Source organism: Elephas maximus, chromosome 17 (genome assembly GCF_024166365.1).
Source record: "Elephas maximus indicus isolate mEleMax1 chromosome 17, mEleMax1 primary haplotype, whole genome shotgun sequence".
Lineage (NCBI taxonomy): Eukaryota > Metazoa > Chordata > Mammalia > Proboscidea > Elephantidae > Elephas > Elephas maximus.
In genome coordinates this window covers 69,416,569-69,560,747 of record NC_064835.1, presented here as the reverse complement: position 1 = coordinate 69,560,747, position 144,179 = coordinate 69,416,569, and the positions used below count along the sequence as shown (strand labels likewise).

General features: G+C 39.1%; 1 protein-coding gene across 1 annotated transcript; it reads left to right on the top strand.

The window, feature by feature from the left end:
* The first annotated feature begins 85,225 nt into the window (after window positions 1-85,225).
* LOC126060293 (uncharacterized) lies at window positions 85,226-141,653 on the top strand. The gene is made up of 4 exons (XM_049856370.1): window positions 85,226-85,303; window positions 129,463-129,777; window positions 138,985-139,096; window positions 139,605-141,653. Exons 1-4 carry the CDS (start codon window positions 85,226-85,228, stop codon window positions 139,790-139,792), a joined length of 693 nt encoding a protein of 230 aa, XP_049712327.1. The 3' UTR covers window positions 139,793-141,653.
* Window positions 141,654-144,179: the final 2,526 nt, after the last annotated feature.

The window sequence follows — 144,179 nt, the reverse complement described above, 5'->3', positions numbered from 1 at the left end:
ATGAAATTGATATCATTCTATAAATTTTGTATACACTTACAATTACATTTTCCTTTTCATTTTGGACTGGTCAAGTATAACCTCACATTCAGTTCTCTTACTTTGACCACAGATGAGCTTGCCAGTGGCACTATAATTACATGATGCATGATATATCTGGTCCTGCACAAAGTGAACCAAAACACATCTTCAGGTTGAGTATAACCTTGTATTTGTATCATCACTCTCGTCCTCTTTGTGTATCAGCAGTGGTCCAATGAACTGTGAAGACACAGCATCAAAGAACGGGCAGTGAGTGTACAAGTTTTTAAGTATTATTTCAAGACAAAAAACACTTGTGGAGATCTGCCAAGGGCACACCAACAAACATTATACAACAAATGAATGAAATTATTTCTGATTGCCTTTAAGTACTATTTCTTTTGACCATTTCAGACCTGAAAAATAAAATTACATGTTCCAAATCATTTTTTTTACTTACTAATTTTCAAATATAATTTTTTATGTTAATATTCAAATTCAGATGTAAATTTTAATTTATAGATTTTACTTGTTTTACAAATTTTATTTATTTTCAATTATTCAAGTTTATTTGCTATGGTAGAACCAAATTTAAAAAGTGGCATAATTTTATATTGAGGTAAAATGAAACAGCAACAACTAAGGGGAGAGCAAAAACAAAAGCTCACAGAAGATAAAAAGAATTTGTGAATTCCTAAAGGCAATTTCAAAATTAACTTCCTTTTTAAGACATAATGAATCAGAAGAGACTTCTTCCTTTGAATGCTTGTGATTAATGGGTGCAAATCATTGTATTAGTACCGTTAGTGCTGAAATTACTAAAACAATACAAATATCATAGAATTTGTTCCAAATTCTGCATATATTCCTTGCCGTAGTAAAAATAATAATAATAGTAATGGTATAGAAAATGAAACTATTTTAGAATCTGAACTTGTCCCATCTGGAGACCCCATAAATAACAGAAATACAGATCCTGTTTTGTGAAATAATTTTTCTTCTAATGATTTAAATTATTGGATTGAAAGAGGGCCAAGCAGTTGTTAACATCACTGAGGACCATTTGAAAATTAGTATTGAAAATTCTAGATGGTAAACAAAGTTCTGTAGCCAGAATATATAAAGCTAACGGTGAAAATTATAAGAGGGAGTGGCTACTGTATTCTCTATCAGTCGGCTGTGCATATTGTTTTGTTTGCAAACTACACAATCCTAAATCCTTTAATTCTTGATTGGCTACAGATGGACTTAGTGATTGGTGCAACTCAAATATGATTGATAAACATGAAAACTGTTCAATTCACAGAGATTGCATGTTGTCATATTTAAACTGGAGACATGGTTTTGGCTTAGCTCATGAATTGGAAACACAAATTAATGAAGAATGTCAATACTGGAAAGCTGTTTTGCAACATGTTGTTGCTGTCATTGTAACACTCTCTGAATGTGGACTGTCTTTTCGAGGAAGAAATGAAATGTTTAGGTCCCCACAAAATGGGAATTTTTGAGGCTTACTTGAATTTGTTTCTCAATTTGATCCATTACTAGGAGGTCACATCTCAAAATATGGTAACACAGGAAAGGGCAACCCATTGTGTATAACTAAAACAATATGTGAAAAATTAATAAACTTAGTAAGTGACAAGTTAAATCAATGATGTTCAGTGAAATAAGTATAGCGTTATGATTCAGTTTGTAGATTCTACTCCTGACCTTTCTCATACAGATCAGCTAAGTATTATTTTAGGATATATATCTCCAACAGCTGGGAAACCTGTCGAGCGATTTATCACATTTACTAGCTTAAAAAGTCATACCAATGAAGAAATTACAGATCACGTACTTCACTATTTGTGTGAATTTTGAAAAATGGTTTTTTCTAAGTGCAGAGGTCTGTTCTATGACAATGCTGCCAATATGTCAGGGCATTGTAAAGGCATGTGACAGAAAATTTTAGAATGTAATGAATACACCGTTTTTGTACCATTTTCTGCACATTCACTTAATCTTGTAGTATTTAGTGCAGTAGATCGTTGTCTGGAAGCAGTTGATTTTCTTGTACTCTTCAATTACTCTGCACATTTTTTGCTGCTCTACTCACTGATGGGCAGATCTTAAAACATATTTAGACAATGATCAAATATTGCAATGTCTTTCTAATACATATTGGGAAGTGCATGTTGTAGCAATAGGTGCAGTTGTGAAATCGTACACTCAGATGCTAGATGCCTTAGAAAATATTGCTGAAGACCAGATGCAAGACAGAGAGAGCAAAAGGGAAGATAAAAAATCCACAACAAAATGCAAACACTGGAGTAAGTATTCGTGTTGGTTATGTGGAATAATATAGTGCAGCATTTTCATTGGACGAGTCAAGTTTTTCAAGATTCAGAAGTAAAGTTAAAGACGTGCACAGACCTCTACCAGTAATTAACAGGGTATTTTTTTACATAAGTTAAGAGAAGATTTTGAAGATTTTGAAAACACAGCAAAATAAATACTGCCAAATACTGATTATCAGGCAGTTCACCATCATAGCAGCATTAGAAATAAACATTAAAGGATGGAAGTGCTTTAGAAATACTGAGTGCCACAGATAATTTTTCATAACCACATACTATACCATCACTGACACATATGAATCTTGCATGAAAAGAAGGGTGAGAGTGTATGAAATTCTTTCAAATAGATTTTCCTTCTTAAACAGTATGGATATACTTGATAAAGAATGCATGGTGGCATTTGAGAAATTAGTGCAGGCTTATTCTGATGACTTAAATACAAACCTTTACTGAAAAGTTAGACAATTTCATTCTTACATGATAATTAAGTTTATAGATTCGGGAAAGACAAATTTTACTCATGTAGGCATGTATAATTCCATAACAGAAGATAAAATACAATGCATATTTCCCAATGTTGAAATTGCTTTATGCATATTACTAACTTCAGTGATCACAAACTGCACAACAAGTTGCTCATTTTTCATTCCTAAAGAGACTTAAAAACCCGTAGCATACATCAATGATTCAAGAAAGACTTGGTTCATTATCCTTATTATGTGTGGAAGTAGATATTGTTTAGCAGCTTAATTGTGATGAAATCATTGAAGAATTTGTAAGAGCATAGAGCAGAAAGAAATGTTTTTAATTACAGCATGCTAGAGATGGAAGAGCTATCTAAAAATAAAAGATAGTAATTAGTTGTAACATTTGTTTTCTGATCATTAAAGTTGCTTTTATGACATCTTTTTATATGTTCGAAGCCCTGGTGGCACGGTGGTTAAAAGTTCAGCTGCTAACCAAAAGGTCAGTAGTTAAAATCCACCAACCACTCCCGGGAAACCCTATAGGGCAATTCTACTCTGTCCTGTAGGATTGCTATGTGTAGGAATCAACTCTACGGCAACAGGTTGTTATTACTATTATTATTTGTTCATTTATAATTCTAGCATTTACTATGAAACAAGCAACAAAGACGAAGTATGAGCCATTTAAAGAAAATTGGTGAAAGTCAATTTTTCATTATGAGAGGTCAACAGAATTCTATATTGATTGTTGAAACAACTAAGTTCACTGACTCATTTTCTTTGTTGTAGAAAATGTGGAATTTTTTTTGTAGAAAATGTGATATATAGTGAAAATCTTAGTATCCATAAAAATTTTATAATCCAGTTCCTCTCATTCCACTAAAATGGCATATGCCACTTTTGAGTTGAATTGCTAATAGTATAGTTGCATTTGAAAAGAAGTTACATCATGGATAGCTAACACACACACACACACACACACACAGACATATATATATATATATATACATATATATATATATATAAACCCACTAACCAAATCCACTGCCGTCGAGTTGGTTCTGACTCATAGTGACCCTACAGGACAGGGTAGAACTGCCCCATAAGGTTTCCAAGGAGTGCCTGGCAGATTCGAACTGCCAACCTCTTGGTTAGCAGCCGTAGCACTTAGCCACCACGCCACCAAGGTTTCCATATATATATATATATATATATATATATATATATATATATATATACACATATATATACATATATGTATATATATATATATCTATCTACATAACTCAGATATTATTGGTGTTTAGGGCCCTCAGATCACCTCACATTGGTCAGTTGTTGTACTGTGGTGGCTTGCATGTTGCTGTGATGTTAGAATCTATGCTACCGGTATTTCACATATCAGCAGTGTTACCCATGGTGGACAGATATCAGCTGAGTTTCCAAACTAAGACAGAATAGGTAGAAGGATCTGGCAGTCTACTTCTGAAAAAGTTGGCCAATAAAAACCTTATGAATAGCAACAAAATATTGTCTGATATAGTGCTGGAAAATGAACCCCTTGGGTTGGGAGGCAGTCCAAATATGACGGAAGAAGAGCTGCCTCCTCTAAGTAGAGTAGGCCTTAACGACTGGGATGGAGTCAAGCTTTTGGGGCCTTCATTAGCTGAGGTGGCAGGACTTAAAATGAGAAGAAACAGCTGAAAACATCCGTTAATGGTTGGAACATGGAATGCACAAAGTGTGAATCTAGGAAAATTGTAAGTTGTTAAAAATGAAATGGACTGCATAAAAATTGATATCCTGGGAATTAGTGAGCTGAAATGGACTGGTATTGGCCATTATGAATCAGACAATCATATGGTCTACTACGCTTGAAGAAGAATGGTGTTGCATTCATCATCTAAAAGAACATTTCAAGATCTATTCTGAAGTACAACACTGTCAGTGATAGGGTATTGTCCATACGCCTACAAAGAAGATCAGTTAATAAGACTATGATTCAAATGTATGCATCAACCACTAATGCCAAAGACAAAGAAATTGAAAATTTTTACCAACTCCTGCAGTCCAAAATTAATCAATCATGCAATCAAGATGCATTGATAGTTACTGTTGATTGGAATGCAAAAGTTGGAAAGAAGAAGGATTGGTTGTTGGAAAATATGGGCTTGGTGATAGAAATGACACCAGAGATCACATGATAGAATTTTGCAAGACCAATGACTTTTTCACTGCAAATACCATTTTTTAGCATCATAAAAGATGACCGTACATGGACCTCACTGGATGGAAAACACAGGAATCAAATCAACTACATCTGTGGAAAGAGATGCTGGAGAAGCTCAGTATCATCAGTCAGAACAAGGCTAGCAGGTGACTTTGAGACAGACCATCAGTTGCTCATATGCAAGTTCAAGTTGAAACAAGAAAATTAAAGCAAATCCGTGAAAGCCAAAATATAAGCTTGAGTATACTTCACCTGAATTTAGAGACTTTTCAAGAGTAGGTTTGGTACATTAAACACTAATGACCAAAGACCAGATGAGTTGTGGAATGACATCAGGGACGATTATACACAAAGAAACCAAAAGGCCATTAAAAAGACAGGAAAGAAAGAAAAGACCAAAATGGATGTCAGAAGAGATTCTGAAACTTGCTTTTGAATGTGGAGTAGCTAAAGTGAACGGAAGAAATGATGACATAAAAGAGCTAAACAGAAGATTTCAAAGGGCAGCTTAAGAAGGCAAAGTAAAGTATTTTAATGAAATGTGCAAAAACCTGGAGTTAGAAAAACAAAAGGGAAGAACACACTTGGCATTTCTCAAGCTGAAAGGACTGAAGAAAAAATTCAAGGCTCTAGTTGTGTTGAATGATTCTATGGGGAAAATATTGAGTGACACAGGAAGCATCAAAAGAAGATGGAAGGAATACACTGAGTCACTGTACGAAAAATAACTGGTCGATGTTCAACCATTTCAGGAAGTAGCATATAATCAAGAACCAATGGTATTGAAGGAAGAAGTTCAAGCTTCATTGAAGGCATTGGCGGAAAAAACAAGCCTCCAGGAATTGATGGCACACCAATTGAGATGTTCCAACAAAAGGATGCAGTACCAGAGGTGCTTATTTGTCTGTGTCAAGAAATTTGGATGACAGCTACCTAGCCAACAGACTGGAAGAGATCCATATTTGTGCCCTTTGCAAAGAAAGGTGATCCAACAGAACGCAGAAATTATCCAACAATATCACTAATATCACACGCAAGTAAAATCTTGCTGAAGATCTTTCAAAAGCAGTTGTAGCAATACATCAACAAGGAATTGCCAGAAGCTCAAGCAGGATTCATAAGAGGTCATGGAAAAAGTGATATCGTTGATAATGTCAGATGAACCTTAAATGAAAGCAGAGAATACCAGAAAGGTGTTTACCTATGTTTCATTGACTATGCAAAGGTATTCGACTGAGTAAATCATAAGAAGTTGATGAAAACATTGTGAAGAGCGGAAACTCAGAACGCTTGGTTGTTCTCTTGAGGAATCTGTACCTAGAACAAGAGGGAGCTGTTTGAACAGAACAAGGGGATACTGCATGATTTAAAGTCAGGAAAAGGGTGTGCATCAGGGTTATATCCTTTTATCATACTTATTCAATCTGTATGCTGAGCAAATAATCTGAGAAGATGGATTATATGAAGAATGTGGCATCAACATTGGAGGAAGACTCCTTAACAACCTGAGTTATGTAGATGACACAACCTTGCTTGCAACCTGAAAGTGAAGAGGACTTAAAGCACTTACTGATGCAGATCAAAGCTTCCAATACGGATTGCACCTCAATGTAAAGAAAACAAAAATCCTCACAACTGGACCAACAGGCAACATCATGATAAATGGAGAAAACATTGAAGTGGTCAAAGATTTTACTTGGATATGCAATCAACTCCCATGGAAGTGGCAGTCAAGAAATTAAAGGACTTATTGTATTGGGCAAATCTGCTGCAAAAGACCTCTTTGAAGTGTTCAAAAGCAAAGATGTCATTTTGAGGACTAAGGTGTGCCAGACCCAGTTAAGTCTACTGGTTTAATGACAACAACAACAACAAAAAGATCAGGTAGGTTTTTGATGGGTGAAGAAAGCAAGTGATGCTATCAGCTTCAATCACTCACCTGCATTTGTAGAATACAATTAATCAATTTATTCGTATGCTGCCTCAATCCAAAGAGCATTTGAGGGTGCTTATGAGAATTTTTATGGAGCCCTGGTGGTACAGTGGTTAAGAGCTATGGCTGCAGACTGAAAGGCTGGCAGTTCAAGTCCCTGAGGCACTCCTTGGAAACCCTATGAGGCAGCTCTACTCTGTCCTGTAGGATCGCTATGCATTGGAATTAACTTGACGGCAATAGGAAAGGAAGGAAATGAGAATACATAGCATGCAATAAGTTCGATTTGTAGAATTTTATGGAAAATTCGAACTAGAAAATGAAAATGACATTAGAAGTCAAGTTTCTTCTCAGACATCTTCCTATAAGGTGGAGACAAAATTGTGAACAATCTTTATATATGTAAAAGCCAAGGGAATACACGGTTTATTTTACTCATTAGTGTAAGGCTGTTACTGTAGGATTTTTTATTGACATCAATTTTGTTCATCGCTTATTTTTTGTGGTGGTCTGTTTCTGTACAAATTGGGTTACTTGAGTTTTCTTTTTTTTTTTTTAACATAAGCTGTATATTAAAATAAAGTACTATTTCTTGGAGTTATTTCAAAACTCAGCATTTAAATAATTTATTTAAAAAGATCATTTAATTTAAATTAAAATTGTGCTTTTTACAATTTCCTTAATTACATTGATAATAATACTGTTGTTATGTGTCATTGAGTCAATTCCGACTCATAGCAACTTTGTAGTGACACCTATGAAATGTGTACTATGGGCTGGGAATGGTGCTAAGTGTTTTTCATATTTTATCTCATTTAACCCTCACGACATCTCTATGATGCATGTACTTTTACTTTCTACCCCTTATGAAGTGTGGCAAAGAAAGAGTAGGTAACTCCAGAAATTAAATGCATTTTTATCTCATAATTACATTTAAGTTTGAATCAACCACAACCTCCTGGTGAGGGGGAGTGGTGATAAGAGAGAGGTAATGGTCCCTGCATGTTGCTATGATGCTGGAAGCTATGCCACTAGTGTTTCAATTATCAGCAGGGTCACCCAGGCTGGACACGTTTCAGCAGAGCTTCCAGACAAAGACAGACTAGGAAGAAAGGCCTGGCGATCTACTTATGAAAATCAGCCTATGAAAACCTTATGGACCCCAGCAGAACATTGTCTGACTCACTTCTTTGTATACTTAAACCAAAAAGACCAATTGCTGGAGAAGGACATCATGTTTGGTGGAGAAGAGGGCCATTGAGGTAAGGGAAACTCTCAGAACGGTGAATTAGCTCAATGGCCATAATGATGGACTCAAACATGCTGGCACTTGTGAGGATGATGCAGGTCTGGGCAATGTTTTGTTCTGTTGTACCTAAGGTCTCATGAGTTGAAGTCCACTCCATAGCAGCTAATAGCCACAATTCTACTACAGGACCCACACACACCCACTGCCGTCGAGTCGATTCCGACTCATAGGGACAGTGGTAGTTAAGTGGTAGAATTCTCCACTTCTATGTTTTATGTGGGAGACCTGGGCTCAGTTACCAACCAAGCCACCTCATGTGTAGCTGCCACCCCTCTGTCAGTGTGGACTGAGTGTTATTATGATGCTGAAAAGGTTTCAGCAGAACTTCCAGACTTACTGGGAAGAAAGGCCTGGTGACCTGCTTCCAAAAATCAACCAGCAGAAACCCTATGGATCACAATGGTCTGATCTGCAATTTGTCACGGGGATAATGCAGGACAAGGCAGAGTTTCATCCAGTTGGGCATGGACCTGTCGTGAGTTGGAGGCCAACTCGACAGTAGCTAACAACATCCTACCTACCTCATGAAGAGCCCTCGTGGCGCAGTACCCAAGAACTGGGCTGCTAAGCAAAAGGTTGGCAATTTGAATCTACCAGCTACTCCTTGGAAACTGTACAGGGCAGGAGTTGGAGTAAAATTAGACGTACACATTACCTGTAAAAGTAAAGAACTACATGGAGTTAAGGATTTCAGTTAGAAAACAAACAAGGCCACAGGTAAGAGCCTCAGGCAATAGGTAGGAAGGACCACATAGTAGGTGTGAGGTAAAGGCAGGGTGAGGCTGATTCTCTCGTTTTCTGGCTAGTGTAACTGAGTGGGCTGTGAAACCAACCACTGAGAGAGTAACAATACTCTGGAGCTGGGGTCAGCAAACTTTTTCTGTACGGGGTCAGATAGTAAATATTTTACGTTTTATAGGCCACATGGTCTGTATCACAAGTACTCAAATCTCCGTCCTAGCAGGGAAGCAGCTAGTAGATAATTTGCAAATGAATGAGAGTGGCTGTGTTCTAATGAAACTCCAGAGAGCCATCACTGGCCATTTGTGAAAAGGCATCAAGGCTGAATTCCCCTCTTTTCTACAGTGTCTCTACAGGCCTCTGTAGCTCTCCTGGCCTCCTAATCTAGATGTACCAGGGTTTACAATCCCCAAAGCCTGTTCAAACATCTATCATGCAATTCTCATATTACCCAGTGAGTAGTTTTTGTCCTGAATTTATTGATGAAGAAATGAATACTCAAGCACTGTAAGGGTCTTGCACAAAGTCACCAAGTTCCCAAGAGAAATGTCAACCTGAAGCCACGTCTTTTGACATTGTGGGCATTGCTTCTGTATTGTGGGTTTTTAGGGAGAGCCTTGCTCCCACCTGTACAGAGCTCGTAGAGTGAAAAATTATTCATATCATTTTGGATGACCTTCCTCACAGTGCCTGTTCACTATTCACACCCTGAATCTGTCATTCATTCGTTTATTTATTCAACCAATATTTATTCAGAGTCTCCTTTACGCCAGAAATGATGTTAGGCTCTGGTGATATAAGAGCAACAAAAACAGATATGGACCTTTCGCTCGGAGAGCTATTAAGGAAAGCTAACATCAGTCAAATAAGAAAATAAATGCTATATTATTATGATTGTGAGATAGGGAAGAAAAGGGGACTGAGCCCCTAGGCAAGGAACTCTGCAACACCTGCAGGCTTGGCTACTGACATAAAACCCCCATCCTGGAATGTGCAGTAAGGAAAGAGTAAACAATGTACTTCCTTGTAAGATGTTTTTCAGAAGGACTGGCCCGATCTGGTCCCTGGGGCATGTGCAGACATCAGCAAGGTGACTGACGGATGACCTCTGCCTGATGCAAGTACCCGTGACAGGAATCCAACTGGCACCGCAGGGGGACTGTGCAGGTGCGACACCCCATAAAAAGTCCTGCCATCCAGTCCCAGGAGCCTTTGCTATGGGTTCCATCTTGGATTCCAGATGTGTGCGCAGACTAATTTAGTATGCACCTCCATTCTGAGAAGTACCCACCTCTTACAAGAAAACCTACTAAATATTCGTTACCCTATTATCTCACCAAACCCCTATAAGCCCCAGAAAAACTTTTGTTTGGGGGAACAGAAGCTGGCATTTCTAGGTCCCTCTCTGTTCCCCACTAGTGAGCCTTCACTTTCTTTCTGCTGCTAATAAACCTTTGTTCATGTGGAACCTCTGAGCCTCTCCTGATCATTCTTGGTCAGTAGAAGGCAAGAACCTAGGCAAGGCTTAGTCCCCAGCTGGGAAGGCTTGCCCTGCAACAATTGTAGTTAGAACTATGAAGGAGAGGTATATCAACTCTTCAAAGCCTATGATGGGGCATTTGGTCAATCTATGGAAGTTAGGGAGGCCTTCCCAAAAGTAAAAGATAATTAACCACAGAATTGAAGGATAGGATGGCGAAAGAGAATTGAGAGTGGTTTTGGCTTTCCAGACTGAGGAGCTAGCATGTGCAAAGACCCTGCGTCAGGAAAGAGCATCTTATTTAAGGGATGGAAAACAGCACAAGGTATAAGAGCGCAGAAGACAAGGTGGCAGTGAAAGACTGTGTGGGCCATATTAAAGTTCTGGTTGTCGTTTTGGATGACCTCCCTTAGAATGCCTATTTACCACTTAAAATTATTAGAATGTTTAAACAGAGGAGCAGTAGTTTGAAATGATCAATTTACTGCAGTAGGGATAGTGTATTGGATATAAATAACATTATACGTGGGACACCAATTAGAAGCTATGGCCATAATCCTGGTAGAGGAGGAGAAAAGTAGATGAGCTGGATAAGGGAGTTGAGCTAGTGGAGATATGCGGCATGTTTTTCTAGAGCTGGAAGGCTGGAGTTTCATTCACAGGACTGGGAGCAAGCTTCTGGGATTATTTGGGTGGAAGTCAGCAGCTGAGCAGTTGGCAGTTCAAACTCACCAGTAACTTTGGAGGAGAAAGACTTGGCCGTCTGCTTTCATGAAGATTGCCCCATGGGGCAATTCTACTTTGTCAATTATGAGTTAGAATCGACTCGATGGCAATAGGTTGTTTTTTGTTTTTGTTTTTGGTTTGCATCCTGTGATTAACACTTTACACTTTGAGCTTGACATGACTTTGCACAACTGTCAAATAGGCTTTACAAGTCTAGATGTGTTAAAACGAATAATCTAGAATGAAAATGTGTGAGGGTTGCCTGGTAGCCAGAATCACCTGAGTTGTATCTACCCACTCCTCTTATGTGCTTCAATTTTGTCACTTGTTAAGTGGGGATAAACTCTTCCTGCCAATTTGATAAGATAAAGTTGAAAATTGATGAAATCAATACGACATGGAGGAACCAAAGTAGTTCTATCACAGGGGACTTCGTAATGGATACAGTGCAAAAATAAATACTTTTAGGTTTTGGAACAAGACTATGTTTTCTTTGCTAAGGAGAGTTAAATTTATCCTAACTCACACTTGCTATTCAGGAAAAACATTGACATTCGGCTATAGCATGCTGCCAAGTCTTTTAGACTGTGGGACTGAGCACTGGAGTGAAAGTTTTGGAATCTGCATTGTGTAGAATGGTCTTGTTGCTTGTTTGTTTATTGTGCATCTTTCTCAGTTTATGGCTCCTCTTTGCCTGGAGCTGCCATCAGGAATGAGACATTGCGGTTGCTATTTTCTGGTAAAGTGTGTAAAAATAAACATGAGTTAAATGCACATTTATGTGGTGTTTAAAAGGGAGTTGTTGCAACTCTGCATCTGATTTTATGTATTCCTTCTTTGCGTTCTCTCCTTATGGTTTTTGTCTGTAGCCTCCACTGTAGTCGCTGGTAACTGCTCTATGTAGTTGTAAAAAATCAAGTCAACTAAAAGACTAAATGGGAAAACAAACGAACAAACAAACAAAAAACTCAAAACACTACTACTTGAAGGAACAGGTATTAATTTCAACTCTTCCACAGTTCTGTGATCTCTGAAAAAGTCACTTGATCATTTAATTTCACCATAAATTGCAAGATATCCCCTAGAATCTCGTATCTCAGGATGAGAAATTACTTAGAGGATATTTAGACCAATCATCTTTAATTGACGTATCTGGCAGTGTAGGGTGCTGGGATTGGGGCTACTCAAGCACTTAGAACAGCATCTGGCACACAGCAGGTCCTCAGCAAATATTTGATGAATGGATGAATGAGTACCAAGTGTTCACTGGTCTCCTTTTCAAGATCTCCTGGATCAAAGAACTATTTCTATTTTTCTTTTTATTCCATTTCAAGACTCCTCTGTTATCACTGTTTCTTTATATTAATGTTTACTCATAGTGTGTGTTCAATAAATGTTTGTTGAATTACTTTTTAGAATACATCTGAAATCTTCTAGAATTTCCATGGGTCAGTTTTTATTCCATCCCTGGTCTTGTTCCCACATCCCATTCCTTTAAATCTTGGAAGATAACTAACTATGGCATTAAGTTTCTAGAATGTCCTCCTTCTCCTCCCTTTTGCTCAGTTAAACATTCCTAATTACTAAAGTACCTACAACTCTGACGGAAAAGGCACCTTAAAAATAAAATGTTTCTGTAGGAACTTCGAGTTCTAAAAACAGCCTGTAGAATTTTAAATAATGTGAGTGGCCCAATCTTTCTCCAGAGACTTTTGACTTCTCTTTTCTCTTCTTTCTAGGTAACTTCTTACCACGGTAAATGCCAAGCTTATCCCAGAACATTCAAGTAACAATTTGTTCCTCTTCAGAAGTATACTTGTTCATTTTATCCAAGAAAGACTTGATAAGTTCTCCCCTGGTGTACCAGTGGCCCGTACTGGGGTTTGGAAACACACAAATGATTGGAACAAAGTTGTTCTCGACATTCACGGTTTAGCAGTGGCAGCAGACCTTTAGACAATCACAGGGCAATGGGACACATTATAGTAGAGATGCTTACCAAATGCTATGGAGTGTCTGGGTGGCACAAATGGTTAAGCATTTGATTACTAGCTGAAAAATTGGTGTTTCAAACCCACCCAGGGCGACCTCAGAAGACAGTCCTGACAATCTGCTTGCAAAAGGTCACAGTCGTGAAAACCCTATGGAGCAGTACTACTTTGCACACGTGGGGTTGCAATGAGTCAGAATTGACTTAACAGCAACTAACAACTACAACATGGCTGCGAAGAGAGGGAGAGACTGGGAAATAGGGAAGACATTTCAGAGGAGGGGACACTTAAGCTGAGCCTTGGAGGCTGAGTGGTAGTGGGCCAAGGAAAGAGATGGGGAAAGGTACCTTAAGAAGAGGGAAAGCACAGGAAAGTGTCATGTAAAAGCATGTATGTTTTAGCAATAGGGTGAAGCCCCAGTCCATATTCCAGATGGGGTTTAGAAGCAGGCAGAGCCCAGGGCTTCATGCTGAGCCTTGGCTTCCTAAGTTCTCCCTCTGATGCCACCATCTGAGCCTAGTTCTCCTGGCAGCACCCTTTAGATCCATCGTCACATACAACGTTACAAGTGTACCACTTGTGCCTATGCTTAAGGCAAGGCTAACATACATGCCTGTGCATGAAGAAAATGAGAATCATGTCTATCTGACCTTCTGATGAACGGCATTCGTTGAAGAAAGACGCTTTCTCTTCACTCAGTTGTGGTTTCTCAACAGGGATAAATAGTCACAGATCAATGGAGAATTAATTCTAAAAGAGATTAAAATTTTGTGATGTTGATTGTGGAAAAACTTTTTATTCCTACCAAAAATTCTCACAACTGGACCAATCGTGATAAACAGAGCCAGTACTGAAATGGTCGAGGATTTCATTTGACTTGGATCTGCAATCAATGCCCATAGAAGCAGCAGTCAAGAATTCAAACTGTGTATGTAGCGTTGGCCAGATCTGCTGCAAAAGACCTTTTCAAAATGTTTTTAATTGCCTCATATGCATTCAAAGCTGGACAATAAATAATGAAGACAAATAAGAATTTATGCATTTGAATTACGGTGTTGATGAAGAACATTAAATATACCATGGACTGCAAGAAGAACAAACAAATCTGTCTTGGAAGAAATACAGCCAGAATTCTCCTTAGAAGCGAGAATGGGGAGACTTTGTCTCACATACTTTGGACGTATCATCAAGAGGGACCAGTCCCTGGAAAAGGACATCATGCTTGGTGAAGTTAGGAAAAAAAATAGTGTTGCCATCGAGTTGATTCTGACCCATAGCAACCCACTAGGACAGGGTAGAACAGTCCCATTGGGTTTCCAATGCTATTATCTTTACGGAAGTAGACTGATACATCTTTCACCAGCAGAGAGGCTGGTGGGTTCCAACAACCAATCTTTTAGTTAGCAGCCACGTGCTTAACCACTGCACCACCAGAACTCCTTTGGTGAAGAAGAGGGTCAGCAAATAAGAGGAAGACTCTCAAGGGGATGAATTGACACAGTGGCTGCAACAGTGGATTCAACCATGAGAACGATTGTGAGGATGGCTCAGGACTGGGCAATGTTTCCTTCTGTTATACATAAGGTTGCTAAGAGTCTTAAAGAACGACGACATCCAACAACAACAAACTTGTATCATTGAAATCGAATGGGAAAGAAGCTTCTTTGGGTGGCTCCTTGTGTTGATTTATTAGATTCAGGGGCAGAAAGTGTATTGGTCTTTTTCGTTCAGCAGAGCTAGATCTTAAAATCCAAAGGTAACATTCAAATTTGGTGACTTTCATCTTTTCTGATTGCATATACCACTTCTTTTCATTTTTTCAAACTGTTGTGTAGTTTATACATTATAGAGGGTTTTTATTGTCACTGAATCGTTACGGAAAGCCCCACTGCCATGACGCTTTTCCAGATTTTCTGCTTCTTTTTTTTTTTCTTTCTAGAATAAAAATACCAACTATTTACACTCTGGCACTTTAACCACAAAACCCAGACTTCTTAACTTTCAAAACACTTTGGAGGAATAGAAGGTCCTGGATAGAATGGGAGAAAAATGTAGAACAAAACTCGAATTCCTAAAAAAAGGCCAGACCTACTAGACCAATAGAGACTGGAGGAACCCCCCAAGACTAGTACCCTAAAAATACCTTTTAAACTTGGAATTGAAGCTATTTCCGCAGGCCTTCTTTCAAGCGAATAATAGATTGGCTTATAAAATAATATCACCCACGGAGAATGTGCTTCCTTAAACAATTAGCTATATGAGACCTTAAGTCAACAGTGAGCAGGAAGCAAAGACAAGATGGCAAGGAGAAGGAGGGAAGCTAGATCAATTGAAACAGAGCAAACAGAATGGAAATAATGAGAATGCTAACACATTGTAAAAATTGTAACCAATAGCATGGAATGATTTGTATAGAAATTATTAAAGGGGAACCTAATTTGCTGTGTAAACTAACTTTCACCTAGAACACAATAAAATATATATATATATTTTTTGAAAAAGATTGTAGCCTAGAGAACCGTGTGGAACAGTTCTACTGTCATATGTGGTCACCATGAGTTGGAATTAACTCAATAGCACCTAACAACAGCAACACAAAACAAAAACAAAACACTATGGCAAAACATAGATTTCTGTGACAAACTAGTTGGTACAGTTTTTGTTGTTGTTGGCTCCTGTTCGTAGTAACCTTATGTATAAAAAAATAAAACTTTGCCTGTTTATCTTAGACGCTGGGCAAAATGGTGGTGGGGGAGGGTTAGGATAATCAGCTCACCGGTGTCTAGTGTATACATTTTCTATTTTGGTTCCCTTGGGTTCATAGCCGTTACATTTCCTTTTATTTGTGTACATCTGTATTTAAAACAGCCTAGTCTTAAGCCAAAAACAAAAAGGCTTCAGTGGTAGAATTCTCCCCTCCCATGCTGGAGACTTAGACTGGATTCCCAGTCAATGCATCTCATGCCAAGCCACCAACTGTTTGTCGGTAAAGGTTTGAACAGATTTTAGGGGAACTTCCAGGGTAAGAAAGACTCGGAAGAAATGCCTGGTGATATACTTCCAAAAATCAGCCAGTGAAAACCCTATGGATCACAGCAAGCTGATTCCCAGATTGGTGCAGAACCTGGCAGCTATTCCTTCCATACAAGGGGTCACCATAAGTCAGGCAAACTGTGTGGCATCTAACAAAAGTCTTCAGCCAGTCTTTTGACTTCCCCTAAGGAAGACTCCCATCTTGGGTTGAATGGAGCCTTTTCACCCTCAAGAAGGCTTAACCACTATTCTCAGGTCTTCAAGTTCATAGAAAAGGCTCCAAGTAATATGGTTCTTTCTACACTGAGGGATCTGTTAGGAAACTTAACATATATTTAAACATTGTAATGAAGCCTGGTACATTTCCAGTCGATTGAGCCATATAGTTGTTTGTGGGAATGTGACCTTGAGGTTCACCATTTTGTCCTTTAGAAGTTACCTGGACCAGTGGTACAATGGCTGGAGCTACGCTGGTTGCAAAAAAAAAAAGCACCTGGGAGCTTTGCAAATCTAGAAATTCTTAGACTCTACTTAAAGATATTCTGATTCAGCAAATTTGGACTAATTCCCAGGAATATGTATTTTTAGAAAACTTCTCCAGGGTTTCACATCTGGAGTTAAGTTTGGGAACCAGAATTTTCTGGAGCTCTCTAAGTCTCACCTAAGTGGAAGATCATGTCCTGGGGATAAATGAATCCTCAGAGTTAGATGTCCTAAATCTTCCAAACTATCAGAAGCTTTAGGCTTTCTACTGCCTGTGAGAGTCATACTGCCTCAAATTATATTTTGCAATTAATTTCTAGTCTTATTGCATGCCTGTATGACCACTACTTTGGGAAACTTACTGAGATTTTCTTCGTGACTTAGCACGTAATCACATTTTGTATATGTACCACTGACGTTTGATGTTCCAAAGTTAGATTCAATGGTATAAAAAAAAGGGTAAAGAGACTATACAAATGCTTTATTTTTTTTTTAATTTTGAATATTTATTTTGTAAAATATTAATAAAAGTATTTTCAAAATGTCAAAGTCATTTCTGATTTGGTCTGATTCAACTTGTGTTTTAGTTATCGATGTATGTATATCATGCTGTCATCGGAATTCCTACTTTTAATGTGTTAAGATTATTTGATATTTTTTATAGATTGTGTCTTCTCTCAATGTAAAATTGTGTGTCATTTAATATTGGGTTCCTTGAATTTAACTTTATATTGATATTTCTATCTGCATTCTTTTACTTTCCATTTGGCTTACATTTCTCCATTCATCCCTTATGTTTAATTTTTTTTTTTTTAACATTTATTTTAGGCCTATTTTCTGTGTTAAGAACTAGGCTTTAGGATCAGGTCGCTGGTTTTCAAATCCTGACTTTATTACTTAATCGTTGTGTGACCTTGGGCAAATTTCTCAACATCTATAAACCATGTAATGAGTTTAATCCAATGCCTGGCAAATGATAAATACTCAGTAAATATTAACTATTATATGATAATGATAGTGATAATAGCAGTCATAGAGCAGTGGTAAACAGCAGTAGTATAAACTATTTAGACTTATTTTTGTTATTTTATTATACTCCTTGCTATCTTTTTCATGTAATTTACTTTTTTTTTTCCTATTGTTTTCTTTCTAATTTTCTCTAGAGATTTGGAATCGATGCATTCTTTTTAGACTATTAACCAACCAGTTGTCATTGAATCAATTCTGAGTCATGGTGACCCCGTGTCAGAGTAGAATTATGCACCATAGAGTTTTCAATGGCTGTGATCTTTTAGAAGTAGATTGCCAGGACTTTCTTCCAAGACACCTCTGTATGGGTTTGAATCGCCAACCTTTCTATTAGTAGCTCAGTGCTTAACCTTCTGTGCCACCCCAGGACTCTTTTATACTATTAGTGATTTGTTGTTGTTGTTGTTAGGTGCTGTCGAGTCAGTTCCGACTCATAGTGACCTTATTTATGCACAACAGAATAAAACACTGCCCGGTCCTGTGCCATCCTTACAACCCTTGTTATGCTTGAGCTCATTGTTGCAGCCACTGTGTCAATCCACCTCATTGAGGGTCTTCCTCTTTTCTGCTGACCCTGTACTCTGCCAAGCATAATGTTCTTCTCCAGGGGCTGATCCCTCCTGACAACATGTCCAAAGTATGTAAAACACAGTCTCGTCATCCTCGCTTCTAAGGAGCTTTCTGGTTGTACTTCTTCTAAGAGAGATTTGTTTGTTCTTTTGGCAGTCCACGGTATAGTCAATATTCTTCGCCAACACCACAATTCAAAGGCGTCAACTCTTCTTCGGTCTTCTTTATTCATTGTCCAGCTTTCACATGCATATGATGTGATTGAAAATACCATGGCTTGGGTCAGGTGCGCCTTAGTCTTCAGGGTGACATCTTTGCTCTTCAACACTGTGAAGAGGTCCTTTGAAGCAGATTTGCCCAATGCGATGCGTCTTTTGATTTCTTGACTGCTGCTTCCGTGGCTGTTGATTGCAGATCCAAGTAAAATGAAATCCTTGACAAATTCAATCTTTTCTGCATTTATCATGATGTTGCTCATTGGTCCAGTTGTGAGGATTTTTGTTTTCTTTATGTTGAGGTGTAATCCATACTGAAGGCTGTGGCCTTTGATCTTCATTAGTAAGTGCTTCAAGTCCTCTTCACTTTCAGCAAGCAAGGTTGTGTCATCTGCATAACGCAGGTTGTTAATGAGCCTTTCTCCAATCTTGATGCCCCATTTTTCTTCATATAGTCCATCTTCTCATGTTATTTGTTCAGCATACAGATTAAATAGGTATGGTGAAAGAATACAACCCTGACGCACACCTTTCCTGACTTTAAACCAATCGGTAGTATCCCCTTGTTCTGCCCGAACAACTGCCTCTTGATCTATGTAAAGGTTCCTCATGAGCACAATTAAGTGTTCTGGAATTCCCATTCTTCACAGTGTTATCCATAGTTTGTTATGATCCACACAGTCAAATGCCTTTGCATAATCAATAAAACACAGGTAAACACCCTTCTGGTATTCGTTGCTTTCAGCCAGGATCCATCTGACATCAGCAGTGATATCCCTGGTTCCACGTCCTCTTCCAAAACTGGCCTGAATTTCTGGCAGTTCCCTGTCGATATACTGCTGCAGCCGTTTTTGAATGATCTTCTGCAGAATTTTGCTTGCGTGTGATATTAATGATATTGTTCTATAATTTCCACATTTGGTTTGATCACCTTTCTTGGGAATAGGCATAAATATAGATCTCTTCCAATCAGTTGGCCAGGAAGCTGTTTTCCATATTTCTTGGCATAGACGAGTGAGGACCTCCAGTGCTGCATCTGTTTGTTGAAACATCTCAATTGATATTCCACCGATTCCTGGAGCCTCGTTTTTCGCCAATGCCTTCAGAGCAGCTTGGACTTCTTCCTTCAGTACCATTGGTTCCTGATCATGTGCCTCCTCTTGAAAAGGTTGAATATGGACTAATTCTTTTTGGTATAATGACTCTGTGTATTCCTTCCATCTTTTTTTTGATGATTCCTGTATCATTTAGTATTTTCCCCAGGGAATCCTTTACTATTGCAACTCTTTCAGCTTGAGAAACGCCGAGCATGTTCTTCCCTTTTGGTTTTCCATCTTCAGCTCTTTGCACATGCCATTATAATACTTTATTGATTTACATATAATAATTTTAGTTTTACATATTTAAAATCTGACTTGACCCCATGTTTTTGTCAAAAATGTTAGATATTGACCTTCCTTTTGAAATATTTAAGTAAGTATACTTTTATCTCCTTTAATTCCCTGCCTAATTGGTAAATTTTCTCTTTTTAATAAGCTAATATCTTTGATCTAAGTGATTATTCATTTTTTATAGTATGTATTTTTTCTATGTGATTGAGAATTATTTTGACATATACCTTGTTTCATATCCATGTTAACATTTACTGGAACATTACTTACTGTAAATACTCAGACCACTATTTAATTTTTTGTGTCTTCCTTTCCAGAACTCTTTGTTTTTTTATCAGTTAATTTAAACCTTTTTTCAAGTAGGGTTTTCAAGGTTGGCTATATCATTGGAATATCTGGTCACACCCATACTTGATTTAGGTGATTCAGAGGATGAGATTTTGCCTTTAGAGTTGATGCTTGAGTGGATTAAGAATTTGGGGGGTGATGTGATAAGGTGAATGTGTCTCACATGTGGGAAGAACATGAATTTTGGGGGGGGTCAAAGTGCGAAATGTTATGGATTGAATGATGTCCCCTCAAAATATATACTGAAGTTCTGTCCCCTGTACCTGTGGATGTGATCCTGTTTGGAAATAAGGTGTTCCTTTTGTTGACAATGAAGTCATGCCAGGGTAGGGTGGGTCCTAAACCTAATCACTTCTGAGTTATAAAAAGATCAGAGTAGACACAGAGACACACACAGAGGAGAGACAGATGCCAAGGAATGCCAAGGAAGGCCAAGGATCTTCTAGGGTTACTGATAGCGAAGGACCCTCCCCTAGAGCCCATGCTCTGATTTGGACACCTATCTTCCAAAACTGCGAGAAAATAAATTTCTAATCTTTAAAGCCATCCACTTGTGATATTCCTGTTATGGCAGCACAAGGTAACTAAAATAGGATTTGATTCTAACATTGCACATGAATAATGATTCAGCTGCCTTTAGATTTTCTGAGTTATAATCTTTTCCCTGTAAAATATAGATGAAACTCCTTTAAATACTGACATTTAATGTTCCAAAGGGCAAATCTGATGACAAACTTATATACATATGTATAGAATATTACATTTATTATATTACGTGCATGCATATATACACGCATGGGTGGGTACGCATTATCTATCTGTCTTTGAAGATGTCAGGGCAATTATGGGGTATTTCCTTTGTCTTAAAAAGACAACAGCTCTGCTAAGACATTATAAGTGTAAGTCATTTTTTTATTAATTTTTCCCACCATTTATGAAACTTTTTGAAATAATTTCTCATCTTTTTTCTAGTTCAAGAAGGTTTTCTATTAATTCTTTGTTTATTGCTTTTCCTCTATTTACTCTGTTCACCCCGTATAAAATCCTCGAAATTTCTCATATATGCCGTCAAGGTCACATATCTTTTATTTTATCATGTAAATTCATGCATTTTTTCCCCCCCCCAAGTTTGGGAAGAATTTCCTCCTGTTTTCTTCTAATTCTCTTATTCAGTTTTCTGTAGTAGTTAATTTGTTGATCCCACAATTCATTGTGTTTTAAATTCATGAATCATATTTTTTATCGCTAATGAAAAAAATCCAGATATTGAAATTTTCCTTTTACATAAATGCCTTCTCTTCAGCTATATAAGCAACATCTTCAAAAATCTCATTAAGAACATAGATTAGAGATTTTTTCAACTCTTCTCCTGTTTTCTTCCGTTAAACCTGCTCTAATGAAGTGTTTTTGCTCCAATTCCTCAGAATAGCCAAGTTTTTTTTTTTTTTTTTTGAGCTGATAAAATTATTTTCATATATTATCTTTTCTCTTTTGGTCCTCAATCCAGGGCTGAGATTTGAGAAGGCTATTCTCAGAACGTGTTTGGAATCCTGTTTAAATTTTTACGTCTCAACTATAAGAAAAAAGAACTTTTGACCTTATTATTTTTGTTTTCTGATTAGAAGTCCGTGTGCTTGTAAGCAGTAAGCAGGGAGGAGCTCTAACCACTAGCAGTCTTGGCAGAAAACTTCTCTAGGGTGTTGGGTATTTTTATTTTTTTGGTGGCCATAGTGGAATGAATTTAGCTGTGGGCAGGCCCCCTGTATTCAGCACACCATCTGAGAGTAATACCAGCAGGAATGCCATGGTGGAAAGGCACTTCTGTGTGGACACCTGTATCTAGTGCACACCACATTCTGAAAGGCACTACGTATCAAAATTTCTTCCCTTTTCCCCTTACTTTTGGCATTGCCTTAATAACACATTGCCTTCCTGCCATGGCATTTAGATTCTTTTAGTTTTTCTGTTCTATAAATAAATACCCACCACATGTCTGTCAGTTTGTAATACTGTGGTGGCTTGCGTGTTGTTATATACTGGAAGCTTTGCCACAGGTATTTCAAATACCAGCAGGGTCACCCTTGGCGGACAGATTTCAAATGAGCTTCCAGACGAAGACAGACTGGAAAGAACAACCTGGTGACCTACTTCTGAAAAAATTGGCCAGTGAAACCTTTATGAATAACAGGGGAACATTGTCTGATATAGCGCCGCAAGACAAGCCCCTCAGGTTGGAAGGCACTTAAAATACTACTGGGGAAGAGCTGCCTCCTCAGGGTAGAGTTGACCTTATTGACATGGATGTAGTCAAGGTTTCAGGACCTCCATTTGCTGATGTGGTACTAATCAAAATGAGAAGAAACAACTGCAAACATCCATTAATAAGCAGAACATGCAATGTATAAAGTATGAATCTAGGAAAATTGGAAATCGTCAAAAATTAAATGGAACACATAAACATCAATATCTTAGGCATTAACCCATTGCCATCGAGTTGATTCTGACTCATAGTGACCCTGTAGGGCAGAGTAAAACTGCCCCATAGTGTTTCCGAGGAAAACCTGGTGAACTCGAACTGCTGACCTTTTGGTGAGCAGCCTAACTCTTAACCACTACAATACCAGGGTTTCCATTCTAGGCATTAGTGAGCTGAAATGGACTGGCATGGGCCATTTTGAATCAGGCAATCATTTGGTTTGCCCTGCAGGAAATGACAAACTGAAGAGGAATGACATTGTGTTCATCATCAAAAAGGACATTTCAAAATTTATCCTAAAGTACAATGCTGTCAGTGATAGAATAATATCCATATACCTACAAGGAAGACCAGTCAATATGACTATTATTTAAATTTACACACCAACCTCAAAGCCAAAGAAGAAAAAATTGAAGGTTTTTACCAAACTCTGCTGTCTGAAATTGATCAAACGTGCAGTCAAGATGCATTGATAATTACTGGTGGTTGGAATGCAAAGCTGGAAACAAAGAAGAAGTGTTGATAGTTGGAAAATATGGCCTTGGTGTTAGAAACAACACCAGAAATCTCATGATAGAATTTTGCAAGACCAGCGACTCAATGGGCTCAAGCGTAGCAACAATTGTGGCAATGGCACAGGACTGGGCAGTATTTTGTTCTGTCGTACATAGGGCTGCTATGAGTCAGAACTGACTCAATGGCGCCAACAACATAAATAAATAAATATAATAAAGTCTTTCCATGTTCATCTGAAAGGAGCCCTCGTGGCACAGTGGTTAACACTTGGTTGCTAACTGGAAGGTTGGAGTGGTTTGAGCTCGTTGGCTTCTCTGTGGGAGAAACAAAGCAGTCTGCTTCCATAAAGATTTACAGCCTTAGAAATCCTGTGGGGCAGTTCTACTCTGTCCTCAAGGGTCATTGTGAGCCAGAATTGACTTGATGACAATGAATTTGGTTTGGTTTATGTTTATCTAACAATACTTACCTGATTATTTATTTGTATATAGTTTTTATTGCGCTAAAAATATATACACCAAAACCTTTGCCAATACAACTTCCACATTTACAATTCAGTGACATTGATTACATTTTTTTATGTTGTGCCACAATTATCACTACTATTTTCCAAAATATTCCACCACCATTAACAAAAACTCAATGCCCCCTAAATGAAAACTCTCTCTTTCTTCCTTCCTCCCACTCCTGGTTACCATTAATAATCTTTGGTTTCTGTAAATTAGCTTATTAAGTGAGATCATACAACTATTGATATCTGTTTAAATATATATATATATATATATATTTTTTTTATACCTCTATATGGAAACCCTGCTGGTATAGTGGTTAAGAGATACGGCTGCTAACCAAAAAGGTCGGCAATTCAAATCCATCAAGCACTCCTTGCAAACTCTATGGGACAGTTCTACTCTGTCCTATAGGGTTGGTATGAGTCAGAATGGACTGGACGGCATCGGGTTTGTTTGTTTGTTTGTTTTTTATACATATACACACACATGCGTGCACACACTACATATATATCTTAGAACAATGTCTAGAAAATAGTCAAATCGTCTGTAGCTATTTACTATTACTATTATTTAGTAAATTGCTTCCTTATATTCTTTGCCACTTTTCTCTTTGTATGGTTATCTTTCTCTTAATGGTTTATAAAACATCTTTTATACTTGTTTGTGTCTTATCCATGTTAATAGTATATAATTTGGAAAATTCCAAAAAGTAAAAACCTCAAAGAACATGTGAAATTTTCAGATGCTCTATGTCTTGAGAAAATTTTGATCATTTGTATTTTCAAATTTATGCACATATTGTTGAATCTACTCTTAAAATTTAAGATCTTTTTTCTCTGTGATTTTTTTAAATCTGTAATGTGTTTTTGTCTTTTCAGATTTCTGTGATTGGTCAACTGCTAATAAGGCACCTTGCTTCTCTGAGCCTTCATCTCACTTTGGAAACTGAAAGGCTAATAGTTGCCACACTATGTCATACGATCAAGGGAAATATGGTATGTGTGTTGCTGAGATACGAAAGTGCATTTTAAACCATCAAGATTTAAAATTTTTATTTTTAGTGCTGCAGTTAGTACAATGATCAATACATGCAATGTAACATTGCTGAAAACAAACTTGGAGAACACAAACACTCTAGGACTATCATTTTACAAATGAAAAAACTCAGGTCCAAAGAATCAACATGTCTTGCTCACGATGTCACAGTTAGTGGTCAGTCTGGGGTACACTGTGAGACTCTCCACCACAGAAATTTGCATTATTTTTATTTGCACTGGAGACACATTTTTCAGCCAGAAACAATGTGGTAAAAGCCAGGTCACTTGGTGTAAAGGCTCTTCAAGGCTTTTCGGGAGGCGGTTTTCATATGCAGATGTCTCTGGGAGTTAATTTAGGGTAGGCAGTGAGCCAGCTTGGCTTAATGCTGCAGGCCTTTTCGTGGGTTACTGCCTGGTGATTTAAAAAATGGTTCTCCCTGCTGAGTGGTAAGAAAGGCTTCCCCAGGGAAAGTACAGTCTGCATATCTGAGTGGGGCTACCTATCTTTTTCCTGAGATAACTCCTTTTAAACAAAACTTCAAGAAACTGAAAAAAGCAAAAGCCTACTCCACTAAGGAAATAATCCAGCAACATAATTTCAGTAATATTCTAAGATATTTCAAATAGTCTAAGTAACATTATGTGAAGAGATTCATAACCAGCGCTGGGGGAAGGATGGTAAACCAGAGCAAACACACATACATACACACTACCTTTTTCTTCTTGGCAAAAGCCCCAGATGTGCACCAAGCGTTTCCATGAAAAGTTCAAAAGATGGAATCCAGATGTTCCTCTCAGCTCAGTGCCCTTTGACTCCTGATGCATTTACTTGCTCTTGGAGTCTTTGGTCACATGACTCTGTGAACTCTACACTCTACCCAAATAGCTCTGAAATTTACTCTATGATAATGGAGCATAGGGTTGTTTGGGTTGGGGATCAATTTCATGTCTACAAAGTGTTGCTGAAACTTTAAAGTTTTCTTTTTTCTTTATGTTCTTTTCAATAGAATGTCTGTGTTTAAGTCATGGGATCACTATTCTATCTGGAATTTTAAGTGCTAAACATTTGAAGTGCCAAATGTTTAATCCACATTGGCAACAAAGGGTTGAAATGAATAAGGTACTAATAGAATATGAATTATCGTTCTTTGCAAATAAAGTATTAAAATACACAGCTGCAAGGGGTTGAACAAAATGTTCTAAGAAACAGATTGCTTTAAAACATATTTCTTAGCTTTCAATCACCAATCGAAAAACCATATATACTCACACAGAGCAATGACAAAATTTGCTTTGTGGAGGATAAACAGTCCTCCATCCTGGACACAAAAGTAATTAGTTCATAGCCATAGGATAGCAACAGGATTGTTTGGAAATTTAAAACAAAAATGTGTGGACAGATACACACTTAAAATGCTAAAAATTCAATGTGGAAAGTTCATTTGTAACATATAATGATAACTGAAGAATGTTGCACGCACACTTATTTTTTCTGTAACTCCACGGGCAGTTGCCAACTTGATTAGAGGTAGTAGTTATAAATTCAGATTCCTGCTGTGCAAAATAATAGCAAAGCCATGTTCATTTTTAACATTTTCAAAGGTCCTTAAAAATACCATTTTTCACATAACAAATTTGTGGTAGCTGAAGGTTGGGTTGTTCTCTCAAAGGAATGTTGACAGTGAGGTTGCAACCTGCTGCGGTCAAGCTTGATGGAAATAAAGTGTTGCTAATGGTGACACAGAAGTATTCTTTCAATTGCTGGCCAATGTAGTTTTTTGAGAAAACCCTATCGGTACAATGGAGAAAGATTAAGAGAGAAGAACAGTTCTCGGAAGCAAAAATGATTCTCCAGCAATTATATCTGGCAAGTTTAATTCTTCATTTTAATATTTTGTTCCTGGAAAGCCTATCCAGGAAGAGAGATGCTGGACTAGCTACATAAGGAAGGTCCTTCCAAAAAAAGAAAAAAAAAAAAGAGGAAGAAAACCAAGAAACAAAAAGCAAAACACAAGATAGGGTATAAACATCACTCCATCTCTGAAAATGCAAAATTATTAGTTAGGTCTTTGGCCACACAGATTCTTTGAGTGGGAACAACTAGTTCCCATGTCCAATGTGAAGCTAGTTAGTCCAGAGACTAAGAAAACTCACTTCATATCTATTTCCTAGGGCTAATGGGCTTGGATGATGACTTTGTCACTTGTAAGCATGCATTGCTTCTCTACATTTTCTATCACCTCAGTTCTAGACGATAAACATAAATTACAAAATGAAAAATATGCAGTTATAGCTTTTACAACCAAGGGACCTTTTCCTTTCAATATAATAATTAGCTAAGGTGTCTCTACCAGCTTTCATAGGGCATTGTAACTTGGACATATTTCAATGGAACTGACTTATAAAGACGAATTAATATAACAAAATTGGCAATTGAAAAATAAATCAAAGAACAATATTTCTATAGCTGGCATTCTACTATCCACGTGGTGAAATCAGGTTATCAGTTGGGTAATTTTTATAAGACTATTTGTAGAGATAGTATGTGTAATTGGCTATCTATTTTACATTTCCTCAATTATTTGTTTAACAAATATGCATGAAATGTCAAAGCTCCAAAGCATGGAGCTGGGGTGACCAAATAAATAAGCGTCCAAAACATCATCTTTAAGTTTCTCATTATTACCTGGATCTGGTAGGCTGGCTATTGGTTTGTTCCTAAATAGCACTAGTGGGATTACTGAACTCTTACAGTCTAGGTATTTCTATTTTAGCAACACTTGAATGGAATTGTATAAATACCACTTTAGAAAAATGGAATCATTTGAAAATTACTCAAATGTATTTTAGGTATGTACAAATTTACTAATAATTAAGTTAGACATTTATAAGTTTACATATATTTCTTATTATAGGGATCTAGTTTTGACCACCAAGTCCACCTCCTGAAGAACTTCATGTATTTTCTCAGGTGTTATATGTGGCTCAGTCAGTGCTTTGGTTTTTATTCTTCTATCTTCATTCCCTTCTTCTGTTATGCCTGGACTTGTCACTTTAGGCTCTATGCATCCTCATTAGGAAGAATATCTTTGTTAGTGGTACTACCCTTGGAAGAAAAACTGGCATGTTGAAATGGAATGACAGGTCCCATTGAATTTTATTTAACTTCTTTCTACCTTGGATGAAGATTTGGGCCAGCCTGCAACAATTCTCGTCACTCTCTGATAATAAAGAGTCCTTGGGTCACTTCAAGTCATTACATCACAAAGTCAAGTCGAAAGTAATTAAAAGGACCAATCACATCAGAACTCTCTAAGGCTTGACTTAGCTTGAGATTGCCTCTTAACTCCAGCCTGTACCTGCTTGAGGCTGAAGGCTTTCAGCAGGAAGAAGAGTGGGAGGGAACCGATCTCTCTATTTTCTACTCTGTACCAGTTTACCTCCTTCCCCTACTCCCCAGCTGCAGTTTCTCTCTTCATTCCAGGGTTGAAGGTGGGGCTACAGAGAGGGAGGAGAGATGAGAGGATAGTAGAGATGTTACTTAGCTGGCAGATACCATGCCCTCTGGACCTGGAAAATATTAAATTGATTCCTTTTCCTCGTGGCTCTTCCTTCCCATGTGGAGAGCTTCCCAATTGGCCCCTCTCCCCTGAAGTTCTCTTAAGGCTGGTGAATAGGCTCTATTTCACCAGAACTTCTTCTTCTTGGCCCCTGGCCCCTGGTGGTTCTGTTGAAGTGTCTTACTACTCCAGGAGACCCTACTGGACAAAATCCAAGGAAATTCCACAAGGACCCTCTCTCACACATATCCCTTACATGATCCAGAGGAAACGGTCTTGAATCTCTTCTCCTGACAGCTCAGGCAGTGTAGGCCAGCTCTTGCCTGTCTCAGCAGCAAAGCAGACAGCCAGCCCTAGCTGGCCCTCTAGATTCCTGAAACTGGAGGCAGACCACAGTTCAACATCCCAAGAATTAGGCATTAGTCAGGGGACACAGGCCAAGCTCTAAGCAGCTTCCTGAAATACCCCTCACTTAGTTTGTGTGAGGGGAAGCACCCCTGTCCTCTTATCCACAGGAAGAGAAGAAGAAATGACACGGCCAGCAACTCTCTCCTTGAAGAAATCCTCTGCACCCCTCTCCTCGCAATAATCCTCTTTCTTCTAGGATCCTTTTTATCTCCTGGATCTGTCTGATATCAAGGAGTCCTGAACAGTTTCTGGGATCATTCCCTTTATAAGTCTGCACATGAGATGGGGTCTTTCCCCCTCTCCTTTGTGTAGACTATCATATTAGTGTCTTAGTGAAGGCCGAGGCAGGAAGAGTTCCAGTGTAGTTTCCTTTTGCAGTAATATTGGATGATGGGAAATGAGTGATTTAATTTTGCTAATTTAGTATACGAGATTGCTTTCTTCCTGAATAAAGTTATCTGCTGTTAACATGGTTCTCTGTCTTTTTACATAGAACCCTTTGAACATCATACTCCACCAAACATTTAGTTCATTCCTCTCTCTCAGAGAGGAAAAGGCAATTTATTGAACTCTAGGAACACTGGAGCTTGAGGGGTATGACTCCTATCACAGTCCTATCACACTGCTGCCCAGGAGATTCAGAAGTTGTCTCTCCAATATGTCCTGGGGCCTACCTTAGAGTCCTTGGATCCATCAGATTAATTGTCAATAAACTGCCAAAAATCAGCAAGTGTTGATAGAAAGAGAAAGAATTCTAGGTAGAAATGGCCATAGAAGGCTTTGCTTGGGTGGGGCCACCACCTTTTAATGAGTCTCACCTAAAAACTCTTCTAGAAAATCAAGCTGATGCTTGACCATGCCCATGGAACATGACAATAACAATTGATGCCAGAATCAATGAACTCTTAAGGCCTAAAATCATCCAATCCCTCAATTCTTAGACAGGAAAAAAATTATGGTTTGCATTTCAAATTTTATATTGCCTAAAACACAGGGTCACGTGAACTGACCAAGGCAATTCACAAACACTTGATAAGTGGGCTTTGGTCTTTGTACAAAATCAAATCACTCACTGATTTCATAAATTTTAAAAACTGTCGTAACATTTCACAATTACTCTTGGTTAAGAATAGCGAGGGAGGCATCAGCACCCTGCTACCTTTCCCTCTTGAAGCTGTGCAAATTAATTGGTCCCAGCTTGCACCGCTGTTGTTGAATCAACACAGTCTGGCTGCCTTCTGTGAAATGCCAACCAGCAGATCAAAGCCTCTGGAGAATGACCCCTCTTTTTTCCCCAAATATGTGTGGTTTTCTGAAAATCCATATCTCCTGCTTTTTTAAATGTCTTTGGGTCATTGTGAGAAAACAGGCCCCGACATTTTGACTTAGCTCGTCTTGTTCCTAATTTGCAACCCTATAAACTCTCTGAATTTTCTACGCCCATGAGGTGATTTATTTAGTGGGTCATAATAGCTTCAGCAGAGGTGTATGTACTCTAACTCTGGCTCTCCCATCTCTGTTTCTGGTTCCATCTTTGGCAGGGCCAGGTTGCTGCTATGTGCTGGGTTTAACATTCATTAACACAGCTGGTTCACTTGCAGATGCTAAGAAATCAAGCACGTGTTGGACATGTCAGCCATGTGGGCTCTGAATCTCCTGGTATCCTTTTCTTTCTGAGTGTCCGCCAATGCTCTAGCTTCATTCTAGTCTGGGTACCGTTAAAAAAAGATTAATACAACAATAATGAAATATACCCAGCTAGTCTAAGAGATGATTGAGTCGGTTTCTTAGCACAGCTTGTGAATTCCTACCATGGACAATTGAGTAGGTAAGAAAAGAGTATGCAAAAATCCCAAACACTATCTTGTACAACATAGAAGGGAAGGTGGGTGAAAGTGCCTTCAGCTGATGTAAGTATTCTTTCAGCTTCTAGGATTTGGGCTATTTTTTAAAATTGTGGCAAATCTTAAAAAATATATATTGTTGTTTTCAGCACCGTCCAGTTAGTTCTGACTCATAGTGGTCCTATGTACAACAGAACAAAACACTGCTCAGTCCTGTGCCATCCTCACAATTGTTGTTATGCTTGAGCACATTGTTGCAGCCATTGTGTCAATCCATTTCGTTGAGGGTCTTCCTTTTTTTCACTGACTCTCTATTTTACCAAGCCTTGATGTGCTTCTCCAGGGATTGGTCCCTCCTGATAACATGCCCAAAGTACCTGAGACAAAGTCTCACCATCCTCTCTTCTAAGGAGCATTAGAGTGGTACTTCTTCAAGACATAGTTATTCATTCTTCTGGCAGTCCATGGTATATTTAATATTCTTCACCAACACCATAATTCAAAGACATCAGTTCTTTTTCAGGCATCCTTGTTCATTGCCCAGTTTTCGCATGCATATGAGGCGATTGAAAAGATCATGGCTTGGGTCAGGTGTGCCTTAATCCTCAAAGTGACATCTTTGCTTTTTAACATTTTAAAGAGGTCTTTTGCAGCAGATTCCCCCAATGCAATACATTGTTTGATTTCTTGACTACTGCTTTCATGGATGTTGATTGTGGATCCAAGTAAAATGAAATCCTTGATAACTTCAATCTTTTCTCCGTTTATCATGATGTTGCGTATTGGTCCACTTGTGAGGATTTTTGTTTTCTTTATGTTGAGATATAATTCCTACTGAAGGCTGTAGTCTTTGATCTTCATCAGTAAGTGCTTCAAGTCCTGTTTGCTTTCAGCAGGCAAGATTGCGTCATTTGCATATTGAAGATTGTTCCTAAGTCTTCCTCCAATCCTGATGTGGCGTACTTCTTCGTGTAGTCCAGCTTCTCGGGTTATTTGCTCAGCATGTTGTTGTTAGGTGCCATTAAATTGGTTCTGACTCATGGCGACCCTATGCACAATTTCTATGCTCAGCATACAGGTTGAATAAATATGGCTAAAGGATACAACCCTGATGCACACTGCCTCTTGGTCTAGGTACAGATTCCACATGAGCACAATTAAATGTCCTAGAATTCCTATTCTTCACAGTGTTATCCATAATTTGTTATGATCCACACAGTCAAATGTCTTTGCATAGTCTATAAAACACAGGTAAACAGTTTTCTGGTATTCTCTGCTTTCAGCCACTTGTTTCATGTCCTCTTCTGCATTGTACTTGAATTCCTGGCAGTTCTCTGTTGATGTACTGCTGCAACCATTTTTGAATAATCTTCAGAGAAAATTTACTTGAGTGTGATATTGGTGACATTTTTTGATAATTTATGCATTCTGTTGGATCACCTTTCTTTGGAATGGGCACAAATATGGATCTCTGCCAGTCATTTGGCCAGGAAGCTGTCTTCCAAATTTCTTGGCATGGACGAGTGAGCACTTGCAGAGCTGCAACCATTTCTTGAAACATCTCAGCTGGTATTCTATCAATTCCTGGAGCCTTGTTTTTTGCCAGTGTCTTCAGTGCAGCTTGGACTTCTCCCTCCAATATCATTGGTTCTTGATCATATGCTAACTCCTAAGATAACTGAACATCAACCAGCTCTTTTTGGTACAGCGACTCTGTGTATTCCTTCAATCTTCTTTTGGTGTTTCCTGTGTCGTTCAATACCTTCCGCATGGAATCCTTCAATATTGCAACTCGGGGCTTGAATTTCTTCTTCAGGTTCAGCTTGAGAAATGCTAAGCATGTTCTTCCCTTCTATTTTTCTAACTCCAGGTCTTTGCACATTTCATTATGATACTTTACTTTGTCTTTGGGAGCTACCCTTTGAAATCTTCTACTTAGCTCTTTTATGTGATCATTTCATTGTTTTTAGCTACTTTACACTCAAGTTTCAGAGTCTCTTCTGACATGCTTTTTTTTCTTTCTTTCATTCCTGTCTTTTTAATGAACTAACAACAATACATAATTTATATGTACACGACAACATATATATGTAACAAAATATTTGCCATTTCAACATGTGTCACATGTACAATTCAGTGATATTAACTTCTGCTCATCATGTTGTTCAACCATCACCATTACTTGTTCCCAGATTTTTCCATCACCCTTAACAGAAGTCCCCTAAGCACTGGCTTGTTTTTTACCTTCACATTTTGGTGAATTAAGTTTGAGCAAAGACCGGCAGGAGCCACCCACCATGACCCTGAACTGGAGGAGAAAGTGACCGTCCTGGACTATGTAACATACACCTTGCTTTCCAGTAAAATTACACAGTCTGGTGCTTGGACAGGCAGGGCCCTCCATTGACCCTGGCTCAGGGTATCTAGGAGGTAGGTTCACAAGTCCATCATTCCTGGGCTGGCCTCCACCCCTTTCTCTGCCCTTCAGGAAAGATCCTCCCACCAGCACTTTTGAGCAAACGGACAATTCATTTTCAGTGACTGAGTAGCTCCAGAGGGAAAACGAAAGCAAATAATCTGTACGTCCCACAGTAAATCGTCTTTAGCTGAATGATGTCTGGTTCCTTTCTGGAAAGAATGTTCTCCTCTGAGTTGTAGTTTGCCGAGGGTCAAATATGACAGAAATGAAGTGTTGCTAACAGTGATGGAAAAGGATTCCTACTGTTTGTGGCCAGTGCTGGGTAGTGGAGAGGCCACATTTGAGGGCCAGGAAACAGCAGGGGCCCATAAACTTTCCCCAAGACTTACTAAACTTTCAGTCACCTCTGCCCCCCCAGCCATTCTGCCAGCCCTATTTGGGGGAAACTGATATTATAATTACTAATCTCAGCAAGGGCCTAATGTGCAACCTGAAGCTTTCCCAGTCTTGGGTGCAATTAGGGAGGGAGGGCAAGGCGGGCAGACACCATGGGCTTCACCCCCTCCTCCCCAGTGACTGGCTTGGGTTTCATCCACACCCTCGCATCCTTCTCTGTAGACAGGTAACTGAGCAGTGCCTGGCTCAGGGCCTCCAGCCAGGGGAAATTACTCCTGCCCAAACTGGCTGGGAGCTATTAAAGATTTGAATGTCACCTCAAAAGATCTCTTTACTAACCTTTAAGTGGTGGCGTCGCAGGGGCTGTTTCAGGCAGGATTTGCCCCCTCCCAGGGAGTCTGGAGAGCTGAGAACATTTGTATGCACTGTTTCTCCACCCTCTTCTTTTTTTTTTCTTTCAGGGAATTATCACCATACCTTCAAAGGGGGAATTTGTGGGACAAGCGGCACCTGCCGGACTGGGCTTCCCAACGAGGGCTCTTTTGGTTGAGTGTCTAATTTCATTTAATCCTAAATAGCCCCCTTTTACCCATTGTCGACAAATTCTCTTTAATCCTAACCACCACTTACGAGAATATTTACTATCAAAAGGAGACAAATCACTATTTAAATGTGGATTTACCGAAGTCTGAAACTCTGACAGTGACATACGGTAAAATGATAATATGTAAATAAAAACTGGAGACAGATTTATCCCCCGAGAAAGCTGGGCAGAGTAGTGGATTAAAGTCATATGTGATCTGCTTTGAGTGGCCTCAATTCTGACCCAACGTTCAGTTATGACCAGCAACACCATTCATCCTGCTTACTTCAATTCATTTGGCCCTAGTTTTCAATGACCCTCTGTTACCAGGCATACACCCCTGATAAGTGGGCCTTGATGTTTACAGCACTTTGGAGCAGAATAAATGCAAACCGCACATTATTTATGGGTGTGCACGCTTAGCTTAAGGGGCATTTGTCAGGAGTGTGCATACAGGTAGAATAAGTAGATGTGTGTTAGCTTAGACAGCCTGGCTTCCAGAAGCTAACTAGAAAAAAAGGAGCTAAATAAAATACCACCCCAAAGACAACAGCTTTCAATTATTGCCCATGATCCTGAATTCCTCCCAAAGAGTCGAAAGGAAATCTATACCAGATGGTATTTTTCTGCATCAGCCAAGTGCACCAGCCATTCCCAAATCTCAGCATGGGCAGCAATGCCAAAGAAGAGCCGGCCTTCCGCTTCCTTTCTCTGTTCACTGATCAGGCAGAGCAATTTCGCTTTCTAGGGATGAGTGTCCTCAATGCACTGAAATGTAATTGGAATAGTTAGAATCCCCCCCCCTTTTTTTTTCCTTTCCCTTACAAAGGAGAAATCAAGCCAATTGGGTCTTGTGTTCTTTAGCAAAAGTGGTCTAAAGAACCTAAGCCAGGGCTGGGAAAGATTTGAACCCACACCATGTCACCTATATAAGTGGAAATAATCTTTTTAAAATGGGTGAAATCACTACCAACAACAATAAGAAACTTTTTCCGTTGAGTTAATTTTGACTCATGGCAACCCTATGTGTTACAAAGCAGACCTGCTCCATAGAGTTTTCTAGGTTATAATTTTATAGAAGCAAATCACAAGTGTTTCTTCCACAGCACCACTGGGTACTTTGATCTGTCAACCTTTAGGTTAGCAGCTGAAAGCAAACTGTTTGCACCACCTAAGGAGTACCCATATCACCAACAATCCTTCATATCTGTGGAATGTTGGGCATAAAAACCATTTCATTGTAATGCAGCCTCAAAAAAAAAAAAAAAAAAAAAACATGGTTTTCAGCCAGAGTCAACTGAACGGCAATGGGTTTGGTTTTTGGTTTGGAAATGTACCACAATGAAGAGCTGGCCCATATTAATCATATTCTCACCTTAGATTATTTTATTCCAAGACACTAAGCCAGAAAAAAAGGACAAATACATTCCTCTTGCAAACCCCAGCATAGATTTGACATCTCCACCTTAGAAAGTACAATACCTGATACTGGCTTTTTGAGAAAATTGTTGCCTGTATAACACTCACAGTGTTAGATACATTCATAACTGATAGTGAGGATGTTAAAAGAAGGGCATCATTCATACATTTCCCTCTGCTCAGAGAAATACATTCATGAGGAAGAAACAATATCTGATTTACAGGGTCAACTGATGGCTTTTGAAAATATTTTCTCACCATAGAGTGCAGTTTTATTATCAGAAAAAGTATTTTATTGTGTTGGTTACTCTCTTGACAGCTAAACTTGATCCTATGTTAAGTTCTTAAAGGTCTTGGACCTGTTTTGGGTAGTAAAGGGCAGAAAAATTTTCCCCCAAAGATCAACTATTGATTTGGAGGTGGGGCAGGAAAACATGGGGAATGAGGAGGCAGAGGGGGGATCATAAAATGTGAATGATTATGACTGACAGGTTAGTCTTCACGCTATGAAACTCTTCCTGGACATGTTTCTTAAAGACAAATGTCCCAAATCACTTTGGGTAGACCCAGTGTTTAGGCAATTCAAATGCACAGCTTCTTGTTTTAGAAAAAGTAGAACAAAACATCAATTCAATCCTAGAACAAACTTGACTGACAGAAGAGGCCAAATGTCCATGGTTCATTAAAGATACTTGGGTTTAACTAAATAGACGTATCCAGAGGGTGATGGCTGAGGTAGCCATAGACTTCCAGATGGTTACAATAAGACAATTTATCATCCTTAACTCAGGGCCCTAGAGGTCTTGAAATAATGGGCTTTGGGGTCCTGTCTTTGTAAGGTAGCCTCTACAAGACATAAACATCTCACTTTATTACTTGATGGCCTTTTTTAATGGATCAGTTGCTGTTTTAGTTGCTTCATGATTATTTAATTCACTTGTAAGTTTGACCATGTGTTTATCAGATAACCAAGAAGAGAGTCTTGGGAGGGTTCATTTTTGCCACTAATATCTGCCTAACAACATTCAAATGGGTTGGCACTTGAAGAAAATGGATTTTGCACTGAAACATATTAAGAAACAGTTTGTAAAACCTACGCCATCTGTGGTTGAGACAGAGTAGGAGTCATAAAGGCCTCCATTTTGGACTGGATATAATACCAGTTTTGGTCAGAACACTTTGCATGCATTTTCTGGACTCCAGTTTCAGGAAGCAGAATAGTATGAATGGCACCATTAAGGTGAAATGAGCATCTTGAAGTTCAAGCTTCACCCCTAATAAAGTGGCTGAAAGAATCTCTTCTCCCAGTTGCCACTGAGAATCAACAACTGATGGTCCTAAGTTAACAAGCTAATATTTCATTCATGGATACCAGAGCCTTAATGGCTAAATATGCCAGTGGAGGGAATGAGCACATGTGCAGCTATTTGCCTGACACAACTTCTGCTGTCATGGCCTATTAAAACCAGTTTACGTGTGCATGTCGAATTTGATGAATATGTATGTGACCCCTTTCAGAGCCATCACTCATTGGGCTATGGCCCCCATGGCAGGAAAAACAGCACCTCTCATTAAACACAGCATGAGTTACAGGCATGTTATGTTAATATTTCTTCAGAACTTTAGGGGGTTTTCTTCTTGTTCTAATAAATCGTGTGAAGAAAATAATTTAAAAGTATAATTGATTTTTTTTTTTTTATAAAAACAACTTTCTGTCATTTTTCTCCAAAACATTTTATTTTGTGTGTGAGTTCTAGAAGTCTTTTTCCTCAGGAAGTTGTAGGACATGCTTATCAATTGGGCTTTGCCATCGCTCATTTGGGACTCCCTACGTTGGCCCCCACCTCAGTTGGAAGTTAAGCAAGGCTAAACAGAAGACCAACCTGAATGGAACTCTAAAATTCCTGAAAGACAGAGCTCTCGCTGAACTTTGGAACATAAAGGAATCTTTTGTTAACTCACAGTTCTTACCAAAGGGCCAGGCACATAGTAGGTATTTGACAAATATGAAATACGCTGATTATTATTTATTATTATTTAACTCACAGAGCTAAAACAATCCTTGTACTGGGGAGATATTTCAAAATATCTTGGGGAAAAATAAAGAATAGTAATAGGGTTTACTTCAAACAAGAGCACACAAGCTGTTGAAGCAGCGGCTCCACAGGATATGTTGTAATGCCTAGAAGGCCTAAAACAGGTCCAATTTGCTCAATCTTCCCGCTCACATAAGCTCCTTACTTCTACTGCTTTCCAGACTTCACTATCACCCCTTCTCATCCCCACCCTGCCCCACTGACCCTTCTATGGTGTCTGGATAACTCAGTTATCAGTTGTTTGAGGGCAGAAAATGATGGTTAATGCTCCTCTGTAAGGCCCAGACATCTACTTCCAAAAAATCCACCATTGAAACCCCTACAGAGCACAGTTCTGCTCAGACACACATAGGGTCGGCAAAAGTCAGAACTGACTCAATGGCAACTGTGTTTTGTTTGTTTTTGTAGCTCCTAAAAATGTCTAGCCCATGGCTGACATATAGATTCTAACAGGCTTCCCGAATTGCTCCCTTAATAACTGACCCTTCATACCAAAACATTGAAAAGTGTCTTCTCTCACTGTATGTGTTAATTTACTGACTGCTCATCAATCCTGGGCTCAAAAGGCCTGGACAGTTTCCCTTCCAACCTCAGGAAGTGCCTAGAGAAGAATCCCCTGAAGGGATACGCAGAGGATTTTTGTGGAGGAAAGTCAATTCATAGGGAGCCAGCCCACTGGGAATTGGCAGAAGGTCATGAAGGGCCACCTGGAGAGTCACTGCCCCATAGGGTTCCCCAAGAGCGGCTGGTGGGTTTGAAATGCTGACCTTTTGGTTTCTGCTTTTAACCACTGTGCAACTAGGGCTCCTAAAACACTACAACACACGAGCACTTAATTCGGAGTCTGGAATTTGGCTTCCATTTGTGGCTCCTCTTTTGACTGTCTGTAGAACTGTTGGACACTTTGATTTTGTACCTCAGTTTCCTTATTTTCAGATAGAGAGGACTGAGCTAAATCATTGCTAAGATCTTCAAGCTCTGCATTGTGTTCTCCACAAAGAATTTCACTCCACTTACAAAGAATATGTTTTGGCCTCAGTTATTGTGTATACCTGAGGATCAGAAAAGATAATTACTTCCTGCAATGATGGGCTCAAGCATAGCAACAATTGTGAGGATGGTACAGGATGGGGCAATGTTTCACTCTGCTGTACATAAGGTTGCTATGAGTCTGAACCAACTCAATAGCACCTAATGCCAACAACATCAACCTTTAATCAAAGAGTACCTGGATGACAAAAATAGTTAAACACTGGACTACTCCCTGAAATGCTGGTGGTTCATACCCACCCAGAGGCACCTCAGAAGACAGGCCTGGTGATCTACTTCTGAAAGGTCACAGTCTTGATAACCCTATGGAGCAGTTGTATTCTGTACACACCGGGCTACCATGAGTCAGATTCAACTTAATAGCAACTAACAGCAACTTTCAATCCCTGTGAAGAGAAGATGGCATCTTTGTGGAATCGCCCCCTCCCCACAAAAAAATTACAGAGAAATTACTTTTCCCCTCTGCAGCCCCACTATCTTGGAGTCTGGAATAGAGGACTGACCTGCTAGATGTGTTATCTAGTTGCCGATTCAAACCTCTGGACAGAGAGGCTGTGCTGCTGGAAAGTTCTCTTCGTGACCATAGGTCTTCAGATTGGCTCCCATAGGTTCCTAAGCCAAACTGGGTAAGAAGTCAGAAAGTACAATTGCAGACATAAAAGTAGCCAAAATTTATTGAGCACGTACCACTGGCTAGGCCCTGTTGTAAGTATTTTATTAACTTTCGCAACCTGTACAATGACATTCTGAGACAAATACTGTTATGTTATACTTACTTTACAGAGAGAGAACTGAGATGCAAAGAAGATAAATAACTTGCCCAAGGTCACCCAGAGCCACTGAGGGAAAAAGCCACGTCTCAAACTCAGCATTCTGGCTACAGAACCCAGGCTTTTCACCATTATGCCACGTCAGGGTCAAACTTGTCCTTCTAGGCAGACACCCCCTCAGGATAATAGCTTTGGAGTATAGCAGATGGAGCAACTCTATCTATAATAGAAAGTCACAAACTCAAACAAGCAACAATCACAGACCTAGCTTTTCACCAGAGAACTCTTTTTCCAGTTCCAACACTGTTGTGGATGCCATTTGTTACAAGTGTGGTCTCCACTGAAGAAGAGTGGCCAGAAATTTGGGAAGTGACCTGAATGTGTAGGAGAACAGTCTCATAGTGCCCGGCACCTCAGTCCCAGGTAAATCCTGCAGATGTCATCAGGAGCGCTTAGGTGGAACGCTCTCTCCCAGGATGCACACCATTACTCTTCCCGAGCTTGAGAGGCCCCCAGCTGGCTGAGCAGCCAACTTGATAGCCAAAGCAATCTCCACTTCTCTGTATAAATCTAGCACCAGAGTTGCCAACAGACAGTGTTGGATAAAGTCTGCTCTGCTCCCTGCCAACCAAATGGCCCCACAGCATAAGGTTCCAAGTTTTCTCAGTCTCATAAAACTTGGCTGAATGAGGCAGTGGTGCCATGAAATTTGCATTAATCTTGTGCACCTGACACTTCCCATCAGGAAGATGGAGTGCTTCCCTCCCGTTGGCTCTTTGGGAGGACAGCAAAGCAGGGTGAAGGCTGGTTGTGGGGCAGGCTAATCAAAGCCAGGAAGAAGAGCAAATCTGTAGGCTTGAGGGATGGGAGACAAGGTATGGGAGGAATGGAGGGTGGGTGGCTGGGGACTTAAGATAAAAGAGAATTCCAGAGCCCCTTGTGCCCTCTGGGCCATCAGTCATCTATGCATTTCAGGGACAGCCTTTCTGTTAACCTCCAGTCCCAGCATGCAGAGTCCTCACAGCTGCCTGGGAGGCAGATCTCCTCTTGCAGAGCCCACCATTGTGTGCATTCTCAGAGCAAGCCTACAAGGAAAGTGACCTACAGGCTTTATAGGTTGTTATAATAAAATGGTTATGTTGCATTTTTGTGCTAGGGTTTTTTGAATGGGAACATCCACAAGGAAGACTTTAGAGTTTCAGCTGAGTGTGAGAAGAAAGAAAAACAAAACTAAGCAAAAAACAACAACAACAAAAAAAAAAACACTTGCACTCAAGCGAAAGTTCCTTATCTGCCTCTTGGTTTAGTTCATCTTGCCTAAAAACCATAAACTTTATTCCAGGAAAGAGGCATAGTTGCTAAGGAGCTCGGGCTTTGAAGCAAAGGGTGCAGGTTCAAACCCCAGATCAATCATTTATTGGTGCCAAGGTTCTGAGTTTTTCCTTGTCAGTGTTTCCTTGTTTAAAAAGTAGGAATATTTAGAGAAAGTATTTCATGGAGTTGTTTTGAGGTTAAATGAGATATATATGTAGCATGTTTGGTGTAGTGCCTTGTAAATGCTCAGTAAAAACTGAACCAGTTGTCATTGAGTCGATTCCAACTCCTGGTGACCCCATGTGTTGCAGAGTATAACTACTCCACAGGATTTTCATGGCTGTGACCTTTTGGAAACAGGTCACCAACCCTTTCTTCTGAGGCACCTCTGGGTAGGTTTGGGAATCACCAACCTTTTAGTCAATAGCACGTAACTGTTTGCACCACCAGGGACTCCTAAACGGTAAATAAATGTCAATAACTGGGAATCTCAAGGCATTCAGTTGTAACTAAACCATGAAAGTTCATGAAGGCTGTGTCTCTGTTTTTCAGTGTCTTAGTAAGATTCCCAATCTCTGAATAATTATTGCATTTAGTTGGTAGAATTCCAGAATGTTCCTTGGAGGTGAGGATGGGGAGACTTCGTCCCATCTACTTTGGACATGTGATCAGGAGGGACCAGTCCCTGGACCAGGACATCATCCTTGGCAAAGTAGAGAGTCAGCATAAAATAGGAAGATTCTCAACCAGATGGATTGACACAGTGGACACAACAATGGACTCAAACATAGCTGTGATAGTGAGGATGGCACGGGACGGGGCAGTGTTTCCTTCTGTCGTATATAGGGTCCCTGTAAGTCAGAAATGACTTGACAGCACCTAACAACAACAGCAAGCACGCCACCTTCTAAAAAATTATATATCATTTTTTCTATAGCCCTCTTATCACTTTATGTCCACTAGTCACATTTTTCCATCTAGATCCGAACTTTTTATAATCAAATTGCATGACTGCCCCAACTGCTTGCACCCTTCTCAGAGACAAAACTGTTTATAATATTCCTCTTGACTGAGACGGACTGGTCCATATTCCTCCAATATGGCTGCATGGATGGTGGACATGAAGTTCAACCCTGTGCTTGGCAATCTTGGGCCATGCCACATTCCTCAAGATTCAGTGAAAATCGGCAACTATTCTTTGACCACCGCCACCCTGATCCACCCACTATCCCTAATATTTGTTGGTTTTGCTGTGTTTCCCCTGCCATGTTCCTCCATCCTACTGCTGCTGCTCCTACCTCCTTTGGAATTTGAGAACTTTTCCTTGGATGCTGCAGGATACAGCACATCAAAGAGAGCATGACCAAATGGGAATACCATCCATCACAGTGGACAGGCAGGAAGGGGGAGGGGTGGCGTGCAGAAACCTGAAAGGCTAACAACACCCGTTGGTGGCAAAGCTCTTATCCTCCCAGGCTTTGCTAGCAGGATCAAATAAAAGTATTTCCTTTGGTGAGAAAGCCCAATTTAAATTATTTGAAATAGATTTTGAAAGTGAATCTTTTTATTGAATTATTCATTCATTTATTTGCTTTTTTTAAATCAACAATTTGTTGAGTGCCTACTTGGGTCAAGCACAATTCTATTTAATTTCTTAAACTGTTGTTACCTTCCGGATATGTCTAAGGGTATGTATTACAGTCTTGGATCTTGTTTTGTGAATACAAAACAAACAAAAAAACAAATGAACAAAATAAGGCAGTCTTTGTAGGAGAGCCGTGCTGAGTGCCTAAATTCTATGTTTTGTGTGTGATATGAGATCAAAGAAGGCAAACAAATCTATTCCGAAATGTAAGTGCTAGCAATCACTTCACAGAGTTCCTCCTTATTTAGGAAAATTTTCTGTTATCCTCAAGAAGAATGCAAAGTGAAGCCGACATTACTCAGTAAGAGAATAAACACACTCTGTCATGGGGGCTACAGGGATGAAAGACACAAATTAGCCATTTCTTCGAAAGTCAGGAAGTATCTAGTTTATCCCATGAACTGAAGTACTAATAAAAGACAACTGGTGTCAAAATACACAGCTGAAGAGAGCCCTCACGTTTCAGGATTTGAAGTTATTTCCAAAGCAATTCTTACTCCACCAATGTAATATTGAGGTGGCATATTACATGCCTGTCAGGCTGAACTAAAAGAACTTTAGAAACAAATGTAGTGCTTTATGAGTGTGTGTGTGTATGAATTCAATCTGAGTATAGCAAAATAGGAAATCAGAACTGAAAAAGAGAGAGAGAGAGAAACTTCTGAGGAGCCCTGGTGGTGCAGTGGTTAACAGCTCTGGCTGCTAGGCAAAGGTCAGCAGTTCGAATCCACCAGCTGCTCCTTGGAAACACTGTGGGGCAGGTCTACTCTGTCTTTACGGTCTCTATGAGCCGGAATCAACTTGATGGCAATGTTTCTTTTTTTTTTTAGGTCTTGTAAAATGAGAACTTATCTGGATTTAGTATACAATTCCAACTCTAAAAGTCTATGATGTCTACTCATAAATCTCTCCCTTGTCAATTGCCGAGCAAGTGCATTTGGATTTGACTTTTAGCCCAGAGCCTTATGATTCTAATTCACCACAGGGTCAGGAGAGGGCCATAAACATTTTGAAGAGAATTTGCTCACGTCAATTATTTTCTCTAATTTTTTGATGTTTTCTTGCTCAGGGGTTTTATAAAATGTCCTACTTTGAGAAGAAGAGACATCTTAAGCAGCACACCCATCCCTGGGAACAGGCCCCTCTTCCCCTCTCAGAATGGATATCCTAGGTGGTGATGAAAGAGTTAGAGATGGGACATCTGTGTATGCCAAGTGCCACCTGTGTCTGTGAGGCAAGAATGTTATGAATTTAATTCTCTAGGGAAATTCAGCTCACTTTGCTAGCACTGAATGCGTCTGGGGAGTGAGACAGGGAGAAGTGACTATCAAATATACCTCTCCATGATACCCAGTTGCATAGAAGAATATGTCAGTAAAAATATGTTAAACCAATTTCACAGGTAATGTTAAAAAAACAGCAACATTGACAAGTGGAGAGAAATCACTCTTCTTGACGACTGATTATGTAGATGAGGAAAGAAGCAGGAAGGAATCTGTCCCACTGAGAGATGGGGTCTGGGAATAAATCCCTTTTTGATATAATGAATAACATGACAGGTGGGTTCTGGGCTAGGTTCACTCTCTTAGACCACACCCAGCCATAAGCAAAGATGTGGGAAAGGTCATGAGAGGTCTTAGGTATTTGAACTCCCAGAAACATTCCCCCCCAAAAAAAAAGTCAAGTCTCTTGAAACTGGTATCATATCCTCCTAGGTTTTCTCGTCAGATTTTCAAACTCAGACCTGAATCAGGCCTTTCCAGTCATTTCGTTCCTTCCCACATTCACACTCATGTCTGCAGTGAAAAAACAAGTTGGAGAATATAAAGGAGGTTATATTTCGTTGCCGTTTTTACACTGAAGTTTTTTATCAACAGCTTCCACCTTCGTCATGGCTTTTCTCTGGATTCCAGCAGCATTTATGAGTGCTTCCTTTGATATTGCCATGTGGTATTTCCCAGATGTTTTCATCACTTCTTTGGTGAGTTAGTAACATTTTCCAGGCAGAGATGCTATGTGGCACTTCCAGTGTCCAGCCTATTTCTCACCTGACACTGTCCAATCATTTTGGGGGATGATTTGCCACTAAGAACATCTGACCAATATCTGCATTTCGGAATGTATGATGAACAAGGTTTTAGTAGGAGGGCCAAGTATATCCAGTGAATCACAGGTTTGACATCTCACGCTGTTTTTTGAACAAGGTGTCTACGCATATCTAGAAAAATATGTAGTTTGTCATTTCCTATCAAAGAGAATGACTTTGAATAATGTCTTATGCTGGGTAACTGAAAAGTTATTGTGAAGCAAGATAAATTATGGGTGAAATCATGATTTAATTTTCCATATACCTTTTCAAATGGTGGAGAAAGGAAGAAGTAGGCGTACAACCTACTATCAAATCCTTTGGCAATGTTCCTAGTCCCAGGCATCTGGTGGTAGATTGTTGTTTTTGGTAGCTGCCACTCGGTCTTAGTCTGGAAGTTCCCGCGAAACCGATGAAGCATCATAGCAACATACGAGCTTCCACTGACAGATGAACAGTGGCTGTGAACGACGTGCATTGGCCAAGAATGAACCTGGATCTTCTGCGTGGAACGTGAGAATTTTACCACTGAATCACCACTGTCCTCAGTGGTAGAAAATAAGGTGCAGAAAACGCTGTTATTCTCTGTAGCCATTGTTCTTCACTTGAGGTCCACGAATGGCTTCAGGGGATCCTGGGACTTCCGGGAAGTGTTTGCAAAATTTTGTGTATTTACATATACTGCCCCGAGGAAGGGCCAGAATGATTATACCGTATCCTCAAAAGGGTCAATGGCCCCAAATACTGCGAGGCATCAAGTTAGGAGTTTATAATCCACTTATGAAGAATATTAGGTGGATCTCACCACATGATTTTGGTTGGATTTTAATAAATATTACGAGCTATCTATTCACAGTATTTAATATGCATTTATAAGGTATTTCTAGATGCCACGCACTGTCCTAAGTGCTGGAAAGATCAAGACTAATAAGTTCATAGGATTAGGATGCTGGAAGCATTTCCAGGGTAAAGAAAATGAAACAGAATTAGGTCCAGGTGAATCTTCGTTAAGTTTTCTGGTGCTCATTTGCCACTGTTCTTTTGAAGGCTGGTTATCACTAGCAGTATATACTTTTAATTGAGTTACCATAATAACCATAATAACTATAAATCACTTCAATTAACGTAAACTTCTATTGTGGCAGATATAATTAAGAATACATATGTGACTTTCTGTGCCTTTTATAATGAGCTTTCACAGTTAATCACTATTGGAACTACAGTATTAAGTATAATTACTAAGTAATCTACTAGAACACAGAATTACTTTATAATTATATGATATTTTCCTAAGCATACAGCATGTAGTTACTTTGGGAGTCAAGCACAATAGCGACATTTAGCAATCCATTACATAACTGGTGAGATCTTCATAATAAATGCGTGTCCGCATCCATAAACATTGGGCATTTTGAACTCGAAAATAAAGGCCATCATTCAGTCCATTTTTGAAAGGGAAGACACCTTGTTTTAAAATCCTAATTCCAAGGGGGAAAATTGTGTTAGCACAGGACTCATTTGGCTTTGGAGTCCAGAAATAAAGCAGATGGCGGTAATTGTCTGAGTTGGATAATAAGACTGATCAATAAACTAGAATGGGATTTTGACAAATCCTTACATCTTGAGTCGCAGCTAATTTTTTCACAGGTAGTTCTAAAAGTATAATAGAAGCTTTGGGATGTGTTTTCCAAAAGCATTTTCAGCTAAGAAAACGTATTTTCCAGCAGATGCAGATCTCACATTAAAAAATAAAACAGTCTTCGGGGAGGATGGGTGTTACCTTAAGCAGAAGCTAGGTCTGTGATTTATTCCTTAACAAAGAATTTCATTTTAAAATGTCCCAAAACATTGTAGCAATCTATAAGGCAGAAACGAACAATAAAGCAGATAGTGTTGCTCCAATTTTCAGTGCCATAAAGGATTAGAAAACCAAAGTTATTCTATACGGCACTCATGTACATACAACACTTCAAAAGGAGTCAGAAAAGTGAGGCTTCAGATGAGGCTAGAAGCTTAGCAACAGAGATCTTAGACCTGCAAATGATTTTTACAGAGAGTTTGGACCTCCTTTTGCCTCCTGCCATTTGACTTGTAGGAAAGTATCACCATTTAAGAGAAAAAGCAACTGATGTCTGCAAAGCTAAATGATTTAATAAATACGATCACCCAGGATGTGATAAAAGAGAGGCCAGAATGTGGGTCTCTGGCATCCCATAGAAGTGCTTTTTTCACTGATCCTTACTCAGGAGGGAAACTCTGATGGAGTAGTGGTTACAAGCTATGGGTGCTAACCAAAGAGGCTGGCAGTTCAAATCCACCAGGTGCTCCTTGGAAACCCTATGGGGCAGTTCTGCTCTGTCCTATAGGGCCGCTATGAGTAGGAATTGACTCATCAGCAATGGGTTTGTTCAGGAGAGGAAGAGGTATGTGAGGTGGCCTTTAAAAAACAAACAAACATCGCGGGGTTGGCAACCAATGTCATAAAACAATTTGTGTATTAATTGTTTAATTGGAAATTAATTTCCTCTGTAAACTTTCACCTAGAAAATAATAAAAATTAAAAAAAAAAAAAGGAGAAAAACAAACAAAAAAGCAGTTACCGTCAAGTCAGCTTGGAATCATGGACACCCATGTGTGTCAGAGCAGAAATGAGCTCCATAGAATTTTCAGGGGCTGATTTTTTAGAAGCAGATCCTCAGGCTTTCTTCGGAGGCACCTGCGTGGACTGGAACCACTATGTTTATGGTTAGCTGCCGTGCACGTTAACTGTTTGCACTACCTGGGGGCTCCGAGGCGCTGAGTAAAAACAAGGAGAAGAAACCAATATGGTAGGAGAAGAAGAAAAATGGGCTTTATGTGATGGAATTCCTTGTGCCTGGCTACTTTGTTGACTTCTCAGTAAAGTTGAAACTACTACTTTATCTTTATTTTTTCCCTCCAATTACTACTTTCACCTCCACTCATTTTATCCCTTCCCATATAGCCCTAAGAACAGTGTTAAATAAATATTTTTGAGTTGTAATGAACTAGATTGATTCAATTATGGGTGAGTGCCTTGGGACTCTGCCTAGGTCAGGGTGACGTATGCATAATTTATGTGTCAGGGGACTCGCTTTAAAAGCGTGTCTATCTCAGTTTCAGAGTTCAGCAACATTGAGTAATTAATTGAACATCTAGAAACATACTTGCACCCTTTCAAGAACAGATTGAGGACATGAGCATGAGATCCAATATAGCATTTCTAACAGATTGTTGAAAACTTAACTGTTACTTTTGAGCAGGGGTGATATTGGAGGCTTGTGGGTCATATGACTGTTGCTGTTGTTACAGGAAAGTAGCCATAGACAATCCATAAACCAATGTGCATGATTGTGTTCCAATAAAACTTTATTTATAAAAGCAGGTGGCAGGCCTGATTTGGCCCATGGATTGTACTTTGCTAATCTCTTGTTTTGAGCCAAGATGTTTAAAACTGTACCTACCCCATATGTCCCCAACTTGTATCTTCTGGAGCAATTCCCTTCTTTCAGTCAATAGCACCTCCAGTCTTGTCTTTACCAGTGTGTAAACATTGGCATCAACTTTCCCTCCTTAGCGTCCACAGCTGGGCAATCACTGTTTATACAGTTCATCTCATTGAGCACATCATTTCCACTCCTACAACCATCACCTTGGTTCAGAGAAGTTTCCATTACTGAATTATTTCTCTGGGCTCTTAAGGGCCCTCTTGTTTTTAGTTTTTTCCATCTCTGGTATCTATTATAAACTGTAGCTGGAGTCATCCTTCTAAAATACATCTCAAAAACTTTCAATAACTGTAGTAAAGATTCAGTAGGGTAACATATGTTAAAATTGTGAAGTACTGGATAAATATGAGTAGCAGGATCCATACTAGTAGGGAAAAACCACAACAACAAAGTGAGAATAGCATTCTGACCACTTATCCTATTTTTCAAGACTCTCAAAAATCTGGCTATGGTTGAATCCAAATCAATTGAGCAAACACGGATTGGGCAAGAGAGCCAAGTGTTTAAGGGGTGTGCTCCTGAAGCAGGGTATTTGCTTTCCAATCTTGGCTCCATAAACACCTGCTATGTGCTTTGTATGAGTTAGTTAAATTTTCCTTATTCGAAAATGGCGATAGTAACAATTCCTACCTCATAGAATTGTTACGAAGATTAACTGAGTTTTCCCGGCAAGTACTGGCACACAGTGAAGACCCATATATTTTCTTTATTATCACTGTTATTACTATTATCACACACCATAGTCACATGCTAGCCATGTTGCTAGTACTAAATATTTATTGAATTCCTTTTATGAATTAGGTGCTTTTCTGAGTGCCGGAGATATGGCAGTGAAAACATAGACTAAGCCCCTGCCATTATTATGTCCTATTAGTCACTGATTTATTCAGCAACTATTCACTGAGAGCCTTTAATGTGCCAGGTACTTCTAGGCACTGAGACAGCTGCTTATTAAAACTGACAAAGTCCTTGTTCTCATAAACTTATATTTAAGTGTTTAGGTGTGATCTCCTTGTCTAGACTATGCGGCTTTTGGGGTCAGTAACTCTATCTTAATCACCCCACATCCAAAGATCCTGGAAAAGGATTAGCACTTTGAGCCTTATTTCATAAATTTCAAATTAGTGAACGACGAATGAATAAATGAACACCTACTTTCACCAGGTACAAACAGGATAGTGCACACTCATCTCAAAAGAAATGGAAACCAGCCATCCTGGTTAGAAGCACATCACCCTCCATTCTGTGAGGCTCACCTGGATGACCCTAATACCCACCTTGTTTTCTTAGGCAATGTGCATGCCAGAGAGGAAGGAAATCTTTCCCAAAACCAGACACCAAAAGAACATTAGGATGCTCTTTATGATTTCCAAAATAGAGGTCCTGGCTGAATTACTTAACTCAGTTTTGCTGTCTACTTGGGGTAAGAATAAAGTCCTCAAAAGTATGTAACCTATGCTGTTGAGGTGATTCTGACTCATAGTGACCCTATAGGGCAGAGTAGAACTGCCCCACAGGGCTTCTAAGACTTGTTATCTTTACGGAGGCAGATTGCTAAGTCTTTCTCCTGTAGAGCAGCTGGTGGGTTCGAACTGCCAATCTTTCAGTTTGCAGTTGACAGCATCACCACTGTGCTGCTAGGGCGCCTCAAAAGTACCTAAGATCTAGAATTATAAAAACAACCTGGAGGCCATACCTAAAAAAATCTTGTATAGTCTTAACTGAATTAATTAAATCTTTCATTCTACTTGGAGTGAGAATGACTCTGGATGCTAAAACATCTGTAATTAAAAATAAAATAGATCATATTTAAAAACACTTTGTGTTGTGTTAACTGCTGTAGAGTTGGCCCCCTACTCATGGTGACCTCATTCACAACAGAAGGAAACATTTGCATGTCCTGTGCCAATCCAGTGATTGTTTGCAGATAAAGTCATTGTGATCCCTAGAAATAAAAGGCAGTAAATACCTCTTGGAAGAGTTCTCCTGTGAGATCATAAAGTTTGTTTAGGATGAAGTACCTGTTCAGGAGTCGGGGGAACTTTTTTTTTCTTTTGCATAGTTTAAAGAAAATATGAGCATATTAGATGTTTTATTAAAACCTAGAGTGTATTGCTCATTCTGGAAGATGTTTCTTTAAGCAGTCTCAGAAATCCAGTCTGACCCATTTTCCTCCGCCGTGCTTATGGGAAGCCTTATCTGCAAGGAAATGGTTTTATAGCAAAATGATTTTGAGACCTTTTGGCTGCCCCCACATGCAGTCATCAGACAATATGCAAATGGAAAACAGTAATACAATCTGCAATTGTGGGGTGAAACATTTCCATTTCTCCTCCTGAATAGGAAAGGAGGAGCTCTAAGTGTCCCAAATGCGAGGAACTTTACCAGTAAAGTAAAAATTATGTAAAGTCTTTGCTAAAGCTCAGGGAAGGAGTTAGCCACATTAGCCTCTATTGATACAGTGCTTAGGGTGAACTAAGCGTGCTAGAGTATTGGCCTACATTTCCTGAGAGGGAAAAATAAAGGTTCTTATTTTTCCTTAGGTAACTGAGGAATGTTAGATCATACAGCTAAGTGGGAAAAGGGATGCTTTAGCCGTAGCCTAATGATGATACCTTCTGTTTGTGGTTTGGAAGATGCTTTAAGACTCAAGCTTGGATTACGTGTGCTGCAGACAATCCTTTATAGTTGTCAGGCTGGAAACATGCAAGACTCTACCCTGGCAAGACAATACAGCTGATGTGCCCACCTGGTAAGATGGCTCTCAACCAGCAAGGTTTTGAGTTCACTGGGCTCTATTTTAACCAGAGGACCAGCTATCCCAAACAGTTATTGTGCTTGCTGTTAACAGAAAAAAACAAAACAATACAAAAAACAATAAAACAAATCACCTAGAAGGAAATCTACCTCATCCAGAGATAAAATTCATGTGAAATATGGTTATAACAAGATTATTTACATTCTATAATCATTAGGGATAAAGAGGATACTTGCAGATCTATCTTCCTAAACAACAAATTGAAAGTCCTTTGTGATAACACCTCTCCACGTGGTGACTTTCAGTTCTGTCAGATACCACAGAAAAATGGTGCCAAGTTAGCATATCTAGCCACTCGGTGACTGATGTGTATCCTTTGAAATCTAGATACCGATGCTTTCTTTCAGCTCTACGTATCTGTTATATTTCCTTCTCTTTGTATCTTGTGACTTTGTGTTTTGGGGAGATCAGAATGAAGCCCAGAAAACCAGTCTGCTTTGGGATATAGTTTTTATAAACTGATTTCTGTGGAGAGGATGTTGCTATCTTGGAATAAATTTGGTGTTTGTAGTTATACACAGAGAGAGAGAGAAGAAAGAGAGAAGAGCAGATAAAGAATAGGTTTGATGAACATTATTTAATATGGTCCACAGATTTAATTGACTTCTGATTGTCTTTTCAAGCTGCGGTGCCAGTGATGTTCAGATACATCAGTTATTTTAAGTTGTTTTTTTTTTTTTTTTTTTTAATGTGCATTATAGTTCATACAGAAAGATAAATGGAAGGCTGATTTCTAGGAAGATTAATATAATTAAGCTGTGATGCTGTATGTGAGAAAACGCAATGGTATAGCTTCAGCATGGAAGGAGATGATTCCTGTCCTCTCTTAACATAGGAGGAAAGGACGTGAGATGATTTTTGGTGGCTGCAAACTTGCTTTGTGAGAGACCCTCATAGCACATGGAAAAGATTCCATTTAGGCTCTGCCTCTACCTGGAGGAGCAAGTTCAAGTTCACACTGGATGTGTAAAAACTGAAGTGACTGCATTAGCAAATAATTACAGACTAGACTCGATGGCACTGGGTTAGACAGTAGGTGACTTTGGAAATAAGCTCAGCTTTAAAAAAGAGAGTCATTTAGCAAAGGCTGACTGAACCATCACAAGGTATAACAGGCAATACAGGGCCTTTGCTGCCGACTGCATGGAGGCGTTATGGATTGAATTGTGTCCCCCCAAAATATGTGTTGTAAATTTGAACCTCTATGTCTATGGTTATGAGGCAGGATTAGTGTAGGACGTGTCTTGAGTCAATCTCTTGAGATATAAAATAGATGAAACAAGCAAGGGAGAGAAGCAGAGATGTGGGGAGATTGATCCCAAGTCAGATGAAGATTTCCCAGGAGCCAAAGCTCAGAAGAGACAAGGACCTTCCTCCAGAGCCAACAGAGATGGAAAGCCTTCCCCTAGAGCTGGCATTTTGAATTTGGACTTCTAGCCTCCTAAACTGTGACAAAATATATTTCTATTTGTTAAAACCACCCACTTGTAGTATTTCTGTTATAACAGCACTAGAGAACTAAGACAGGAGGTTGCTCACAATGCTCTTTGGACAGAGTGCTATGGTCAGAAAAAGATAATAAAGAGGCTAGAACATGCACCATCTGGTTTAACAGAAGGGAAGATGGAAAACATCAAGGGGGAGTTGGAATTGTTATGGAAAGCCAGACGGTGAAGCATTGATTAAGACTATTTTGTTGATTACGTGATATCCTGTGATTTATGTCATGGATAAGGAAACCCAGTAACTTTTTTGCATATGAAACCAGAGTATGCCATAGAATCACAACTGTATCTGACCCTGGGAGCTTCAGAAAAATCTTCCTGTCAAGCAGGAGAGGCCAAATTAAGAAACGGGATTCCCTGAGAACCTGACAACTCTATGCATTCTATGGAAGAAGGGGAACAGTGACCCAACTGGTTCTCAAGTGTTGGAAGGGGGCCTAGGAGTGGGGAGGGGGGAGCAATTGTCACAGAAGGGCTTCTTCTTCACAAAGAGAACCCTAAGTTGCTGCCTTTAAAGCTTGAAGAGAATCCAAAGAGAAACCAGTCCGACCAGGCTAAGAAGCTAGATCTGGTGGAACACAGAGGACTAAGACCACCGGTGTTGCTTTTTCAGATTAGAACTCAGCATAGGAGAAGGGGGATCAGATTTTTGCTCATTTGTAATTTCTAAGGTTTCTTTTGAAAGAAATCAAAAGACACATCGCATTGGGCAAATTGGCTGCAAAAGACCTCTTTCAAGTGTTGAAAACCAAAGAGGGCTGAGATGCACCTAACCCAAGCCATGGAGTTTTCAGCTGCCTCATATGCATGCAAAAGCTGGACAATGAATAAGGAAGGTGGAAGAAGAACTGACGCCTTTGAATTGTGGTTTTGACGAAGAATATTGAATACAACCATAGACTGTCAAAAGAACTAACGAGTCTGTCCTGGAAGAAGTACAGCCTTTGCTCCTTAGAAGCAATGATGGCGAGACTATGTCTTATGTACTTTGGACATGTTATCAGGAGGGACAAGTCCCTGAGAAGAACATCATGCTTGGTAAAGTAGAAGGTCAGCAAAAAAGAGAAGAACCTCAACGAGATGGATTGACACAGTGGCTGCACCAATGGGCTCAAGCATAACAACAATTGTGAGGATGGCTCAGGACTGGGCAGTGCTGCGTTCTGTTCTACACAGGGTCTCTATGAGTCAGAACCGACTCCACAGCACCTAACAAGAACAACAACAAGTTTTCTTGGAACAAGTAGAGGCATATTTTCTAAAAATATTTTCTTATATGTGGTTTTCTTGGTGTCTCTTTCCTTTATCCCACTCTATCCCAACATTAAGGAACTCTGGTGGAGCAAAGTTAGGTGCTCAGCTGCTAACCGAAAAGTTGACAGTTTAAACCTCTCCAGAGGTTCCAAGGGAGAAAGGCCTGGCGATCTGCCCCTGTAAAGATAACAGCCTAGAAAACCCTAAAGGGCAGTTCTATGCTGTTACATGGGGTTGCTATGAGTCCAAATCCACTCAATGCTATCTAACAACATCCCAACATTATTCTCTGTTTTTCCCAACAGAGTCTTTTCTTCACCATAAGTAAGGGTGATAATGTTCAATCTAACTCCCAGAATAAAATACACCTTACCGATTGGCAATAGTCATAAGCCTATGCCTACAAAATGTTTTCTTGTTCACCAAGCACTTTCCTGTGACTATGCCTCCCCACATTAGAACTAACCTTTGTTATATGCTTACCATGTGCTAGGGTTAAGAAAAGCATTTTAGAGATACTAATATTTATTTGGTTTAATCTCAAAACAGCTCTATGAAGTAGGAACTATTTATTATGCCTATTTTTTTCGCTAAGGAAACTGAGACTTCCCTACGGTCGGTCATTAGCTAATATGTGGTGGAGTCCAAATTTAAACGTAGCGTCAGTCCCAAACCCTTGCCATCAACCACTACCTTATGCTGCCTCAGTGATTTACCTCAAAGGTATTATAATCTCAGTTTTAAAGATGAGGAAACAAAAACCCAGAGAGATTTTGTCTTTCCCAAAATTATATAACAACTAAGCATTGCAATTGAAATTAGGCTTAGAGTCTTGGGCTCCAAATCCAGCTCTCTTCCCCTTAGAGCATCCCACTGCTATAAATTTGCAGAACAAATAATAAACATATCTTCTGAGAGGGAATATCACTAATGTGTACCATCTCTCCCTTCAATATCCCATTTTTATGAAAAGCAAGTTTCTTGATGATCCAAACTTGCCATTTCTGTCTTTCAAGAGATTTGTCACTTGGAAGTGTTTGCAGGGTGTTAACTGATCATTAGAAGGTACTTGAAGCACCCATTTTTCTTCTGGATGGCACCAAACATCAACTGCTTCTTAGATTAAGTACTCCATATTTTAAATTGAGAGCTGGACTTTGAGTATGGGCAACTCTCCATTGCTTTGACTGGAAGTGCAATCTGGGCAAGAATCATGAATGATTCTCCTCTGATTTCAGGTTAAGTGCCTAGCTCATCGGTAAGAGGTATGTACGTTTGCTTCCCCATTTTATCCCAAACAGATGCAGGGGAATACCATCAAGTATACAAAGTGTTACCTTCTGCAATTCATAAAGTTGCACTGAATAGAATTATCACCTTGAAATTACAGGGTAAAACTCCCTATACAAAAACAGATTAAAGACAAATTAGACTGTGGGCCAGGTCACTCTGATTGTTAATTAGTGATAATGGAAATACAATTAGCATAATGAGTTCCAATTACTGTATATGGAGAAATATGAGCATACTGCTTTCATAAATCTTGGTTCCAGGAAAAATAAAATGCATCTGGTTTAACAAAGCATGCCCTTCTCTTCCGCAGACAGCTTCCTGGTAAATACCTTTTTGTGAAGCTAACTCCTTCCTCTGATGGGTTGTGATTTGAGAAAAAAAAGAAAAAGGGGGAGGGGGACAGAATGGCTTTGCCCTGTCTGATAGCTGAGCAGTTTTGTATTAGCTCAGCTTCTGTTTTAAGCCTCCTAGAAAATCTAACCATCTGTTTCTCCAACTGTGGGTTGAAAACGTTGTTGGGGAGAATCATAGACCATTGCATCAAATGCGCTTATTGTCTTTGAAATGTCGGAGAGCTCCCTTTCTGCCTTCGATAAGCTGTGAAATTGGAGAGCCAATTATAGTCACATATTTACACAAATCTGAATGGCTTTTTGGAAACTCTGTGTAAGAGTGAGCCAATAAGAAGCAACAGCTTTACACAGAGCGGCAGTAGGATGCCTGGCGGGGGTGGGGGGGGGGGTGTTAATGAAGTTATTTTTTAAGAGAGTTGCCCTATTAAAAAAAAAAAAATTTTTTTTTTTTTTTTTGCTCTATAGGGTCTGGATATTTGTTTTCACCCTGGTCTTACACTGTCTCAACTTTTTATTGCAGGCACTAATCTGCCTTAACTTTCTCAGGTCCATCAGCGGATAGCACAAACCGCCAGTTCTGTTGTCTTCTCTTTTCCACTCATCCTTGCTACTTTTCTTACCATGAATGCTCAACTGTTGACAGATTACATTCCAAGGCTGGTTAAAACCCAGGCCATTTGGCCAATGAATGGTAATGAATGTGGACTGCTCAGCTCACACAGGTGACATTACACCTCTCACCAAGGGAATGTGCCATCTTCCTTGTTGTACCCTGTAAATCTGATAGATGCTATTAACCTTTTCAGCTAGTCCCCCTGGAGCGCTGCAATGGTGAATCTCAGTAGTAATTGCTAAGACAAAAGTGCCCCAGCATGCCTATATTCTCCGTGAGGATCTATGAAATAGGCAAGTTGGCTACTCAAGCACCTTTTCCCCAACTGCTTCCTTGATTTACACTCAGCTGTCAGTCTATACCAGCCCGCAGTGCTTCTGTTCTTTCAAACACACACGGGGAGCAGATCTTACAAAGTGCTTCGAGCAATTCAACTGTCTCCTTTTTTCCCCCCCCGAATAGGATTTTGCTATAGAGGAGAACTGTTATGTATCTAGACCAGAGGATCTACTAAAACAGATGGTTCATCAAGAAGAAAAGTTCTCTTTCCTATCTTTGTGATTCACAGCACATTTTCCTTCTGAGTTTGATTGTGATTGTCATATTTTTAACCTAGTCAAATCCCCTCAGTCAGTCTGGAAGAATTTGTAAACTGGATTATTTAATAAAAGGAATGCTTGTCAGGTGTCATTCTCCTTCAGCAGTTTGAGATGCTCTTTCTAAAAATGGCTTTCACACCACCACTGTCTCTCCCTGAAATACACACAAACGTGCATTTGAATGGAATGAAATGATCATTGACTCTCTGTCAGCCCATATTTATGATAAGCGCTATGGTGGAGCTTAGAAAGACAAGCTTCTCTCCCTAGTATTTTCATTATTAAAGTATAAATTGGATGCACATTTCTTTATAGATTGAACCAAGGAGAATGCAGTACATTGAGAGGCACATGAGATATCCTGGAAAGAAGACTGAATGTGGGTTCTGGAAGAGCTGAATTGATAGGCATAACAATGTATAGTTGATAAACACTGATAATGATGAGTACTTGATAAATAACTCATGGCAGCATCTTAGGCAAACCACAGATAATCTCTAGGCTTATTTATGATATGAGGGATGTTGCCTAGATGCTCTCTAAGATTTCTTTCAGCTCTAACGTTTTGTGGTTCTAAAGCCAAAACCCAAAACAGGAGATTTGACCTAGGGAAATGTTAAAGACCTGCAACTCAATCTAAGTAGTCATTTACTTTTACCCATCTGTATCCTTTAGAATTAGATTCAACTGTACCTAACAGAAGACCCCCAAACAGAACAGAGAGTTGTATCCCTCTCTGTTCAAGGCTGGGAGTCCTCGAAGGGCTTCCAGCCTCAAAATCAACACTTTGTGCAAGATGGCAATCGGTGCTTCATCCATCACGTCTATGTTCCGCACAGAAGGAGATATGGGGGTTGGAGACAAAAGGGTGAAACACCTATTCAGTCAGTCCTTTAAGGTGATTTTCAGGAGTTCTATTTTTATTAAACTGGTATCAGTATTTGTGAGAAAGGCTAGAAAATGGAGGTGCATTGTGGCCCATAATAAACCAGGGTTGTATTGTTTTTAGGTGGCAATTGACTCGACGGCACTGAGTTTTAGTTAGAGAGTGGGCTCTGACATACAGTGACACTGTACAGCAGAATGAAACAGTGCCTGTTCCTGTGCCACTCTCACAATCGTTGTTATGGTTGAGCCCACTGTTGCAGCCACTGTGATAATCAATCTATCTCATTGAGGTTCTCCTTCTTTTTTTGCTGACCCTCTACTTTACTAAGCATGATGTCTTTCTCCATGGACTGGTCCTCCCTGATAACATGTCTAAAATACATGAGATGAGGTCTTGTCATCCCCATTTCTGAGGAGAATCCTGTCTATACTTCTTCTAAGACAGGTTTGTTTGTTTTTCTGGCAGTCCGTGTTACATTCAATATTCTTCGCCAACACCATAATTCAAAGGCATCAATTCTTCCTCGGTCTTCCTCATTCGTTGTCCAGCTTTCGCATGCATATGAGGTGATTGAAATTATTATGGCTTGGATCAGGTGCGCTTTAGTACTCAAAGTGACAGCTTTGCTTTTTAATACTTTAAGAGGTCTTTTGCAGCAGATTTGCCCAATGCAATATGTCGTTTGATTTCTTGACTGCTGCTTCCATGGGTGTTGATTATGGATCCAAGTAAAATAAAACCCTTGACAACTTCAATATTTCCTGTTTATCATGACTTTGCTTATTGGTTCAGCTGTGAGCATTTTTGTTTTCTTTATGTTGAGGTGTAGTCCATACTGAAGGCTGTAGCCTTTGCTCTTCTATTAGGATTTTACTAGTAAGGAAGAAAAGGATAATGGATTCTGGGTAGAAAATGAGTAGTCTTTCTCTTTTATTTAAAATATCTTTATGCCATATCCCTTGGTCCTAGAAAAAAGTCCCTCCACCTTATCAAAAGAATTCATTCTCATTTCGTAATCATGGCTGTGGTGGTTGTTGAAGTCCCATCCAGTTTTGATATACATTCCTTAAAAATCAAGCAAGAGCCCATGGCCATCTCGCCTATCACAGTGCACATGTAAAAAAGTCCATTTAAAAATTTAAAAATCTTTTCCATTTGTGGATAGCACTAAAAGTGAAAAGCAAAGCATTTTGATGTGTATGTGCAAATGTGTGTGTATACTTTAGATAAAGTTAACAAGGAAACCATATTTAATTGACTATCAGTAAGTTCAAAAAGACTAGTCATAATTTTAAAATCATCTCTATTTATGTGAAGTAAAATCCATTAAATAGATGTTACTGTAACTAATTTCTTTGACTTAAAAAAAGGGGCTTATTTTACTATCTTCCAATGCTTCTGAATTTTTTTTTTTTTTTTACAAAGTTTCTTGTTTTCTATAGGTGCAATTAAAAAAAAAAAAGGTCAAAAGTTGCCGGTGGACTTCTATTACACAGTCGTCAGTCTTCTACTGGAAGACTGTTCTTTGTTTCTAGAAAGCTAAGCAATGTCACATTTTTTAAAGTGTTATTTTAAAATGTGGACAGGGCACTTGTATAACAGCTTGCCAGTCTGTGGGTTCCAAACTAATTTTACTTCTAGGCAGTTGATTTTCAAGGATTCTTACTGATTTTTTCCACTTGCCATTGCTGGATTATAGTGACATATGGAGAAGAGTGAATGTGAATGGACTCACCCAGCAGAATTATTTTATGGAGGATGGGGCTTCTGGGAACTCAAGGCTTCTGAGGGTTATATTAATGAAATGAGAAGGCATGAGAGTAGATTCAAATATGATCTTCTCTTTGCTTCTTAGGAGCTCCTCAGAAGTGAGGGTGGTGGGACTTCTGCTCACTTAGGACATGTTATTAAGAAAGATCACTCACTAAGAAAGAAAGTCATGTTGGTAACAGAGGGTGAACAAAAATGCACAGTCTCAGTGAGATGCATTGACACAGTAGCTAAAACAATGGGGTCAGATATACCAATGATCATGAAGATGGCACAGGACCAGTCAATGTTTCCTTCTGTTATACATAAGATCACTATGAGTCAGAGCTGACTTGACAGCAGGGAGTAACAACAACATAAAAAACAACAACATAATGCCCCATAAATCAGTTTTCTCCAGGCTTTAGGAAATTTTTACAAAAAGCACAAAAAATTCTTATGCCATTGTGGATTAATTACTTTCGTGTGTGGTCTCTTTATCCATGGTCTTGTAACTCCCACCCTGGTGATTGGGTGAGACCCTGTGATAGGGTATGTGGACTACCAAGGGGATTGGTCAGTTTTGCTTTAAAAGGCAGCCAATTCCAGAGCAGAGAGGAGGAGCCCACCACCACCAAGGAAGGAGAGACCAGCAGGAGAGACCTAGCAGCAGGAGATGGCATGGTGAGATTCCCAGCCCATGGAGAGAGAAAGCTGAATGCCATTGAGCAGAGACTGAAGGCCACGGAGAGGCATGCCTGTGGGCACAAGGAGATATGCCTGTGGGCAAGGGCTATCATGATGGAAGAACTATTTCCTGAGTGTTCTTGAGCCTGAATCGTAACTCTTAATTCCCTAATAAATCCAGTAACTGTGAATATGGCCTGTGAGTTCTGTGTGGCCATCGCAATGAATATCGAATCCAGTAGAGAGTGATGTGGGAAGGATGGCTGGTGTCAGAATTGGTAGAGATGGCAGAGAAAGGAGGTGTGTCTGATCTCTACCTCGTAGGAATCAACCTTGAGCTGTTGATATTGGTTCTCCTTCCCTCTTGTGGGGTTGGAGGAGGTCAGATGCCTCCTCCATGCTGTTTTTACAGCTAAACTATAAAAAAGTACATTTAAATACCATAAGTATTTTGGATGAGCCAATACAGAGCAGTATGTTAGACATTTGGGTTGCCAACAATAGAAACAAATCTTGGCTAACTTAACCAAAAGTGAATCTGTTGAAAAGATATCAGGTAGTTCACAGAGTTCTAGGCAGGAATGAAGAACAAGCCCCAACAAAGCCCTAACACTAAGGCAGGTTAGGTAGTGCCAGCATAAGAAACCATGCAACCATCTTATCTGCCACCCTCATTGTGTGAATGAGCTTCAGCTGTCTTCCGATGCTTGCCTTGGAAATGTCTAGGGACAGAGAATCTGACTGATGTAGCTAAGGGACGTGCCCACTTCTTGGCCAAAGGACAGCTGGGCAATGCATGTCGATTGACAAACTCTAGCACCACACAAATGGGGGAAAGATAATTCCTCAAATGGGTGCTGTTTTTGCCTGTAATAGGATGAGTGGGTGTTGTGGTTTTGCTAAAAAGCAAATAACTGCTAGTAGCATGATACAAGATAAACACACAAAAAAATCAGTTGGGTTCCCATACACCAATTAAAAAAATTGCGAAAAGAAACTCAGGAAAACAATAAGTTTATAATAAAAAGCCCCTAAAAAAAAAAAAAAATACTTAGGAATAAATCTAACCAGGGACATAAAAGACCTACACAAAGAAAACTACAAAACACTACTGCAAGAAATCAAAACAGATCTACATAAATGGAAAAACATACCATGCTTATGGATAGGTAGACTCCAACATTGTGAAGACGCCAATTCTACCCAAAGCAATCTACAAATACAATACAGTCCTGATCCTAATACCAACAGCATTCTTTAAGGAGATGGAAAAAATAATCATTAAATTTATATGGAAAGGGAAGAGGCCCAGGATATGTAAAGCACTACTGAAGAAGAATAAAGTAGTAGGGCTTGCACTGTCTGACCTCAGAACCTACTATACAGCTACAGTAGTCAAAACAACCTGGTACTGTTACAATGACAGAAACATTGACCTGAGGGACAGAATGGACAACCTATATGTAAATCCATCCACCTATGGTCACCTGATCTTTGACAAAGGCCCAAAGTCTGTTAAATTGGGAAAAGACAGTCTTTTTAACAAATGGTGCTGGCAGAACTAGATGTCCATCTGCCAAAAATGATACAGGACCCATACCTCACACCATACACTAAAACTAATTTAAAATGGATCAAAGACCTAAATATAAAACCCAAAACTATAAAGATCATAGAAGAAAAAATATACCCTAAAACACAGCATAAACAGGACACAAACCGTAACTAACAATATACGAATACCAGAAGATAAGATAGATAACCAGGATCTTCTAAAAATTAAACACTTAGGCTCAAATGAGCACCAAAAGAGTAAAAAGAGAACCTACAGACTGGAAAAAAATTTATGGTTATGACACATCTGACAAAGTTTTAATTTCTAAAATCTACAGGAAAATTCAACACCTCTACAAACAAAAAGACAAAGAATCCAATTAAAAAATGGGCAAAGGATATGAACAGACACTTCACCAAAGAAGACATTCAGGTGGCTCACAGATACATAAGGAAATGTTCATAATTATGAGCCATTAGAGAAATGTCAATCAAAACTACAATGAGATACCATCTCACCCCAACATTACCGGCATGAATCAAAAAAACAGAAAATAACTAATGTTGGAGAGGCTGTGGGGAGATTGGAACTCTTACGCACTGGTGGGAATGTAGAATGATGCAACCATTTTGGAAAATGATATGGCTCTTCCTTAGAAAGCTAGAAATAGAAATACCATAAAGAAAAAGAAAATAGAAATACCATAGGATCCATCAATCCACTCCTAGAAATATATCCTAGAGAAATAAAAGCCATCACACGAATAGACATATGCACACCCATGTTCACTGCAGTGTTATTCACAATAGCAAAAAGATGGAAACAACCTAAGTGCCCATCAACAAATGAATGGAAAACAAACTATGGTACGTACACAATGGAATACTACACAATGGCAAAGAGCAATGAAGAATCTGCGAAACATCTCACAACATGGATGAATCTGGAGGGCATTATACTGAGTGAAATAAGTCAATCACAAAAGGACAAATATTGTAGAAGACCACTATTATAAAAACTCATGAAAAAGTTTACATACAAAAAGAAACAATCTTTTATGGTTACAAGATAGAGGAGGAGTAGAGAAGGAAAAACACTAACTAGACAATAGGTAAGTGGTAACTTTGGTGAAGACAGTACACAATACTGGGGAAGCCACCACAACTTGACCAAGGCAAGGTCATGGAAGCTCCATAGACTCATCTAAACTCCCTGAGGGACTGAAATACTGGGCTGAGGGCTGGGGACCATGGTCTCGGGGACATCTAGCTCAACTGGAGTAACATAGTTCATAAAGAAAATGTTTTACATCCTAACATTTGGGATCTTAAAAGCTTGTGAGCAGCCATCTAAGGCACTCCACTAGCCCTACCCTGTCTGGAGCAAAGGAGATTGAAGAAAACCAAAGACACTAGGGAAAGATTTGTCCAAAGAACCAATGGACCACAACTACCACAGCCTCCATCAGGCTGAGTCTAACACAACTAGATGGTGCCTGCCTACCACAACCGACTGCTCTGACAGGGATCATAGTAGAAGGTCCCAGATAGAGATGGAGATAAATTGTAGAAGAAAATTCTAACTCACAAAAAAAGACCAGACTTACTGGTCTGACAGAGGCCAGAGAAACAGAGAGTATGGCCCCAGATGCCCTTTTAACTCAGTACTGAAGTCACTCTTGATGTTCATCCTTCAACCAAAGATTAGACAGGTCCATAAAACAAAATGAGACTAAACAGGCACACCAACCCAGGAGCAAGGATGAGAAGGCAGTAGGGGACAGGATAGCTGATTATGGGGAACCCGAGGTTGAGAAACAGCCCTGGTGGCATAGTGGTTAAGAGCTTGGCTGCTATACAAAAGGTTGGCAGTTCGAATCCACCAGGCACTCCTTGAAAAAAATACAGAGCAGTTCTACTCTGTCCTATAGGGTTGCTGTAAGTCAGAATCGACTCAACAGCAATAGGTTTAAAGGGTAAGGTCAAGAAGGGGAGAGTGTTGACATGTTTTGGGGTTGGCAACCAACGTCACAAAACAATATTTTATATTGTTTAATGAGAAATTAATTTGCTCTGTAAACCTTCATCTAAAATACAGTTTTTTCTTTTTAAAAAAGCAAATAAATGCTATAAAATCCTTCTTATACTTTAATGTTTATGTGAATCTTCTGGGCTTCTTATCAAATTGCAGACTCTAACTCAGAAGCTCAGGGTTGGGGTCTGATATACTGCTGTTCTAGGAAATGCCCAGGTGATCTGGGCTGCTGCAGCTCTGTGGACTACTCTTTGAGTAGCCAGGCTTTGTAACACTGAATGCCAGGAAGACAAGAAGCCTCACTTTTCTTAATCCACATGTATATTCTTTTTGTTTTAATAAAGGCATAATTACATATATTAAAATGAGTAGAACGTTAAGTCCAAAATTTTAACTTGTATATGTTGTTGTTGTTGTTAGGTATGGTCAAGTTGGTCTTGGCTCATAGCAACCCTGTAGGACAGAGTAGAACTATCCCAGAGGGTTTCCAAGGAGTGGCTGGTGGATTTGAGCTGCCAACCTTCTGGTTAGCAGCTGAGTGCTTAATCACTACACTTGTGTATACAGGGCTCCAACTTGTGTATACACCTGTATAAAGAACATCCAATTAAGATACAGAGCATCACTATGTTCCCTGAAAGCTTCTTCTTCTTTCTTTTGTCCTTCTCCCCTCCAAGAGGGAACCATTACTCCGATTTTTATTCACATTGACTAGTTTTGCCTGTGCTTGAACCTCGTATAAATTGAATCATATAGCATGTACTCTTTTGCAACTAATTTATCTTGCTCAACTCAATGTTTATGAGATTTATTCATGTAGTTGCAAGAATCAGCGATTCATTCTTTTGTATTGCTAAGTAGTGTTTCATTCTATGAATATGCTGCAATTTATCCTTCCACCATCCATAGACATTTGGGTTGCTTCGAATTCTTTGCTGTTATGAGTAAAGCTGCTATGAACATTCTTGTGCAAGCCTTTTTTATGAACAGATGCTTTCATTTCTTCAAACTAAATGGCCAGAAATGGAATGGCTGGATGGTAAGGTATGCATGTATTTTAAGAAACTGATGACTCGTTCTCCACAGTGGTGGACCATTTCACACTCCCACCAGCCGTGTATGAGAAAATTCCAGTTGTTCTGACTTTGGTGTTGTCAGTCTTTGTAAGTTTAATTCTAGTGGCTTTAATTTGCGTTTCTTCGATGACGATCCATGTTTAACACCTTTGCACACACATATTTTCTTTTCATCATTTTCAAATCTCATTCCCACCTTTAAAATACAGCCTTCCTTCAAATCCAATAAGCACCTTGTTCACAAACCCAGCCACATGATAGAATTTCAGCCTGGCTCTTATTTGTTCTTTGAGATTATGCTTCCCATCCACAATCATACCTAACTAAGAATTTTGGTTCTGATTATGGGCTGCTGAACATGGCAACGATATTTTCTCATTAAAAATAATGCCCAGTTCTTTCTCTGATGGTATTTAAATTTGCCATTCCAGACTCTTGGAGTCAAATATATTGATAGCGCCCCACGTGTGTTCTTTGACACTTGGGTGTAATTGTGGTGAACTTTGAATTTCTATCTTAAGGTCAGTTATTAACTATTGATGGATTCTCCTTTTCTCCACTTAATGCTAAAGTATTCATACTAACCAAGACAGATGGCAGTGGCTAAGGAGTTTTTCAATGCCATTGCTGTGCAAGCTGTCTTTTGCTTCCCTCATGTGAGAAACTCAAAGCACTTTTGTAGAGAAGATCATTTATTCAAGGTAAAGACAAAAAAAAAAAAAGCTCTTACATCCATTCTGAAAACCCCAATTTTCAAAGCCCCCTATACTTTTTCTGAAACAGAGCTTTCTTGTCATTAAAGATGAGAAAACGGCATCTTTGACAAAAACCTTGGCCAGCCCACTTGGGATCGAAATGGGATCCAGATACAAGAAGGATGGCCAGGACTTCAACATCCTGGACAAGCCACCCTGACAAACAACTGCACCGTTTTGGATTTCCCAGGAGGTGGAAGAGTGCCCTCTGAGATTTATAAACACATCCATAATAAATGAGATGCTGAAGTTTAAACTGTTATGGAGCCTTCTCCATCGAGCTGCCGAGGTCTCCTGTGATTTAGAGAGGTGACATTTACTGTGTTCAGACCTATTATTCAGAGTGACTGTTTGTGTATAGACAATATTTTAAAATGGCTTGCTGTAGATGAAAAATTCTTATTAAGTCAGAAAAACAGTTTAAGTAGGTAACACTCTCTCAGTTTAGTCTGCTATAAGTCTAACTGTCTTGCCACATGGGAAGTGCTTGGGGTGGGAAGCAAAGGTACCTCATAGACACTGGAGGAAATACTCTCTCCAGAACAATCAGGATTCAGGGCTTCAGCTAAGGCCAGGAAACTAATTGCTTTCCTCAGTTTAGAGTAGAAGGCATTTCCACAGGTTTCACCCCTCGAGTGCGGAGTTTCCTTTTAGTGGTGGTGAGATATCATGGCCCAGCCAATGGTGTGTAGTAGAAAGAGCACTGGGCTGGAAATCTAGACACTTGGTAAGTAGGTTCTTCCACTAACTAGTAATATAATCTCATAGAAGTTCCTTGGCCCCACGAGCCTCACTTTCTTTAATCTGCGAAATTGGAGTAGGTGATTTCTAAAATTCCTTTGGAGTCCCTGAGTACTGCAAACAGTTAACGAGCCCAACTATTAACCAAAAGGTTGGGGCTTCAAGTCTGCTCAGAGGAGCCTTGGAAGAAAGGCCTGACAATCTACTATTGAAAAATTATCCATTGAAAACCCCATGGAGCACAGTTATACTCTGACACACATTGGATCACCATGAGTTGAAATCAACTCAATTGTAAGTGGTTTAAAAAGTACTTTAAGACCTAACTATAAGTTGTTGCCTATTCTGAGTGATGAGTGCCATTCAGCTTCTAACAGCTGTCTAGCTCTTTGCAGTCCACCAAGAATATTCCCATAGCTTCACTTTTTCTTACTGAAACCCCACAATAGTCCTGAGACAGCAGCAGAGCAATTATCACAATGAGTTTTTTCAAAGGAGAAAACTAAGCCTCAGAGAATTCAGGTGCCATACTTAATATCACGTGGCTGGAATCGACCTTAGAATTTGCCTCTTAGTCTTTAAGACCTTTCATTACATTTCTTGTACTTCTGCCTACATGAAGAGCTCTGGAAATAGCTACAGGTAGTTCACTGGGAGAAGACAATTGCTGCAATAGAGATAATAACAGAGGGTGGTGAAAGGACAGATGTGGGCCCTGTTCTCAGGAGGCCCCCAGTCTTCCAGGAGAGACAAACACATCTCTGTCTAACCAAACTCTACCCATTTTTAAAAGCCAAACTCAATTTTTTCCTCCCCCAGGAAGCTTGTCCTGCTTCATCCTCATTCCAGCCCCCAGGGATCCTCTCTTCTGGATGGCTAATTGAACCTCATCAAGGTGGATGCCATTAGTCATGCTCTCTCCTTCTCCATTTTACTTTAGTACGTGTGTGTCTTATTTCTCTCAGTTCATTAGGAAGTTCCATGCGGGGACGACTTGAGAATTCTGTTAGAAGTTACACATCCATAGTGAGAAATCAGTTAATGATGTGATTCACCAATTAACCCAGCCACCTGCACCACTTTGGATGTGGCAGAATGTTACATTGCTCTGCTTCTTGCATCTTTCACCTAACTAGAAGCTGTGACACCATGGCCTTTGTCACGTAGCAAAACTGCAAACTCCCTGCCTCCATCACTATTTCTTCACCTCCATTTTTGTCCATCATAGTACTTACTACTGTAAGAACTTGAACGTTTCTTAATTCTCTGCCTCACAACTAGAATGCAAGCTCCTTGAAGGCAGAATTTTGACTGACTTGAACATTATAGTAGGTTCATATCTAGACCAATGCTCACTGTAGGTACTCAAAAATATACATGGTATGAACAAATGAATGAATGCATTTCAGACTTTGTGACCATAGCATGTGTCATCCAATTTGTCAAGAGGCACCTCTATCCTCATTCCACAAATTTTGCATATCAACCAAGCACTTCATTTTCTGGATATTTAAATACTAATATGTTATGGTAAAATCCATTGCTATCAAGTCTATTTTGACTCATAGCGACCGTACTGGACACAGTAGAATTGCCCCATAGGGCTTCCAAGGCTGTAATCTTTATGGAAGCAGACTGCCACATCTTTCTTCCATGGAGCAGCTGGTGGATTCAAACCACTGACCTTTCAATTGGCAGCCTAACACTTTACCACCGCACCACCGGGACTCCTTAAGCTATGGTAAAAAGCCAAACCCGTTGCAGTTGAGTCAATTCCAACTCATAGTGACACGATAGGACAGAACAGAACTGCCTCATAGAGTTTCCAAGGAACAGCTGGTGGATTCGAACTGCCGACCTTCTGGTTAGCAGTCCAGCTCTTAACCACTGCACTACCAGGGCTTGTCCTCAAATGCCAGATTTACAAATTAAAAAAAAAAAATTATTAAAGAATCACCTTCAGGCTGCTACTATGCATATCAATAATCATTTTGGTAAAAAATATCAGTAATATTTGTTTCGGATAAATCCATTGTTCATTCCTTAATAATCTACTCATGAAGTATATACTGAAGAGTTATTTCTTTCAAAAATGATGGCATTTCCCCTGCTAGTGTTAAAATTGAGCTCTGTTACATCAAAATTAGCCTCTGAACCTCATGTTAGCTAGGGAGAACTGATGATAGTGAAGCATTCCATAGAGCAGGAGTGATAGAGTCAGACACGCCAGGCTTGTGTCTTTCCTTCCGTTGAGTACTTCTGGCATTGTGAACTACTCAGCAGCCAACTGAGAGACTTTGTCTCTCTAGCCTCAGTTTCTTCATATGCAAAATGGGTATAATAACAGTGTTTCTCTCATGGAGTTGTTATGAAGATTAACTGAGCTAATCTTCTTATTTACTGACACATGGAAAGAACACAGGAAATGTCAGACTTTACTATTACCACATGGAGCTAGAAAACTATAGCACACAATTTAAGTGCAAATAGTAATTATACTATAGTGCTCTGCATTTTTATTTTGGTTTCACAGGAAGCCTGATTGCTAGTGCTAATTTAGCAGTAACGATGTTCAAAGCATATGTTTGTTCTTCTAAGAATTAACAACAGGCAGACAAGATTATTTGTTGACTTTGGCCTGTTTGGATCATTGTAATAAGGTGTCCCATATGTAGAAAGTACCATGAATTTCTACAGCTGATTAAAAATATAATTTTCAGAAGAGTCATGGTAAATCTCTTTTCCACAGACACCTTTTAATAAAAAACATAAATTATACACATACCGCTATGCAAACAATATTGGCGCAACAAGAACGTGATTAAGATGCAGAGAGGGTAGGTCAAAAAGACTATAAAAGGATTAATACACTTTGTTTGATGTATATTAAAACGATTGGTCAAAGTTTAGGTAGTATTTTAATTTTTGGTGTCCACATACTTATGGCCCATTCAAATCTTACCAAAAGCAAGCAGCATTTGTTGTTGAAAGCAGGAGCTCTATAGAAACCACCAGAGCATGTTAAATCAGTCTACTGCCACTATTTCATAAAAAGTGTTTCAAAATAGAGAGAAGAACATCTCTGACTGTTTTTAATTTATGGAATAAAGCAACAGCTATTTTCTTCCGTTTTTAACTTGATGCTTCTCAGATGTGGAACACCTTTAGGGATGCTTTGATTTTTCTCTCTGGCTACCCTATGCTACTCCTCATTTCTGGAGTCACTCCGCCCTTGTACATGGCAATTTTCAGTGCAAAGTTGGAAACATTAAAAGAGGGTTTCATGTGATCAAACTTCCCAGATGTCTGTTTGGGTCTTTTGAACTAGTTCTAAACCGAAGAAGGACACTTAATTTTGGCAGCAACAAATGACATTTCATCTCCACTTGTTGGTGTAAACTGACACTCATAATAACTTGAGCTTTCTAATGCCTCATTAAGCCATGAAAACAAATGGAGTCATCTTAAATGGAGCTGTGTAAAGCAATAGTAAACCACATTTCAGTCCAGCTTTTGAAACCATTTTTATGAAGCCTTCCATCTTCTGCAAGATGCTCTACCTCAAAATCTTGGGAAGCCCCATCGTGTTCCCACACAAATATAGTGTTATTACCTGTCACTACTTGTGCTTGCCCTGCGTTTTGCTGAACCCCACAATCTATCACAGACACTGCCATGGTTTCTACCTTCTTCTGTCTCAGGAACCCAAACCTGAGTTTGTAGGACCAGATGCTGAGCTTATTTAGACACAATAACCTGTTTGGAATTGGTCCTCTCCTCAGATGATTAGACTTAACTGGGTGGCTCGCCTTGCCTGAATCAAATTCCAGGAGCTTCCTCAGTCAGTCTATACTCTCAAACTTTAGACCTGTCCTATAATTCTCCAGAAATGTCTAGCCATGACTTATTTCTCATGGAAGTTCATGATAACCATTGCTACATTTGGAATTATATACCTTTCAGAAATTTTTGTTAATACCAAATTATTAATATAAGAAACTTAACATCTAGTTAATGTATTAGTCAGCTAATGTCATGATGATGCTGTGTAGCAAATCAACCCAGAACTCAGTGGAGTAAAACAACAATCATTTATCCTTGCTCATGCATCTGCTGTTGGGCTGAAAGGGTGTGAGCATGGGGGAGAGTTGTCAGCTGATCCTGCCTGGGCTCAGTTGAGCTTGACTCCAAATTATAGACTGGGTTCACATCTTCTCCATGTGTTTCTCATTCTGCTTGCAGTGAACTAGCCAAGGCATTATCTTCTCATGGTGATGGCTAAAATACCAGAAAGAAAATTCAATCATGAAAGCATGTAGTGAGCCTCTGCTTGTGTTAAATTTGCTGATACCCCATTGCTTAAAGCAAGACTTATAGTCAAGCATAAGGTCAAGGAGTGGGAAAGTATACTTGGCCTCTAGGGACAGGAACTGTGCAGTTAGATGACAAAGGATGACACTGTAGAAAGTAGTAAAGAAGTGGAAGCCATGGCACAATCTACCACAGGTGTCAAGGACCTAAGTTACACCATTCATTTATTCTTAGCATTAATATGGCACAGAGGTACAGAGCACACTAGGAAATAGTTCAGTTTATTTAAATTCAATAACCATTCACTGAGCACCTACTCCATGTATTGCACTTAGATAAAGAAACAACTGCATATGTTGTATATAGGGTATCTACAGCATGAGAGGTTAATGGTGGGAACTGGGTGGGACCCACTCTCAGTCCTGAGAGGGTGGAAACTTAGTGTGGTTGCTCATAGTGCCTGGAAGACCTGCACTGGTCAAGGGTCTTATTTTCTTTTAACTTTTTTTTCTAAATTACAAAAGCAATGCATATTCATTTTAGAATATTGAATACTTCCACCATCAGTAGATTACCATTATTTTTTCTAACTAAAGAGACAAAAAGATGGGTAGAGATTAGACAGATAAAGAGGTAACATATTGACTGCTTATTTTGCAACCTTTTTACTTAATAATATTGGAGCCCTGGCAGCAAAGTGGTTAAGAAATGGGCTGCTAACCAAAAAGGTCAACAGTTCAAATCCACCAGCCGCTCCTTGGAAACCATATGGGGCAGCTCTACTCTGTCCTATAGGGTTGGTATGAGTCACAATTGACTTGACACCAATGGGCTTGGTTTTTGGTTGGTTTAACTAGGAGAACACTACAACACCAAGGCATGTTGTAGTAAAATTTTAGAACAATAGGAATAAAGAAAAGATCTTAAAAGTTTCCAGAAGAAAACAAAATAAAGACAGGACTTAGAACAAGAAAGACTAGATTTTTTAAATGTAATGCCAGAAAATATAATGTGATATGATATGATATAATACAATATATAATCCATAATATGTCATAGATAGATTCAATATGGCTGTGATGCTGGAAGCTATGCCATAGCTGTAAACAGCCATTAATAATCAGAACATGGAAAAAGTACAAACTATGAATCTAGGAAAATTAGAAGTCCTCAAAAATGGAATGCATAAAGATCAGCATCCTCGGCATTAGTGAGCTGAAATGGGCTAGTGTTGGCCATTTTGAATAAAACATTCATATGGTCTACTATACCGGGAATGACACATTGAAGAGGAATGGCATCACATTCTCACCATCAAAAAGAATATTTCAAGATCTATCCTGAAATACAATGCTGTCAGTGATAAGATATCCATACGCCTACAAGAAAGATGAGTTATTAAGACTATTACTCAAATTTACACACCAACCATTAATGTCTAAGAGGAAAAAATTGATTTTTACCGACTTCTGCAATCTGAAATTGATCAAACGTGCAATTAAGATACATTGATAGTTACTAGTGATTGGAATGCAAAAATTGAAGACAAAGAAGAAGGATCATTAGTTGGAAAATATGGTCTTGCTGATAAAAACAATGCCAGAGATTATGTGATAGAATTTTGCAAAACCAATTATTTATTCATTGCTAATAGCTTTTTTCAACAATTTAAGGTTGACAATGCTTGTGGACCTCACTGGATGTAATACCCGGTAATCAAACTGACTACATCTGTGGAAAGAGACAATGCAGAAGCTAAATATCATCAGTCAGAACAAGACCATAGGCTGACTGAAGAACAGGCCCTCAATTGCTCATATGCAAGTTCAGGTTGAAGGTGAATAAAATTAAAACTAGCCCACAAGAGCCAAAGTATGGCCTTAAGTATATCACACCTGAATTTAGAGTCCACCTCAAGAATAGAATTGACGCACTGAACACCAATGACTGGACATCATGGGATGACATCAAGTACATCATATATGAAGGAAACAAAAGGCCATTAAAAGCACAGAAAAGACCAAAATCAATGTTCAAAGAGACTGAAAGTTGCTCTTGAACTTAGAGCAGCTAAAGTGAATTGAAGAAATGATGAAGTAAAAGAGCTGAACAGCAGATTTCAAAAAAAAAAATTTGCTTCTGGCACCACAGCAACACTCAAACCCCCACATTATGACAAACTGACAGACATGTGAGTAGCTAAAGCAAAAGGAAAAAATGAAGTAAAAGAACTGAACAGAATATTTTGAAGGGCAGCTTGAGAAGAAAAGTAAATTATTATAATGACGTGAGCAAAGACCTGGAGATAGAAAACCAAAAGGGAAGAACAGCATTGGCATTTCTCAAGCTGGAAGAATTAAGAAAAAATTCAAGCCTGGAATGCAATAGTGAAGGATTACATGGGGAAAATAGTAAACGATGCAGGAAGCATCAAAAGAAGATGGAAGGAATACTCAGAGTCATTATACCAAAAAGAATTGGTCGAGCTTCAACCATTTCGAAAGTTGGCATATGATCAGGAACCGATGGTACTGAAGGAAGAGGTCCAAGCTGCACTGAAGGCACTGGTGAAAAACAAGCCTCCAGGAACTGATGGAATATCAATTGAGATGTTTCTACAAATGGATACAGTGCTGGAAGCTCCCGCTCGTCTATGCCAAGAAATTTGGAAGACATTTACCTGGCCAACTGACTGGAAGAGCTCCATGTTTATGCCCATTCCAAAGAAAGGTGATCCAACCCAATGTGGAAATTATCAAACAATATCATTAATATCACATGCAAGTAAAATTTTGCTGAAGATCATTCAAAAGTGGCTGCAGCAGTATATCAACAGGGAACTGCCAGAAATTTCAGGCTGGATTCAGAAGAGGACCTGGAACCAGAGATATCATTGCTGATGTCTGATGGATCCTGGCTGAAAGCAGAGAATACCAGAAAGATGTTTACCTGTGTTTTATTGACTATGTAAAGGCATTCGACTGTGTGGATCACAACAAATTACAGATAATGTTGTGAAGAATGAGAATTCCAGAATACTCAATTGTGCTCATGAGGAACCTGTATATAGATCAAGAGGCAATTGTTTGAACAGAACAAGGAGATACTTCGTGGTTTAAAGTCAGGAAAGGTGTGTGTCAAGGTTGTATCCTTTCACCATACTTATTCCATCTGTACGGTGAGCAAATAATCCAAGAAGATGGCCTGTATGAAGAAGAATGGAGCATCAGGATTGGAGAAAGACTCATTAACAACCTGTGTTACACAGATGACACAACCTTGCTTGCTGAAAGTAAAGAGGACTTGAAGCACTTATTGATAAAGATCAAAGGCCATAGCCTTCAGTATGGATTCTACCTCAACACAAAGAAAACAAAAATCCTCACAACTGGACCAATAAGGAACATCACGATAAATGGAGGAAAGATTGACGTTGCCAAGGATTTTACTTGGATCCACAATCAAAACCCACGGAAGCAGCAGTCAAGAAATCAAAAGACGCATTGCACTGGGCTAATCTGATGCAAAGGACCTCTTTAAAGTGTTGAAAAGCAAAAATGTCACCTTGAAGACTAAGGTGCACCTGACCCAAGCCATGGTATTTTCACATTATATGCATACGCAGCTGGAAAATGAATGAGGAAGACCGAAGAAGAATTGACACCTTTGAATTATCGTGTTGGCAAAGAATATTGAATATACCACGGACGGCCAAAAGAAGGAACAAATCTGTCTTGGAAGAAGTACAGCCAGAATGCTCCTTAGAAGCAAGGATGGTGAGACTATGTCTTGCGTGTTTTCTTCATGTTATCAGGAGGGATCAGTCCCTGGAGAAGGACATCAGGCTTGGTAAGGTATAGGTTCAGCAAAAAAGAGGAAGACCCTCAATGAGATGGATTGATACAGTGGCTGCGACAATGAGCATAACGATTGTGAGCATGGCGTAGGACCAGGCAGTGTTTCATTCTGTAGTATAGGGTCACTATGAGTTGGATCCAACTATATGGCACCTAACAACAACAACAATAGTGAATCATTAATGATATGCATATAGATGAATATTTAATAATGTTGGATATATCCATGTTATGTTATTAAGTGAAAAGATTGCAGAATACTCTTGCATGTTTAATCAATCTACTACCATTTATGTACATGATCTCTATCCATCTTTCTATTTAGAAAAAAAAAATAATGTCATTCTACTGATAGTGGAAGTGTATTTTATTTTCTTCTTTATGGGTAGATGCAATTTTCAGTTTTCAAAAATGAATACGTATTGCTTAATGGCTGCCTAATAATGTCTCTAGAAGCCCTGGTTGCGGTATAGTTAAGGGGTTGGCTGCTAACCAAAAGGCAGGAGGCTCGAACGCATCAGCTGCTCTGTGGAAAAGATGTGGCAGTCTGTGTACGTTAAGATTACAGCCTTGGAAGCCCCATGCAGCAGTTCTAGTCTGACCTATAGGATCCCTATGAGTTGGAATCAACTCCGTGGCAGAGTTTGGCTTTTTTGTATGGTTTAATAGCGTGTCATATTAATAAAGGGAAACTAATTGGGCTAATCCTCTTTTCTCTTGATAAACAACTAGGTTTCATATTTTTGGTATTATAAACACTCTGTTTTGTATGTTTTAAACATCTTTGAACACTTACTGAAACATTTCCTTTGGATATGTTAAAAATTAAATCACTTGGGCAAAGGGCACTTTTGGTTTTTTGGTTTAATGCATACTGTGAGTTTGCCTACCTGGAGGCTTTTTTTTTCCCCCTTAAAAAATAAATTAATTAAAACCCTCAGCTAACAGCTGGTTAACTTGAGAAAATTTCCTAGGTACCAGAAAGCCAAGGAAAAGCAAAAGATTACCCGTCGTGTTCTTTAACAGAGGAAGATTGATTTTTCAGATTATAAAGCAAAAATGCAAGGGCCATGGTTTGGTTCCAAATAGAGAGAGACAACCTAAGGGAACAGGGATTTGATTATTTGCCAAGCAAGGGAAATGAAGGGACTTTCCAGTTAGGCATCTAAGGCAAATCTCCCAAAGAGAGGCAAGGGATATGGGATCCAAAATGCAAAACACCAAATAAAACACAGGACCCAGAGGACAAGACTTTCTGGGGCTGGTCATAGGTGACGTGGAGAAAAGTTGGAAGGCAGATTATACTCAACAGAGAACCAGCATGAATGTGCACACACAATCCTGCCTTCTAACAGCATCACCCATGAGGCTGATTTCAGGCATAGAAGTCATTAAGCTGTTCAAACAGGAGTGGGTTTACAGGGTGATGGCAAATTTTGCAAGGCTTGTAGGCCAAGTCTACAGATACGGCACTAAAGCAAATGGTTGATTCAACTGAATTGGAAAAAAAAAAAGTCAGACTATATTATTTGCACAAACTGGGTTTTACAAGTCAAAAACCAGTTCACAGTCCAACTGTACCAGCCTTCTTGTTGTCAAGAAGAAGACTATGATTTGAATTTTGGGGTAAACTCTTAGCATTTCAGGCAGGTGCTTAAAATTAGGGTACCTTTCTAAACTGAAAATGTGCTAATTGGTATGTGATCAGAGGTCAAGGGGCCCTTTGCTAGATCCTGGCTTCGCAGGTTCAGACTTTAAATGAGGCCCATGCCTATGAAAGATGTTAGCAATGTTAATTCTATTTACATAGCACCATTATTAATCCTCATCATAGTTCAGTAAGGTATAGCAAGCGATGGTAAAACACCCGTTTGATGGATTAGACTACTGGGGATCATAGACGGGAAGTGACTTGCTCAAGGTCACACTTAGAATACACGATGGTGACAGGCTACAGTTCAACTGACTATGAGTACAGGGCCTTTTTCTCTCTACCCAAAGACTGGAAAACCTCAAATGTGTTGCTTAGACAATGTGATGCTCTGAATAATTTTAATTTCTACCTAAGCTTCGTGGATCATGTGGTTTTATCTCTTAATTGTTGAAAATCTTTCTAAATTGTTAGTTTCTAAAATGCTTGTTTTCTTGTTTCAGATGTCAAGGCTAATGAATGCATTGAAATTTTGATGATCAAACCGATGAAACAAATGGTCTGTTGTCACCCTCCCGAGTTGTGGTTATAGATGGTGTAGGAAGCTAGGCTGAAAATGCGTTGAGCCCAGTAATGCACATTCCAAAATTCTTAGCTCCTAAGCTCCAGGAGAGAAGGGTCTGTGCTTGTTTTGTTTGCTTTTCTGCCCACAGTGCCTAGTGAGTGTCTAGGATGACACTTTGGAAAAAAGGCTTAGTGTACTCCTAAAAGGTCACAGCCTTGAAAACTCCACTCTGACACACATGGAGTCACCATGAATTGGAACTGGTTCTTCAGCAACTGGTTTGGTTTTGATTGATTGCTCCATTGTCCCCTGGGCCCTGGCAGGAGCACCAGTCACATGACCACAGAGGGCCCTGAATCCATTTCTAGGGAGACTCACCCTGACCTTGAAGATAACCAATCTCATTGCAGTGGGCTCCAAGCAAACTCATGGCTGTGGTCAGACTTCCAGGATGAGCTCCTTTCTGTGCTGTCTTTGTGGATGATCTAAGTGGTTTCTGACTAGCTTGGAATGTTGCTAGTTAAAATTCATTCCTTTAAACCCGAGGATCCACTTAGCTTCTCTCTTCTGAACTTTTGTCATTCATTATTAACAGTGAAAGCCAAAGTGCATGAAACAAGTTCAGCCCTATCTGCATCTGGCATGAAAGTGGTGTCTTGGCATATTAGTGGGTCACGGCTCTATCTTATATAAAGTGATGCCTGGACCCACAACAAAGGCGCCGTATCTCGGCACCTAATAGGATCACCTACTTCAAATGTGAAACTTCCTTCTTTGAAATATTTGTGGAGCTTTCATAAAGCCTATGAAGATTCTCAAACTCAAACAAAACCTTCTAGGCTTTGGTGCAAGCTCCAACCCTAAAGAGCTTTCTGTTCTATAAACCGGTTATGGGATCTGGGTCCCAAAGCCAGGGGCAGATGGGGGAAGTGTGGAGATGTCAGGGAAGGAAGAGCTTGCTTTCCACTTTCTCTTTTTGATACACAAATAAAAGTCATCTGGTTTTGACTGCAGAAAATGAATCATATTAAGCATTTTAAAAGCACTATTCTTTCTGTGAGACCTAATTTCAGACCGATTAACACTTTAATATGAAACAGAAGCACATCATTTCATTAGAAGACAAAATAAGGCCTCTCGACTACCATATGTTGTCTCTTCTTTTACAAAAAAAAAAAAAAAAAAATCTTTTGAAACCTTAGATTGTAGATTGAGCCACAAAAGGGAATACAAAATTGGGCACCACTACCCATCCCAGGTAAGCAGACTACATTGAGGGAGACACACCATCCTAGACTTATTTTTTGCCAACATTCATGTTCACACTATTCAGTAACAGAGGACCTGGCTCTTGCCCTAGAAAGCTGATGGGGGGTGGGGAGAGAGAAGGAGGGATATTCTTTTGTGAAAATAGAAATCAAAAGACTCTTTCAGCATGCTCTCCCTAGGAATGTCTACACTGACAGAAAGAGCAAAGAGACAATTTTACCCCTGATTCCACAGATTACTTATTTATTAAATAGATGAAACAAAATTATAGCTGTCCCTTTTCAATATTTAAATTTTTTTTAATGATAATGCCTTTAAAATGCAGAGAACATGAATGCAGGAGCTGGTGTGATAGGAGAGAGTCTTATTGCACGTAATTAACAGACACATAATGTCTGGTAACTAGTAATTTCCTTCTAGCTGAGTAAGGAAATAATTTAATCATGTTGATCAAATGAATCCCAGGAGCCCACTGTAACATTATGCCTATAAAAAAAAAAAAATCTGCATTAACTGATAAAAGACTACTCGGTTAAAAAAAAAAAATGGCATGGTTTTCAACCTTGTTTAGGTATCCTTAATAGTATTTAAAATGTAAGCCTGATTCCAGTAATTGGCGTAATCTGACATTTCAGGTTATGTGTTATTTTCCAACACTAGTGGAGACCACAAATAATGCCAAAGTCCGCTTTTCTAGAACTGGCTAAAGCCTAAGTGTTGGAAGATGGCTACTTTCCTCATCAATGAAAACCATGCCCCCACCCCTGCTTAGAGGGGTATGCAGGGGGTGGGAGGAGGGGGTATGTGGCAGGGGAGCAGTTAGACCACATATCTATTTTCTTTTTTAAGAATCTCTTCCTTAGAACAGCATCCTATATGCAACAACTAAACATAAATCCCCACAGCTCTTTGGTAAATTCCGACTTAATATTCAAAACAGGCCAGGAGGAGGCTTCTATCCCAAACTGCTCCCCATTCCAGTTTCTCTTCGGTAGAGTGTATCCTAGTCTTGATCGTCTGTCTGGTGTTTCCTTTTGAAATCTTTTGTGGTCTTTTCCCATTGTTCTTCTGAATGACTTAGAAAAGGCAGCAAGCCACCTTCATGGTATCTGAAGTCTGTTCTCTGTAATGAGGTGATATAATTTAACACTTACCATAATACATTTTATCCATCTATTGTTTGCTAAATAATTCCTGCAATAACACTTTTATTCTTACCATAATTCTTCAGGGCAATGCTAGAGGAATAATATTTTTACTGCAGTGATTGATGCCAGGTCCTGGTGCTATTGTAGCCCCCATGAACAGAGGTTATTGATAAGCATCAGGAAGACTGGAGGGAGAAGAGGGGGCAGGGAGAGCTGGGAGAGCCCTGTGCTGCGTTGAAAGAACATCAGGGATCAGAGGGTTAATACCATTTTATGAGGTTGTAAAAATCTACCCCAAGATTCTTGTGTTAGCAATATTCTTTGTGTAAGATGTATGTTATTAAAACAAGTAGCAGCATCTGAATTAAAGTGACAGTATGATGGATGACTACAGAAGGGGAATCGGAGTCGTTTGCAGCATTTTGGGCTAGATGTGGGAATTCTGCCTCAGAGGCAAGGAGCTTGGCAGACACATTGATTCCAGGCTGACGCATGTTCATAAATATGCCCCCAGAGAGGTGTGGCCTAGCAGAATTTACAAAATTATGTTCATGAATTATTTAACGTTTATTTATGGATGCTATATTTAAACAGTATTTGCCAAGGTGAATGGACCATAGCTTACAAAGTGATCTTTAGATAATGCAAATTGTGCACAAGGCAGAGGTGGCGGGTGGCTTGCCCAGTGATGCTAAGCCTATCAAAACTGTATTAAAGGCGATGAGTCTGCAGACGATGGAGATGCCCCTTTGAGGTGTTTCCTTGATGGAGCTGAGGTTCAGAAAAATGGGAAGCCAGAGAAGAGGTCAAGGTGGATATTTCCTCGTCAGGAATTTGGTTACATCAGAAGACACGATTGTGTTAGCACTGAATCAAATTTTATCATAATACATTCACTTTACAAGAATGTTTTAATGAATGGTACAATGCAGTGCTACTGGTTGGAGGTTGAAAATAAGAAAGAAAGGAAAATATTTAAAAGTTGTTACAGTATAGACATCTCTCTAATCGTCTTGAGGGCCACATTGATACAAATTAAGAAGTTAAAGCTATGACTGACAAATTTATCATTTTATGGGTCATATAATTTGGCATATTTCATTATATTGTCTTTTCAATCACCTCATATGCATGCAAAAGCCGGACAGTGAATAAGGAAGAGACGGAAGAAGAATTGATGCTTTTGAATTATGATGTTGGCAAAGAATATTGACTATACTCTAGACTGCCAGAAGAACCAACGAATCTGTTTTGGCAGAAGTACAGCCAGAATGCTCCTTAGAGGTGTGGATGGTGAGACTTTGTCTCATGTAATTTGGACATGTTATCAGGAGGGGCCAGTCCCTGGAGAAAGACATCATGCTTTGTAAAGGTTCAGCAAAAAAAGAGGAAGACACTTAACCAGATAGATCAACTTAGTGGTTGCAACAACGGGCTCGAGCATAGCAAAGATTGTGAGGATGAGTCAGGACCATTTAGCATTTCGTTCTGTTGCACATAGGATCCCTATGAGTTGGAACTGACTCAATGGCACCTAAGAATAACACGACATAATTTAGCATGGGGTATATGGCAGAGACTCTAGTCAGTTCCCATTGAGTTGATTCCAACTTGTGGTGACTCCATGCGTGTCAGAGTAAAACTGTGCTCTGTAGGGTTTTCAATATGTCATTTTTTGGAAGTAGATCATTAAACCTTACTTCCAAGGTGCCCTCTGGGCGGACTCGAAGCACCTACTTTCCTGTTAGCAGCTGAACATGTTAGCTGTTTTCACTACCTAATGACTCCTAAAGGGACACTAATGCTCACCAAATATTCTGTTGGCTCCTGTCATTTCCTATTCGCCTTGCAGTTAGGTGGGGTCTTGTGGCTAGGTCTTGCCAATGAAATGTGAGTGGAAGTGGGTGTGTCACTTCTGGAGCCAAGGACCATACAGGCTATCTATTATCTCTCTTCTCCTGCCATGGTAAAGGGAGAGGCTGCACATTGTGGAAAGTTCAGCCACAAGATAGTGAAATCTCCAACCTTAATTTGTTCATTGATAATTGTAGCATTTACTATGAAGCAAGCATGAAAACTGAAGTATGAGCAGTTTTAAAGCAAAATTGGTGAAAGTCAATTTTTTGTTCTGGCAGATCAACTGAATTTTACGTCAATTTTTGAAACTAATGATGACAAACTGCAAAGCCGAATGCTCATTTTCATCCCTAAAGAGACTCAGAAACCCCCAGCATACAACAATGACTCAAGGGAGACTTGATTCATTTTCCTTATTATGTATGGAAGTAGATATTGTTAAGCAGCTTAATTGTGATGAAATCATTGAACAATTTGTAAAAGCAAAGAATAGAAAGAAATGTGTTTTAGTGTCATCTAGTATAACAGAAATACCACAAGTGGGTGGCTCTAACAAAGAGAAATTTATTTCTTCCAGTAAAATAGGCTAAAAGCCCAAATTCAGGGTTTCAGCTCCAGGGGAAGCCTTTCTCTCTCTTTCAGCCTTCTCATCAATCTTCCCCCAGACTAGGAGCTTCTCCGAGCAGGGACCCTGGGTCCAAAGGATGCACTCTGCTCCCGGTGCTACTTTCTTGGTGGTATGAGGACCCCCATCTCTGCTCACTTCCCCTTCCTTTTTTAGCTCTGAGAGATAAAAAGTGGTGCAGTTCACCACCCAGGGAAACTCCCTTTACATTGGATCAGGGCTGTGACCTGGGTAAGGGTGTTACAATCCCACCCTAATCCTCTTCAACATAAAAATTAAAATCACAAAATGGAGGACAACTACACAATACTGAAAATTATGGCCTAACCAAGTTGACATATATTTTGGGGGGACACAATTCAATCCATGACAAAATGTTTTTTAATTATAACATGTTAGAGATGAAAGATCTATCTAAAAATAAAATATAGTAATTAGTTGTGATATTTGTTTTCTGATCGAGTTTTCTTTTATGACATCTTTTCATTTGTTCATTGATAATTATAGCATTATTTTATGAAACAAGCATCAAAATTGAAGTATGAGCCGTTTTAAGACAAAATTGGTGAAAGTCAATTTTTCATTGTGGGGAATCAACAGAATTTCATATTGACTGTCGAAGCAAAGTTTACTGACTCATTTTCTTTGTTGTAGGATATTCTTTTGGCAGAAAATGAGGTTTACTGTAAACGTTTTAATACCCAACATCCTGTAAAAGTTTTGTAATCCAGTTCATTTCATTCTGCAAAATGGCATATGTTGCTTTTACATTCAATCATTAATAATACAGTTGCATTTAAAAAGAAGTTACATCATGGATAACTAAGACACACACACATTTATATATATGTGTATATATATCTCACATATTCCTTTTGAATGCATGAGTAAGCAGAGAAGGGAGTACCACCGATTATCAGTGTTTTGGCTCTTCAGGTGCCTTAATTGAGCCCTACGTGGGGATTACTTGTTGTTGCAGCATAGCAAAGACTCTGTTGACCAATGCAATAGCCTGGGCTACTCAAACCACCTTTCTGTGATAAGAGGATTGTGCCAGAATGTAAAGCAGCATACTACTCACTGTGAAAAAGTCTTACCATGGAAAAGCTGTCACATGAATTAAACAATGTACTTAGTGACATCCTTGATTTATTTTCTGACACAGGCCCCTTAACTAACCATACTTGATAAAGAATAGTTCAGGAACATGCTGTGAGTATTGCTGTAATAGACAGTAGGTTCATATTTTATTATTTTCCATGCATGTTTCACATATTTTAACACTCTGTTTACCTCTCATTAGGCCCAAGCCTCTCCATCAAGGATTGGGGAACACAACGTGCAATCTGAAATGAGTGAGGCAAAATTTTTCAGGATTTTACTTTTCTGCTGATTTGAAGACCCCTAAAAGAAACAAGCTAGCCTTTTCCATTTTTGTTCCTCTTATTTGATTATCAGTATGTTCCTTCTCTAGAAAAATCACTGTAGATGTAGTAATAACCAACAACGGCTTTATCCAGGTATTCCAGGATAGTCAACACCAGGACCCTAGCAATACCAAGACCAAATAAAGCAAGGGGTTTGACTTTATCAACTCTAGAAAAGGTCTCAGTGACACCCAAGAAAGTCAGGGCAAAGGGATTGATTTGTGCTTTCCTGAAATGGGTAGGAAAAATTTTAAAGAAAAAGCAATTTAAATGTATATAAAGACTCTGCACAAGTTCAAAATCACCAACCAGTGCAGCAAACAGAAATTAAACTGATAACTTACTATCATGTGCTCCAACCACCATTTAAGCAATTGTACTTTTTCTCCCTTTTTATTTGATGACTTTGGTGATATAAAGGTAAAAGCTATAACAGTGGTAGCAATGACATTCCCTTTTGCCACTCTTGGAACAAACATAAAAACTAAGTTTGTGATTAGCAGATCGGCTCTATATGGTCTATAGGTAGATTCTGAATGTGAAATTTTTAGTCTTTGTGTCTTAGGCTGGGTTATCTAGAGGAATAAAACCAGTGAAGCATATATATATATAGAGAGAGAGATTTATCTCAAGGAAATGGTTTACACGGTTTTGGAGTCTGGCAAGTCCAAATCCATGGGTCAGGCAGTAGGCTAGAGGCTTCTCCTGACTCATGTGATTGCTGGGACTGGCAAATTCCAAGATCTGCAGGTCAAGTGGCAGGATGCTGTCTCACCTCCCAAGAATTGGTGGTCAGAGGGTGATAAGTAGGATGCAGGATCCAGAGCAAGTCAGTAAACTTTGCCAGAATGTCCACAAATATTGAATGTAGGCCACTCCCCCAAGGAAACTTCCTTTTCAACTTATTGGCTGCTCACATCAGATCACAAAATGGGGGATGACTATATCAGATCGCAAAATGGAAGATGATTACATCCTTACATAACTGCCAAACTATGTCATTACATAACTGCCAAACCACTGAGGATCATGGCCCAGCCAAGCTGACACACAGCCTTAACCATCAAGTCTGATTATAAAATCCATAGTTGGGAGGTATGGATTGAATTGTGTGCCCCCAAATATACGTTAGAATACTAAACCTTATCAACCAAAACCAAAACCATTGCTGTCACTTTGATTCCAACTCATAGCAACTCTATAGGACAGAGTAGAACTGCCCCATAAAGTTTCCAAGTAGTGGCTGATGGATTCAAACTGCTGACCTTTTTGGTTAGCAGCCAAGCTCTTAACCACTGCGAACCAACATCTATACCTGTGGATATAATTCCATTTGGGAATAGGGTTTTTATTTGTTATGCTAAAGAGGATATAGCAGTGTAAGGTATGTCTCAAGCCAATCATTTTTGAGACATATATTAAAAAAAAAAAAACAGATTAAGCACAGAAGAAAGAAATTGCAAATGGAGACAGATTGATGGCCTGTGGGTAACACCAAGGAACCTTGGAAGAAGGTGAAATAGACAAGAACTTTCCCCCACGGTGGGGTTTACTGAGAATCTTCTAGAGCTGATGCTCCGAATTTGGACTTCTAGACTCCTAAGCTGTAAAGAATAGATTTCGTATGTGTGTATGTATTACAAGTGGCTAAAAAAAGGTAGCCACTTGTAATAATACACACATACACGTGCATACACACACATAAACAGATACCTCTCTGTCAGTACTTAGGATAGTTTCTAGCACATGGTAAGCATTTAATAAACTATTGTTACATGAATAAATGAGTGAATAATTCTGTGAATCTCTGTGTAGTATCTAGGAGGCAATTACTTGGAGCACTAACAATTTCAGCAAATTAATTACAGAGGTTTAACTATGGTGCTGCTCTAGAGTAGTACTAGTATCTGCAGGTATGGATTCTACATCTTTAATCAGAATGAAATGATGCCTGAAAGCTCCATGGCATTCTATGGCTTGGCTTAAAGTGCTGAATTTTAATAAACTCTCTTTGTAAAACTCTTCGGAATTTTCAGGATATGGTAAGAAATACTGGAGGAAAGAAGGATGGAAAAGTGTACAAACATATAAGAAAATGCATTGTTCTTATTTTAGTCTTAGTCCTCCAGAAAGCAGGACCTGAGGCAAGGATCAAAGTGCTGATTTCTTTTATTTGAGAGTTGGAAGACCAAGGTGAGGACAAAAAAAGAGAAACAAAGTAAGGGCATGTGCAAGACAACGCAACGCAATAAGAAACTGAGCTGGTTCCTGCTTCCCTATGAGTTGCAATGAGATACAGCAAGTTGCTCAGCAAATGCAACTGCTAGGCACTCAGGACTTCCCCGAGAGAGCTTAAGGGAAGAAATTACACTTCAGAACAGCCCATGGAAGGAAGAAATAAAAGTGATCTTGCCTGCCTTACTCCCTTCCATCTCCTGTCTCCTCCTGGTCAAAGTTAACTTCATGGAGAACTAACTTCCCACACTTCTGAGCTGCATCCACTGGTCCCTGGCAAGTGTATAGGGAGACAGACCCCAAGTTTATCTATGTGACATTTCACCCAGATGTAGAAGTGGCAAGGTATCTCAGCACCCAAAGGGTTTGGCACAAGGGGTGAAAGGGGCACAATGCTCTGGGACTTAAACTCAGACTCCAACCAGCTTGGGGAGTTCAGCAAAGTCATCAAGAGTAGTATGGGCCAAGAGGTGAGTAGCACCTTTGTAAAGAAACAGGCAGTTGATTCCAAGAAAGAACACAACAAGATGATTGTTCAGTATAGACTTGATTACTTTGGACATATCATCAGGAAACAGGAATTGCTAGAAAAGGACACCATGTTGGCAAAGTGGGCCGACAAAAATGAATGGAACACTCAATGAGATGGATTAACACAACAGCCACAACAATGGACTCACACATACCAGTGATCATGAAGACGGCACAGGACCTGGCAATGTTTCATTCTGTTATACATAAGGTTGCCAAGAGTGGGAGTTTGTTCAATGGCAAATAACAACAATAGTTCTTCAAAGGCTTTAAATATATTGTACCTAAAGGTCTCAAAGAAATTTTTGTTGATGATACTTCCATAATGACTTCCAGATTATTTCCCTGTCTTTTTCCTTTATCCTATTCCCCCCAGCTCCCAGGTTCAATGCTTTACTCATTCTCTCACATTTACCACCACTTCCTGCTCTTTGTGGAAGCTAATGCTGAAACCTAGACACGCCCGGTAGCCAGCAAATATTGCTATTGGAGGAGTGCTCTTCCCCACTCCCCTGATGGTTGAGAACAAATGTCTTTTTTTTTTTACCTTAAGTCCTCCCTTCAACCCCTCTAGTGACTCTCCCTTTGCAGTGCTCACATACTCCTTGTATTTTTATTAAGATATTGTCATCACCTGACATGGCCACCAATATTTATGTGTGTGTTTCTCTATGCCACTAAATCATTAACTCCTTGAGAACCCAAACTATGACGGTAGAATCTAGTGCAATATGCTTGGATATTGGTGTCTGGAAGTTCTGAATTCTCCATGGCTCGATTGCTACATGCTTTTAGGCTCACTTTTCCGAGTTTTTTCTCCTCTTACTTAAAAATAAGGTAGTTACGCTTGATTTTGATTTTAGTGAAAAATAGCAGAGATACATTAAAAAACAAAGCAAAACCAAAAAAAAAAAAAAAAAAAAATCCATTCCCATCAAGTCAATTCTGACTCATAGTCATCCTATAGGACAGATTAGAACTGCCCCATAAATTTTCCAAGGAGCAGCTGGTGGATTTAAACTGCTGACCTTTTAGTTAGCAGCCAAGCTCTTAACCACTGCACCATCAGGGCTCCAAAGCAGTGACACACAGTAGGTGCTAAATAAAGGCCATTTTTCTGTTTTTATTCAGTTTTTATATCCCTCCCTCACCCAGCACCAGAAGATGTAAATTTTTCTAATGTGTGTAATACCGATGAACGCATGTAGGTTCTATGCGCCAGGCATTGTTCTTAGCATTTTACAGAAGTTTACTTAATTAACCCTATAATGGATACAATTTTAATTTAAAAAACACATGTTGTGATTGTTAGGTGCTGTTGAATTGGTTCTTCAATTCATTACGGGCTTGTCATCTATGAATTTACCAAATAATATATCCCAATAAAACTACATATAAGCTACATATACCAAAACAAAAAAATAAACCCTTTGCTGCAGTCGATTCTGCTTCTTGGTGACTCCATATATTACAGAGTAGAAATGAGCTCCATAGGGTTTTCTTGGCTGTAATCTTTATAGAAGCAGATTGCCAGGACTTTCTTCCATGGTACTGCCAAGTGGGTTCAAACCACCAGCCTTTTGGTTAGTAGCAGAGAGCAGCTCATTTGTGCCACCCAAGGACCTAAGCTCTATATAAAAATTATATAAACATAGAAACCTACATCTCTATTTTCTATATCTGAATTGGTTATAATATTAATGATGCAGATAAAACCACATTTCTTTGTTTTTTTTAAATCAAATAACGTTTCGCTTTGAAGCCCTACCCACTAACATAGCCATTGACTTTGAAGGCAGCAGCTTGCCTTGCTTCTTCTTTCCAATGTCTTCCAAGGTACTCTTTTAAAAATGTATTGGTAGCTCTACTTTAAGTTCCATCTGCTCTGTGCCAGGTTTATACATAGTACCCTTGTCATATTTTCAGACAAGGCTCAGTGCCCAGTCTTCCCTTGCAAGCATCCCTTCTGACTCTCTCCCCCTTCAGAGATGCTACGTTGGAGCAGACTCAGTTTTCCGTTTGTTCCCTCTCAGCAGCATCTCCTTTCGGTGGACTCAATATTGCCACAGCTTGGGGGTCAGTTCAGTCTCCAGCGATCCAGGTGTCTACTGCCATGCAACAAACTAGTCCAAAACTTTGTGGCGTTAAATAATAATTAATTCCTTATATGGTTCTATGGGTTTACTAGGCTCATGGACAGTTCATGTTTGGGATCTCTGATGTAGCTGCACTCAGATTATGGCTTGGCTGCGAACGTCAGAAGACTCAGCTGGTCTGTATACCCAGTAAGGCTTCCTCCCATGGCTGACCATCAATACGGGCTGTCATCTGGGATAGCAGTTGGGGCTGTCAACCACAATGCCTACATGTGGCCTTTCCTTGCGACATGAAATTCTTGTAGCATAGTAGCAGCTATGTTCCAAAAGGAATGGCCCAAGACACAGAAGACTGAATGAGCTGCCAAGCTAGTTAAGGGCTATGTGCACAATTGGCATGGTGTTACTTCCTTCATATTCTATAGTCAAAGCAGGAGCATTGCAGAAGAGCACGTGAGATGAGGCCATCTGTCAAAAATAACTCTGTCAATGATATTAGCCTTAGAAACAATAGCCTATTAACTGTTTTTTGGGGGGGAAAAACTCCAGATATCTAGAACACAAATGTATATTTATCTTCTTGAGAATCTAAGGGTGAAAATAGCTCAAATTCTTCTGCAGTAAATTGGTAGCCCAGAAAAGAAGCCCAAGTTATTTTCTTAAATAGTTTAATCTGCCTTAATGTTACTATCTTGCCAGGCCTACATATCTCAAGCAGTTAATATGGTGACCTTAGAAGCCAGAATTGCAGATCATCTAGTCCAGAGTCTCCTAACTGCCTGATTGTACCTCACTCCTTTCTCAGAGATAGTGGTTGGGGTTCAGTTTCCTCTATTCCAATTGTCCCCTGGTATATAAGAGTTTTTTTACTCTTATAGGTAGAAAATTCAGATATTGTCCCATAAGATTTGGGTTAGGAAGAAGCTGTCCAATCTGCTCCACCTTTCCTCCTTCACATTAAAAATTAAAATAAAAACTAAGATATCATATTTTTCTAGCAAGCAAAACAAAACTAATGCTTGAACCTTTTGAATGTAGGGCTTCTGACTCCCAATTCAGTGCTTATTCCAGCACAACAAAATAATACGTATTCATAGAGATAGGAAAGAAAAGGAGAGAAGGCTGCCATCATACCCCCACCCTTTGCTCCCTCTCCATGGCCCTGTTTATACTCCCATCATGAGAAGAAAAAGCTGCAAATATTCGTTAATAATTGGAACATGGAATGTATGAAGTATGAATCTAGAAAAATTGGAAATCATCAAAAATGAAGTGGAACACATAAACATTGATATCCTAGGCATTAGCAAGCTGAAATGGACTGGTATTGGCCATTTTGAATCAGACAATCATACGGTCTACTATGCCGGGAATGACAACTTGAAGAGGAATGGTGTTGCATTCATTGTTATAAAGAACATTTCAAGATATATCCTGAAGTACAAAGCTGTCAGTAATAGGATATTACCCATACGCCTACAAGGAAGACCAGTTTATACAACTATTATTCATATTTACCCACCAACCACTAAGGCCAAAGATGAAGAAATTGAAGATTTTTACCAGCTTCTGCACTCTGAAATTGATTAAACATGCAATCAGGATGCATTGATAATTACTGGAATGACTGGAATGCAAAAGTTGGAAACAAAGAAGAAGGATTGGTAGTTGGAAAATATGGCCTTGATGATACAAATAATACTGGAGATAGCATGATAGAATTTTGCAAGACCAATGACTTCTTCATTGTAAATATCTTTTTTCACCAACATAAATGGTGACTATACACATGGACCTTGCCAGATGAAATATACAGGAATCAAATCTACTACATCTGTGGAAAGAGATGATGGAAAAGCTCAATAGCATCAGTCAGAACAAGACCGGGGTGGACTTCGAAACAGACCATCAATTGCTCATATGCAAGTTCATGTTGAAACTGAAGAGAATTAGAACAAGTCCACAAGAGCCAAAGTATGACTTTGAGTATATCCCACCTGAATTTAGAGACCATTTCAAGAATAGATTTGACATGTTGAACACTAAAAACCAAAGACCAGACGAGTTGTGGAATGACATCAAGGACATCATACATGAAGAAAGCAAGAGGCCATTAAAAAGACAGAAGAGAAAGAAGAGACCAAAATGGATGTCAGAAGAGACTGTGAAACTTGCTCTTGAACATTGAGCAGCTAAAGCAAAAGAAAGAAATGATGAAGTAAAATAATTGAATAGAAGATTTAAAGGGTGGCTCCAGAAGACGAAGTAATGTATTACAATGACATATGCAAAGACCTGGAAATAGAAAACCAAAAGGGAAAAACATGCTTGGCATTTTTCAAGCTGAAAAAAACTGAAGAAAAAATTCAATCCTCAAGTTGCAATAGTGAAGCATTCTAGGGAGAAAATATTAAACAGGAAACATCAAAAGAGGATGAAGGAATACACAGAGTCATTATACCAAAAAGAACTGGTCAACATTCAACCATTTCAAGAGATAGCATGTGATCAGAAACTGATGGTACTGAAGAAAGAAGTCCAAGTTGCACTGAAGGCACTGGTGAAAAACTAGGTTCCAGGAATTGAAGAAATACCAACTGAGATGTTTTGACAAAAGGTTGCAGTGCTAGAAGTGCTCAGTTGTCTATCCCAAGAATTTTGGAAGACAGCTATCTGGCAAACCAGCTAGAAGAGATCCACATTTATGCCTATTCCCAAGAAAGGTAATCCAACCGAATGTGGAAATTATAGAACATTATCATTAACATCACACATAAGTAAAATTTTGCTTAAGATTACTCAAAAGAGGCTGCAGCAGTATATTGACAGGGAACTGCCAGAAATTTAGGCTGGATTCAGAAGAGGACGTGGAACCAGGGATATCATTGCTGATGTCAGATGGATCCTGGCTGAAAGCAGAGAATATCAGAAAGATGTTTACCCGTGTTTTATTGACTATGTAAAGGCATTCGACTGTGTGGATCATAACCAATTACGGATAAAGTTGTGAAGGATGGGAATCCAGAATACTTAATTGTGCTCATGAGAAACCTGTACATAGACCAAGAGGCAGTTGTTCAGACAGAACAAGGAGATACTTCATGGTTTAAAGTCAGAAAAGATGTGCCTCAAGGTTGTATCCTTTTACCGTACCTATTCAGTCTGTATGCTGAGCAAATAATCCAAGAAGCTGGATTATATGAAGAAGAACAGGGCATCAGGATTGGAGGAAGACTAATTAACCTGCATTATGCAGATGACATAACCCTGCTTGCTAAAAGTGAAGAGGACTTTAAGCACTTACTAATGAAGATCAAAGACCACAGCCTTCAGTATGGATTACACCTCAACAAAAAGAAAACAAAAATCCTCACAACTGGACCAATAAGCAACATTACGATAAATGGGGAAACCATTGGAGTTGTCAAGGATTTCATTTTACTTGGACTCACAATCAACACCCATGGAAGCAGCAGTTAAGAAATCAAAAGACTCATTTCATTGGGCAAATCTGCTGCAAAAGAACTCTTTAAAGTGTTGAAAAGCAAAGATGTCACCTTGAAGACTGAGATGAGCCTGACTCAAGCCATGGTATTTTCAATGGCATCATATGTATGAGAAAGCTGGACAATGAATAAGAAAGACTGAAGAAGAACTGACACCTTTGAATTGCAGTGTTGGCTAAGAATACTAAATCATACCGTGGACTGCCAAAAGGATGAACACATCTGTCTTGGAAGAAGTATAACCAGAATGCTCCTTAGAAGCAAGAATGGTGAGACTGAGTCATATAGTTTGGACATGTCATCAGGAAGGATGAGTCCCTGGGGAAGGACATCATGTTTGGTAAAGTAAAGGGTCAGCGAAAAAGAGGAAGACCCTCAAAGAGATGGATTGATACAGTGGCTGCAACAATGGGGTCAAGCATAACAATGATTGGGAGCATGGTGCAGGACTGGGCGGTATTTTGTTCTGGGGCACATAGGGTCACTATGAGTTGGAACCGACTAGCAGGCACCTAAAAACAACAGTTGGAGATAGGGTGCTTGCAAAATACAAACATTGCCTCTGCTCTCAGTAAAGAGTGAGGTCTCTTGCAGAATGCCATAGAGAACACGTGCGATCCTTTTATCCAAATGAGAGCAAGAAACCAACATCACAGTGAAAGCCAGAGAGTTTCTTCAGGACCCACATTTGTGAAGATGAGAAAGAAATTCTGGACTAGTAAATTAACAGGTTTGTTGGCTGTATCCAATGTTTTACAGTGTGTGGAGGGGTGGGGAAAAGGGAGAAGACCTTAAGGAGAGACCTTAAACTGTGAAAAACTAGCAACAGGTCCCTGTCTAAGATCTGCGGGGCCTTGAGCAGGAATACAGACAAATGACCATATACTTTATGATTAAATTTTGAATAATCTAAATCAAGTTAACAAACTTTTAAACAAATATATTTTACACTCAGACCTTGAAATATGATTTTTCATAATAACAAACTTGAAAATACAAAGCTACAGCTTTTATACCATTGAAAGTTGAAAAAACATGCAAGGCCAGGTTACTCAATTATTATTGCATATCTCTGGACATCCTATTGATGGGTGAATGATGCTAGATAGGTAATGAAATTAAGATACAAATAGTTCATAAATTAGTATTAATTTTTTATGAAATATATTTCTTACTTTCACTTCAGTAAAATCACTGATTTTGTTGCTATAAACAAGGTTTTTCCATATTTTATGTGCTACTAACAATAATGTCAAATTTGACAACCTTTCCAGACTTATCAGAGTTATTAGAGAATAGAAACCCTGGTGGTGTGGTAGTTAAGAGCTATGGCTACTAACCAAAAGGTTGGCAGTTCAAATCCACCAGGTGCTCCTTGGAAACCAGATGGGGCTGTTCTACTTTGTCCTGTAGGGTCTCTATGAGTTGGAATCAACTCAATGGCAACAAGTATATTTTATTAATCTTAATTTTAGAAACTTCACTCTATTGCAGTAATAGACTGGAATTGCTCATAAAATTCTTAAATCAATACTTAGATTCAGAAATTAAATAAGAACTTTTGTGTATCATGTTTAAACATTGTAATGGATTGCCTAAAATAAATTACATCAAAATTATTGTAAGTTATTTTAGCTTCTTCATATAAAATGTTAACACTCATAGTAATTTTTGTCATCTCTTAATGTATTATCTAGATTTATATAGTAATAGAAGAATCTGGTATCCTATTTTATGTATATTAAATACAGACACACATACATACCCATTCCCACACACACATTTTGCACTGTTTTCTCCAAAACTGTAAGTTGGAGGAATTGAAGTTTAGAAAATGATGAGAAGCAAAATAATAGACACTTAGAAATCATATTTTGTTATGCAAGAACTTTTTGCATTCATGGTATCTTAGAAGAAGAATTTGACAAGTCAATTAATTTGTCTTCTCTCCCACTAAATGCTTTAGTTGCTTAAAACCTCCCTGCACTTTACTCAGTGTTTGTCTCTGAAGTCAGTGAGAGCACTACCCACAAATCTTCTCAGCATTCAGGTACAACAGCCTTTTGTTTTAAAAACACAGCAAAATAGATGTGGAGAAGCATTCCCAACCCTGGACCCCAACAGTGTCAGTTATGATAGTGGATGTTTAGGGTTACAGGTCATGCTGGGCCAGCACTGAACGTGGAATCCTGCATGTTGAAGGCTCATGGGTTCTTTAACATATATAATATTTTTGATATGCAGATGCCTCTAAAGTGTGGAGCTCAGAGTAAGGCTCTCTTCCCAGGGTCCAAGCGTACTGGATAGGAATGTTTGGATCTACTTACACCTCATCACTCAGCTGTCTCCTCATTTTTCATTCCCCAAGTCTTTCTCATTTCGATTACTTCTACTCCTTTCCGCAATATACTGCCTTCCTTAATGTCATCCTTTTTTCTCTTCCTTTCTTCCTCCTTCTACCTTTCTTTTTCTTTTCATTGCAATTGCCCTTTAAAAAATACATTTAGTAAAGAAATACATATCACAGTAAACCTTAAAATGTGGAATAAATGAAAAATATATAAACACAGGAAAGAATATAAAAACATGAACGTCTTTATTCCCTCCCTTTATACCCCTTCCATACACATCCTTCCCATAGGAAATCACTATTAAGACCTTAGCCTGTATATTTCTGGGCCATTTTCTACACATTAAAAAATTATGCAATTTTTTAAAAATAAAACTTTCTTTTTTTCTGAAAGCATTCCCCTTGAGAAAGGGAACCAGACAAGGATGTCCTTTACCACCACTCTCATTCAACATTGTGCTGGAGGTCCTAGCCAGAGCAATTAGGCTAGATAAACAAATAAAGGGGATCCAAATTGGCAAGGAAGTAGTAAAAGCATCTCTATTTGCAGATGACATGATCTTATACACAGAAAACCCTAAAGAATCCACAAAAAAAACTACTGAAACTAATAGAGGAGTTCAGCAGAGTATCAGGATACAAGATAAACATACAAAAATCAGGTGGATTCCTCTACACCAACAAAGAGAACTTCAGAGAAGTCACCAAATCAACACCATTTAAAATAGCCCCCAAGAAGATGAAATATTGAGGAATAAATCTAACCAGAGACATAAAAAACCTATATAAAGAAAAGTACAAGACATCACTGCAAGACACCAAAAAGACCTACACAAGTGGAAAAACATACGTTACTCATGGATAGAAAGACTCAACATTGTGAAAATGTCTATTTTACCCAAAGTGATCTATAGATACAATGCAATCCCAATCCATATTCCAATGACATTTTTTAATGAAGTGGGGAAACAAATCATCAGCTTCATATGGAAAGGGAAGAGGCCGCGGATAGGTAAAGCATTACTGACAAAGAGGAACAAAGTGGGGGGCCTCACACTACTTGATTTTAGAGCTTATTATACTGCCACAGAAGTCAAAACTGCCTGGTACTGGTAAAACAACAGATACATAGACCAATGGAACAGAATTGAGAATCCACACATAAATCCATCCACATATGAGCACCTGATATTTGATAAAGGCCCAAACTCTGTTAAATGGGGGAAAAGACAGTCTCTTTAACAAATGGTGCTGGCATAACTGGATATCCATCTGCAAAAATATGAAATGAGACCCATACCTCACACCATGCACAAAAACTAACTTAAAATAGACTGAAGACCTAAACATCAAATGATAAAGATCATGGAAGAAAAAAAACGGACAATGCTAGAAGCCCTAATACATGACATAAACAGTATACAAAACTTTACTAACAATGCAAAAACACCAGAAGAAAAACTAGGTAACTGGGAGCTCCTAAAAATCGAACAACTTATGCTCATCCAAAGACTGTGCCAAAAGAGTAAAAAGACAGCCCACAGATAAGGTTTTTGGCTATGACAAATCCAATCAGCATCTGATCTCTAAAATCTATATGATACTGCAAAAACTCAACAACAAAAAGGCAAATAATCCAATTAAAAAATGGGCAAAGTATATGAACAGGCACTTCACCAAAGAAGACATTCAGGTGGATAACAGATACACGAGGGAATGCTCACAATCATTAGCCATTAAAGAAATGCAAATCAAAACTACAATGAGATACCACCTCACCCTAACAAGGCTAGCATTAATACAAGAAACACAAAAAAATAAATGTTGGACAGGCTGTGGAGAGACTGGAACACTTATACACTGTGGTGGGAATGTAAAATGGTTCAACCACTTTGGAAATAAATTTCACGCTTCTTTAAAAAGTTGGAACTAGAACTTCCATAGGATCCAGCAATTCCACTCCTTGGAATATATCCTAGAAAAATAAGAGCTTTCACACAAATAGATATATGTACACCCATGTTCACTGCAGCACTGTTAAAACAGCAACAAGATGGAAACAACCAAGGTGTCCATCAATGGATGAATGGATAAACAAATTATGGTATACTCACATAATGGAATATTATACAACAAAAAAGAATAATGATGAATCTGTGAAACATCTCATAATATGGAGAAATCTGAAAGGCATTACGCTGAGTGAAATTAGTCAGTCCCATAAGGACAAATGTTGTATGAGACCACTATTATAAGAACTCAAGAGACAGTTTAAACACAGAAGAAAATATTCTTTGATGGCTACGAGGGTGGAAGGGAGGGAGAGGAGTATTCACTGATTAGATAGTAAAAAAAAAAAAAATTAGATAGTAGACAAGAACTATTTTAGGAGAAGGGAAAGACAACACACAAACAGGAGAGGTCAGAACAATTGGACTAAATCACAAGCTAAGAAGTCTCCTGTATACAACCAAATGTTTTGAAGGCCAGAATAGCAGGGATGGGCACCTAGGGACCACGGTTTCAGGGTATATCTAAGTCAACTGGCATAACAAAATGTATTAAGAAACGTTCTGGGGGAGGCGGAGCCAAGATGGCGGAATAGACAGACGCTTCCGGTGAGTCCTCTTTACAACAAAGACCCTAAAAAACAAGTGAAATCAGTATATTTGTGACAAGCTAGGAGCCCTGAGCTTCAAAGGCAAGCTTAGAAAACGAACTGAGGGGAAGGGAGAGGAAGAGACCGTTCAGAAGCTGAGAGGAGTTACGGACCTGAATTGCGGGGAGCCCTCAGGTACCATTCCTGGAGCGGCAGTGGCAGTGGGCTGGTACCACCGTCCAGCCACAGTTTCCTGAGGGAGAAGCAGCCGGCCACACAGCCTACGCACACCTCTGGAACCTGAGAAGAACAGCGCTCTCGGCAAAAGCTAAGTACTTGCATATATTTTACCATGCCCCTCCACCACCAAGCCGGCTTCAGCGGCTGAATTCCCTGGGCATGAGGTAGGCACTGTTGAGAGCCGAAAGCCATCCTTCCAGACTTGGGGAAGGAAAAAAATTGCAATTGGGGGAAAAGATAATTCGCTAGCTCCACTGACCGGGGGAGCTCAGGACAGGAGTAGCTTCTGTCCAGGCATAAACTGTCTGTGAACTTTGAGCACCTTTCCCTTCTGCATGGACCTGTGTGGGCCTGTTTCAGGAGAATAGGTCCTTGTTGGCAGACTCCAGCCTTTTCAGCTGTGTGGTGGGGAGAGGGGTGTTTGATGTTTGACATTGCTTCGCCTATTAAACAAGGTCCTCACCTACCCACATCAGGGACCTAAGGACTGGTAGCTCCACTCAGGTCGCCCAGCCACCTGTGACAGGGATCCAGAGATAACTGGTACCTCTCAGTCCTTACAACCAAAAACTTTGGGTGCCCATGGTCCGACTGCAGAACTCACCCACCTGCATACTCTAGGGAACAGGGACGTGCTTTCCTCAGAGACACTCGGGGGTCAGTTCACTGCCCCCTGCCTTGTTCAGAGCATGACTCCCTGCTGCAATCAGATACCGGTGTATACGCCAATCACCCCTGCCCCTCTAAGACTATAGGACAGAGCCTGTACCACACACTTGAGGATCAGCTACCTGGAAACCTGAGCTGAATTCATACAAGAAAACTGAATAGACTCCTAGACTGATATACCGGGTAACAGCTCTAGCCATCTGGGGACAGAACATCAGAGCTCCAAAGGTGAAAATAATCAAGCTAGCTCACTCTAGCAACCCATAGGGGTATACCAAAACAAAACAAAGCAAGCAGCTACGACACAGTAAGCAAGTGTAAACTAATACAGTAACTTACAGATGGCTCAGAGACAACAGTCAATATCAAGTCACATAAAGAAACAGACCATGATCACCTCAATAAGCTCTCAAAACAAAGAGTCTGGGGATCTTCTAGATGAAAGTGCATTCCTGGAATTACCAGAAGCAGAATACAAAAGTTTAATATACAGAACCCTTCAAGACATCAAAAAGGAAATGAAGCAATACACAGAAAAAGCCAAGGAAAACACAGATAAAGCAATTGAAGAAATTAGAAAGATTATTCAGGAACATGATAGAAAGTTTAATAAGCTGGAAAAATCCATAGACAGGCAGCAATCAGAAATTCAGAAGATTAACAATAAAATTAGAGAAGTAAAAAAACTCAATAGAAAGTCAGAGGAGAAGAATTGAGCAAGTAGAAGCTAGAATTTCTGAACTTGAAGGTAAATCACTTGGCACTAATATATTTGAAAAAAAAATCAGATAAAAGAATTAAAAAAAATGAAGAAACCTTAAGAATCATGTGGGACTCTATCAAGAGAAATAACATACGAGTGATTGGAGTACCAGAACAGGGAGGGATAACAGAAAATTGTTGAAGATTTGTTGGCAGAAAACTTCCCTGATATCATGAAAGATGAGAAGATATCTATCTAAGATGCTCATCGAACTCCACATAAGGTAGATCTTAAAAGAAAGTCACCAAGACATATTATAATCAAACTTGCCAAAACCAAAGATAAAGAGAGAATTATAAGAGCAGCAAGGGGATAAACGAAAAGCCACCTACAAAGGAGAGCCAATAACAATAAGCTTGGACTGCTCGCAGAAGCCATGCAGGCAATAAGGCAATGGGATGACATATTTTAAAAATTGAAGGAAAAAAAATTCCTGCCAACAATCATATATCCAGCAAAACTGTCTCTTAAATATGAAGGTGAAATTAAGACATTTCCAGATAAACACAAGTCGAGGGAATTCATAAAAACCAAACCAGAACTACAAGAAGTACTAAAGGGAGTTCTTTGGTTAGAAAATCAATAATATCAGGTATCAACCCAAGACTGGAACCCTGGGCAGAGCAACCAGAAGCCAACCTAGACAGGGAAATCCATAAAAACAAAGCAAGATTATATTAAAAAAAAAAAAAAAAGCCCAAAACAGGGTAACAGTAAAGTTATTATAATAACATTAAAATAATAAAGACGGACTAAGAAATGTAATCACACACCTTCCATATGGAGAGGAAGATAGCGGTGATACAAAGAAATAAATGTTAGGTTTAAATTTAGAAAAATAGGGGTAAATAATAAGGTAACTACAAAGGAGACAGACTCTCCTACTCATCAGAATAAAAATAGAGACTCAGCAGAAACAAAATCAACAACAAATATGAGGAAAGGACAATATATAAAGATAATCTACTCGGCACATAAAATTAAGTGGGAAAAAGAAACTATCAATAACACACCAAAAAAGACATCAAAATGATAGCACTAAATTCATACCTATCCATAATTACCCTGAATGTAAATGGACTAAATGCACCAATAAAGACACACAGAGTGGCAGAATGGATTAAGAAACAAGATCCGTCTATATGCTGCCTACAAGAGATGCGCTGTAGACTTAGAGAGGCAAACAAACTAAAACTCAAAGGATGGGCAAAAAATAAATCAAGCAAACAACAATCAACAAAGAGCAGAAGTGGCAATATTAATGTCTGACAAAATAGACTTTAAAGTTAAATCCATCGGAAAGGATAACAAAGGACACTGTATAATGATTAAAGGGGCAATACACCAAGAAGATATAACCATATTAAATATTTATGCACCCAGTGACAGGGCTGCAAGATACATAAAACAAACTCTACCAGCATTGAAAGTGAGATAGACAGTTCCACAATAATAGTAGGAGACATCAACATGCCACTTTCGGTGAAGTACAGGACATCCAGTAAGAAGCTCAATAAAGACAATGAAGATCTAAATGCCACAATAAACCAACTTGACCTCATAGACACAGACAGAACACTCCACCCAACAGCAACCAAGTATACTTTCTTCTCTAGTGCACGTGAAACATTCTGTAGAATAGACCACATATTAGGTCATAATGCAAGCCCTAGCAGAATCCAAAACACTGAAATATTACAAAGCATCTTCTCTGACCATAGGACCATAAAAGTGAAAATCAATTACAGCTAAAGCAGGGAAAAGAAATCAAACACTTGGCAACTGAACAGTACCTGCTCAAAAAAGACTGGATTATAGAAGACATTAAGGATGGAATAAAGAAATTCATAGAATCCAATGAGAATGAAAACACTTCCTATCAGAACCTTTGGGACACAGCAAAAGTGGTGGTCAGAAGCCAATTTATATCAATAAATGCACACATCCAAAAAGAAGACAGGGCCAAAATCAAAGAATTAACCCTACAACTTGAACAAATAGAAAGAGAGCAACAAAAGAGACCCACAGGCACTGGAAGAAAACAAATAATAAAAATTGGAGCTGAACTAAATGAAATAGAAAACAGAGAAACAATTGAAAGAATTAACAAGACCAAAAGCTGATTTTTTGAAAAAATCAACAAAATTAAAAAACCACTGGCCAAACTGACAAAAGAAAAACAGGAGCGGAAGCAAATAACCCAAATAAGAAATGAGAGGGGAGATATTACAGCAGACCCAACTGAAATTAAAAGAATCATATCAGATTACTATGAAAAATTGTACTCTAACAAATTTGAAAACCTAGAAGAAATGGATGAATTTCTAGAAACGCACTACCTACCTAAACTAACCGAAACAGAGGTAGAACAACTAAATGGACCCATAGCAAAACAAGAGATTGAAAAGGTAATCAAAAAACTCCCAACAAAAAAAAGCCCTGGTCCGGACAGCTTCATTGCAGAGTTCTACCAAACTTTCAGAGAAGAGTTAACACTACTACTACTAAAGGTATTTCAGAGCATAGAAAAGGCTGGAACACTACCAAACTCATTCTATGAAGCCACCATATCCCTGATACAAAAACCAGGTAAAGACACCACAAGAAGAGAAAATTATAGACCTATAACCCTCATGAATGTAGATGCAAAAATCCTCAACAAAATTCTAGCCAATAGAATTCAATAACATATCAAAAAAATAATTCACCATGACCAAGTGGGATTCATACCAGGTATCCAGGGATGGTCCAGGGATGGTTCAACATTAGAAAAACAATTAATGTAATCTATCACATAAATAAAACAAAAGACTAAGAATCACACGATTTTATCAATTGATGCAGAAAAGGCATTTGACAAAGTTCAACAACCATTCATGATAAAAACTCTCAGCGAAATAGGAATAGTAGGAAAATTCCTCAACATAATAAAGGGCATTTATACAAAGCCAACAGCCAACATCACCCTAAATAGAGCCTGAAAGCACTCCCATTGAGATCGGAAACCAGACAAAGATGCCCTTTATCACCGCTCTTATTCAACATTGTTTTGGAGGTCCTAGCCAGAGCAATAAGGCTAGATAAAGAAATAAGGGGCATCCATATTGGCAAATAAGAAGTCAAAGTATCTCTATTTGCAGATGACATGATCTTATACACAGAAAACCCTAAGGAATCCTTCAGAAAACTACTGAAACTAATAGAAGAGTTCAGCAGAGTATCGGGATACAAGATAAACATACAAAAGTCAGTTGGATTCCTCTACACCAACAAAAAGAACATCGAAGAGGAAATCACCAAATCAATGCCATTTACAGTAGCCCCCAAGAAGATAAAATACTTAGGAATAAATCTTACCAGAGACGTAAAAAACTTATACAAAGAAAACTACAGTACACTTCTGCAAGAAGCCAAAAGAGACTTACATAAGTGGAAAAATATACCTTGCTCATGGATAGGAAGACTTAACATTATAAAAATGTCTATTCTACCAAAAGCGATCTATACATTTAATGCAATTCTGATCCAAATCCCAATGACATCCTTTAATGAGATGGAGAGATAAATCACCAACTTCATATGGAAGGGAAAGAGGCCCCGGATAAATAATGCATTACTGAAAAAGAAGAACAAAGTGGGAGGCCTTACTTTACCTGATTTTAGAACCTATTATACCGCCACAGTAGTCAAAACAGACTGGCACAACAACAGATGCATAGACCAATGGAACAGAATTGAGAATCCACACATAAATCCATCCACATATGAGCAGTTGATACTGATAAAGGCCCCAAAACACTTAAATGGGGAAAAAAGTCTTTTTAACAAATGGTGCTGGCATAACTGGATATCCATCTGCAAAAATATGAAACAAGACCTGTACTTCACTCCATGCACAAAAACTAACTCAAAATGGATCAAAGACCTAAATATAAAATAATAAAGATCATGGAAGAAAAAATAGGGACAACGCTAGAAGCCCTAATACATGGCATAAACAGTATACGAAACATTACTAACAATGCAAAAACACCAGAAGAAAAACTAGATGACTGAAAAAAAAAATTTTTTTTTTTTTGATAACTGGGAGCTCCTAAAAATCAAACACCTATCCTCATCCAAAGACTTCACCAAGAGAGTAAAAAGACTACCTACAGACTGGGAAAAAGTTTTTAGCTATGACATTTCAGATCAGCACCTGATCTCTAAAATCTTCATGTTACTGCAAAAACTCAACTGCAGAAAGACAAATAACCCTATTAAAAAATGGGCAAAAGATATAAATAGACACTTCACTAAAGAAGACATTCAGGTAGCTAACAGATACAGGAGGAAATGTTCATGATCATTAGCCTTTAGAGAAATGCAGATGAAAACTACAACAAGATTTCATCTCACTCCAACAAGGCTGGCATTAATACAAAAAACACAAAAGAATAAATGTTGGAAAGACTGGAACACTTCTACACTGTTGGGAATGTCAAATGTTTCAACCACTTTGGAAATCGGTTTGGTGCTTCCTTAAAAAGCTAGAAATAGAACTACCATATGACCCAGCAATCCCACTCCTCAGAATATATCCTAAGAAATAAGAGCCTTTACAAGAACAGATATATGCACACCCATGTTTATTGCAGCCCTGTTTACAATAGCAAAAAGATGGGAAGCAACCAAGGTGCCCTTCAAGAGATGAATGGATAAATAAATTATGGTATATTCACACAATGGAATACTACCCATCGATAAAGAACAGTGAGGAATCTGTGACACATTTCATAACATGGAGGAACCTGGAAGGCATTATGCTGACTGAAATTAGTCAGTTGCAAAAGGACTAATATTGTATAAGACAACTATTATAAGAACTTGAGAAATAGTTTAAACTGAGAAGAAAACATTCCTTTGTGGTTACGAGAGGTGGGAGGGAGGGATAGTGGGAGAGGGGTATTCACTAATTAGATAGTAGATAAGAACTACCTTAGGTGAAGGGAAAGACAACACACAATACACAGGAGGTCAGCACAACTGGACTAAGCCAAAAGCAAAGAAGTTTCCTGAATAAAGTGAATGCTTCTAAGGCAGTGTAGCAAGGGCAGGGGTTTGGGGACCATGGTTTCAGGGGACATCTAAGTCAATTGGCATAATAAAATATATTAAGAAAACATTCTTCATCCCACTTTGAAGAGTGGTGGCCGGGGTCTTAGAGGCTAGCAAGCAGCCATCTAAGATGCGTCAATTGGTCTCAACCCACCTGGATCAAGGGAGAATGAAGAACACCAAGGACACGAGGTAGTTATGAGCTCAAGAGACAGAAAGGGCCACATGAACCAGAGACTACATCATCTTGAGACCAGAAGAACTAGATGGTGCCCGGCTACAACCAATGACTGCCCTGACAGGGAACACAACAGAGAACCCCTGAGGGAGCAGGAGAGCAGTGGGATGCAGACCTCAAATTCTCGTAAAAAGACCAGACTTAATGGTCTGACTGAGACTAGAAAGTCCCCAGTGGTCATGGCCTGCTGACATTCTGTTGGCCCAGGACAGGAACCATTCTCAAAGCCAACTCTTCAGACATGGATTGGACTGGACAAGGGGTGGGAGAGGGATGTTGGTGAGGAGTGAGCTTCTTGAGACTGTGTTGGCATCTGCTGCCTGGAGGGGAGATAAGTGGGTAAAGGGAGTTAGAAGTTGGCGAAATGGACACGAAAAGACAGAGTGGAGGGAGACATCTGGCTGTCTCATTAGGGGGAGAGTAATTGGGAGTGTGTAGCAAAGTGTATATAAGTTTTTGTGTGAGAGACTGACTTGATTTGTAAACTTTCAGTTAAAGCAGAATAGAAATTAAAAAAAAAAAAGAAAACGTTCTGCATCCCACTTTGGTGAGTGGAGTCTGGGGTCTTTACCACTAGCAAGCTGCCATCTAAAATCCATCAACTGGTCTCTACCCACCTGGAGCAAAGGAGAATTAAGAACACCAAAGACACAAGGTAAATATGAGCCCAAGAGACAGAAAGAGCCACGTAAACCAGAGACTACATCGGACCAAGACCAGAAGAACTAGATGGTCCCCATCTACCACCGATGACTGCCCTGACGGGGAATACAAGAGAGAACCCCCGAGGGAGCAGGAGAGCAGTGGGATGCAGGCCCCAAATTCTCATAAAAAGACCAGACCTAATGGTCTGACTGAGACTGGAGGGACCCCAGAGGTCATGCCCCCCAGGCCCTTTGTTAACCAAAGGACAGGAGCCATTCCCAAAGCCAACTCTTCAGACAGGGATTGGACTGGAGTACAAGGCAGAAAATGATACTGATGAGGAGTGAGCCTCTTGGCTCAAGTAGACACAGGAGGCTATGTGTGCAGCATGTCTCTGGAGGTGAGATAAGTAGGTGGAGGGGGACAGGAGCTGGTTGAATGGACATGGGGAATACAGGGTGGAGAGGAGGAATGTGCTGTCACATTAAGGGGAGAGCAGCTAGGGTTACATAGCAAGGTGTGTACAAGTTGTATGAGAGGCTGACTTGGTTCATAAACCTTCACTTAAAGCACAATAAAGAATAATAAAAAAATTAAACTTTTTATAGTCATGCATAATATGGTTGTGTCGTTATGAGTCAGAACTGACTTGACAGCACCTAATAACAACAATTTAGAAAATTACATCTTACCTACAATAAAGCTATTAGAACTTATAAATGAATTTAGCAAAAGAATTATGTAATTTTTAAAATGATATGAATAATCAACTTATCTACAACTTATTTTTTCCACTCAATAAATAATGAACCTCTTTCCATGTCAGCACATAAACCTTAATTTGTACATAGCGTTTCACATTATGAACATGCCATTTACTTAACCATTTCTGAGCATAATGTAGGCTTTTTCAATTTTTTGTATTATAAAAAATATTACAATCAGCATGTTGTTAGGTGCTGTCAAGTTTGTTCTGACTCATAGCAACCCTGTGTACAACAGAACGAAATACTGTCCAGTCTTCACAATTGTTTCTATGTTTGAGCCCACTGATGCAACCTCTGTGTCAGCCCATCTCATTGAAGGTCTTCCTCTTTTTTTGCTGACCCTCAATCAAGCGTGATGTCCTTCTCCGGGGACTGGTCCCTCCTGGTAACATGTCCAAAATATGTAAGACAAAGTCTCACCATCCTTGCTTCTAAGGAGCATTCCGGCTGTACTCCTTCCAAGACAGATTTGTTTGTTCTTCTGGCAGTCCACAGTATATTTAATATTCTTTGCCAACACCCTAATTCAAAGGCATAAATTCTTCTTCAGTGTCCCTTATTCACTGTTCAGGTTTTGCATGCATATGACGTGATTGAAAATACCATGGCTTGGGTCAGGAGCACCCTAGACCTCAAAGTGACATCTTTGCTTTTTAATACTTGAAAGAGTTCTTATGCAGCAAGTTTGTCCATTGCAATGTGTCGTCTAATTTCTTGACTGCTCCTTTCATGGGCGTTAATTGTGGATTCAAGCAAAATGAAATCCTTGACGACTTCAATATTTTCTCTGTTTATCACGATGTTGCATACATGTCTGCTAATCTTTATGTACTTGTGCATATAAAGAGATGTGCCTGGTCTTGACGATTGTGATTGAAAGGATGTTTCAAAATATCATAGATCTACAAAATCTCCTTCTAGAACACTTCTACCACCAGTGCATGAAAATTCCTTTTCTTTCTACACTTTTCCTGAAACTAGTTGTTATCAATTTTTAAAAATTTTTATTTTCATCATACTTAAAAAAAAAAAAAATTACAGGTGAAAAATTTATATTGTTTGTCCAATGTGTATTTTTCTGATTCTCATCTTTCCCTGTGTTTATTATTTATTTGTATTTTTTCTATGAATTTCCTGTTAATATCTTTTACTCAAGGAGCTCCAGTGGTGCAGTGGTTAAGAACTCACCTGCTAACCAAAACATTGGTGTTCAAACACATTTACTCCTCGGGATAAAGATGTGGCCATTTGTTTCTGTGAAGATTACCGCCTTGGAAATCCTATAGGGCAGTTCTACTCTGTACTACAGGGGTCTCTATGCGTCAGTATGTACTTGATGGCAAACAACAACAACACATTTTAGTCACCTTTTCTTCTATTGGGTTATTTTTCTTTTTATTAATTTGAAAGAACTTCTTAAATATTCGGGCTCAAAGCTGGCTATATATGTTATAGATCGCTCTATTCCTATGCTTCATCTATCTGTACTCGGTGCTACTATTCAGATCACAGATAATTCTCTCACTCTACTCTTTGTTTTTATCTTTAAATCTATTGATATTTTTTCTTTGCATATAGTCAAATGTTTCAAGTTTTCCTTTTATGGGTTATGTGTTTCATGTTTTCTCATGGAAAATATTATCTAATATAAAAATATAAAACACCCTTCTGTATTTTCTCCTAGCAAGCTCATTATTTTTATACTACATTTACTTAAACTTAATCCCCCAAACTATAATATAAAGTACAGATCTAACATTATTATAATTTATATAAAAATATAGACATATGGAAACTCTGGTGGTGTAGTGGTTAAGTGCTACGGCTGCTAACCAAAGGGCCGGCAGTTTGAGTCCGCTAGGCACTCCTTGGAAACTCTGTGGGGCAGTTCTACTCTGTCCTATAGGGTCGCTATGAGTTGGAATCGACTTGACGGCACTGGGTTTGGGTTTTTTTTTTGTTGTTGTTGTTATATAGATATATAATTGTTCTCTTTTATTAAATCCTATGTCTCCTGATTTAAAGTAACTCCTTTATGATATTTTAAATTATCATCTCTAAGGATCTCTTTCTAGGCTATTTTGTCCCATTAACCTATTTGTTTAATCAACATTGTTTTAATTACTGACATTTTATATTGTAATACCCAAAAGTGTCTCTCTTTCCATTTTTCTTTTCATTCCAAATTTCCTTTACTATTCTTACCCATTTGCTCTTCAAAATGTACTTTGGAGTCAAATTATTTATGTTAGTAAGCATAAGTGTTAGATTATTTAATTGATACTGCATTGAATTTGTATTAGTTTGGGTAAAATTGCCATTCTAAATATTTATTATATCACTCATTTTGCACTGAGGAGTATGGGATATCTCTATTTAGTCAAGTCAGTTATGTACTTCAGCTTTTCTTCATATTGTTCTCACACTTTTTTGGTCAAGTATGTTCCTATGTATATTATAGTTTTTGTTACTATTACAAATCAATTTTTATAACCTTTGTTGCTATTAACAATTGAGTCTTAATTTCCCATTATGTTTTCTATTGATTTTCTGACATATAAGAAAGCTAATTTTTTGTATGTTTGTCTTTTATCCAGAAACCTTCTGAATGATCTTCTAAGATACAGTAGTTTTAAAAAATTATTTTCCAAGATTTTATTTTTTTTAATTTATAAATATAGCAAAGGTGAAAGAGTTTTACAGGCAGCATCTATATACCTACCATTAACATTGTGCTACACTTGCTTTATCACAGATCTATACATCTATCCACTCATTTTTCCATCCATTAATATATCTTATATTTGAAGCATTTATAAGTAAATTGCAAATATCAGTGCATTTCTCCCTAGGCACTTTAGTATTCATAGTGTTAACTAGAATTCTGTATTTATTTATATTTTTTGTTTGGCCTTAAATTTATATACAATGACATGCACAAATCTGAACTGTACTTTAACTGAGTTTTGACAAATGCATAAACTTGGCAACCCAAACCCACCACCCAGAAAGTTTCCTCATCCCCCTTCCTAGGCAACCTATTCTCTCATCTCTCCAGAGGCAATCGCTATTCTAGTTTTTCTCTACCATCAGTTTATTTTCCTGCTCTAGGATTTCATATAAATTAATTTATATGGTATTACTCTTTGTATAAATATTCTTACACTCAGTGGCTGTGTAGTGGTAAATGCTGAGCAATTTTCATGTGCTTATTGATTATTCATATACCTCTGTGGTGAAGGGTCTGTTCAAACTTTTTTTTTTAACTTAATTGAGCATTGGCTTATCATTATTGGGTTGTTAGAGTCCCTTATATTTCCTAGATTCTAGTCTTTTCACAGATAAGTTTTGCAAATATTTTATCCCAGTCTGTGGTTTACATATTAATTTTCTTCATAATATCTTTTGATAAGCAGTAGTTCTAAACCTTCGTGAGCTCTATTTTGTCACTTTTTCTTTTATATTACGCCTTCTATTATTTGTTTATGAAAACTGTGCCTCTTCTCCAGTCATGAATACATTCTTCTATGTTTTTTTTTTTTTTTCCCCAAAAGCTGTAAGGATTTATTTTTTATGTTTAAATGTATAATGTATCTTTTATTAATTTTTGTTTATGCTGGGAAGTAGGTCTCAAGGTTAATTTTTTCCATCTGGACAGCTAGTTATTCCAGCAGCATTTATTAGAATGACTTTCCTTTCCTCACTGGATTGTATATCTTTGTCATAAATCAAATGGCTAGATAAGTGTGGACATATTCCTGGACTATATTTTCTGCTTCGTTTATTTATATATGGATCCTTAAGCCAGTTATGCACTTTCTTGGTTACCGTGGTTTTGTAGTTAATTTTGAAATCAAGTCATGTAAATTGTTCAATTTGGTTATTTTTCAAAACTGTGGTAGAGTTTCTAGAATCTTTGCAGTCCCATATATATTTTAAAATCAGTTTGTCAAAATGACTACTAGCATTATAATTGGAATTGCACTGAACCTATTGAACAATCTGGGAAGAATTTACATTTTAATAATTAAAATTTAATTTATCTTTACAGTGTTTTGTAATTTTCATTGTAGAGATCTTACATGTTTTGTTAAATTTACTTGTTATTTTATATTTCTAAACACTAGATATGGTATTACAAATGAACTGATTTTTTTAATTCAATTTTTAAATTGATGCTACTATATAAAAATTCAATTGATTTTTATATTACATTACCATTGTATGCTACCAAATCACCAAATTCGCTTATTATTTGTAGAGTTGTTCTGTATATTCTTTAGAATTTTCTTCATAAAAAATTCTATCATCTGCAAACAGACAAAGTTTTACTTTTACTTTTTAATCTTTGTAGCATTAATTATGTTTTCCCTTGTCTTATTTCAGTGGCTATGACCTATTTAAATGGAAGTAGTAAACGGATATGCTTGCCTTATTATTGACCTTACAATGAAAGCTTTTAATATTTCTCCATAAAGTATGAAGTTAGGTGTATAATTTTCATAGTGACCTTTATCAGATATTTGGAGTTTGCTAAGGATTTTGATCATGACAAGGTGTTGAATTTTGCCAAACGCTTTTGCTGTATCTATTGAAATGTTTATATTGATTTTCACTTTTTTTCTGTTCATATAGTGAATTATGGAAACCCTAGTGGCGTAGTGGTGAAGCACTATGGCTGCTAACCAAAAGGTCAGCAGTTCAAATCCACCAGGTGCTCCTTGGAAACTCTATGGGGCAGTTCTACTCTGTCCTACAGGGTTGCTCTGAGTCCGAATCTACTCAACGGCAGCAGTTTTTTTTTGGATAGTGAATTATACTGATTTAATTTAAAATGCTTTTAGACTTTTTAAGTAGCAACTTTATGAAATATAAATGATAACAGTTTGTTCTCTTATATTTAATACGTGTGTGTCTTACTGCTTTCCTGTTTTTTCTTTATGTGTAGGCTAAGGCCTATACTATGATAGTGCGTGAAACTGTAAGAGCAACTGCCCAGGTTCTGACTTAGTGAGAATCTTCCTGTGTGTCATACTGTTTCAGAGTTTCACACAATTAAGTATAAAGATTATTCTTCACTAAACTAAGGAAGTTACTTTACTTTCATAATTTACTATAAGTTATTTTGCTTTGTCTTGTCAAGAATGATTGTTGAACATACCTTTTCAACAATTCATAATATCATCATATAACATTTTTTTCTAAAATCTGTTAATGTAGATTGTCATGTAAATATATTCCCCAGTGTTAAAGTGTCTTTACATAGGGAACCTTACTTGACCATGATGTATTATTCTTTTTTAAAAATGGCTGATTTCATTGTTTTTTAAAATAATTTAGATTATTTACATGCCTAGTTATTATGTATACTTTATTTTCTACATTCTAATATCAGGGCTAGGTCAGCCTTGTATTATACAATTAGATAGTTTTCTTCTTTTACAATGTTTAAGAAAATGATAAATAACAACCATCTGATCTTTGAAATTTTGATGAAACTATACATAAAACCATCTGAGCTTCATCTACTTTTTGCAGGCAAATGTTTCATAAGGTAATTGGTCTAATTTTATGTCTTCTAAATGAATTAACTTTTAAAATTTATATTCTCCTATGAATTTATGGGAACCCTGGTGGAGTAGTGGTTAAGAGCTACAGCTGCTAACCAAAAGGTCAGCAGTTTGAGTCCATCAGGCATTCCTTGGAAACTCTATCAGGCCGTTCTACTCTGTCCTATAGGGTCACTACGAGTTGGAATTGACTCCATGGCAAAGGTTTTTATAAAAAAAATAATAAATTTATACATAGTATTATTTATAATTTTATAAAGTTTATAGTTCATTTTTATTACTAATATTATTTAAATTTTCTCTATTCTTAAAAAATTTTGCCAGAAAATGTCTATTTCATTTATCTTATTAAAAAACTAGATCTTGGTTTCACATACAGACTCTGTTATTTTTGAGTTTTGATTTCAGATCCATTCTTTCCTGTTTTATTTTGTTCTTTTTTATTTTCTAGCTTCAAGCATTTTCCTATAAATGCATTTTATGGTTATTAATTTTCTTCTGAGTACCGCTTTGGCTGTTTCGCATCAGTTTTCTTATGTGGTATTCTCAATGTCATTAACTTTTAAATAGTCTTTAAGTTACTTTAAATTTTCATTCCTTTATTAACCCAAACGTTATACAACATAACATTAAAAAAAAAAAAAAAAACTAAGTAGTTACTGCACCACTAGCTATTTCCACTTTGCCTATAGAATGCAATGAACGACTCTATGGACAAAATATTGAATGACATAGGAAGCATCAAAAGAAGATGAAAGGAATACACAGAGGCACTGTACCGAAAAGAATTGGTCTATGTTCAGCCATTTCAGGAGGCAGCATGTGATCAAGAAACAATGACATGGAAGAAGACCAAGCTTCACTGAAGATGTTGGCAAAAAACAAGGCTCCAGGAATTGACGGATATCAATTGAGATATTTCAACAAAGGATGCAATACTAGAAGTGCTTACTCATACATGCCAAGAAATTTGGAAGATAGGTACCTGGCCAACTGACTGGAAAAGATCCATATTTGTGCCCATTCCAATGAAAGGTGATCATCCAACAGAATGCAGAAATTATTGAATGATATCATTAATATCACATGCAAGTAAAATTTTGCTAAAGATAATTCAAAAATGTTTGCAGCAGTACATTGACAAGGAACTGCCAGAAATTCAAGCTGGATTCAGAAGAGAAGGTTGAATGAGCAATATCATTGCTGAGGTGAGATGGATCTTGGCTGAAAGCAGAGAATACCTGAAAGATGTTTACCTGTGTTTTATTGACTATGCAAAGTCATTTGACTGTGGGGATCATAACAAATTATGGATAACATTAGAAAGAATGGGAATTCCAGAATAATTAATTGTGCTCATGAGGAATCTGTATGTAGACCAAGAGGTAATCATTTGAACAGAAAAAGGGCATACTGAGTGGTTTAAAATCAGGAAAGGTGTGTGTCAGGGTTGTATCCTTTCACCACAACTATTCAATCTGTATGCTGAGTAAATAATCCAAGAAGCTGGACTATATAAAGGAGAACATGACATCAAGATTGGAGGAAGACTCATAAACAACCTGTGATATGCAGATGATACAACCTTGCTTGCCAAAGCAAAGAGGACTTGAAGCACTTAATGATGAAAATCAAAGACTACAGCCTTCAGTGTGGAAAACAAAAATCCTCCCAAAGGGACCAGTAAGCAACATCATGATAAACAGAGAAAACACTGAAGTTGTCAAACATTTCATTTTACTTGGATCTATAATCAATGCCCATTGGAAGCAGCGGTCAAGAAATAAAAGAAAGTATTGAATTGGGCAAAGATGCTTCAAAAGACCTCTTTAAAGTGTTAAAAAGCACAGCTGTCACTTTGAGGACTAAGGTACACCCAACCCATGCCATGGCATTTTTTTTCTTTTTTGGGGCGGGCGTAGGCATTTCTCATGTAGTGTATGACGAAGAAGAGAATGTACTGTATTACGGTTTTTTGGTTATTTTTAAGGCAGATTGCAAGCTCTTCCATTATTTCACAGCAGCTGGCTATGTCAGGAGTCCTGCTATCTGGGATTGGGTGATGATGAGTGATAATTCCATACTGCTGGTAGAGGTCCAAAAGGTTTGGGACTGTATATTTTGACAGCTCCCCTCTGGTGCAGAAAACAAATATGTCTTGTATACCGTAGTTCTTTAGTTCTTTGGTATCTTTTTGTATATTTCTTCTAACATCTTTAATTTTACAACCTGGAAGAATACACAAACTGAGAAACAGAGAACAATTCACTTGTGATAGGGATAGCCATGATATCTGAATTGGAGTCTGTTCACCTTTAATAGACTCTTCTTCTGATGAGTCAAACTCACTTGTTTGCAATGAACAGCTTCATCGCTGACCACCCGACACTGTGACTGGCCTCCACTTCCCCACCATGGTATTTTCAGTCTTCTCATATGCATACCGAAACTTGGCTAATGAATAAGGAAGACAGAAGAAGAACTGATGACATTGAAATTAAGGCATTAGAGAGGAATATTGAATATTCTGCCAGAAAAACCAACAAATCTGTCTTGGAAGAAGTATAGCCAGAATGCTCCATAGAAGTGAGGTTGACGAGACTTTGTCTCATGTACTTTGGACATGTTATCAGGAGAGACCAGTACCTGGAGACTTGGTATATCCTTGGTAAAATAGAGAGTCAGTGAAAAAAAGGAAGACCCTCAACGAGATGGATTGACACAGTGGCTGCAACAATGGACCGTGAGGATGACAAAAGACCAGTGTTTATTTCTGTTGTACATTAGGGTCTCTATGAGTTGGAACTGACTCAAAGGCTCCTAACAACAACAAAATTGTTAGTTTTCACTTTTTGTATTAGCTTTTCACTTTTATTAAAATGTGGTATTATAGCACAGAAAATGTTACTCATGTTGTATGTACAACTGCAGACATCACAGTTTTCCTTGTAACCTACGATATGATCTGTTTTTGTAAATTTACTGTGAGCATTTGGAAAAAAATGTATAGTCTTAATTTCAGTTTTATTTAGGTTATTACATATACTTATTTTTTTCTGCCTGGCCAATTAATTTTTTAAAAGTTAGTGATTGTATATTACTATGATTATAAATCTGGTAAATCTTCTTCATGTTTTCAAATAATTTTTGTGTCACAAATGTTTAAAACTGTGTTCTTCATAGTACAAAAACTTTATTTGTTATATCTTCCTGATGGATTGTCTTTTTTATTGATAAGTATTTACTGAGCTCCTCTTATGTACCAAGTGTTTCAGTGACTAAGACAGAGCTGTGTCTATTAAGCCTTACCAAAAAAAAAAAAAAGCCTTAAGATCATATAATCTAGTCAGGGGGGATTGATCTGAAAGTAAATATAATAATTTTGGCAGCGGTAACTGCTATGAAGTCATTAAGTGAGGCGATACAGTAAAACCTTCAAAAGTTGGAACGTGTGTAAGGTGGAAACTTGTCAGAGAAGAAAAACTCAAATATTTTTTATTAAAATGAGTGATAGAAAACTGGTAAGGTGCCCTGACAGGGAACACAACAGAGAGTCCCTGATGGAGTGAGAGAAAAGTGGGGTGTAGAACTCAAATTCAAGTAAAAAGACTAGATTTGATGGTCTGACTGAGACTGGAGGGACCCCAGAAGACATGGCCCCAGGACTCTGTATTAGTCCAGAACTAAAACCATTCTTGAAGCCAATTCTTCAGACAAAGATTAGATTGGCCTGTAAGACATAAAACGATACTGGTAAAGAATGTGCTTCTAGATAAAAAAAAAAAAAAAAAAAAAATGGGCAGCTCCTGTCTGGAGGTAATATGAGAAGGCAGAAGGGGACAGGAGCTGATTGAATGGACACGGAAAATACAGGGTGGAGAGGAGGAATGTGCTGTCACATTGCAGGGAAAGCAACCAGGGTCACGTAACTGTGTGTATAAGTTTTTGTATGAGAAACTGCCTTGAATTGTAAACTTTCACTTAAAGTAAAATTAAAAAAAAAAAAAAAAAAGCAAAAGGGGAAAAAGAAAAAAGAAAAATGGTAAGGCTGCACCCTGTTAAAGATGGAAAACTTTTGAGACCTGGAGAAACAAAGCAGTTCCCTTGAGTTCCAGCTCTCACAGATTTCCCTGTATAAAAAAGTGATAGAGGGGATTGACTACATCAGAAAATAAAATTCATACTGAGATCTGAAGGAGAAAAAAGCAGCCACTCCAAGAGGCAAAGGGAAGGTGCAAGTGCAAAAGCCCTGAGGCAGCAATAAGCTCCGTGTGTTAAGTAAAAGAAAAATAATTGTGATGAGACTAGACTAAGCGATGGAGGATGTAGCGTGAGATGACACAGGCCAGTTAGGCATGGACCAAGCAATGTAAAGCTCTGCAATCCACAAAGAATTATTTTGATTTTACTCTAGTCTAACCAGAAAGCACAGATGGAATTTAAGCAGAAGAGTATCATTCTTTGATTTACTTTAAGTAGAGCAGTTTGGCTGCTATGTGAAGTGTAAGATTAAAAACAGAGACACAACTTTATAGGCTATTGCAATAGTTATAAAAGGTATGATGGTGCTTTGCATTAGTATCATGGTGGCCCAGCTCGGCAAGGAAGGCTATGATAAGGATGCAGTGTGATTCTTAAGGTTTTGCCTTGAGCCACTGAGGTGAGGAAACACTGAGGACCTAAACACATTTGGGAAAATAGGATGTGAGTGTATATGTTAAGGTTCAGTAGGAGGGGAAGAATCAAGTTATTATGTTTTAGAATTGTCAAATATGAGAGCCCTATATAAGCCATGATGTCAAGGAGACAGTTGGATACATGAGGCTGGAGTTCAAGGAAGTGGTCAGGGCTGGAGACCAAATTTGAGAGTTGAGAGTCAAGAGCATATAGATAAAGTCATGAAACTGGATGAATTGACATAGGGACTTAGTATAGATGAAAAGAGATGCAGGTAAGGGTTGCCCCGTGGCAGAGCTTGAGATGGAACAATCTTACAAATGGAATGGAAACTAAGAGAAAGTAGAATCAGGCAAGGCAAAGGGATAACGATGTGATCGAATATGTTGAATGCCTCTGAGTCATAAAATAGGATGAGAACTGAAAGGTAACCATTACTTTGGGCCACAGAGGGAAGTTGATAACCTTGACGGAAAGAAATTTGAACCAATGTTGGGGATTAAAAACAAGCTCAAATGGTTTGTTGAGTGGATGGGAAGTGAAAAAATAGAAATAGAAAGTGGTTAAGGTTTATTTCAGTGAAATTTACAGAAAAAATCCATTGAGTTAGACAGTTTTTCTTGGTATGTACATAAGTATCAAAACCAAAAATCATTTCGTCTAATGAACTCAACTGTGGACAATGAGTTGAACTTCTCCATATGTTTAGTTAACGGTTCAGACCCTGAATCATTTTCTTCCTAGGACATTCTTAGGTTGTTAAAGTAGATTAAGTATTTAAAGGAAACAAACAAACAAAAACCTTAACTACTTTTGGGTTGATGTGAAGAATAATCCCCTTGTCTCTTTGGGCCTATCAAAACTACTATTTCTATTGTGAAATACTGCATTGCTCATTAATTATGCCATCTGGGAATAGTTCATCATTGCTGAAATTTTCCCACCAGAAATCTTGGACATGATACAGGTCTTCACTTTGGTTCCATTAAGATTTTATTTTAATACATCTAACCTTATGTCTGACAAAGGTGATTTTTTTTCCTTGCTCTACTTTCATCTCTAGTGTGGTGCCAAAGATGAAGTTTCTCATGCACAGTCTTATTACTGGTAGCAATTCTAAACATCAAGTGACTTTTCTGGCAGCTAGAGGAAAGATTAATAATAATGATAGCAGAAAATAAATGTTCTTTTTACTCAGAGTTAGAAAGTCCCGTGAGGCTTGATCTAGTGTTTTCTATCCCTTTTGACCAGTGATTTCATGAAAATGGAATAGAAATATTTGATCACTTCACTGGCCCTCTGCTTTATGAAATAAAAACATGCTGAAAATAGTGTACTCTGTATACTATGCTGGAAACCCTGGTGGCATAGTGGTTAAGTGCTATAGCTGCTAACTAAAAGATAAGCAGTTCAAATCCACAAGGCGCTCCTTGGAAACTCTATGGGGCAGTTCTACTCTGTCCTATAGTCGCTATGAGTCAGGATAGATTCGACCACAATGGATTTGGTTTGGTTTGGTATAGTATGCTAATAATTCCAAGTATGTGACTGATAACTCATGAAAAGAATCTTGCAACTGGTATTTTTAGACATATTAATCCATGTTTCTGTCAAAAATTCTGCTTCTGTTGAATAGAAATCAAATGAATGGGGGAAGAATAGTGTGCATATTTTTTATTTTATTTTATTTTATTTTTTTTTATAATAACTTTTATTAAGCTTCAAGTGAACGTTTACAAATCCAATCAGTCTGTCACATATAAGTTTACATACATCTCACTCCCTACTCCCACTTACTCTCCCCGTCTTGAGTCAGCCCTTTCAGTCTCTCCTTTCTTGACAATTTTGCCGGCTTCCCTCTCTCTCTATCCTCCCATCCCCCCTCCAGGCAAGAGTTGCCAACACAATCTCAAGTGTCCACCTGATATAATTAGCTCACTCTTCATCAGCATCTCTCTCCCACCCGCTGACCAGTCCCTTTCATTTCTGAAGAGTTGTCTTCGGGGATGGTTCCTGTCCTGTGTCAGCTGAAGGTCTGGGGAGCATGGCCGCCGGGATTCCTCCAGTCTCAGTCAGACCATTAAGTTTGGTCTTGTTATGAGAATTTGGGGTCTGCATCCCACTGATCTCCTGCTCCCTCAGGGGTCCTCTGCTGAGCTCCCTGTCAGGGCAGTCATCGATTGTGGCCGGGCACCAACTAGTTCTTCTGGTCTCAGGATGATGTAGGTCTCTGGTTCATGTGGCCCTTTCTGTCTCTTGGGCTCTTAGTTGTCATGTGGGCTTGGTGTTCTTCATTTTCCTTTGCTCCAGGTGGGTTGAGACCAATTGCTGCATTTAAGACCCCAGACGCCACATTTCGAAGTGGGATGCAGAATGATTTCATAATAGAATTATTTTGCCAATTGACTTAGAAGTCCCCGCAAACCATGTTCCCCAGACCCCCGCGCTTGCTCCGCTGACCTTTGAAGCATTCATTTTATCCCGGAAACTTCTTTGCTTTTGGTCCAGTCCAATTGAGCTGACCTTCCATGTATTGAGTGTTGTCTTTCCCTTCACCTAAAGCAGTTCTTATCTACTGATTAATCAATAAAAAACCCTCTCCCACCCTCCCTCCCTCCCCCCCTCGTAACCACAAAAGTATGTGTTCTTCTCAGGTTTACTATTTCTCAAGATCTTATAATAGTGGTCTTATACAATATTTGTCCTTTTGCCTCTGACTAATTTCGCTCAGCATAATGCCTTCCAGGTTCCTCCATGTTATGAAATGTTTCAGAGATTCGTCACTGTTCTTTATCGATGCGTAGTATTCCATTGTGTGAATATACCACAATTTATTTACCCATTCATCCGTTGATGGACACCTTGGTTGCTTCCAACTTTTTGCTATTGTAAACAGAGCTGCAATAAACATGGGTGTGCATATATCTGTTTGTATGAAGGCTCTTTTATCTCTAGGGTATATTCCTAGGAGTGGGATTTCTGGGTTGTATGGTAGTTCTATTTCTAACTGTTTAAGATAACGCCAGATAGATTTCCAAAGTGGTTGTACCATTTTACATTCCCACCAGCAGTGTATGAGAGTTCCAATCTCTCCGCAGCCTCTCCAACATTTATTATTTTGTGTTTTTTGGATTAATGCCAGCCTTGCTGGTGTGAGATGGAATCTCATCGTAGTTTTAATTTGCATTTCTCTAATGGCTAATGATCGAGAGCATTTTCTCATGTATCTGTTGGCTGCCTGAATATCTTCTTTAGTGAAATGTGTGTTCATATCCTTTGCCCACTTCTTGATTGGGTTGTTTGTCTTTTTGTGGTTGAGTTTTGACAGAATCATGTAGATTTTAGAGATCAGGCGCTGGTCGGAGATGTCATAGCTGAAAATTCTTTCCCAATCTGTAGGTGGTCTTTTTACTCTTTTGGTGAAGTCTTTAGATGAGCATAGGTGTTTGATTTTTAGGAGCTCCCAGTTATCGGGTTTCTCTTCATCATTTTTGGTAATGTTTTGTATTCTGTTTATACCTTGTATTAGGGCTCCTAGGGTTGTCCCAATTTTTTCTTCCATGATCTTTATCGTTTTAGTCTTTATGTTTAGGTCTTTGATCCACTTGGAGTTAGTTTTTGTGCATGGTGTGAGGTATGGGTCCTGTTTCATTTTTTTGCAAATGGATATCCAGTTATGCCAGCACCATTTGTTAAAAAGGCTATCTTTTCCCCAGTTAATTGACACTGGTCCTTTGTCAAATATCAGCTGCTCATACGTGGATGGATCTATGTCTGGGTTCTCAATTCTGTTCCATTGGTCTATGTGTCTGTTGTTGTACCAATACCAGGCTGTTTTGACTACTGTGGCTGTATAATAGTTTCTGAAGTCAGGTAAGGTGAGGCCTCCCACTTTCTTCTTCTTTTTCAGTAGTGCTTTGCTTATCCGGGGCTTCTTTCCGTTCCATATGAAATTGGTGATTTGTTTCTCTATCCCCTTAAAATATGACATTGGAATTTGGATCGGAAGTGCGTTAAATGTATAGATGGCTTTTGGTAGAATAGACATTTTTACTATGTTAAGTCTTCCTATCCATGAGCAAGGTATGTTTTTCCACTTAAGTATGTCCTTTTGAATTTCTTGTAGTAGAGCTTTGTAGTTTTCTTTGTATAGGTCTTTTACATCCTTGGTAAGATTTATTCCTAAGTATCTTATCTTCTTGGGGGCTATTGTGAATGGTATTGATTTGGTTATTTCCTCTTCGGTGTTCTTTTTGTTGATGTAGAGGAATCCAAGTGATTTTTGTATGTTTATTTTATAACCTGAGACTCTGCCAAACTCTTCTATTAGTTTCAGTAGTTTTCTGGAGGATTCCTTAGGGTTTTCTGTGTATATAATCATGTCATCTGCAAATAGTGATAACTTTACTTCTTCCTTGCCAATCCGGATACCTTTTATTTCTTTGTCTAGCCTGATTGCCCTGGCTAAGACTTCCAACACGATGTTGAATAAGAGCGGTGATAAAGGGCATCCTTGTCTGGTTCCCGTTCTCAAGGGAAATGCTTTCAGGTTCTCTCCATTTAGAGTGACATTGGCTGTTGGCTTTGCATAGATGCCCTTTATTATGTTGAGGAATTTTCCTTCAATTCCTATTTTGGTAAGAGTTTTTATCATGAATGGGTGTTGGACTTTGTCAAATGCCTTTTCTGCATCAATTGATAAGATCATGTGGTTTTTGTCTTTTGTTTTATTTATGTGATGGATTACATTAATGGTTTTTCTGATATTAAACCAGCCTTGCATACCTGGTATAAATCCCACTTGATCAGGGTGAATTATTTTTTTGATGTGTTGTTGGATTCTATTGGCTAGAATTTTGTTGAGGATTTTTGCATCAATGTTCATGAGGGATATAGGTCTATAATTTTCTTTTTTTGTAATGTCTTTACCTGGTTTTGGTATCAGGGAGATGGTGGCTTCATAGAATGAGTTGGGTAGTATTCCGTCATTTTCTATGCTTTGGAATACCTTTAGTAGTAGTGGTGTTAACTCTTCTCTGAAAATTTGGTAGAACTCTGCAGTGAAGCCGTCCGGGCCGGGACTTTTTTTTGTTGGGAGTTTTTTGATTACCGTTTCAATCTCTTTTTTTGTTATGGGTCTATTTAGTTGTTCTACTTCTGAATGTGTTAGTTTAGGTAGGTAGTGTTTTTCCAGGAATTCATCCATTTCTTCTAGGTTTTCAAATTTGTTAGAGTACAATTCTTCATAATAATCTGAAATGATTCTTTTAATTTCATTTGGTTCTGTTGTGATGTGGTCCTTCTCATTTCTTATTCGGGTTATTTGTTTCCTTTCCTGTATTTCTTTAGTCAGTCTAGCCAATGGTTTATCAATTTTGTTAATTTTTTCAAAGAACCAGCTTTTGGCTTTGTTAATTCTTTCAATTGTTTTTCTGTTCTCTAATTCATTTAGTTCAGCTCTAATTTTTATTATTTGTTTTCTTCTGGTGCCTGATGGATTCTTTTGTTGCTCACTTTCTATTTGTTCAAGTTGTAGGGACAGTTCTCTGATTTTGGCTCTTTCTTCTTTTTGTATGTGTGCATTTATTGATATAAATTGGCCTCTGAGCACTGCTTTTGCTGTGTCCCAGAGGTTTTGATAGGAAGTATTTTCATTCTCGTTGCTTTCTATGAATTTCCTTATTCCCTCCTTGATGTCTTCCATAACCCAGTCTTTTTTCAGGAGGGTATTGTTCATTTTCCAAGTATTTGATTTCTTTTCCCTCGTTTTTCTGTTATTGATCTCTAGTTTTATTGCCTTGTGATCTGAGAAGATGCTTTGTAATATTTCGATGTTTTGGACTCTGCAAAGGTTTGTTTTATGTCCTAATATGTGGTCTATTCTAGAGAATGTTCCATGTGCGCTGGAAAAAAAAGTATATTTTGCAGCAGTTGGGTGGAGAGTTCTGTATAAGTCAATGAGGTCAAGTTGGTTGATTGTTGTAATTAGATCTTCCGTGTCTCTGTTGAGCTTCTTGCTGGATGTCCTGTCCTTCTCCGAAAGTGGTGTGTTGAAGTCTCCTACTATAATTGTGGAGGTATCTATCTCGCTTTTCAGTTCTGTTAAAATTTGATTTATGTATCTTGCAGCCCTGTCATTGGGTGCGTAAATATTTAATATGGTTATGTCTTCCTGATCAATTGTCCCTTTTATCATTATATAGTGTCCTTCTTTATCCTTTGTGGTGGATTTAAGTCTAAAGTCTATTTTGTCAGAAATTAATATTGCTACTCCTCTTCTTTTTTGCTTATTGTTTGCTTGATATACTTTTTTCCATCCTTTGAGTTTTAGTTTATTTGAGTCTCTAAGTCTAAGGTGTGTCTCTTGTAGGCAGCATATAGATGGATCGTGTTTCTTTATCCAGTCTGTGACTCTCTGTCTCTTTATTGGTGCATTTAGTCCATTTACATTCAGGGTAATTATAGATAAGTAAGTTTTTAGTGCTGTCATTTTGATGCCTTTTTATGTGTGTTGTTGACAATTTCATTTTTCCACATACTTTTTTGTGCTGAGGCGTTTTTCTTAGTAAATTGTGAGATCCTCATTTTCATAGTGTTTGACTTTATGTTAGTTGAGTCGTTACGTTTTTCTTGGTTTTTGTCTTGAGTTATAGAGTTGTTATACCTTTTTGTGGTTACCTCATTATATACCCCTATTTTTCTAAGTAAAAACCTAACTTGTATTGTTCTATATCGCCTTGTATCACTCTCCATATGGCAGTTCAATGCCTCCTGTATTTAGTCCCTCTTTTTGATTATTGTGATCTTTTACCTATTGACTTCCATGATTCCCTGTTATGTGTATTTTTTTTTTTTAATTAATCTTAATTTGTTTGTTTTTGTGATTTCCCTATTTGAGTTGATATCAGGACGTTCTGTTTTGTGACCTTGTGTTGTGCTGATATCTGATATTATTGGTTCTCTGACCAAACAATATCCTTTAGTATTTCTTGTAGCTTTGGTTTGGTTTTTGCAAATTCTCTAAACTTGTGTTTGTCTGTAAATATCTTAATTTCGCCTTCATATTTCAGAGAGAGTTTTGCTGGATATATGATCCTTGGCTGGCAGTTTTTCTCCTTCAGTGTTCTGTATATGTCGTCCCATTCCCTTCTTGCCTGCATGGTTTCTGCTGAGTAGTCAGAACATATTCTTATTGATTCTCCCTTGAAGGAAACCTTTCTTTTCTCCCTGGCTGCTTTTAAAATTTTCTGTTTATCTTTGGTTTTGGTGAGTTTGATGATAATATGTCTTGGTGTTTTTCTTTTTGGATCAATCTTAAATGGGGTTCGATGAGCATCTTGGATAGATATCCTTTCGTCTTTCATGATGTCAGGGAAGTTTTCTGTCAGAAGTTCTTCAACTATTTTCTCTGTGTTTTCTGTCCCTCCTCCTTGTTCTGGGACTCCAATCACCCGCAGGTTATCCTTCTTGATAGAGTCCCACATAATTCTTAGGGTTTCTTCATTTTTTTTAATTCTTTTATCTGATTTTTTTTCAGCTATGTTGGTGTTAATTCCCTGGTCCTCCAGATGTCCCAGTCTGCATTCTAATTGCTCGAGTCTGCTCCTCTGACTTCCTATTACGTTGTCTAATTCTGTTATTTTATTGTTAATCTTTTGGATTTCTACATGTTGTCTCTCTATGGATTCTTGCAACTTATTAATTTTTCCAGTATGTTCTTGAATAATCTTTTTGAGTTCTTCAACAGTTTTATCAGTGTGTTCCTTGGCTTTTTCTGCAGATATCCTAATTTCATTTGTGATATCATTAAGCATTCTGTAAATTAGTTTTTTATATTCTGTATCTGATAATTCCAAAATTGTATCTTCATTTGGGAAAGATTTTGATTCTTTTGTTTGGGGGGTTGGAGAAGCTGTCCCGGTCTGCTTCTTTAAGTGGTTTGATATGGATTGTTGTCTCCGAGCCATCACTGGGAAACTAGTTTTTCCAGAAAATCCGCTAAAAAAAAAACTGCAGTCAGATCCCTATCAGAGTTCTCCCTTTGGCTCAGGCTATTCAGATGTTAATGAAGCCGCCTGGGAAGGGTGGGGGAGGGAACAGAGAGATAGGAGAGTAGCACCTCAGAATATAGCCAGAGTTGCTTGTCTTGCTTGGAATGACTGTTATATCTGAGATTCTCGCGGGCGCGTCGCCTATGTGTGCTGGCTGTGTGGAGATTGCCCCCGGGGGGTCTGGCCCGCTGGAGTCACGGTCAGATCCTCCGCTTCCAGCCCCACGCCCAGCGTCAAGGCTCCCCTACTGGGACGGTGCACTCTCAACTCCAAAATCAGTCGCTGCCTCCCGGGGACTTCTCGTCTCTCCAGCCGCGTGGCCGTGCCGCCCCCGTGAACTAGGTGGGCCCCCTCCCGGGGTTAGTTCAGATGGGTGGAGTAGCTCCCTGTGCTTGTGCCGCGACCGAGTGTCCTGGCTGGAACGCTGTTCTCCCCACTCCAATACCAGTCGCTGCCTCCCGGGGACTTCTCCTACCGGCTGCGTCCCACGCCGCCCGCGCGACCCGGCTGGTCCCCTTCCCGGGGTTAGTTCAGGGGGTGGAGCAACTCTCCGTGTTTATGGCGTACCTGCGTGCAGTCCTAATCCCTGCGGGACGGTTCCCCGGCTCGGATGCTGCTCTTTCTGCTCCAAGATCAGTCACTGCCTCCCGGGGACTTCTCCTACCGGCTGCGTCCCACGCCGCCCGTGGAACCAGCTGGTCCCCCTCCCGGGGTTAGTTCAGGGGGGTGGAGCAGGTCTCTGTGCTTGTGCCGTACCTGACTGGTACGCTGGCTCCAGGCTCTGGAAACAATCGCTGCTTCCCCGTATTAGTTCGTTCTCCGTCTCTAAATCTGTGTTTGTTGTTCAGGGTTCGTAGATTGTTATGTATGTGATCGATTCACTTGTTTTTCCGTGTCTTTGTTGTAAGAGGGATCCGAGGTAGCGTCTGCCTAGTCCGCCATCTTGGCTCCCTAGTGTGCATATTTTTAATGGCTAAGATTGCTTTAGAAATCCTTTAGGAAAGGGACCTGTTTTGAAGCAGAATAGACAAAGCCTGTGCTTTGAAGGAAGTTTGGATAGGTCTCATGAAAATGGACATCGAACACAAACTTGACTATGTCACAGTTTTGTAGAGGACAGTCCATAAGGCCTTACCTGGTTTTCTATAAAACTGGGGTTGTCCCAGAGGGAACTATAACTATCAGTTGGAATTGACTCAACGGCAACTGGTTTGGTATTTTTTTGTTACAGTGATCAGAAATGTAACTCACTGAAAAGATTTCCCCCTAATTCAGGCTCAAACCTAGTACATTACCTGGGTTGATGTCACCCTTTCCCTAGGAAATAATAAAGAAGCAGTTTGTAGCCTCACCCCAGATGAAGCCCAAAGGGAACTTTGCATTGCTTATAATGGCGGCCTTCCATTGGCCTGAAAGTATTAACTGCCTCCGTGGGGAATGGTATTCAGACTGTGCCAAAAAGAAAGAGAACTTAAAGCTTGTTGCTGGAGAACGCATGACAAATTAAAGAGAAGATGTCAGCAGATACCAAGAGCTGCTGTGGAGGAGAAATGAGTAGTTGATGATTATGCAGGGGTTGATTTTCGAAGCTCTTTGTTTATTTTCTAGTTACCCTTTTATCGGGTAATAACGCAAAATTTTATTAAGATTCTACTCTGGGCTATGCTCTGTGCTAATGCTTTAGGTGTATTTAACTCACTGGAATAGGTACTGTTGATATTGCATTTTACAAATGAAAAAACTGGGATGAAGAGGTGTTAAGAAAAATGCTCAAATTTCCTCTGCTAGCAAGTAGCAGAGCTGGGCTTCAGAACCTAGTCAGTGTGTCTCTAACTCGTGGGCTCTTTGCCGTTGTGCTCTGCCATCGCCTCTAACCTTAGGACTGGCCTGTGACACACAGAAAAGGAGACAGAGCTTAAATCAATGAAGAGAATAAAGAAATTATCTCCACTGAAGACTAGCTTTGCATTTTCAATGAGGCACATTTTTCCTACCCCGCACTGTCAAAATTAAGGGAAATTAGATGTGTTCAGATTTCGATTTTGGAAGAAATTTGGAAATTGTCTGGCTGTTAATTAAGACAGCCTTACAAACTATATTACAATTGTTCCTTATATCTAGAAATTGTCATAGCATTTATAAAAACCGAGATCAATCAGTACTCAATAGTTATTATACCTTTTACTGTAAATTTGACAATTAGAAAAAAAAAAGCACTGGAGATAAAGGCTTCTTGCGTAATCTTTATGTATGAGTAATTCCCGGCATAGGCTCCAAGGAAGATAAAGGAGGATAACAGAATAGATGAATATGAGAAACTTGAAAATCTCAATAGGTAAAAACTCATGAGAGAGTGAAATGCCAGAACATTTTATCCACACTTTAAGCTTTGGGGAAAAATAATTAGTGGGGATCAACTTGTCCAAGGTTATCCAATTTTCTTTCTGCCTGAGCAATTTGGTATTTGAGATTATAGTGTGTTTATTAAAACCCTCACACTGTACTTAGAATATTCTCAATCAGCTTTGCTTCATTCTTTGGGGCTGGGGGTAATTTTACATTGTAGGATAAGTTACTGGCAGGCATTTCTTTCTTTTTATCAGACTGTCATTTATGAGGAATTTGGATTTGATTACCTGCTGCCTTTGAGTCGATTCTGACTTACGGTAACTCTACGGGATAGAGTAGAATGGCCCCGTAGGCTTTCCAAAGCTGTAAATCTTTACAGAAGCAGCGTACCACCACTTTCTTCTATGGAGCGGGTGGTGGGTTCGAACCTCCAACCTTTTGGTTAGCAGCCCAGCGCTTAGGATATTAAACATTTTCTGCTAAGAACTGTTTATAGCTGACACTAAAACTCTGTTGAATGACACACAAATCCTTTAATCATTTATTTTTTCCTTTTTGTGTTTGAAAAGCTGGTAATACCTTGCTCAGTCTTTGGTTTGATGTAAAAAATATGTCTTTTCTGGCAAAAGATGGTAATAATTGTTCATTTTACCAAAAGACCATGATACACTTTCATTTTCTTTTTTGCTATAAGAATGCAAACTTAGGAATTAAGATCAGGTCATTTGTCTGATGGAGTTAGAATCAGAGAAGCCATAATAACATGAGAAGGGTTTTGTAATGCCTTCAAAGTTTATACGGAATTGCCACTGCATTCTTCCAAGTAACCTAGAAACGTTCACCTCAGGTAGTTTTCAAAATTGTGCTTTCTTATCTCTTGATACTTGAAATAATAATAGATATATTTTTGTCTTCTTATCCAATGTGCTCTAGGAGTGGGGTGACCTTCAATTTATCATCCAAATTGGGCCACCAGTATGAGTAAAAGGGGCACTGTTAATAACTACAGGTTCCCTGGGTGGCACAAATGGTTAGACACTTGACTACTAGATGAAAGGTTGAAGGTTCAAACCCAACTAGAGACACCTCAGAAGACAGGTCTGGCGATCTGCTTCTGAAAGGTCACAGCCTTGAAAACCCTACGGAGCCGTTCTACTCTGTACTCGTGGGTGGGCTCGCCCTGAGTTTGAATCAACTCCTGACAACTAACAAGAACAAGGTAAATAAATAATTACACTACAGATTTAAAACTGGATTGTCATAGGGATGTGTTGTCACCCATCCTAGGAGCAATTTGCCCTAGGTATATTTTTTTATAACGTAATTCATGACTATAGGAGTGGAGAAGTCTTGAAATGAAAAATATTTTGTAAAGAAACAGTGCCTCCTTCTCTGGGGGACTTCAAGAGTATATTAAATACCTGTGAAATTTTATTTCAAGTGTTTTCCTTGGATCGACAGGTTTGGGATTCTGAACTAGCAAGGACACTTGCATTACTTAATTTAGTTTATCGAACATGTTGGATCTAAAATCCCATTGTTTCTTAATGGCATTTTTGCTTCCTTAGTTCAAGACTCCATCATTTTTTACTTGTATTGCCGCCTTTCTACAGGAATGGATACGTTAACAAAAACACTATCTGTAAGCAAGATGACAAGTTGGTTACCCCTCTGATATCTACAACAAATTCCCTTTGACTCTCCTTAATAACTGCAAGCAAACCATGAGCAGCTCTACTTCTGGGTTTTTGCACTTCTCTTTAGTCTTAGATTTTTAAAATCAACTTCCATCTGAAGCATTTTCCAACCACCCCATTGACTTATTGTAACACCTATTGTCTCCTTTTCTAATCTCTTGTAGCATTTACTGTTCTTTGCTATTCGTTAGAAGCACCATTTATTATTACATCATTTTTGAGCAATATTTTCGTATGTGTATATATTAATACCTCAATTTGAGTATAAGCTCCTTGAACATAAAGACCAAACCTTATATTTCTTTCTTTTCTTTTTTCCTTTCCCATAACTAACACAGAATCTAGCTAGGGACTGAAACTATTGGAGTGCGTTTCTAGAATAAATGGACCGTGCCCATAGCAATGAGGGTCTAGCCCATACTTGTAAATAACAGAGCTGATTTCTCAAGGTTGCTTTTCACCAAGATGGCTGGACCAATCAGATTCTAATTTCTAGGAATAGGACTTGAGTTGGACCAAGTAGATTCTAATTTTTAGAAATAGGGACCCCTGGAGAATAATTTGTCCTTATTGGTTGCTTGTACTGAATCAGTGTAAAAGCAGAGATAGGATGGTTATTTTGGTCATGTGAATGGAGAAGTCATTATGGGGTAAGAGTAAGAACGAGCAGATATTCCAAGAGAAACAGAAGTGAGAGGTTAGGTGCTGGAGAGGTGGAGAGGGTAATCTAATCTCCTTCTCTTTTGGCCAAAGCAGCTTCCCAAACACTCTCTTTCATGTGTCCCTATTTTATCATCTCCACTGCACTTATGAGTATTTGAAATTATCTTTTCAATTCATTTTATCCTGTGTATGTTTTCTACTTCATGTGTACTTCCTGAAGGCAAGGACTTTGGTTTGTTCACTGCTGTATCCCTGACATTTAGAATAATGCATGTACTATAGTCATACTTGGAAACCCTGGTACAATAGTGGTTAAGAGTTCGGCTGCTAACCAAAAGATCAGCAGTTCAAATCTACCAGGTACTCCTTAGAAACCCTATGGGGCAGTTTTACTCTGTCCTGTAGAGTCACTACGAATTGGAAACAACTCAATGGCAACTTTTTTTTTTTTTAAAGTTATACCCAATAATATTTGTTGAATGAATGAATCCATAAATAAATATGTAAACTAAACTCTGTTTCTTAGCAGATAATGGGGCTGAAAGGTCCCTGGGTGTTACAACTGGTTTGTGCTTGATTACTAACCTAAATGTTGGCTGTTTGAACCCAACCTGTGGTGCCACAGAACAAAGACCTGATGATCTGATTGCATAAAGATTACAACCAAGAAAGCGCTATGGAACTCACTGCTAATCCACAACAGTTGGAATTCGCTTGATAGCAACAGGTTTGGTCTGGGTCTTGGTTGTGGAACCGAAGGCATGGAACATGTTGATCCAGTCTGAAGGAAAATCAGGACATGGGACATGACTGGGAACAGAGGAGCTAGAACAAGTAGTTCTTGGCCGGGTCACACAGTGGTTTTGGAAAAAAAAAAAAAAAAAGGAAAAGAAAAGTTGCAGGGAAGAAGTGATATTGGGAAAAAAAACCGAGGGTAAGCTCTCCATTTGGAGATTTTGCTCTGAGCTGTGCTTGTGTGTAAACCTGGCCAGAGAAAGCACATTCACACAGCCAGCTGCCAGGACAGCCTGAGAAATAGGATGGAAAACAGAGGCTGGAGATAACGGAAGACTTGGGGCCTTTTCCTAGCAAGTGCAAACTTTCACACCTGTCAGCTATAAATCAAGAGGTTTATGGGGCTGCAATATTTACACTTTAATTAAAAAATCATAAAGCAAGCACTCTTTCAGGTTGGAGAAAACAAAACTCCAAACTTGGACAGCAGCAGCTGTTAATCAGTTACTCCTAACGATCTGCTCCCCAGCACCAGAGACTGGGCACTTACTTAGCCACAAACAGCGAACAAGGCCACGAGCAAAGTGGGATATGCACGGCAGAACAGCCTTCAGAGTAGTCAAGGCTTGGCCTGAAAACTTTTCATTTATGGTGCAGGCTCAGTTGGGGTATTGGAAAAATGCTTTTTGCAAACCTAGTTGGCAACTTAGGTTTATTTTCCCCATGATCTCATGTAGAACTGAAGTTCTTTTACTATAATGTGGATATGGAGGGTGGATTAGCATCTTCTGGCAGACACAGAATTCAACATGGGGGAATAAATGACCTGTTGAATTGCAGGTCTCACCATGTGCCCCAGGAATTGTACACCTGGAAACTAGGCCAAGCTGAAGTTCCCCTAAATTTTTTTGGTATCTCCTGCCCTCCAGGCCCACCACCCGTATGTTGGTTTGTCATACTGTAGTGGCTTGTGTGTTGTTGGTACGATGCTGGAAGCTATGCCACTGGTATTTCAAATACCAGCAGGATCACCCATGGTGGACAGTTTTCAGCAAAGCTTCCAAACTAAGACAGACTGGGAAGAAAGACCTGGCAATCTACTTCTATTATTAGCCAATGAAAACACTAGAGATCACAACAGATCATTGTCTGATATAGTGTTGAAAGATGAGCCCCCTAGGCTGGAGGGCGCTCCAAATGCACAGTGGCTGCAACGATGGACTCAAGCATACCAAAAAAGAGTGAAAATGGCACAATACAGGGCAATGTTTCCTTCTGCTTTACGTAAGCAGAGCTGTGAGCCAGAGCCGAATCAACAGCCTCTGACAACAACGTTCCTTGTGGTTGCCCTCTCTACCCAAACTCAGGCCCTCCTGTGGCCATTAGCTGCACAGAACAGCCCAGGCTGCTCCTTGTTGCCTCCACCTACCACTGCATGCTCACCTTCTTCTCACCCCTCCTCTCTCGCCTCATTCTCCTTGTTCCGACGTCAGCAGCCACCTTTCAGCAACTGGGAGGGGTGGAGCTCTCTCCTTCAGGGCCTCCACACAGGCTCTTTCCTTCTACTCTGCACCTGGTGGGTTCCATCTTATTTTTCAGGTCACTGCTTTAGAGTGGACTGCTGCAAATAAGAGAAGCCATTCCTGTCTTGTGTCGTTAAATCACACCCATCATTTTCCTCCACAGCGCTTTTCACAGTTGGTAAGTAGATAGATACTTGGCTGTGGCTGAACTCACTTGTTTAATATCTTTCTCTTCACCATATCATTAGCCCCTTGAGGGCAAGTTCCACGTCTCTTTTATTCACCACTGAATGTATAGGACTAGTACTGTGCCTGGCAGATAGATGTTTAACTCACACTTGTTGAATTAGTGAATGAATGAATGCTAATAAATCATGTTTCCCAACTTGGCCTTCCAAGATGGCAACTAGGATAAAATATCCAGAAAGTATTAATCCCTATTATCTTTCACTGCTGCTCTATCACCTGGCTTACACAATATACAATTTTGTTTCCTTCTCTGTCTAACACTAAAGGGGATGCTCAAGGTGGGAATGTCAGTAGCTGTAGGTAAGAGGACAAAGGGCAGGTGTTAACTTATACTGCTTGGAAAATACCACTTGGTATGGGGGAGAACACCCTGGCCCTATTTGTAGGAGATGTGGTGAAAGGTAAGGGCAAATCCTTTTACCTTTATGAGCTTCAGTTTCGTCACCGATACAAGAAGGGTGAAATCAGCAAGGTCCGTATACGCAAGTCCTTTGTAAGTGATCAAGAAGGCATGACAATTTCATGATTTTCATCCTACGAATTATAAGGCTGTGCTGCATCAAAGGGTGGTCTAGGATGCCCTGTCTCTGATCTGGGGTCACCAGGCTCACACCCTCACTCAGACTTGAGCCTTTGCTACCTGTGCCTCCTGTGGGGGTTCTCCTCTGTTTTCGCTCACTGCTACCACATTTTGCCTTTGACCCCGGGACGGTAGATCATTTGTAGGAGGGTACTTGGAAGGTCTCTGGGAATGTCACTGAAGGTGCTAACCCCACTACTCTCCAAGCTCTTGTTTCTCAGGCTTTATTCATTTTTAGTAGTGAAATACATTGGCCCAGTGAAATGTAATGGATTTCTACCTCCGAAGATAATTAGAGCCCTGTTCATTTGCCGCTTCAGTATGAATGCGGCCACAGAGGGAAGGCGGCTTTTATCAGCACACAGTCACAGCTCAGATCCCACTGGTGTGCTGCTTCGGTACTTGTGAAAAAATAAATCCTGGGGAATCACTGGATTGCAATAAGCCTCCCATTAAATACTGGAAAGAAACAGCTGAAGTCTGAATTTGCTAATTTCTGCTGATTCAGTTAGAGGGTGATGAACTCAGCTAACAAGGGAAATATTCAGGTATGTGAATTAAGGCTTGGCAATGAAGGGTAGGTTGTAACTGGTGCATCCAATATTAGGTTGGAGTCATTATTTAGTGAGCTCTTCCCAAAGAAACTAGAAAAGAATTTCCAGCCTAACCAAGCTTTCTGGATTCTTCCCTCTCATTGACAGAGTTTAGCAGAAGTGTAGTTCCCTGTCCCTCCTTCAGTCCTGGGATTTGCAAGCAATCCTCAAGTGACCTTGCTCTCCTGTGAGGTGGAAACAAAGCAGATATTGTTATCTTGTTTTCGTTAATATGGAATCCTGCATAACAGAGAGGCTATGTCATTTATCAAAGATCACACAGTGAGTCACTGATATAATCTCAAGGCAAATGTTCAATTTCTCGTCTCCTTGGCAGCAATCTTTTTTTTTTTTTTTCCTTTAAACCGGACTATGTCCTTTAAACTCTGGTCATATGTTGCTGACCTCCTGCTGGCCTGCCTCTGTAATTTCAGATTTCTGCTAAACAATATGACAATCTCTTTGACCTATGTTTCCAAGTCTGTCCAGAGCCAGATATGCCTATAGAGACCTCCTCCAGAGACCCCACGGATGATTTCTATCCTGACTCTACTATCTACGGGCTATGTTACTGGGCAAGGACTCTCTCTAATCTCTCTGAACTTCAGTTTCTGAGGGTTTTACCAGTTCCTATCTCATAGACCTGTTGTGAGGGCTGAATGAAGTAGCACACATTAAGCACAGTCCCTGGCACATACTATGTGCCTATTAAGTGTCAGCTAGTGTTGTGGGGGCTGCTCTTAGGTTTATTGTCATTTTATAGATAAGAACACAAGAGCACAAAGAGGTGAAGTATACTTGGCAACAGGGCTGCTAAGATTTTGGGATATTTGTGAGGTTATTATTCAAAATGTCAAATTTAATGTTTGAATTTATTATTTTAGGCCTTGGAGAATTGAAGACCAATATGGTAGACATATGAGTCACTTACCCAGTTGCCATTACTGTTGCCTCATTTCTTCCTTGCTGGAAAAACCTCAGTTTTAGGGAGTGCTTCTTCCCAGCCACATAAATGGAGGAAAACTGTCCCCTTTTCAGTCAGAGCAATGAATTGTGATTGATTATGTGATTGGTCATGTGATCGACATGGCTAGGTGACATATCCCTGGCCCATGAGACCTGAGGGGAAACATAGCTAGAGACTTCTGGAAATTTTCCTTGATAATGAAAATATATACATGGGGAAAAGCCGCTTTTCCATCCTGGCTGTGGCCATGTTTAAAAATCATTTTTGGGACTACTGAAGCCAACTTGTGACCAGAAGGGAGAATTCTCTAATGCCCTGAAGATACTGGCATGGGCAGATGGAAAACACCTGTATCCTTGAGGATTGTCTAGCCACTAAATTTTGCCTGTAACTGTCCTGACTCTACATTCCTAGTTTTGTAAGATAATAACTCCTCTTTCTATTTAAGTTGCTCACAGACTATCACATGCAACCAAAACCACCCAAAGTGGTTGAAAACTTCAAGCTCCACAGGGAAGAGATGGGTTGGATGGTGTTCAGTTCCCTATGCTTCCTGCAAATCTACATTCCAGCTCAACACATTTTGGGATAGAATTTCAGGGAAGAGGAATCCTTTTACTACAAACATTTGATCTCCCAAACTGTGAGCCATTTTTATAACTTGAACAGACTTCTTCTGGGCACGGGACAATGATTCCTCCCCAAAAGACTTTTGGAAAGGGAATTTTCCCCTTGGAAATAGCAAAAGAGACTGTGTCTTGCCCAGAACAGGCTGTTTTTCATAGGCACATGTAAATCTGAGTTTTTGGACATCACCATAAACTTATCATACTGCTTCCAAATTTAACCTCCTCCCAATATATTTTTTTTCCTATGTTACATGCACACATGTGTACACACATACACATATGGATACTTGTATGTATTTATTTCCAGTGATTGAGTATTTGTTGAGTTTATGCTCATCTTTCTTTTATGTTGTGTAAGCAACAAATAAGTATAAAGAAACTGACCTCCAGGTGATTATTTTTTCTTTGGAAAGACATATTCATACCACTAATAAAAATAATACAATTTCACCAATTTTGAGTTTAAAAATGTTTTCAAATACAGTATCTTGTACTGGAAAGTACTTAATAAAGTTCGAAATTTGAGTGAAGACCAAAACAAACCAAACCCACTGCCATCAAGTCAATTCTGACTCATAGCCACCATATAGGACAGAGTAGAACTGTCCCAAAGGGTTTCCAAGAGCGGCTGGTGGATTCAAATTGCTGAACTTTTGGTAAGCCACCAAGCTCTTAACCATTGTGCCACCAGGGCTCCAAAGTTGAATGAAGGGTTTCCATTCAGTGGTAGAATTCTCATCTTCCATGTGGGAGACCTGGGTTCAATCCCAGACCTATACACCTCAAGTGCAGCCATCAATCATTGGTCAATGGTGGTTTGCATGTAGTTTGGTGCTAAACAGATTTCACTGGAGTTTCCAGATTAAGATGGACAATAATAATATAAAAAAAAAGGAATGGGATTAATATAGCTGTTAGCAATAATAATAATAATAAACCTGATATTCCATGAATGAGCTATTTATTGCATGGTCTCTGGCACCTAGGTCTCTGCTTTGATTTTTTTCTTGGCAAAGAAGAACCAGGTTGGTTCAATGGACTCACAAAGCAGAGTTAAGAGTTGGACATCATTTATTTCTCCTTGTCAGACACTTGAGCTGTCTTCTGGTCTTCAAGTTCAACTTCTTTAATAGACTTTGGTAGCTTCATGTGTGCCACCTTCTCCTGTCTATAGGCATTTGGAATGAAAATCCTTCTTGGTTGGTTTTTGTTTGTGGGGTCAGCTCTCCTTCATCCAAGAGATTCCTTAGTCTCAGCCTTTGTCCTCACTCTTTCCCTGGAACATGACTTTTGCCTTGGAACGTGTTTCTGCATACACCTCCATCTTTGCATTACCATGATCATTCACTGTGTCCGAATAGCACAAGTTGCCTGTAGATTAGAAGCCTCTTCTAGAATCAAGAAACAGGTTACTTCTTGGCTGTCTTTTCAGATTTGGCCATGACCATTTGCTTCTCTGACAAATAGCATATGGTGGTGAGGCTCTTCTGGGGTGCCTAGGAGCTCCTGGGCTGCCCTTCTTCAGATTTATCTTCTCTAACTATGGATGATAAAATTGGGTAAAAGGGGAGTGAAGGCAGCTCAGTGAAATCATCTTGTTTTTGACTTTTGTGCTTCTGCAAGGAAAGGATTCTTCTTAGTCAGACCCCAAAAAAGTTTTCAACATCAGGCCATTTGGTGGATGTTTGAACAGATGTTATTATTACAGTCACCACTGTCCAGAACTTCGGTTTGTTTTCTTGGGTTTATTCACACTAACATCATCTATGGCATTCTCTTTGGCCATCCTTCAAACAATTCAGTCTTTATGGGTGATGGACAATTTTCCCTGTTAAGCTCTTCCTTAGAGCCAGAGGCCTTAGAAATGAATCTTTGTCAGGCAGGAGCAATGATAAACTTCATAGGTTTGGTAGCAAGGAAAGGGTCACTCTTAATGAGGTCTTTGGAGACGTGGGTGGGCTTCTTGGCTTTGTTTAGAGTAGTTGAACCTCTTCGTGGAGACCAGCTGCCAGAATGCTCTCAAAAATATTTCCCTCAGGAGTAGGATTTACAGAACTTGAAGAGACCTGTTGCTGATCCTCAGGGGTTCCCAAGGCCTAAGAAGAAATCTGGGAGAGAACTCTTCTTCAGAGTGCCTTGACTCTTTACACTTTGCCACTAAGGAAATTTCTTTCTTGCCTTCAGGCCTCCCCAAGAGCTAGAAAGAGTGCTTCATTGGCAATAGCTTCTAAGAAATGTTCCCTTCAGTACCAGAAGTCTCCGAGCCTGAGAAGACTTGGCGTTTGACTTTAGGTACCAAAAAAGATGTGGGAGAATGATTTGGAAGCAGAACCCACATGAACGAACCACTCAAAAGCAGAGACCTTTGACCCTAAAAATTTACTGTATTACTGTAAACATCATGAAGGACTAGGAAGGACCCCTTGGGAGATAGTGGTTCTGTAGAAATGTACGCCTCAACGACAGTGCCTGTTAGGCCTGAGGAAGTGTGATAGGCTTTATAGCTCACCAAGGATCAGGCAGGACATCTGGGAGGCAAAGGCTCCATAGAAACCCACTCCACAGCAGCATTATTCTCTGGATCTTCAGGGACTTGTTGTTTGACTTTAGGAATCACCCATGGCTGGGAATGGTATGAGGGAGGCAGTGGCTCCGCAGAACAATCTCATTCGGCAGAAACCTTCACTGAAGCATTGGCAATGATCTGTGGCTGGGTTTAAGGAGCCCTGGTGGCACAGTGGTTAAGAGCTTGGCTGCTAACCAAAAGATCAGCAGTTTGAATCCACCAGCTGCTCCTTGCAAACACTATGGAGCAGTTCTACTCTGTCTTATAGGATGGCTATGAGTCAGAATTAAGTCAACAACAATGTTTTTTTTTCTTTTTGGTAAGGGTTGGAAAGGGCCCCTGGGAGGCAGAAGCTCCACACACATGGCTCTATGAACCTGAGGAGATTTGCAGAACTTTAGGTTTTGTCAAGAACTGGGAGGGACATTTGGGGAACAACAGCTACACAGAAATGCACCTCTCAGCCATGTCCTCTGAACCTGACAATGCTTGTTGCTTGACATTTGGCCTCACCAAGGGCTGGAAGTCAAGTCTGGAGGGAACAAATCCATAGAAATGCCCTGTGGACAATGGCATTCTTGGGGCCTGAGGAGACTTGCTGCTTTTGGTCTCATCAGGGGCTGAAGCCCTCTTGTCTGGGAGGCAATCCTTCTGAAACCCTGCACTGGCAATAGCATTCCAACTTTTCTTCATGTCACACCGTTTCACGCATACAGTTCAATCAGGGACATGAAAGGGGCTGAGGAGCCTATGTTTGTCCAGCCATGAAATAGGCCAGTAACACCAAGGCCTGGAGGGAGAGGCATCTCCTCTTCCTTGCATAGCTCCCAGAGGACAGGATGAAGAGGCTGGATCTCTAGAGCTGCTGCCGCTGCGTCTTCATCACTCATTTCTAACTTCAGCTCTCGTATGGAACCTAGCCTTGAAATTCTACTGAATCTCCCCAGCATTGCACATGGTGGGACAATCACAGCCTGAGGAACCTTTTGCTGTTCAGAGGAGTGGCCTGAGATTAGTGTACATGCAATCAGCAAGGAATTTAGAGTGAAAATTATTTATTTATATGTGTGTATTTATTTATTTACATATTAATTTATATATTAAATATTATATATATTGCAGTTAATTGATTTACCTATAGGGTTGAACCCATCCAGATGTGCCACAGAAGACTGGCCTGGTGATCTACTTCCAAAAGATCACAGCTTTGAAACCCTACAGAGCAGTTGTTGCCATGGGTCAGAGTCAAACTTCACAGCAACTAACAACAACAAACTATGTAATGTCTTTATTGTTGTTAGGTGCCACTGGGTCAGTTCCAACTCCCAGAAGCCCTGTGTACAATAGACTGAAACACTGCCTGGTCCTGCACCATCCTCATATTACTGCAGCCACTGTGTCAGTCCGTCTCGTTGAGGATCTTCCTCTTGTTTGCAGACCCTCTACTTTAACAAGCGTAATGTCTTTCTTTAGGGAGTGATCCCACCTGATATCATGCCGAAAATACATGAGCCAAAGTCATGCATTCCTTACTTCTTAGGAGCATTCTGGCTGTACTTCTTCCAAGACGGTTCTGTAATGGCTTACGAGAATAAATGTATAACAGTAACAGAAGATTACTATGATACAAGTACTCTTTTAAGAGTTTCTATGTGGCTTATTTTATTGAATTCTCGACATAACCCTGGGCAAGTGTTTCTCAACCTTGGGGCTATTGACAGTATGGGCCAGGTAATTCTGTTATGGAGGTTGTCTTGCATTGTAGAACGTTTAGTAGCATCTCTAGCCTCTACTCATTAAATGCCAGTAACACCTCTGCCCCAGTTGTGACAATCAAAAATGTCTCCAGATGTTTCTAAATGTTCCTTTGGGGACAAAATTGCCTCAGTTGAGAATCACTGTCATGTCTTTTAGTTAGCAGCTGAGTGCGTTAACTGTTTGTACCACCCAGGAACTCTGAAGAGAGATTAGAGACTGGGAGAACCATTTTAACGTTGTTTTGACCAGGGGGTGGACTAACTTAGTCATCCCCATTCTAAATCCTGCTAGCCCCCTTTTACAGATGCGGAAACTGAGGCTTAAAGAGGTTAAGCATTTGCCGAAGATCAAGCTGCTCTCAAGGATGGACGAGGCACAGGATTTAAATCTGTCCTACCAGGTCACAATGAGTTGGAATCAACTCAACAGCAATGGGTTTGTTTTCTTGGTTTATAGAGCCTGAACTCTCAACCACCACTCATTAGGTCACAGAGTGATAATGTCTTTTAATACCCACAGTCCTACAAAGTTGCTCAAAACACCTCCAGCAGCCTCATAGTCTTTGGCTGCTATTGAATGGAAGATTTTGCATTTCTGCTTGCCAAGATCACTTGAAGTCTTAACATCAAGTCATTCACACCTATACCTCCTTCAGATAGGTTAACCAGTTGCCTTCAAGTCAATTTGTTTCCTACTCATGGTGATTCTATGTGTGTCAGAGTAGAACTGTACTCCATAGGGTTTTCAATGGACAATCTTTTTGGAAATAGATCACCAAGCCTTTATTCCTAGGTACCTCTCAGTGGGCTCATACCTCAAACCTTTTAGTTAGCAGCTGAGTGTGTTAACCATTTGTACCACCCAGGGACTCCGAAGAGAGATTAGGGACTGGGAAAACCATTTTAATGTTGTTTTGACCAGGGGGCTGGCTAACTTAGTCATCCCCATTCTAAACAGCTGAAGTGAGAGGGGAATGGCTTTGCCGTCAGTCTGTATTAAACAAGGTCACTGAACTAGGTTCACCAGCCCCCTTAGTGCTTGGTGACTCACTTATTAAGGCCTCTAGTGCTTTTTATGCTCCAAGTGTTGTAAGGATCAAGGAGTTGATTTCTGCCAAGTGCTTGGAGATCTTGAACACACTGTTCTTCCATAGTGCTTTTCATTCATTTGCCAACTTAAAGAACATAAAACTAGTAGCTGAAACTCACTAGTTGGTGCCAATACGTAAAAATGCCCAGAGTTTTCAACTTTACAAAGTGCTGTCAAATACCACTCTTACCTCTCAACAGTGTTAAACTCTAGGTAAAGGGCAAAAGTGCCTCCAAGGTACTATTCCCAACGTGACTGCAATCACCGTTCTTTGTTTAAGACTTTTTGAACTTTATTGGATGGGTTGCTGGCTCTTTGAGATGCTTTGGCTCTTCAAACTGAAACTTTTCTTTAGCTCCATTTTTCCGGGTAGTTGTATCAGTGGTGTTGCATTTATGATCCAAAAATATGCTGTATCTAATTCTCATATTCCCAGTTCAGCAAATGGTTTGTACTTGTTATTTCTTACTCATTTTCCTGTCAATCTACCATTGTTGATGCCTTATTCATTATAGGCTCATTAGTTAAATGTGTGCATACCTCTCAAGCCTACGTTTACCACCAACTGGCAAGAAAATGCCATTGTCATTGATAAACTGGCAAGTAGAGAAGAGTTTCAAAACCCTCCAAATCACAGATGCCTGCCCTGCATTTGTTTTGAAAATTCTTTTTATCCCACATACGAAGTGACAGCCTCAATAGCAAGGCTAAATAATTTTGTTGAAATTCTCAGTCAACCAAACCCTAACTAGTGACTTTTGTTTGAAACATATTTATACCTCTTTAATAAATGTTATGTTAACTTGTTAGGGTTAAGAATTTGGTTTAAATTTTAGAGAGGTATTTTTAACTGGTTTGATGAATGTGTGGATGATTAATGGAGAGGGACGTGGGGAGGGAAAACAGAGACCAAGCTTGTTTTGGCCTTGACAGCCCTATTTTTCAATCCCCCAGACATTCATCTTGATTCTACAAAGCCATTTGGGGCCTTCCTGCTACTTACCTTCAATCCGTATGTGCCCTTATTTCATGGGAGCCAGCAAAAAACACATGGTAAGCTCAGCAGGTGAGGCACTATGCTCCGAAAACCAGTGTCCAGGTGTGGTATGGCAGCTTCCAGCCTTGCACTGTTGGAGCGAGATCTCCGCTCCTAACCTGACACAGCCTGGAACGCACCTCCCACTAGTGATTTACAAACCGTGGGAACACTTCCATGCTTCCCATTCCATGTAATGTTTCAAGAAGAAGTCTTCCATGGAGGAGAATTCTATGTTGCCTTTATGAATAAATAAACACAAGATCTGATGGGATGTCAGTAAAGGTCCTTGGTGGGAAGGATTTATAATAAAATGGAGCCTTGGTGGTACAGTGGTTAACAGCTTGACTGCTAACAAAAAGGTTGGCAGTTTGAATCCACCAGTTGCTCCTTGGAAACCGTATGGGGCAGTTCTACTCTGCCCTGTAGGGTCGCTATGAGTTGGAATCAACTTGACGGCAACAGGTATAGCAAGAAAATGTATGGGGCTGTTTGAGTCTTGGCCTGACATCTTCTTTTTTACTGTCATTCCAAGCAGGTAGCCAGCCTTCCTGCTTCACTGACTCAGGGGCACTTGCATTGCTGACAGAGAACAGAAGTTGCTTTAAGAAAACTACCATTTTCTCTTTGGTTTTCTATAAGCCTGAACTCCTTGTTGCAGTTATGCTGGGGGAGAAAAGAACTGGAGAGCAGGAGAGCAAGATGGAGAACTTGGGCCCCAGTTGAGAAGCACGCACTTTCCGTGAGATAGAAATGAAGTAGTGTGATGATTAGCATGGACTCTGAAGCCAGTCTACTTTGGTTCAAATCCAAACTCCACCATTATGGACCCACTGGGGCTTATTCTACTTAATTCTCTTCACCTCAATTTCCTTATTTGTAAAATAGCAATAGTAATAAAATGATCTCACACAGTGCATGGAAAGATTAAATGCGTTAATTCATAGAAGATCTTAGAACAGTGCCTGGCACATGGTGAGCCAGCTTTACTGTTATCTGTGTTCAAAACACCAATAGATAGCCCCGTGGCTAAACTTAGCATAGAATCAGCAGATGCTTCTGATTTCAATCTTGTAGTTAGCATGTTGGACTGAAGACAAGATTCACCCATTTTCTGGGTACCATATTAGCTTCCAGAATTCTAGAGAAGCAGAATCCCCCACCTCACATAATCCTGAATTTGAATTTGCCAGCAACTCAGCCAGATAGAGAAGCAAATTAGTTATTCCATAATTTAAAGGGAAGAAATAAAAAGACATGTGGCATGTCTCACACATTTGTATTTTTATTACAAATGTATCACCAATCCACTAATAATGGGCCACTTGCATGTTCCCTGTTTACACAAAGCAAATTAAAGATATCAGTGAGGAAATCCATTGTCTCATCAACCTATTACAGAGAAACCTGATAAGCCAGACTATGCAATCCAGGAGATAGGCTTCAGTGGGATCCACAAAGAAGACTTTTCTGGAAAGAATAAGGCTGAGTAGGGTGAGGTGGGGAATAAAGGCCACTCCATAGTGATATTGAGTTGAGAAAAAAATGGTAAAGGTCGGGATGAAAGCCTTGATCTTAAGAGTCAAGGCTACCAAGGCTCTCTGGGAAACTGAGGTCCATGGCTATTGTTATAAAATCACAAAAGCAAGCCAAAGACTAGATCAGAGACTACTGACTTTCTCTCTGTCTCCTTCATAATTTCTATGGGGTGTGTGACTTTGTGTGCAGAGTCTCATGTTCAGAAAGTGCTGCAGGTTGTGTCCCCTGGACACCAACTCTGAGATGGAGACATTGTATTCGAAGTTTGTTAGGGATGAGGATAAACTTGGTATCTTGGGATCAGGAGCCACCCCTGATATCATACTGCTTCTTCCCTACCCCGCCCCCTCCATTTATTGGATGAAGGCTCCCCTAGGAAGGTGCCTGCCTCTGCCAATTGGCTTTTCTCTTCAGAAGGGGCAGTTTCCGAAGAGGGCTTCCAGGGGAGAACTATCAGTAGATGGCCTTCCTAGAAGCTGGGGAATAGCACCTTCAGTCCTGCACAACCCAGCTACTACGACAAAAGCCAATTGCTGCTACCCAGACCAAGTGTTTGATGACTATAGCTGAGGCACAGGGAGGAGAGTGGTAGGTGCAAGTGACGTTCATAGAACAGCAGAAGAAGGTACATCACCGAATTAATATATGTGCTAATATACCATTTAATGTATGAGCAACATCATCTGAATGGTACAGTTCAAAGAACTACAGAAGCGTGGAGATCCAGGTTCTTTGCTGACTATGTAGCTTAATCACTCTGGAAAGAACTTTCCTTATCAATCAGATGGGAATAATTATGCCTGCCCTACCTACCTTTCTTAAGGTTGTGTTGAAAAGAAAAAAAAAAAAAAAAAAGAGGGGGACTGTAAATGTGACAATATTTTGTATATTGTAAAGGGCTTTAAAGTGTAAAGAATTAATTTGAGGAAGGAGCTCATAAAACTCTAAATGTGGCTAACAATTTTAGAAGTTTGTGGCAATTCTGAGCTTCAGCATATCAGCTGGGAAAATAACCTTCCCTGGGAATATGAAGCAAGGAACACCAAGATCCAGGTTTTAGTATAAAAAAAAAAAAAAAAAATAGGTTGTACTAAATATAATATCAGCATATCGTAATATCAGTATATTATTATATAAGATTTTATCCCACCTGCTTACACCATCCTTCATTCAAGTGTACCAGCATGGGCGTTAAGAGGAGGGCAGCCTTGACTTTGCTTTGCCCACTGGCTGTATGACCTTGAACAATCAATTAACATATCTGGGCCTATTTCCTCATTTTTAAAAGAGGGAGATACTCTCTAAATTCTATTCCAGCTCTAGCATTCTTTTGTATTCTGAGGCAATGGCATCTCTGCCCTCTGTTGTTGGAATGAATGCTGGGCATTGTGTTTACATGAGGGGAACGATGCAGGTTGACTGAGCTCTACTTCAGTTCTCCTTGAAGGAGGGTTTTCATCTGTACAAAGCTGACTTATTCGTATGAAGCTCAAAGCCTAAAACTTGACTTTATTGAAGTTAAAATAGAATAACTTCCCCACCATACCTCCTGCCCTTACTCATTTCCTTCCTCCTTCTTTCTTCCCCTCTTCTTTGCTTCCTTTCTCTTTTCCTTCTTTGCTTCCTTTCTTCCTCCCTCCCTCTCTTCCTTCCTTTCATTTTCATTCTCCCTCCCTCCCTCCTTCTCTTCCTACCTTCTTTCTTTCATCCCTTCCTTCCTCCCTTATCTCCCTCCTCTTATCTTTCTTTTCTTCTACAAACTTTGTTTAGAAACTAAATGGTGTTCAACTTCTAACTGGTCTTCTTACCCGCACAGTACCATGTAATACCCATCCCAGTTCTTACCCGCACAGTGCCATGTAATACCCATCCCAGTTCTTACCCGCACAGTGCCATGTAATACCCATCCCGGGAATTACGGGGCGTATTGAAATGATGCCTGGACATGTGAGTTTCCACTCCTGGCTTCTCAGCCTCTCCCACCCAGGGCTGTTGCTTGATAATGGCTTGTTGACTATTCAGTTAGGTCACTTTACAAGATTACTAAATCGACAGGTTACCACCATTTGTTGCCTGCTAAATTTAGGTAAATATCCTTTAACTAACTGGTGGCTATTGGCTAATTAACAACTCATTAGTTTACTGAGAATGGTGAAGCTCGTTCTTTATGTATTGCCTGAGCCTTTCTTCTTCTTTCCCCTGAGAGAGCCCCATTTCCTGATGATATGAAGTCAAACAAGCCTGTGTTTACATTTGCTTCAGAAGTAAGTTTTGCTGACGAAGTTAAAAGGAGATTTGAGAGGTTTATTTAAACTGTATGTCTGAAACCCTAGAATTAAAGAAATAGCCTCAGGGCTGCAAGTAGTTGAAATAAATAGACATCATATATAATTTCTCATTCGTTACCTACTGTAACAAAATCAAATGTAGAAGTTAGCAAAGATCCATGTAAATTATCATTTTCATTTCCGTAATAGCATTGTCTGCACATAGACACAGTATGGGCCCTGACATTTAGAGTTATGTGTACTGATAGTTTTCATTTATTTGCAAGGAAATAAAAAGGGAACATTTCTAGAACTGCCGATATGTGGCTCTCTTTTTCATTTGTAAGCGTAATCCAAAGCAAAACCTTTCTTTACTGAATCTTTCAGTAATATTGTTCCCAATATTACCTCCAAAGAGTCCTTTTGGTGTTCTCCCATTCAGGGAATCTTACTATTGAATTTAGGTGACTTGGTAAGGCTCTTCCAGTTGATTTTAAATATTCCACCTATTGATTAGTTGTGAAATGTAACAAAGCTGGCTGTGAACTTGGCTCCACCACTTATGAGCTATATGGGCTCAGGCAGGCTGCCTAACCTCCTTATACTTCTATAACATGGGAATATCGCCCGCTTCATGAAGGCGTGGTGCATGTAAGTTGCTTAGTACTATGCTTGACATGGATTAAGAATTACAGTAGTATTAATTATTATTTGTAATACTAGTATTATTGTTAAATAGCGAAATGGGATTAGGTATTCCTCAAAGTTCCTGTCAGTTTAAAAATGCTCTGAATTTATGTTTTAGACTAAACCGACTTGAGATTGGAGAAAATTTGACTATGCTCATCTGTTGGGGAGTAATTTGCCAATTCTCAGCTAGATTTTATTTTTATTTTTTTCAGCTAGATTTAACTTAGAAAAATGCGGTGTCATTGACCTTTTGTAGGTGCATAAGGCAAGCTTTCCAGCCATTGTTCAGAACCAGTTTCAAAGATTACCATTGAATGGCACATCACAAACACACGTGCCATCCTTAAAATAAAATATAGTCCATTTATGAGATATCGCCCTTAAGCAAATAGTCATGCTTTAAAAAATTAATTCTGTTTCCAAAGTCATGCTTTTGCCATTGGCATTTCAGTTTGACTTAACAACACTGGAAAAATCTTATACGTTCCTCACTAATGTATCTCTAGGAGCCTTGGTGGCACAGTGGTTAAGAGCTCGGCTGCTAACCAAAAAGTTTGCGGTTCAAATCCACCAGTCACTCCTTGGAAATCCTAAGGGGCCGTTCTACTCCGTACCTC

Excerpts from the sequence above, each read along its gene's own strand:
- LOC126060293 (XM_049856370.1), top strand. The coding sequence starts at position 85,226 with ATGCTCTGGGACTTAAACTCAGACTCCAACCAGCTTGGGGAGTTCAGC. Across the intron at positions 129,778-138,984 it reads CACAGCGCTTTTCACAGTTG|ACATTCATCTTGATTCTACA; the intron begins GTAAGTAGATAG and ends TCAATCCCCCAG. Across the intron at positions 139,097-139,604 it reads ACACATGGTAAGCTCAGCAG|GTAGCCAGCCTTCCTGCTTC; the intron begins GTGAGGCACTAT and ends CATTCCAAGCAG.